The sequence below is a fragment of the Coptis chinensis genome, chromosome 5, assembly GCF_015680905.1.
Source record: "Coptis chinensis isolate HL-2020 chromosome 5, ASM1568090v1, whole genome shotgun sequence".
NCBI classification, from domain to species: domain Eukaryota; kingdom Viridiplantae; phylum Streptophyta; class Magnoliopsida; order Ranunculales; family Ranunculaceae; genus Coptis; species Coptis chinensis.
The window spans coordinates 20,409,150-20,553,328 of record NC_141460.1 but is presented as its reverse complement, the minus strand read 5'-3'; the positions used below and the strand labels follow the sequence as shown (position 1 = coordinate 20,553,328).

At 37.2% G+C, this 144,179-nt stretch overlaps 1 protein-coding gene, 2 long non-coding RNA genes, 2 other non-coding genes and 4 pseudogenes across 9 annotated transcripts; 4 read left to right on the top strand and 5 right to left on the bottom strand.

The window, feature by feature from the left end:
* Window positions 1-2,906: 2,906 nt before the first annotated feature.
* On the top strand, window positions 2,907-6,571 carry LOC147497047 (uncharacterized). 2 transcript variants are annotated; one of them, XR_015195003.1, is made up of 4 exons: window positions 2,907-3,282; window positions 3,813-3,860; window positions 4,122-4,200; window positions 6,172-6,571. It is a non-coding gene; the product is annotated as an uncharacterized LOC147497047 (long non-coding RNA). The 2 variants fall into 2 exon arrangements; XR_015195002.1 differs by having other exon boundaries at window positions 2,915-3,282; window positions 4,029-4,200.
* Window positions 6,572-23,756: 17,185 nt separating this feature from the next.
* Window positions 23,757-23,828, bottom strand: TRNAT-UGU (transfer RNA threonine (anticodon UGU)). The gene has a single exon. It is a non-coding gene; the product is annotated as a tRNA-Thr (tRNA).
* A 115-nt stretch (window positions 23,829-23,943) lies between these two features.
* On the top strand, window positions 23,944-33,331 carry LOC147497045 (protein-L-isoaspartate O-methyltransferase-like). The gene is made up of 4 exons (XM_086559799.1): window positions 23,944-24,177; window positions 24,306-24,564; window positions 31,676-31,843; window positions 32,628-33,331. The coding sequence occupies exons 1-4, from the start codon at window positions 23,980-23,982 to the stop codon at window positions 32,876-32,878; spliced, it is 876 nt and encodes a 291-aa protein (XP_086415925.1). The 5' UTR covers window positions 23,944-23,979; the 3' UTR covers window positions 32,879-33,331.
* A 2,044-nt stretch (window positions 33,332-35,375) lies between these two features.
* LOC147497044 (cytochrome P450 86B1 pseudogene) lies at window positions 35,376-36,993 on the bottom strand (annotated as a pseudogene).
* Window positions 36,994-36,995: 2 nt separating this feature from the next.
* LOC147497043 (mitochondrial import inner membrane translocase subunit TIM17-2 pseudogene) lies at window positions 36,996-46,023 on the top strand (annotated as a pseudogene). The gene is made up of 5 exons (XR_015196795.1): window positions 36,996-38,436; window positions 41,515-41,560; window positions 41,924-42,124; window positions 45,358-45,599; window positions 45,780-46,023. The product of XR_015196795.1 is annotated as a mitochondrial import inner membrane translocase subunit TIM17-2 pseudogene (transcript).
* A 7,294-nt stretch (window positions 46,024-53,317) lies between these two features.
* On the bottom strand, window positions 53,318-54,224 carry LOC147497042 (uncharacterized). 2 transcript variants are annotated; one of them, XR_015196691.1, is made up of 3 exons: window positions 54,117-54,224; window positions 53,541-53,672; window positions 53,318-53,445 (listed from the first exon to the last, which is right to left on the bottom strand). It is a non-coding gene; the product is annotated as an uncharacterized LOC147497042 (long non-coding RNA). The 2 variants fall into 2 exon arrangements; XR_015196690.1 differs by having other exon boundaries at window positions 53,318-53,672.
* Window positions 54,225-54,694: 470 nt separating this feature from the next.
* Window positions 54,695-55,848, bottom strand: LOC147497041 (V-type proton ATPase subunit d2-like; annotated as a pseudogene).
* A 1,143-nt stretch (window positions 55,849-56,991) lies between these two features.
* On the top strand, window positions 56,992-86,287 carry LOC147497039 (UDP-galactose/UDP-glucose transporter 2-like; annotated as a pseudogene). The gene is made up of 8 exons (XR_015196794.1): window positions 56,992-57,129; window positions 57,253-57,417; window positions 83,157-83,185; window positions 83,283-83,484; window positions 83,981-84,088; window positions 84,835-84,978; window positions 85,051-85,114; window positions 86,088-86,287. The product of XR_015196794.1 is annotated as a UDP-galactose/UDP-glucose transporter 2-like (transcript).
* On the bottom strand, window positions 72,309-72,414 carry LOC147497040 (small nucleolar RNA R71). Its single transcript, XR_015197223.1, has one exon. It is a non-coding gene; the product is annotated as a small nucleolar RNA R71 (small nucleolar RNA).
* Window positions 86,288-144,179: the final 57,892 nt, after the last annotated feature.

Below are 144,179 nucleotides of genomic sequence, written 5' to 3'. Positions count from 1 at the left end.
TATAAATATATATACTATATAGTCCAAATAGTGACCCACTGGTCCACCCAGTGAACCACTGGTCCAACCACTAACCCAGTGACCCAGTCCCTTCATCGGGTTAACCTCCAGGCTGGGTCTAATAACACTGCTTCAATCAATAAGATTTCTCTCTCTCATTCTCTCCATGATTCAATCTACTTAAGTTAGTGTGGTGCTCTCTCTAAGACTATTTAATTCTAACACGTTATCAGCATGAAGACTCTGGGAGCTATCAACTTCTCAGTGCCATATTCTTCTACGCATCATCTACTACACAAAAGCAAAGCACGAAGACTCTAGGAGCTATCAACTTCTCAGTACCATATTCTTCTACTCATCATCTACTACACAAAAGCAAAGGTATGAGAACACTAACCGATTTGTTTTCACTTGAGCAAGTTTTTTGTTTTCTGCTTAGATGAAAGTCTTTTTCCATTGTTGGATTGACCTGAAATGTTTACTGTAGATACACGACTCATGTTGTATAAACATATCAAAAGTTTAGGAAAATCCAACGGTTAGATCATCGGATATAAAATAAAGAATGTTACTGTTTATACTTGATCTATGACTTCAATTCGAATATTCTTTTCTTTTTTTTTTTTTTTTTTTTTTATGTATACTCTTGAATAATGATGTAAACCCTAAAGTTCTACGATATATTTGGAACCTGAAGTTCCAAGATCTTTTTTTTTTTTAGAGAGAGAGACTTGTTTTTTATCGGGGGTAATAGAACATGGAGATCCTGAAGAATGCAGACAATGGGTTTAATCTCCCTAGTATTTAAATGGTTGCACAAAACCCCCTATAAAGCGAACAAATGCATAAAACTTTCCTATTATTTAAAACATAACATCAAAGCCAAAACAGACCAAAATACCTCTGTGAAAACCGGACTGACGTCATCAATCTTTACTTATAATTTCAGCTTAAGGACAAACCGGACTGACATCATCCTATGTAAATTTGTATTTACATATGACAATATAAAATTACACAGTCTTCTTAACCAATTTAAATTTAAATTTTCATATGAAATTTTTTTCATAGGAAAATTTAAATTTATATTCTGTCTGGTGTTGTCGGAAAATTTTCAATCCCAAAAGTTACTATGTAAATTTAAGTTTTCATAGCTCCAATGACTATATAAATATAGTTTTACATATATATGACTATGTAAAAATACATTTACATATATTCTGTCAGGTGTCGGAAAATTTTCAATCTCAAAAGTTACTATGTAAATTTAAGTTTTTATAGCTCCAATGACTATGCAAATATAGTTTTACATATATATATATATATATATGACTATGTAAAAATACATTTATATATAGTCGGGAAATTTTCAATCCCAAAAAGGTAAAAAAGGAAATAAGATAAAATGGGAAATAAAAACAAACTAGATTTTATCTCTTTTTTTAAAAACAATGAGGTTATTTAACAAGACCTAAATAATAGGGAGGTTATGTGATATGGGTCGATGGGAGGGAGTTTATACTCAACCGAGTTAGAACCAAGGGGCTGAGCCTCATTTCTTGCTGAAGAATGTGTCCCACCAAGTCATGTAAAGACTTATTTTTATCAGGGGGAGAAATAGAACAGGGGGAGCATCCTGAAGAATGTATCCCAGGACATATGCACTGTACTCTTTTTCCTTATCTAGGTTTTATCCCACTGGGTTTTCCTAATAAAGGTTTTAATGAGGCAGTATTAAGCAAGTCACAATGATTTTGAGTAATGTTGTACTCTTTTTCTTTCGTTTTGGTTTTTCCCACTGGGTTTTCCTTAGCAAAGTTTTAATGAGGCAACTGTCATTTGATAGTTATAGAGCATCCAGAAGAATGCTAAAAAAGTTGCATCCACCAGAATTTTCACAAGAATGGTGGACATCCAAGGGGGAGTGTTATGAAATCCCATATGAGACGCCTCCTCATATGTGTTATTTATCCCGGTAATCCTTGTATCTTGGTGTTTATCCTGGTATTCCTTTATCTTCGAAAGCTAAGGAGGTTATCTAGTTATATATAAAGGTAACCTCCTCCCATTCAGTGATACTTCAATCAATAAGATTTCTCTCTCTCTCATTCTCTCAATGATTCAATCTACTTAAGTTTGTGTAGTATTCTCTCTAAGGCTATTTAATTCTAACATGAATGAAATATATACGGACATATATGCACATGGGCTCGAGTTTTTTGGTTTTTTGATATTCTAACCCGAGCCCAACCCAAAACCGAGTTGGGTTTGGATTTTACAAAACCAAGTCTGGACCACGGATCTGATATGTTAGCCCAAGACCAACAAAAGTCGGGTTTTAGTCCATCGGGCTTGGGCTAACCCGAACCAAGTTCCACCCCTACTCTCAACGTCTCTCACACACACACTACTTCCAATTTCTAAAGGAAAAAAAGGTATCGCTTAGATCGGTCGCCCAAGTCCACGTCTAGGCTTGAGCCGGCCTTGGTTGGAGGATTTGAAGTCTATAGGTCATTTGCCTCTTTGGAACCACTAGGTGTCTCCAGCATCACATAAATTATTAAAAGAGAACGAATTTGTAGACAGACTTGTCCACAAACATCACTTTTTGATTGGTTAGTTCAACTTTTGGGAAACTAAATAGTTTTTCCGGGCAGTTAAATAGTATTTTCGAGCATCTACTCCACCAATCAGTAGTTGAGGGCTTGTGGACAGTAAAAACATTTACCTGTCCACAAATTTGTTCTGTTATTAAAACCCCATATTTTTTGTTTTGGCAGTAAACTTCTAGTGGGTTTTGAGGAGTTAAAACAGGCCCATTATAATAGCCCAAATAGCTGGGTTTGGTAACTTGGTTTGACCCAACCGATTGATACAACCCAATAGACATCCTCTCGTTCTCTCTCATGTCTTCACGTACCAAAAGTAAGTCAACCAGAAAAGACCAAAATCGAAGACCAAGCTTATGGAAAATATTCCTATTTAAGTTATCTTGACTTAAGTAAGCTTTCGGGTTCAACATTGCTGCCGATTATTCCGTGGTTCGTGCAAGGTTTGTGTCAGTCTTGAGTTCATAGGTTATTTGTGGGTTTGGTCTCACTTTGTTTGCTTTAGCAATTATGATGGGGCAGAAATGTTGTCTTGTCGTATTTGTATTCATTGTTGATTCGATGGTCTGATTTGGAGCTACTAGCTAAAGTTGGGGGAAGAACCAATCATCACAGATGGGTCGATGAAATCCAATACCGAGTACTAAGAGGTTTACGTTATATCGGCGAGAAGGCAAGTATATCTACAAGCTTTTCTTTTTATGACCAAGTCTAGTTTCGACTTAGATGTCAACACTTTTACTGTGCATTTTAAATTGAGATTGGAAGCGTGGATTACAATAATTAATGTATTTGTAATTCCTTTTCCTGCTGAGTTTGTTTATTGTATGTTGAACCCATATGATTAAACTGAAATTGGTTTTATTTGTGTTGTTGTGCTTTTGGTTCTTTATTCTGACTTGTGTTGATGAATGAATTATTATTCGATAAAGATGATGCACTTTCTGAGTTTTGAGCTATATATTATGTATAAGTGTTTGGGATCATTTGTGTACGCTGCACTTGTTGAGTTCACTTGTTTTCCACATCTTTTGATAAATATTTCTACTGGTCAGTATTTGGAAGTATGTGTATTTGGAATTAAGTGTGTGTTGGCTCAGTTTTATTTGATATGCTTGGTATATTTTATTTAGATTTGAAAAGACTAGTTCGTGGATATTACTTGCTGGGCGTGTGGTTTTTACGCCCTTACAAATTTTGCAGGTGTTGGATTCTTGACCACGTGGAGAGAGAAGTTGGGATATTATTCGGGTTAGAACTTGGACACTTTGTTTTTGTTTTATATTTATTAGTTATCACCCGTATTTGATTTATCGTAATGGTTTCATTTTGTAAACCGGTTACTTGACTACTCTAACACTTGTCAAGACGGTCAAGAAACTGGGTTCTCCGACTCATTTATATCTTGGGCTGGTTCAGCTAGGTATAGTGGGTTTGGGGCGTTACAAAAACCAACTCCATCCGGGAACTTAAGAACTTTGGCTTTAAGTTTCTTAATGCGTTTACGTACAGAAGAAGCCTTATCTCGCCTAGAGTTATCAGTGGACTCGATCACAACATGACATAGAGGAGGCCAGATGAACATGGAAAGGTAATAATTATGTAGCAGATTTCATTTTTTCAATATATTTATGCATTCTCGTTATTTGGAATGCTGCGGATTATCCTTGTTACTTGGTAAGTTGGTATGTATCTATTTTTGGCTCAATAAATTAATCATATGTTTTGGGAGTGAAACACAAACCAAATTACTTTGAGAGTACAATTAATTAAGTGTACACAAAAGCATGCCATCTAGAGAATAAATTATCTTGAAGTGTATATATTACTGTTGCGTGTTGGAAGGTGTGAAACACTGAAACCCATGCACAAATGGTCTTCTTATATCCCATAGGATAGGTACATATTGTAGCCGTCTACTCAATAATTTTAGCATTGCTTTCTAGCAATATTTTTTAAACCAACACACAAAAAAGGGCTCACCAAAACAGCTTGCTATATGGAACATCCATTCTTTGAGGAGCTTAGCAAGTTCGCATTAAGACTAAATTTTCTTCTGAAACTACCAAGGAAACACCTAAATGTGTTTAGCTAAACTGCACTCTGAGAATAGGTGACAAACTGTTTCTTTGTTTGTCTGACACATGACACGACTGCCTGCAATGATCTTCCCCCATTCTTAAGTTGCCTGTTGTCAAACTTCTACTCCAAAGAAATCGCGAACCGGTGAAACTTGCCTTGGCCGTACTCTGTGATGTATACTTTCTTAACTGGGAAATCATAAGCCCAATTTCCTGTTCAGCAAGTCCATTCAGTTCAATGATCTCTAACAATGATTTTGTTAGAAATGTGCTAGTAGGAGAATGAGTCTCAACCCCACATGAAAGTTAGAGCATTATCACAAGCAACTTAATTTGGATGTCTATGCAGATGCATTATGTCAGTCTGATGATCAGTGCCTATTAATTAGGCACAATCCACGCTTGTCTTTAATCTTAGACCATCTACTCTCACGTCCTTTCTACTTACCACTTATTCCGATGATAAGAGAATGATAGTTTTTCTTCAATCTCAATCTTAACCTCTTAATTTTATTTTTGAAGTACAAAAAATTGCACGAACTAGAAAATCAGGTCTTCTCTTAAACGGACATGTTCGTGGGGCAGCTTATATGGTGCCTTGAACAACTTATATAGTGTCTCGAACAGTTTTTTAATTTATGCTTATTAACTTGTTCATGGATAGCTTATATACGACACTATATAAGTTGTGCAAGACACTATATAAGCTCTAAAGCACGGACGCACCTACCAATGGGCTGTGTCCGCGTCGGACGAGACATGGACGCGCGTCGGACGCGGTGAACTAAACCCGACGCGGTCAACATGGTCAAGACGCGGATTTTGACCCAAAAAAATAAAAAATAAATCAAAATAATATTAAAAAACTCAATTTTTTCATTTTTTTGTTTTGTTAAGACTTATGACATGTCTTTAAAGTTTGATTAGGAAATATTAAACTTAGTTTTGTGGCTATTTATCTTTAATAGTTTCGAATTTATAAATGTTGATACATTTAATTTAGTTTTTAATGTTTAATTTATATAAAATAAAATTATAAATATTAATTAATTTCTACGTCCTTTGCCACGTCTGCGTCCTACCTTTTTGAAATATAACCGAGTCGCCACGTTTGTGTCCGCGTCATTGTCCGTGTCCGTGCAACATAGTATATATAAGCTACTCAAGACACTATATAACATGTTCGTAAATGGACAGTCCGTTTAAGAGAAAGCCTGACAATATATATGTCTATATCTATATTATATTCATGGTCAAGTTCTGGTCCATGTTCCAGGCTACTATAATAAGATGCTCGTTCTGCCAAATATAAAATATCGCCTGTTCTTTTCAATGTCATAACTATTTAATGCTAAATTCATCTCCTTGTTAGACAGCTGATGCATCGACTGTCACTGGCTATTGGTGTTTGTTTTATGTTTGTCTCTGTGTGCATCGGCCCTTGTCTTTGTGTATCATGTAAACTTGTTTTCATCACACAGGTTGGTGACTTGGTGTAGTGCTGAAGATGATTACATAACCCATCCCATTCCAGTCGTTTCCCAGAAGAAGGCTGCAGTGGTAGTGTGGTACTTTAGACTTGTTTAGAGAGTATTATTTAGTGTTTGAGGAAAGTTAGCTTCTTGTTCATTTCTCGCAGAGATTCAGTTCGTTGCAATTTTCTGTTAGGATTCAGTGAAGAATGTTCATTCATAGCTCCCAATCTTAACGAGGTCAGTTCTTAGACTGTCTCTGTTCTTGAATTTTGAGTTTAAAGCTTGACTTGTCATTGTACTTTATGGTCGAAGCATTTTTGAATGTTATCCAATTCTTGTAATTTTTGCAAGATTTCAGATTTCCACTTCTATTGAAAAAAATAATAATAAATAGGTTTGACAAGTTTTTTTTTGTTTTTTTTTAATAAGTTTTTAGGGTTATGGAGACCACCCCTACCTGCATTAAGATCTTTGATAAACTTTTCCTAGCCTATCCTCCTCAATAATACAATGCAGCCTATTGCAAATGGACGAACAAAATAACAAACACCAGTTACATTTGATAGAGCTACTAAATAATCAGCCGCTCTATTACATTCCCAAAAGATGATTGATTCTAATTAGGGGTGTCTCTGTTTTCCGAAAACCCATTTTTTTTTAATTCCGATCCGATATTTTTCCAAATTTGGTAATAATATTTGTGTTCCGATATCTGATTTTTCTGAAAAATAATTGGATCGGAATTGGTTGTGTTTTCAAAATCCGATCCGATTTCCGATTAATTTCCAAATTTTTAACATATATAGTTACTTCATATAGTTACTAAATTAAAACTGCATATAGTTTACAAACCAAATAAAAATCCTAGAGAAGTACAACATTGTCTCTCTCACAATTTCAAGAAATCAATATTGTCATTCTAGTACAAGTTTCAATTTATCCCATATTCCTATTTACTGAATTAATGCATTAACATGAAGAAAAATTTGTTGAATGAACATGTTAAAAGGTCTAAATTGTTTACTGAATTAATACATTTCAAAATGATTGATAAATGAATGTATTAATTGGATAAGAAATGGTTATTCTAAAAGAGAATCTGATTATATAATTCAAATTTCCGATTTACTTCCATTTTTTTTTATATAGATTTCGAAATTTCGGAAATTTTTTCGATTTTCCGAGTTTTCCGAATTCGGAAAAAAAATTGTCATTCGAAAAATAATTGGATCGAATTTGGAAAGGATATTGTCATCCGAAAAAAATTGGAAATTTTTCCGAAAACCCTTTATCCGATCCGATCCGAAATCACCCCTAATTCTAATAAAAGAAAAGCTAGCTGTAGTAGCTTTGATATGATTTCTTCTACTAGGTTTTCACAATACCAAGGTACTCTTTCCTTTCCCAGTAGAATAAAAGTATATAACCAGTAGAATAAAACCTATTAATGTTACTTGCAGTTTCCTGCTTTATCAGTTTGAAATTATCCCAAATATTGTACTCTTTTTTTCCTACAATGAGTATTGGTGAAACTATTGACACAGACGGTGAAGAAACATGATACAACAGATTTTCGTATCTTGAAAAGAATTTCAATTTCCAAACGCCCAAGAAAAAGTGTGCTTCCTTAGGTGCCATTCCATGTATTTTACTAGTTAATGCCCATGCCTTCGGCATGGATTCCATAAAGAAATATCACAAATAATATGATTTAAAATTCCACATGTATTTATTATTTATTGTGATGGGAAAAAAATTGATAAGTGGGTAGCTCGATGAAAATAGAAGTGTCCAAGAATAGAAAATTCTCCTAAAGAATCGAAAAATAAAAATTGATAAGTAGGCAGTTCGATGAAAATAAGAGTGTCCGTGCCGAATAACTATGTAGACTGAGAAATGCAGCACAATTAAAATTCTAAATAGTTGGGTTCTGAAGGTTGATTGGGCTTCACGCTCCGTTGGCTATCAAGGGAGGCAACTCGAGATTGATTGGAGGTTCTAAAGGTTGTCCAACGTTTTATTAAATAATTGTAATCAATCCTTAGCTTTCAAATCACACGTGAAACACGAAATGCCTATGAAGATTCTTGTTTTGATTGTGAATTATAGGCACAACAATCTTTAGGATTCATCGGTTCTACAAGTAGTAATGTTTCCAGTTTACTAATACAATATTAATATTTGGAACAAATAGATATAAAAAATAAATTTTGTGAATGTACACCAACTCCATACAACTTATACAACTAATGCATTTGACAAAATAGTGATAAAATCAATGACCATGCTTAGTATTCTCCGTCCCAGCAATGCCTATTGTCTATCCAAAATCCTAAATTAGAAGGCAACACCATAACCATCTACTTAAGGACCATAACCATCTACTTAAGGACCATTGTGCAATGTTGAGCTGATGAGGCCATCATAGAATATTACCACCTGTCAGTAAATCAATAAGTTTAACACAAACAAAAATATTTCTGCAGCTTCAATAACCTTAAAAATTGCCAAATTCTACCTTTAATTCAACTAATTCTAAGGAAGTTGCAAGTACCCTATTAAAAGGTCATGTTTAAGTAAGTAAGTAAGCAAATGCAGTCAGTCTCGCCGCTATTTTGCAGATCCATCAATGCTAATTGGACTCATTATTAAACTGACTTCCCTAAAAGCTTCTTGGAAGCATACATTCATAATTGGTTTAACTGAAAAAGTAAAATAGTAGACTTCGATATCTTTCTAGTCATATTCATCCATATTGTTTTAGAAACGCGTATACGTCGTGCAACACATTTTGTATAGCTCTGCTTGGACAAAAAAATTGTGGCAAATTAATCCTACAAAAATTTATTTCGCTATACATGAATCGACCAAATATCAACTCCGGTTTTCAGAAAAATACTTAATGGATATCAACCTATTTCATACACAACTACACCTCTCACAATGTGTCATACCAAGTAAACAACTTAACAAATGAATTGACAGTAGACCTGGGGCAAATGATAAATTCCCTATGGTGAAGATGATCATCAGTGCACAACACGAAGACTTTGGAAAACCAAGAGGCCTGCGTAAAGTGCATGGAGTGGCCAAGCAATTCCAGAGTTTGCACCCTTATCTGGAATATACAGGAGACTCAACACCTCTTCCAAAGATGTTTAGATCAAATTGATCCGTCGGGGAAAATCCAAGGTCGCTTCGCAATTGGTTTTGTCAACATGAACTCTTTACTCACATCACATGAGCAAAAAGAAAATACATGAATTTTCATTTTGAAACCATTACAAATTAAAAATGTGTAGCAGAACGAAAATAAAAGTTGGGTGATTGCTTAAGCCCTTGTCCTTGCACAATTTTCTTGTCTCAATTACCTAAACTAAGACTTCCAAATTCAGCGGTCTCACTACAATATATTTTTTAGTTACTTAGGCACATCCAATGCTCCAAAAGGTTGCTTGAGAACTAAAGTACAGCTAGTAGAAAACCTAAGGTGGGAGAAACAAACCGTTCAATATAGAAATGGGTACAATATTGAATGTTTCTCCATATAGTAATCCTTGTTCCGAAAAAAAAACTGAAAAAATCAACACGTAAAAAAAATATAATATAATAAGTTTGAAACCAAGACATTGAATAGCTTGTCGCTTCCTAAACTACGATTAAGAATGCAAACCTAAGTATAACCTTATAAAGGAGAAAGCAACTGACCATCACTTATAATAGACCCACTCTTTTTTTCTTTTTTTTTTTTTTTTTTTTTTTTTTTTTTTTTTTTAATCAAACAATTTTTTATATAAAAAAAAAAGGAGAAATTAATAACTAGACATAAAAATTTATTTTGGTTTGAAATCTAAATATTCTAACAGTAGCTTACCCAAAAAGCTGCATAGAGTATTCTAATCTAGACATTCTAGTTCGGTGAACACATAATGCTACCAACAACTACTTGTAAAGAAAAACAATAAGAACATTCATCTTTCTTCCCAGACACCGACATTTGCAATTTAAACAAAAAAAACAGAAACTCAAATCCTTTTGACTTACTTGCTTTTCATTGGAAGCTAAATCTGGAACCGTCAACATACACTACAAAACGAACCACCAGTAACGACCGAAGCCCTCTTGACCACCAATAACAACAACCAAACTTTATACACGATTGCATTGCATGCTTTCAATGCGAAGCCGAGCCGAAAACATGAATGGTTATAAATTTGAGACATTGGAAACTCAATGGGGGAGTAACATTAGAGAAACACACCAAGCTTTCATAGGATTAGTGGGTGATACAATAGCAAATAACAAAGGACATAAACTATTTCCAGTTATACCATAGTCTCAACTCCCTAAAGTTAAAACAATTGGGCAATCCGTTCCAACCCTTTGTTGGTCCAAATAAAGCTCAATCTCCCAGATGAAAATTATTAGGCCATGGGACTCTCTAATCTTTGTTGAGCATACCCTAATAAATCAAACCTTTTTCATTCTAACATTTAAGGCCAAAAGAAACTGCTACAATTTTTACTTTTAACACCCCACTAACGCTTACACGTAACATATCATGTTCACACAATACACAAATTAGCAAACGTAAAAAATAATTTGATGAATTAAGTATCAAAAGAAATTTGATATCGTATGACATAACAGTCTAATGATACACCATCTGTATCAGTCAATACCCAAGATTTCAAATTCTAACAATACATGAAACAATGCATGTATGCACTCAAGCGTACCTACCATTTGAGGACTGGCATGTACATCAAAATCAAACCTTCGATCATCAACGCCATCGAACCCGCGATTAATCGGAAAAAAAAAAATGAAATTAGGCCTATAACATTGCCACACAAAACACCACACATTGCGGTGAAAGCAGTGGAACTTCTCCTTGAAGTCAATGGATTCTTTTGAACCACAAACACATATTACACATGGTTAATATTGAAGAATAAAAAGAAAAAAATATTGGGTATACATATACTAACGCACTTACCGTTCTCATCTCTTCAAACAACAAATATCACGCTTTTTGATATGCTCTTAAGGACAACCATCAAGATAAGTAATCAAACCAACACCACCAAAAAAAAAAATCTCTCCGATTCTACTACAGAGTTGTAGCACATAAGCATAAACCTGTCAATGATAACATAAACCTTAATAAGATGCATATAATTTTTCCACATTGGAAGAGTATAATCAATTGTTAGTACCCTATGTTAGTTTCATACATGTTTCAGATTAAATCTTGTAATTGATTGTTATATAAACAATAACCATTCGTATTGACATTGTAGAAGATTTCCATATCATCAAATACTAAGTTCTAACATCAAATTGAGTACGTTCTAAGAGATAGCCACAGATTACCAATCTATAGTGAGAAGGAATTGTGTCTCAGGATTCTAAATAGGCGAAAAATGTAATAAACATATATAAAAGCTTAGAGTACATTCTAACAAAATAGCCACAGATTACCAATCTATAGTGAGAAGGATCGGAATTGTGTTCATTGTCAAATAAAATTTAATTATAAAAATAATAATAATAATAAAAGAAAGAAAGATAAAACTTCCAACCACAAAGCCTTAACATCTCTTATCAAATGTTGCAGGCGTGACTATAAATGGAGAAGTACACTAAAGGAAGCGACATGATCAACAAACTCATATTCATTGTTACGATTTTGTGACCAAAGAATCAACTGTAGGCATATTATTACTACGTATGTGTGCTGCGACACCAATTGCTTCCAATTTAATTTTTTATGAAATAGTAATTTATGGTATTGGTATAAATAAATTCTTCTAAAATTTGTAGAGAGAAACGATAGCTACAAATAGAATAAATCAATGAGTTTACCATAGTTCATAGTTCAGAAGGTGGTTAATCAATTTCCTACAGACTAAAGAAAGAGTGTACAAACCTTTTTTTTCGCGAAAACTTCTCAGTTGGAGTAAGGTAACGTAGTTTAATCGATCTGAGATAATAAAAAACAAATATAAGATAAGATAGAGGAGATTGCTTACTAGGCGGCACTATTTATGAAAAATTATCATGGTGTAGGCTTAAGTGAAGAAGACAACAACTTGGATCTTTGAGGCATATATACAGTGGAAGAAGTAGTTTGGAGAAGGCGATATAGCGAAGAGTTATTTTTCTAATCGTGAGGCGGCTATTAGAAACGAAAAAAAAAATGTTTAAATTCACAATATATGGAGAAGAAGAGGAGCCCCAGTGGGCGTCTGATACTTGATTGAGCTATAGGCATTTGGTAATTTGCTGTAATAGAAATGATTCACCAACCAATGTAAATTATTTCATGAGCGAAAGGGGCCCTGGCAAGGGCATTATATCCACTAAACAATAAGAAATACACTCAATCAAGAAGTCATATAAAGCATTTTCTCCACACAACATCATTGCACCAAGCATTTCGCTAGTAAAAGTTTCAATGTTTCAGTATGCGTACGTATGCAAAGTTTCATAAATCCACAAATAACCATAGCACAAAATAAAGCGGTCAAGTAGGGAAAAAAAATCAGAAAAATTACCAAAAAGAAAATAATAAAAAAAATAATATACATATAGTACTACACTTTGATTCCATCCATCCAATTTCAAACCACGAGACAATTCAAAAAATTTGAGTGTCTAATCAGTTCTTGACCGACTAAGTTATACATATAGAATATAGAGAAACACCAATCCGATATTCTACTTACGAAGAAAAATCAACTTAGCCATGAGAAATACACAATTGGAAAGAATGAGAAGATTAAAGAGAAATACTAACTTCAAAAACACTCAATTAGAAGAGATGGAAACTTATGAAGCAATAGCCCATCCAACGAAAACCGTGCAACCGCAAGTTGAGCTATACACAATTGTTTTTTTTTTAACGCTAAATATCCTAGTCATCGGGTTATGCCCACGTGTACAAGGGTGAGAATGTTAGTTGACCAAGAGTACAATGTATTTTAAGATGTTAAATTTGTACAAGGAGGAGAATGTTAGTTGATCAATAGTACAATGTGTTTTAAGCTGTTAAATTTGTACAAGGGGGAGAATGTTAGTTGACCAATAATACAAGGGTTAAAACAATAGTTTAACCTATAATAAAAATACAACACCCTCCATATTGTATCAATAAGACAAATATAAGCAATAGAAACCTAACACTTATGAATAATCTCTTATCCGTAGAGCATCAAAATTATTCAACTTAATCGGGTGAGTTCTACTAGACCCATCAATTATTTCCATTATTATTTCTTTTGCTACTAAAACATAATTGCACAAACCGTAGGGCTGTCAACTATATTTCAACCAAGTGTACCATCATCATAATTAATTAATGTAACCGCGAGATAATGAATCCGTAAAGGAAAACACTCTCACTAGCCATATATGAATTTTTCTTCTTAAGAATATACAATAAACAAAAATATTTTAGCATGCAATTAATTTATCCATAGGGATCATATTAATCACATCTAAAAATATAATTCCTATTGAATTGATAACGGTGTAGCAAGAGATTCAATTCGTAAATTAAATGTCTTTACCACTTGCTTTATATAAACTAAGGGTAATAACAATTAATGATCAACATATATCGACAACTCTTAATATGAATGTAACATTATGTATATGTCACTAATTAGCAATGATATACTACTACCTATTTAATGGACCATGCATCTCATGCCAACAATAAATAAGTGTAAATATATCATTATGATACTAAATCAATAGTGGATTAGCTAACCGTCAATATCATATACATGTTGAAATCTTTTGGTACAGGTCATGTATGCATCTAATCGAAACATAAGATTAATTAGCATGCAATATATGTACCTTAAAATTGCTAATAGTAGCATACCATAACACATGAATTTCAACTGTTACTTTACCGTTAATATATTGATAAAAGCATATTCAGTTATCTCAATAATGGAAAAAACCGTTAGTCATGTTTACTATACAAACCTTAGAAGCCTTACAAACATCTCCTGCATGTGTTAGTAGATAAAAGTGTATTGACCAAATAGTCTACTAACTAATCATTGTTTCCATCCTTGTGTTTTTTCCTTTACTAAGAATTAGTACACTTTGTATGCATATTAAACAGTGTATAGAAACTTTTTGCTTAAAGTTTAAAAGAGGTTTTTGTCAGTACTTTTACATGTCAATTCTCTCTCACAAACACAAACATAATTACTTACTTTTGCTTTATTCCTTTACTAATAAAATGTTTTAATTGTGTATGCATGTGTTGGAAAATAAACATTGCATGCCACGTGTCAAGTCCTTATGCATCATCCATGTATTTAGTGCAAAGTTTTCATGTGTTATAACATGACAAAACAAGACTAGGCATATAGTTTACTATTACTGACGGCCCAAAACTAACTATATGATACAATGGTATCTGTCTTTTAGTGAATAGTAGTTTTGTCCTTTAGTGCATATGCTTTACATTAACAAGTAAATTGGCACTTCAATCTAAATCAGACTTTTGATCCTCTAGATTCCAACTACAGTTCCACTTCAACAATAATAAAAATAAAGTTTTATCACGTAACTGAATCACATGAAAATAATAATACCCAACGGAAGCAATCATATATTACTAATATTGTATGCACTATTCAGTATGTGATATATGTCACTCTCTTTTCTTTTATAGTATGTATCAATACTTAAAAAAGACATCTTTATTAATTAGAATATACAGATTTGAAATTACCTTATATCATATATATTTGTACAATCAAAAAAATTCAGATATGATTATTCTATGAAAAGCAAATAAAAAATAGATTATAGCATGACCCGCTCCGATACCAATTGTTGGGATTACTTTAATCCTACATCTTTAACTGCTAATCTATTATTGATAAAAAAAAAATTAAAAGAAAAATACCTTCGAAGCCAGAATTGGAGATTGACAGTAAAGAGAAACTTTCCAAAGCTGAATCCAAAAAACTTAGTCTTCAACCTTCTAGTAGTATTCACCACAAAACACTTTTGCTTTTCTCCTACTTTTAGTTGTACTTTTCCTGGAAAGACTAATGGTCCCTTTATCCAAAAAGTCATTCTCTTATATAGAGAAACTTTGAGAATACGTAAGTGTGTGTGTAGTGGGATCCACTTAGGATTCCAAGTCTTATCTTAAGAAGACAAGTCCTTGTCATACAAGTACTTGTACTTGATATACTAAAACACTTTTAATTTATATCTATTGGAATATAATTTTTTGCAACAAGAACAAACTGTGAATATAAAGGAGGCTGACTGAGGCACGGATCGGTACGCTCTCTTTAAGGTTGTTTTGCATCTGTTCCTCTTTATGCAGACAGACCACGTCAACCCCCCAGGATACAACAACCAGTTATTACTCTCCTTTGTTTACTGCAGATAAACCAAAGAAGAAAAGGAAGAACAATGAGACTGATCTTATGATTGCCCAAAACGTAGTTTAGAAAGTAGTTTTGCAGATACTGAATAGGCTGCTGGTAGAGGAGTATATATAGAGACCAGAAACATGGAGCATTAGTAGATTCGTTTTTATAGGGAACTGCTTCAATTTCCCGATAGGGATTGGATTCTACAAGTCCACTACATTTCTGTTTCCCAATCCATATCCAATTTTGTTTCCAAACATATCAGGAAACAGGTTTACCAAAAAGAAGATAAGGGATCAAAGAGCCCAAGCCCAAGTTCACCTCTTGTTTTATTCAAAATAACATAACAATCCCCCACTTATTTTTGATAAAAACAAAATATAAAATATATTTAAGGGCAATCAATATCAGTTTCAACATGTTATGCATAGATTAAGGTATCCAAGACTTAAACCTTTACGTAGTGAAAATTACTCAAAGTATAAGAGCCATAAGTGACTAAGTCTTAAGCTTAGGTCTTGAGTATACAATAAGTTAAAATCATGCATAACACATCCAGTGATCTTCTTTCATGTTATGCACATTAAAGGCATTGTGCTCTCTTCCTGGATTCGGGAATGATCTAGAGAATCAGCCTTCATTCTCATAGAAAGCGGCATGTACTTTCACATTCACTAGGTGAGTCTATCAAGAGTGCTCCTGTAGCTATGCACTCCGCCCATAAGGACCATAGAACTTCATTAAGAGTTTTTCCCAGAAAACCTCAACCTTTATTATCGCTTCAGGATCTCATCCATTTTACTATCCAACTACGGGACAGATAAGTAACAATGCATGTCTTACAACTAACATTCTATGACTTGTTCTTCCCTTTGAACCTAGTTCTTGGGATCTCTAGTCCCTAGGTTGGGTTACCATCATAGATGTTCATATTTCAATTAGCTTCAGCCCCATGCTAGTAGAGCAGTCCACATTGTATCTCTGGCCAGAGCTTTGGTATGTGAATCTGCAAGGTTATCTTCAGATTTCACAAAATCAAAATGATATGGACTCTCCCAGTTATAGCTGTAATGCTATCAACAAAGTATCATTGTAACTAATACTGTCTATCTCAGACTAGTATATGAGTAAGAAGGCCTTGTATTCAACTAACTTCTTCACTCGTACTAGCCAAATCAATAATCTCATACTCCATAGCATACTATGCTATAATGGTATGTTTCTTGGACTTCTAAGATATAACACCTCCACCAATGCTAAACACATAGCCACTGGTGATTCAGAATCTTCTGAAAGGATGTTCCAATCTGAATCTATTGCCTGCTAGTGTACATGCAAATAACACCTACTGTATAGGCAATGTCAGGTCTTACACAATCTGTAGCATATCTCAAACTACCAATGATACTTGTATATTCCTTCTGATTCACAGGTTCACCATTATTTGCAAATAATTTAATACAGGGATCAAAAGGAGTATTCACAGTCATGCAATCGAAGTAGTTATACTTTTTCAACAATTTTTCAATGTAGTGTGACTGATCCAACCATATGCCATCAGATGATCTTATAATTTTGATTCCTAATATTACATCAGCCTCTCCTAAGTCCTTCATATCAAAGTTAGAAGACAACAGGTTCTTGGTCTCTTTCACAACATGTAAATTAGAACCAAAGATTAGTAGATCATCAACATATACGCATATGATAACACATATATTCCATCAGAATACTTATAATAAATGCACTTGTCATTTTCATTTATCTTGAACCTACTGGTAATGATAAAGTTATCAAATTTTTCATGCCACTGTCTAGGTGCCTGTTTTAACCCATAAAGTGACTTAAGTAATATGCATACCTTTTTACCATTACATGGTTCTACGTAACCTGTTAATTGATCCATATAAATCTCCTCTTCTAAATCCCCGTTTAGAAAGGCTGTCTTAACATCCATCTGATGAATAACAAGATTATGAACATCAGCAACATAAAATAATATTCTAATGGATGTTATCCGTGTAACAAGTGAATATGTGTCAAAGAAACCAAAGTTCTCTCTTTATCTAATGCCCTTGATAACAAGTCTTGCTTTAAACTTGTCCACTAAACCATCGATTTTAAACTTCATTTTTAAAACCCATTTGATTCCTATAGTTTTACAACTTAACCAATATGCAAATCAACAAGTTTCTAAGTTTTGTTTTCCATGAGAGAATCAATCTCACTTGAATGACTTCTCTCCAAAACTCGAAATCAAAAGATATGAGAGCTTCTTCAATGGAGGAGGGATCTCCTTCCAAAGTACAGTGACAAAGTTGGGTCCCAAAACCTTAGTGACCCTAAGCTCTTTTATATCCTCTTGGTCCATCTTATGTGTCCATGATTCTATCATGCAATCTAGATATGTCAGTGTCAGAAACATCAATATTAGGGACCTTGAAGGATAATACCCCCACTAGCACCCCCACTATTTCTAGATAAATAGGGAAATCTATCTTTAAGAAACTCAGCATAAGATGATCAACAAAAATATTACTCTTCATATCTAGAAAAATGTAGGCATTGCTATCCATAGTATTGCCTAAAAAGACATACTCAAAAGCTTTACTCTCAAGCTTTGAGATTTTAGGATCATGCTTCCTTATAAAAGCCAGACATCCCCATGTTATGGAGTAACTCAAATTAGGCTTCCTATTATTCCATAGCTCATAAAGTGTAACCTTTGTATTAGAATTAGCAATTATGTCCAACACATATATAACATATAATCAAAACAGCTTCACCCACAAATTTGAGGGTGCTCCAAAACTAATCAACATAGCAACAATTAATCTCTTAAGTGTTTTGTTCTTACGTTTTATCTACTCCATTCATTTCAAGTGATTAAGGAGTTGTCATTTCATGAATAATAACCATGTGATTGCAAGAAAAAGATGAAAATCAGCATAACCATATTCAGTACCTCAATCACTTTGAATTACTTTAATGTTGCTATCATGCTGATTTTGAACCTCATGTACATAAGCTTTAAAAGCATAAAAAAAAAACACCACTATTTATTCTTCAACATATAAATATATGTAAATTTCGAGCAATCATCAATGAAAGTAATAAAATATCTTTTACCACCTCTAGTCAGAACACCTTCAAGCTCATAAATATCAATGTATACCAAGTCTAGCAGATTTGTAATTCTTTCAACTGACTTGTGACGCTTCTTTGTGATTTTGGCCTTAGTGCAAGATTCCCCGTGTACAAAATCATCATCATTCAAATTAGGAATTAAACCAAGTATGCTCATGTTCTTAACATATTTCGTGTTAATATGACACAATCTACCATGCCAAACATTAACTAAACAAGAAATCATGTAAGTAGACGTATAAGATTATTAAGATCAACAACATCCAATTCGATCCATACACCTAACAATCTCCCCCTTAGACCAAAACTGGTCTAACCAAACCATCGGCTTTGTCTCACCAGTCAGGCATGACCAGGGCCAAGCCTAGGGACCATCCATGGTACCCTCATATATGTCTCACCCAAGACTGATATTGTCCCCAACCTTAGCCATCACTTGGCCCAATCCTCAGTTGGACCTCATCTAAGGTGTGGGGGTTCTATATCAATAGAAGTGTAGCTCCATTACTACTTGATGTAGGATCAACAAACTTCAATATCTACTTACATGCATATCTCTTACCAACAAAAACACCAACCTTGGTGATCATATATGTACAAAAGAGAAATTAATCTCAAACAATTATATCTAGTAAATAAAAAAACTTTCAATGCATGTTAATCAACACCTAGTGCCACAACATATTGACTAGATAAATAACTAGAACATATAGTCTTAGGTTTTAAATTTTCTTAAATTAAAAACCCTAGCATGTAATTCTATGTTTTAATACATCTCACAATATAAAACAAAAAATTTCAGAGATTTGGTAAGGAATACGATACCTATCCGATTGAAAAATCGGATTATCACGTTCCGCTATTCGGCTAAAAATTGGACTATAAAGAACTATAAACCTAAATCAGCTTTGGATGAATTAGGCTTCAAGCCATACACCGTTGGAAACAACTCTGAGTTAGCTTTCTAACGCAAAAAGAGAATTGTGAATCCGATCATTGAGCAAAACGTTATAGCTGTTTTTGTCAGAACTATCCCACCATTCCGAATTTCGAACTATTTTTCTTTTTTTCAATAATCTCCAATTCTCGAAATTGTTGCGTCAAAACCACCAATATAACAGTATCTTGATGCACTGATTCCACCATCAGGTCCCTGGGACCATCATAATCCGAACTCAAGTAATGATTTGGACTTCCCAGCAACAAATCGATGCCTAGCAGCATTTGTTGCAACCAGAGAAGCATAGTTGATGAGATTCACAAAAAGAGTTCCAGCAGTTGAACCAACTAAATTGTACTCACTGCAACGGGCCCTTCAACTCTTAATAATGGCATCTTTGGGAACACAACTGAGCCCTCAGTCACAACATATACTTCAACATCAGAACAATCAATATTCCTAAGATAATCAAAAAACCATCCTCACATCCCCTGCCGAACACCAAGCTTTGCAATTTCCCATGGGATGCCCATATCTTCATGATGGAAGAGTATCACCTCACATGAAGTCAGCTGGCCATCACCTGTATTTGATTCCACCAAAGGAAGAAGGGGTAATAAATGTATTTGGTGTTCATTAGGACCGGCATGGTATACGACAAATTATAGCAGCAAACAAAATAATAAAGAGTTGTGCAGACTGAAGACCACACGATTATGCTTTCTAAGCCTCAAGAGCTATGTGCCCATCTCCAGGCGATATCTCAGAATTATTCTTGATTATAGTTCCACTCCAAAATTCATGATTAGCATTAAACCAATATATTTTTGTTGTCACCTTCGGCTCCACAGACTAACTATTAGTAGAGCAACCTTGACAATAATATACTAGATAATACCGTAATCATAATGCAATAACGCTTTAATCGCTCATAAACGAAAACCGATATGATAAACAAACCTCAACCTTTCTTCGTATTCATTGTCAAACAACCTTAAAATTATTGGCATATAATTTTCTGCAACAATAACAGACTGTGACTATAAAGAAGGTTGACTGAGGCACGGATCGGTACGTTCTCTTTAAGGTTGTTTCGCGTCTGTTCCTCTTTATGCAGACATATCACGTCAACCCCCAGGATACAATAACCAGTTATTACTCTCCTTTGTATATTGCAGATAAACCAAAGAAGAAAAGGAAAAACAACGAGACTAATTTTATGATTGCCCAAAATGTAGTTTAGAAAGTAGTTTTGTATATACTGAATAGGCTGCTGGTAGAGGAGTATATATAGAGACCAGAAACATGGAGCACTAGGTAGATCCATTTTTATAGGGAACTGCTTCAGTTTCCCGATAGGGATTCGATTCTACAAGTCCACTACGTTTCTCTTTCTCAATCTATATCCAATTTTGTTTCCAAACCTATCAGGAAACAGGTTTACCAAAAAGAATATAAGGGATCAAAGAGCCCAAGCCCAAGTTCACTTATTGTTTTATTCAAAATAACACAACAATATCTCTTTAATATAGAAAGTGCCTATTAACAAATCCATATTTACAATAAGGCCCCTGGAACTTTCAAGAAAGTCCTTCCTACCATTAATTATATCTAAGTCCCTCCACCTTACTTGTATTCACAATTAGACCATTGTGAATTTGTTCTTCACTGTCACACCCATGTCTAATTGACCCAATGTGACATTTAACATCAATAGAGCATTAAGAAACTATTTCTTATACCGGTCGGGTTTGAGCTCAATTAGTTATGTCACAATTTCCTAATACATAACTCTGTAGAGTGGTGGGTCATTTATTAGACTTCATGATTCAAGACGTCCTACATTCATTACCCAAAACGTTAAGTCTAGTCTATGAATAGACATTACTTTTTTATGTCTCAAAGTAATAAATTTGAGACACAATGATTTTTCACAATTCCTCGAGTATAGGGATTAATTGGTAGAGTGAGATTTGCACACTAACCTTAACAGCGAATTTATAGTGTGTTCTCACTTTGATCCCCTCAGTGTCAGTCATGTGACTACACCAATATACAAACTTAAAGTTATACTCAAATAATTGAGATATCATCATCCTATTATATAGTAGTTATGTATATTACAGTCTTATAAGTGAAGCGTCCGACTTCACTCCTAACTGTGAGCATTCTAGGTAAATATATACAATCAAATCTCCCGCACAAGACTCTTCATATGCTTGATAGTTTTAATTCTATTATCTATGGAACTTATGGTTTCATCATATGATATTAGTTCACCCATATGCATAATAATAAGATTCGTGTATTTAATTAAACATCATCACGTATAATCAATAAATGTTCATATGTATTTTTTTTTCAACTTCAGTGATGAATGAACCATGGGGACCATTATATTGGCGACATAAACTGATTTTGTGATCTAGTATCCATTTTATTACCCAAATTAGCTAAATTAGTTAGGCGAGAGCGTCGTTCTCTTTGTGTTCATTTCTTTTTCTGGTAAAATCCTCATTGTTGAGTTCAGAAAGAAAACCAAAACAAGATGGCTCTCATGATCAACAATCCGTCATTTCCCTCTCTTATGGCATCACCATTAGACAATCTTCAGTCCTTTCCCTCTCTTACATCCTTGCCTCTTGTTCAACAACAAGGTTCAACCTTTGCTCCTCCACAAGGTCAGAATCAATCGGTTCCTACTCATCCCCATTTGAGCGATGGTATGGGTGCTGAAACAACATAACAATCTGATTTAGACCCACTACAGAGTAATGGTGTAGCTCCTCCTCCTGTAACTAACCAGACAAGAAGAAACTGAGCTTATTCTTTCAATCTAATACGAGTCATTCTTCGGATGTTGCTCTCAAACAGTTTGATCTTCAAAATTATTGAAGGGGTTGCTCAAGTCCCGATGGGTATAATTCACAAAGGTTTCAGCGACTGGCGAGAGTATGTGGTTGGGTTCTTTTTAGAGCATCGCCTCCCCTACAAAGTGGTCGAAGAATTCTTAAAAAAGAAGTGACGTACTAAGAGTGAGTTTTAACTGGTGTCGGATGCAGACCTGTATTATTTCAAGTTTCAAAATGAAGAAGATAGATGTCTGGTGCTGGAAGCTGGACCGGTTTTTATTGGTGGTAGATGTCATGTTATATAGAATGGTCACCGGAGATCGAAAAGAATAAAAAGACAATTAAAGCTATTCCTATTTGGGTAAATTTGCATGAGGTACCCAAAGACCTATGGACTGGAGAGGGATTGGGTTTCCTTGCTAGTAGAATAGGCAAACCACAAAGAATGGATGGCCTAACAACATCCAAAAAGAGATATGTGTGTTAGTTGAGATAAGTGCGGAATTACTTGAATCCTTCGAAATCAATATGGGTGGTGATGATGTAAGGAGAATAGTAGTAGAATATGGCTGGGTTCCTAAATTTTGTGGCAATTGCAGGAAATTTGGACACAAGACTATAAACTGTTTGAAACTAAGTGGGTCAGATAGTAATGCAGCTCCCCGTGCTGCTGAAGGGCCTGCTGATCCTTAATTGTTCTAACTTTGGTCTCCAAAAATAGAATGATTTAGAGAGAGAATAAAATAAATATTTAATTAAATTTTAATTAACTAGAGTTAATCAATAGTTAAAAAGTAGTGGATGTGTGGTGGATGAGTGCTTAGGAGACTCTTCACTCCTAAGTGCCAAAAAGCGAATTTTTTCTCGTTACTCCCTGATGTATAAAACCCACATTAACGGCTAATCTAGTTCCTTAATGACATCAAACAATAATTTCATTCTCTAACCAATTTCTATAAGATAAGGTGATTACACATATAGAAATGAGAAAACAAGAGTGAGAGAGTAGCAAGAAATGGGATAGTACATATTATTTTACTTTGTCCAAAAATGGGAATGCAATTTTGACAAATTATTTGCACCTTATAAATACACAATTGCTGTTTGCAGATGCAATAAGAAATAAAATGTTTAAATATGACAAATTATTTGCAGCTTATAAATACACAATTGCTGTTTGCAGATGCAACAAGAAATAAAAAGTTTAGATATAAAAACAAAGAGGCGGAACATTGCCCCCATGCAGGATCGAACTACAGACCTCCAGTTTACAAGACTGGCGCTCTACCACTGAGCTATAGGGGCCACTGCTGTGCTAATTATCCAACTTGTAAATTTATCGTTGACAATATTCTCACACTCCGTCACGTGCTGGTGAGTCAAACGGGTAGAGAAACGAAAGGACACATAAGACACACTTTTGATCTGACCTGTCAACATTTGCCGTCAACACAAAATGGCTTGCTCTCGTTCCTCCTCTTCAGTGCTTGCACTCTCCAATACTCTCACCTATTCTACACCTCATCTAAAGAAACATTTCCCTCTTTTATCCTTCACCACAACTACTAGTACTACTACTACTACTACCCTTCGTTGTAATCTTCGGAACCCAAATATTATTAAAAAACTCAGCCCTCTCTTGTTCAGAATGGAGGTATGCTTTCTTTTTCTTTGTTCCTTTTATTTTTTTTATTCTTTTATTATTATTATTATGTCGTCTGCATAAATATATTCCCCCAAAATAAATGAATAATAACAAAACGTTTCATGACAATTTTGCAGCTCTTCTCAACTGAAAGGAACAAAGAACTGGTGGCGTATTTGCAGGAGTATGGCATGATAAGGTCGAAGAAGGTTGCTGAAGTTATGGTAACAGTTGATAGAAGATTGTTTGTGCCTCATGGGAACCCACCTTATGTAGACAGTCCCATGGAAATAGGATACAATGCCACTATATCTGCACCTCATATGCATGCCTCATGCCTCGAACTGTTACAGGAGAATCTGCAACCAGGCATGCATGCATTAGACATTGGTTCAGGTATCTCATCCTCCGTTTCATTTTAGTTTCCATTATGATCTCTCGTTTTAAATTTCATTAATAAACCAATATTTATTAGTATCCAGACTTGGACCCAACAGAACTATATGTGCCATTGCAATCTCCATAGGCGATATGCCTAACTGTATTGATTTGGCTCATAATAAACCACCAAGAGAGGGAACCACGATAAACGCACCCTCAAGGTGTTGAGAGAGGACACCATGATAAGATTATAGATTTCCAAGGACAATGAAGTAACAGTCACCCAATTTTTTTCCTGTCTATCACTCTACAAATTGATAGAGTGGACCCAAGCAACTGTGAGTCTGTGAAGTTGGAAATGTTGAAGTCCTTGAAGGCCGGGTTACCCTCATAAGCGGACCATAACAACTCCTTCATATTGGTGAGTGGTGACGAGCCAGTCAAGCATATAGTTTTTAAACAGAATCATCTTTAAGGTTATGCACCAAAATGTCATCACTCAAGACCAGACCTCACTTTCTGCCATGTAATCAGCAATTAGGGGACACATTGTCCATAACTGTAGAGAAGGCGTAGGATTGATATCTCCTTTAATTAGTTTAATCAAGTGTTCTATGTCTGGAGGTTCCATATATATATTTTGGATGTTTTTGGAGTATCAGGGAAATGGGAGTATTCAATTCTGCTACACTGGCAATGTTAAGCATAATCATTTGCTCTGTAGAATTTTTACCTTTTAATTGTACAAGATTGAGTACATAGGAGAATTGATGGGGAAGTCTGGGCCGTACGACATCTGGCCCTATTCTTTTTTCCACCGTAAAACTTCATTGTTTGATATTGTCATGGTGCATATTCCAAAAGATTAATCCCGTATGATGTTCAATGGCGTAAAAAAGAGGTATACATTTAAGGCTAATGAGGAGAGTCTACAAAATGTTACGACTCCTTGGTATTGTTTTGCTTTTTGTTTATCCATTTAGAAGAGAGAGAGAGAGTGTTTGTACATTTGAATCGAGATGCTGGAAAATTTTGGTGGTGAAATACATTAAGTAACTGCACTCAAGCCTAGTTAAGATATTGTACAGAGCTTTAGAAGAAAAACCAACAAGTAGTGACCAAAATGCATTGCTAATAACGATCTTATACGATGGGCAGTTACAAGTGAGCGTAAAAGAACAAGAGAAACTAAGTATACACACTTGAAGATGAGAAAGTGAAACTAGTGACACATACATGCTTGACTTATTAAGATTCATTGCGGTCCAAGTAGAGCTAGTCAGAGAAGGATAGAGTGGTTCTTAGTAGGCACATTGCACTTCGAGGGCATAGGAATAAAAGATACTAATTCGGAGTGGAGGATAAATGATTTAAATTTCTATATAGTCATGGTTAATTAATCCTATTAAGATAAACAACGTGCCCAAATCTTTTATTAAGTAGTTTCTTTAGTTATTAATTACTGAATAGAGGAGTGGGTCCATTACCATTTCCTTCTGGGAGGATATTTGGGTGGGGGAAACCTCGCTTAAGGAGATATTTGGGGACATCTATAGCTTGGGGTGCAACAAGAAAGCTTTGATATCGGATTATTTTGAAAGGGGCAATGAAGTGGAATGTGGCACTTAGAAGGGTTTCAGTGATTAAGAAATGACACTTCAAAGGGGCTTGAATGATTGGGAAGTGGAGCACTTTGAGACTTCCTTAGATCTCATCTATCAAATTAATCAAATAGGGAGTAGATTCGGAGAGTTCGATACTTAAAAGTGGATTTGGGAAGCAAAACATGAGTTCAATATGAATTCCTTCGACATGGTTTTAGCCAAAGAAGTTATTATTGAATCTTCGGGGAATTTACCTTGTTGAATCTTTGGGGTGTGGTAAGAAAGTTGGAGAAGTTTGAAAGTTCATTTTCTTTTGACAAAAAAAAAGATTTGATACATCAAAGGGAAAAGTTTGTATAGGGAGTTTATGTATTTAGTAATATTGTAATAACCCCTAAGGGCAATTCTGTAATTCAGGTCTTTAGATTTATATAAAAGGGAATTATCTCATTAGAGATTTCCCCAAGATTCTCACAATTCTACTTGGTATCGGAGCAGAAATAAGAAAAAAAAAAAAAAAAAAAACCCCGACAACTTGCTTCTACTACCATCTCTTACCACTGCCAAAGAATCAAACCATCAACATCTTCCCTCTTTGGGGGTTCTTTCTTTCTCTACAAGGATCACTGTTTGGAACTACATAAAGGTTATGCCTTTATGAGATCAAGTAGCTAATTTTTTTAAAGGTGCCACCTTTACACTTTGACTATGATAATTTATTTGAAATGGATACATAGGGGGAGAGTCATGTTTCAGTACAAGGTCCTCAAGCTACTACCACACTTCAGTCTATAACCTCAGAGAGGCTGAATGGGATCAACTTTAAGACATGGTCTAGATCATTGTCCATTATCTAACTAGGAAGGGTGTGGAGGATTAGTCGATGGGACTTACGCCATACCACTATTATTCTGGATGAGAAGAAATACACTCAATGGAAGAAGCATAATAGTATGGTTATTGGTCGGTTGTTTAACTCCATGGATACACCAATTGTTCGGATGTTTCTATATCATGATTTTGTTTATGACCTATGGTCCTCTTTGAAAGAGACATACTCCAAAAGAGTAATGGCTCTCGTGTGTTCAAATCTATCGTGAGGTCCATTCCACCTCACAAGGTGATCGATCGAGAGCTGAATATTTTGCACGATTGCAAACTTCGTTGGGAGGAGATTGACCTTCATGAGGTCATTGTTGAAGTTATTTGGAGAAGCCGCGATGCTTGTTGCTAAAGCGTCTTGACAAAACGTAAAGTGTTTGCTTTTCTAATGGGTTTTAAGGTCCCGAAGTTTGAGACCCTTGGTGGACAAATCGTTAACACACGACCATTCCCCTCTCTGATGAATGCCTTTGCGACTATCGACGATGATGACAGACGAAGAAGTATTCGTCAGGCTACGTTACCATCTGCCACAGTTCAGGGTATCATTGACCAATCAGCGCTTGTTGTGGACTCCTCTTATCTTAGAGGTCAGGGACAGGATGGAAGAGGTCGTGGTCGTGGAGGTCGAGGACGCAGCTCAATTACTTGTTCTCACTGTGGGCAATTTGGACATGAGAAGTCCAGATGTTATCAGCTTGTTACTTGTTCTTACTGTGGGCAATCAGGACATGAGAAGTCTAGGTGCTATCAGCTCATTGGTTATCCAGTTGGTTTCTTTGAAAGATCTCAATCATCATCCTCTGGTAGAGGCCATGGGAAGAGTCCAATAGCTGCAATTGTCGACCTTCCTTCTAGTTCATTGAGTTCTCCAAGTGTGGCTCCTTCGACCATCCCATCTCTTGATGTGTATAGTCATATATCGGGACAGATACAACATCCTCAAGGCCAACTTGAGGCTATGTTGGGTAACCGGACTACACCTCCTACAGCTTTGACTTCTATCACCCCGATGTTTTCTGATCCCTGTCGAGTTCCTTTTTGTTCTAAGACTCTACATTTAAGGCACGCCCGTTTGGGTCATGCCAACTTTCAGCATCTATGTTCTTTACTACCTGTTTTGAGAAACTCATGTCAATCTAACAAATTTCAATGTGTTGTTTGTGAGTTGTCCAAACATACTCGTGTATCTTATATCTCGCACATGCATCGATCTGCTTGCCTTTTTGACTTGATACATACTGATGTGTGGGGACCTTACCCTGTCACTTCTTTTGATGGATATCGCTACTATATCACTTTTATTGATGACCACTCTTGTTTTACATGGTTTTATTTGTTGAAATCTCGGACTGAGGTTCTTCCTACTTTTCTAAACTTTATGCAAATGATTCAGACCCAGTTTGGTGTTACTATGAGGTCTGTGCGTTCCGATAATGCTAAAGAGTATATATCTGATGATTTTAAACAACATCTTTTAAAGAAGGGAGTCATTCAACAACTCACATGTCCTTATAGTCCAGAACAAAATGGAGTGCCTGAGTGGAAAAATCGCTACCTTATGAATGTTGTTAGATGTCTCCTTCATGGTATGCATGTCCCTAAACGTTTTTGGAGTATGGCTGTTCTCACAGCCACTTTTTTAGTTAATCGTACTCCCAGTAGGATTCTTAATGGCCAGGTTCCTTTGCATTTAGTTAGACCTAGTCTTCATCTTTTTTCTATCGAGCCTCGAGTCTTTGGTTGCATTTGTTTTGTACAAGATCATACTCCAAAGAGGACGAAGTTAGATGACAAGGCTATTAAGTGCCTTTTTCTTGGTTACTCTACTCAATCTAAGAGTTATCGTTGCTATGAACCCGTCTCATGTCGTATCATTCACTCTAGAGATGTGACGTTTTTTGAGAATATTCCTTATTATACTTCTCCCTCTAATGAGCTGGAACAACCTCTTCTTATTCCACCTGTACTACCTGTACCTGTTTTTTATGAGTCTACTGCACACCTACATAGTCACGGTTCTACGAGACAACTATAAGGCAAGGTGTACACACGGCAGCCCAATAGATATTATCTCCTGCCACAATCTTCCTCGCCCTCAGGTACTACTCTCCATCATGATTTAGTAAATCCAAATTCTGCTCTTCCTACTCCTCTCATTATTGATGATTTAGAGTTTCCAATTGCTAAACGCAAAAGGAAGCGGGCATGTGTAACTAAACACCCTCTTGCTCAGTTTGTCTCTTACATGGTATTTCTCCTTCCTAGTGTGCCTATCTTGCTGCCACTGATTCTATTAGGATTCCACGTACTGTTTCTGAGGCATTGGAGCACCCGTCTTGGAGAGCTGCTATGTTTATTGAGATGCAAGCACTTGAGCAGAATCACACATGGAAGATGGCCTTTGGGAGATGGCCTTACTTCCAATTGGTAAACGGGTTGTTGGGTGTAGATGGGTTTTCATAGTGAAATACAAAGAGGATGGTTCTGTAGAGCGCTACAAAGCGCGACTTGTAGTGAAAGGCTTCACTCAAACACCTGGAAAAGATTTTGGTGACACATTTGTTCCTGTTGCAAAGCTTTCTTCCGTACGGCTCCTTATTTCCCTAGCTGCACAACATCACTGGTCTCTTCACCAGTTAGATGTAAAGAATGCGTTCTTTCACGGTGACTTGACCGAGGATATTTACATGTCTCAACCTCCGGGTTTTGCCTTTCAGGGGGATTATTCTGGAAAGGTGTGTCGCCTTCTCAAGTCCATATATGGCTTGAAACAGTCTCCACAAAATTCTACTGTTTGTAAATGTACTTTTGCTCTTTTCGGTAATTAATCCTAATTTGAATGCTTTTGGGGTTAGTTAATTTGTTACTTAACTAGATGTTTAACAAGATTTTAGAGAGTAGGAAAATGCAAGTTTTGGAACAGTAGTATAGTGTAAGCAATATCTATAGAATGTAATAGTTATTGTTGCATTAAATTCATATTTCACTGTTTTGTTTGTCGAAGATCCACAGTTTTACGTGAAGTTCTTGTGAGAGTCTTTATGTATTCTGAGTGGCTTGGAGAGTGAAGGATGAGAATATGAGATGGACCTGTTTCTGCTAGCATTACAGCTGTTGGAGAAAATCAGTACCCCCCCTCCCCCCCCCCCTGCCCTCCCCCTCCTTTGCTGCTGATTTAAAATTTTTAGATGTGTTTACGTATGTAACCAATGGTACTGAAAGTACATGAAAAAGAATAAAATTAAACTCTGTTAGTTGAACAGGATCAAGTAAGTACCAGAAGCTAATTTCGATACTAGGCTACACAAACATACATGATCTGTTCGAAATGCCAGAAAACGCAATTGGTGAAATAATGGATAAGCTTCTTCTTTATTTTCGATATTGGCTTTGATTTGTAAGTGAGAGTTTGTAAATGAGAGTCGCCTAAATCTTGGATGTCACTATGAGTTTGAAGGGTCTATTTGGATTTTGATTTGTTGATTTGGGTAACTTATTGGATGTGTTGTTTGTTGCCTGCTCATTTGAAGAATAGCTTGCGTTTTTTTTCGTTCTCTTTTTAAGCAACCATCGCACTTCGTCGTGATATATTTATGTCAGCTAGATGTTGGTTTACTCATTTATTCTCTTTTGACGTAATGACCTAAAAATACAATGTACTTTAGTGTTTTTTACATTAAATGCAATGTATTTTTTTTCTTGCCTAAAAATACATCATACTTTCAGTTTCTTACGATCAATACAATCTGTCAAGTCTAATTGGACGGAAAATCAATTAGCCGTCAGAAATATGGTCACGTGGGTTGCACTTCTCTCGCTATTTAACCTATGACTAAAATACCCCCGAAAACAAATCTAATTTTCAACATGTGCCTGAATAGTACAAGCAGGAAAACTTGTCTATTCTCTCACGTAATCAAATTTTCAATCATCTTTGTCCGTGGCTATGTGCACGTGCTTCCATCTTCCTTCAGACATCCCACCCAAAGCACTCCATAACCATTATCTTCAATAACAGATTTTGAAAAAGATTCCCATGAACAACCCACACTAGACAAACTACCAATTTGAACTATTGATAATCAGGAACTTATCTCATTTAAACCGATTGTTTTGGAGCAATAAAAAACATCCAATAACAGAATCTATGTTGATGCCTCTATTTGGTTAAAAGATGTTAGGTTTTGGAGAAAAGAATTTTCTATTTCTGATAGTGGTCTTTCATGATAACAATCAAACAAACAGAATCCAGTAAGAAATTAACCATGGTGACTAGATTTTGGCAAAAAAAGAAATGGGTTTATTAGTTACCATGTGATTATGTGTTTTTCTTTGAGGGCTTTTTATATATTAGAGAAGAAGTGTCTAAGTTGGCTGCCAAATGGGGAATATGAGAGGAGGGGTGCAATTCACGTGGCCCCATCCTAACAGTTAATTGACATGCCATCCATCATTCATTTAATAGAGTGTATCAATTGTAAAGAATTGAAAGTTTGATGTATTTTTAGGCAAGAAAAATAATACGTTGCATTTAATGTAAAAAACACTAAAGTAAGTTGTATTTTTAGGTCATTATGTCTTCTCTTTTACTAGAAAACTGTAGTTTTGTAATATTTGGTTTTTTTGGTTTTCTGCAGGGTCTGGGTACTTGACGGCATGCTTTGGTCTGATGGTTGGGCCCCAAGGTTGTGCAGTGGGGGTAGAGCACATTCCGGAGTTAGTAGCTTCTTCTATCCAGAATATCCAAAATACTGCAGCAGCAGCACCACTGTTGAAAGAAGGCTCTCTATGCTTACACGTTGGTGGTATGTTCAAACCCATAGCTTACAACTTTTTTAGTACAATCGACAGAGATTCAAGGTTATAATGGAGATTGTAGGAATGACTAAGTGACTGTATCTCACTATATGTGGATGGTTGCCTGCCATTTGATGTGGCCAACCTCCTTTCTCGCTCTGTTTTTTGCTCCAGCCCAATTCTCTTGTTCCTGCTTTATGGACGGTTTGCAAGCATTAAATTGAATACGTCAACAATACCAACGCCTGATCTCAGTAGAACACTGTTACGTGCTAATTGAATAAGTCTGGGTTTAGTTGCTAATAAGTAGGAAAGAACTAGTCTTCTCCTGGATAGTAGGAGATAGTAGCAAGTAGGTTGAGTAAGTAGTTGTAACTCTTTCCTATTCTCTTGGGAGAGTTCGTTGTAATCAAACACCTATATAAGGTGTGGTGAATATGGAATAAGACATGACTTATCACGTATCTTAATTGTTCAACTCTTGAGTTGTACTGAGGTAAAAGGTTCCTCTATAAGCCTTCTATCAATTTTCTACCATCCTATCTCTTAATTCATCATAGGTTCTAGCAAACAAAAGAGGAACACTCCTCAGTATATACCAAACACTCCCTTATAATTGGAAGGTGGCCCTGTTTTGTCCATTTTATTTTGGGAAATACAAGATAAAATAACACGTCCATTTTATTTTGTGTTTTTCATGAAACAGAAGCTTTTGTGTGTTATGCATGGTGCAATTATATCTGGAATGTGAGTGATCTGTTATAATTAAAATCTTTAGAGGTAATATTTCAGATGGCAGGCTGGGGTGGCCGGAATTTGCCCCTTATGATGCAATTCACGTCGGAGCAGCAGCACCAGAAATTCCACAACCACTGATTGACCAGCTGAAGCCTGGGGGAAGATTGGTGATTCCGGTTGGGAACATATTCCAGGATTTGAAAGTCATTGACAAAAATCTTGATGGCACTATAACGGTCCGCGATGAAACATCTGTTCGTTATGTCCCACTGACTAGTAGAGAGGCTCAGCTGCAAAACTACTGACTGCAATTTTCTTTGGCATTGCTAAAAAGCATGTGGTAAAATATACATCTCCACTTCTAGTCTGGATACATGTATTTATTGTCATCTTAAAAGAAATCAACAAAAGCATCCACCAATCGCTTCTGCTGATAGATTATTACTACACGAATACACGAATATACATGTTTCCAGACTAGGATTGGATTTGAATATTATGGCACATATTCCATTTACTCCAGGAAAATCAGCTTCTTCAACATTTAAGTAATGCTAAGATGAAGCCTTTTGTCCTATACAGAAAATAAGAATAGGTTATGGGTGGTATGTTTCTCCATGACGAGTTTTAGCTTTCTTTCTATAGCTCACCTTGTGTACACAGCTCACTCAGGTGCTTGTTATGTGCTTGTAAATTCTCTTACGAATGTAATATTCGGCTAGTTAGCAGCAGCTTTCCTGGGTGAAAGCACCAATTAATCTTTTGGTCCTGCACAATATCACCAGTGGTTATGGTCACATAATCTGCACTGATGGTGTCTTAGTTTCCACGCGTGAATTTCACCAATTTCTATCAGCATTTAGCAGGAAGGTACCAATCGACTGAAGCTGCCACATAAACAGAAGCTTGGTGACAATGGAAATAATTCTCTATAAAGTACGTATTCATTCGAGAATTTCTCGTTGCGTTTTCAATATTTCATGCTCATTTATGCTTGAACCAAAATATGTATTCATTTGCATATACTCTTGTTGTTTAGATTTTCTGTACAACAAATCTGCAATTTCGTGGATAGCGCATCACTTGCATGGACTTAAAACAGGCAGGGACTAGCGATCTTGTCATTATATGATTTTTGGTCCTTTTATTTATGGCGGTCATGCACCATTCTTGTTGTAGGGCCTAGAGATAAGTTCTCTTTAGTGGTGAGGGACTGACCTTGGCATTCAGCTTACAAGTTTAGTTTGATTTGCTTTCTCATTTTTTACATTCTTCAAGCTATTCCCTTTACTAACAAAGATTAATAATAGTGTTGTCAGAACCCTAAGTTCCTTTGATTTGGTCAGCCATTAACTGATATCTCATATATGAATGTTAGGTTTTTACCTGTTACGAGTCACATGTATTTTTAACTATCTGAATAGATCTACTGGTAACTTCTTCTCGTTCGCAGTGTCCACTGTCAATTCGTCCAACGATATATTCTGTCTTCAAAACATCAAGTGACAACACTGTAGCATCTTTTCTATTAATGTCCAACAGTAATCATATTTTTACGAGTTTTTTTATTTTCTTAAAGCCACAAACATAGTGAGTTGGTTAGAGAATCCGCCCTGGCAATGCCAAAATGTGACTGCTGGTAATCCGGGTATAACTTGGTTGACTAGTAGATTGGCTAGTGTTTAGACTCACTAAAAGTTTAGGTTATAATGTTATATTAGTTCTTATTAATGCGGTACCAGAACGAGCAGGCTTTGAACTTCAAAATTAAGATTTAATCTGATTTACGATTTAGGAAAAGAGCATACCAAAAAGTGAAAGATTGACATGGTGTACCAACCACGCATATTTAATTGTAAGTTTTGTACCCCACCATGATCATCCATCCACTTCTATTTGCACTTTTTCATAATTCATAGTTATAACTTTTGGAGTTTATCGTATTTATGTCAAGGCCCAAAATTTCGATATCGGTTAATATATCGGTGTATCCAAAAACCGAGATATATCGGATATATCGGTTTTTTTGGTAACCAGTCTAAACTATTTAAAATATCGGAAATATCAAACATATAATATCAAAAATATCGAAAATATATTAGAAATATATTGGAAATATCGGATTTATATTTAAAAATGGTCAAAAAGTCAACCGATATATATCGATTATATCGGAAATATTGATTATATCGGCGATATAAAGTTTTATATCGGAAATTTTGATATATCTCGAAAAAAAGGAGTTCAATATTCGGTGGATATATGTCGGAAATATCGATATCGGTGTACCAATTTACTCGAAATATATCGGCAAAATATCGGATATCTCGGTGATATTTTGGGCCATGATTTATGTAAATAAAAAAAAGTCAATGCAAAATCAAATAAACTTAATTATTTCAACCACTTCATTCTAATAGAACTTTGCCTTGGGAAGGTTTTCTATTGCTTTTGTAGGAAAGAAAATGGGACCTGTTCTTCATCTTTGCTGTTAAGTTTCTTCTGCTTTAATTACGTTGAGTTCTTGTGTTCTACCCAAGGCCCAAAATTTCAATATCGATGCATATATCGGTGTACCCAAAAACCGATATATATCAGATATATCTATTTTTTTTGGTGACCAGTCCAAACTATTTAAAATATAAAAAATATCAGATATATTGGAAATATAATATCGAAAATATATTGAAAATATCGGATTTATATTAAAAAATATCAAAAAATCAACTGATATATATCATAAATATAAGATATATCAATTATATCGGCGATATAAAGTTTTATATCGGAAATTCCGATATATATCGAGAAAAAAAGATTCTATATTCGGTGAATATAAGTAAAAAATATCGATGCGGTGTACCAAAATACCGATATATATCGGCGATATTTTGGTACATAGTTCTACCTAGGCTTGAACTTTACAAGCAAGCTATTCTTCATGTACAATGTAGTAGTCACCTTAGGAACAACAATGTGACCTTCAACCACTTTTGCAGAATACTTAAACAAGATTGTAGCAGCTACCATCTTCATTTGCATGTAAGCAAATTTCTTCCCTACACACAACCTTGGTCCCGCATTGAAGACTGGGTACTTGAACTGATTTGCCGTTATGAAATTCCCATCTTCAATCCATCTCTCTGGCTTAAACTCTCTGCAATCCTTTCCCCATATTCCCTCAACCCGAGCAATGGAATATATGCAATATAGCACCCGCGCTCCTTTCTTCACAACACTACCATCAGGAAATATATCGTCTTCTATGACCTCTTTAAAGTTGATTGGCACAGATGGGTAAAAGGCATAGTGCTTCAGTTAGTGATGCTTGAAGATACTCCATCTTCTTCAATTCTTCCATTCAGAAGACTGTCATCCGTGTTTTCGTCAGTCTTTCGAGCCCTAACAATGCTAGAGAGCTCATCAAGAATTTGATTCTCGACATGCTGGTGTTCATGTATAAGCCAAAAGAACCATGCCAGGGCAACAGAGCTGGTATCTCTTCCTGCTAAGATGAAACTTACGCAGAAATCCTTGAGAAAAGTGTTGGTGAATGGATTTTTTTTAACATCCAGAAGTCTTGTTAACAAATCAGACTTATATTTGGGATAGTTTTCATTTCTTCGCTCAGATATGGCCATCTCAGCAAACTCATGAACAACCTGAATCGCCCTCTTTAATTTCCTCTCTGACCCAATGTTGAAAAACTTCATGAGTTTCCACACAAATGGAGGCACTAGGAACCTAAATAAGGTAAACTCAGTAGCCTTTTCAAAGGCCTTAGTGAAAGGAATATAAGGCATTTCAACAGCCAAACAACCTGGATGGACGCCAAATGCAGCAATGCATATATTGTCAAACGTAAACCGTAGAAGCATATCTTGAAAATCAACGTTTTTGCCTCATTTTACATACTTCTCAATCACTTTTAACAACTTCTGGTGCACCAAATCGTGTATTGTTTGAAAAGAGAACTCAACAAACTGATTGCAATGCATCTCTGAGTTAGCGGCTTCTCTTTGATCCTTCCACAGTATATCATCAGCATTGAAGATACCGTCACTGAGTAAATCACAGAACCTTTCTTTGAAGTACTTTCCTTTAGGGAAGTTTTTGAACCTTGTCTTGAGATGTTCGAAGGACTAATAGTTACGATTCCATGTGCCCCGCCCATCCACATACCTTGATAGTAAAATGAGCCACCAGACGTGATCAAAGAATTGGTAACCCAGTCATAGATGTTGTCGAGGTGTACGAGGAAGATTGGTATGATTCCCATCACAGGCCACAACATCGGACCCTTGTTGCCGAATCTTTGTACCAAAGAACTGAAGATGAAGAGACCCAATAAAGCAAGTAATATATCAGAGAGCTTTATGTGTTCAAGCAAATTGTTCATGCTGAAGACTGAGAGCTCCATTTTACATTTCTGTCTCAGATGAAAATGTCAAAAGTGGAATGGAATGTGTTGTGAACCAATAATCAAATGATGCATATATATGAACTAAACAAGATAGACAAAGTTCTTGGGTGCAGTGTACCACCTGCTTTGCTGATCGACTACTATATAATTCATCAACTCCTTAATAGCTCATTAAAGGACAGGTTCTAAGTTTTCCTCGACATCAATTACAGTAGGTATCATGCGCATTGTGCAGTGAGCTACCATTCTCAATCATCATATTTACTAGGACTATAAGGTTGTCGCACAATATAAGCTAGTTTAACTTTCACTTGGAGCAGTGCCACATTTTTCCGAAAATTCTATTTTTTTCAAAACTAGATTTGATACGTGATTTCAAAATCGGTCGGATCCGATTTCCAATTATTTTACAAATTTTTAACATACTATTAGCTGTCAATATCATATATATATATATAACAACTAAATCATAACCATGAATAAGTTACAAACCAAATAAAATCCATAGAGAAGTAGAACCTTCTCTCTCTCACACCTTCAAGAATTCAAGACGGTTATTTTTGTACCTCTCTTTCATCTTTCCATTTATTGAAGTAATGCATTAACCTGTTGAAAAGACTTGCTAAATGAACTTAACGTCTAAGTTGTTTACTGAATACATTAAAAGGTTCAAAATCATTGCTAAATGAAAATACTAATGGGATAAAAATGGTTGCCATAAAAGATGTTTTTGTGCCGGGGCTGAACCACGTAACAGTAAACATTTAACCGGTCATAAACTTTCAACTGGACCCAAACCCAAACCAAAGTCGGTTTAAATATCTACAACCCGTACCCGACCCAATTACCTGCCCTACTTAAAAAAACACACCGACTCCAAACAAAATAGAATTGACACCGAGGGTTTTTAGTAGTAGGTCTCATATTCTCTCACCAGAAAAAAAAAGATGTCAGTCGGCCACACAGAAAACAGCCGAGAACCATGCCCAGACAGAATCCTAGACGATCTAGGTGGAGCCTTTAGCATGGGTTGCGTAGGTGGCTCGGTATTCCATTTCATTAAAGGTGCAAAAAACTCCCCACTAGGTGACCGTCTATCCGGTGGTTTCCAAACAGCAAGAATGTCTGCTCCACTTACAGGTGGTAGTTTCGCAGTATGGGTCTGTTTTCATGTTTCGATTGTACTATGGTTTACTTAAGAAATAAAGAAGATTGGAATTCGATTGCGGCTGGGGCAGCAACGGGTGGTTTTTTACAAATGAGACAAGGACTTAAAGTTTCCGGGAAGTCGGCTGTTGTTGGTGGGGTGCTTTTAGCTTTAATTGAAGGTGCTGGAATTGCTTTGAACATGTTATTTGCACCCAACCCGCAGAATATGCCTATTGAGAATAATCCTTATCAGACTATGCCAATGTCCAAGGAGGTGGAGAAGCAGGGGCGGCCCTGAGTTTTGGGGGGCCCTAGGCGAGATCCTAAAGTGTGGCCTCTGCCAATAAATGATGAAAAATACATAAGCCAATTTTTTTTTTCTTATTTGATAAAAAATTAAGTCCAAATTCCTTCGTACTCTTACGAAATCAAATGTGTGCTTAACATCAATAAATTCACACCAAAATTCAATTACAAAAACTAAACACTACTGAAAAGCTAGTCTTCTTACATTTCTAGCTGCGAAATCACTAATTAAGTCTTCATAATCAAGTTTTTCTACTAAAGACTTTTCAATAGATAACATAGTTAATCCATTTAATCTTTCTTGAGACATGCTCGATCGAAGGTAAGATTTGATCAACTTCAGCTTTGAAAAACTTCTTTCTCAAAAAATGCGTGATGGCGGTATAGTCAACAAAATTTTGTATGCAACCTAAGCATTTGGAAAATAGTTATCCCGTGACTTCAAATGATTTAATACGTCCATTGCTTTCTTTGTGTTATCTGGTAAAAGTTCTCTCATGATTCTTAACTCTGAAAATAAATCTATCCCGTCAATATCAGAAACACCGTCATGTTTCAAAAACTCTTCAATTTTAATGCAAGAAGTCTTTAAACTATTTATATATGCAACTTTTAACTTCTCAAACTCAAACAAGAACCCAAAAAATTTCTCATACACTTCGAACTGCTCAAATCTATTCTTGAATGAAGAAAGAGCTTGGTCTACTATGAATAAAAAGTAGTTAACTCGAAATGATTCTTTAGCTGATTGTGTCACTTCTTCACAAACTGTTCTCGTCATGTTCTCATCAAACTGTTTTTTTTCTACGAATGATCCGCCTTTCACGAAAAACTGGTTGAATTTCCATCATAGTTGCAATATCCCTAGCTTCTGTCATGACTTCTTCGAATCCGGTTTCTCTATACTTCTCAAAAATAGAAATAAGTCTTTTCATTTCATGTATGGCCACATCAATCTGCATGTCTTCAGTTTGAAAGTTTTTGCTAACAGAGTTAACAGCAAAAAGTAAATAATGCCAAATTACCATGGCAAGCAAAAACTCAAAACTCTCAATTTCATGTATCGCTAGTGACTCAGCTTCACTCTTTGTTTTAGGATCGTCACTATTTTCAGCCAAGTAAACCAATGCATCTCTTATTTTCGGAGCTTGATGTCTAACCGCATCTAACAACGCTTCACGCTGACTCTCCCAAATGTTCTTTGTCGACAAACGACTTTAGCGGGAGACTTGACTTGGGCTTCACATCTTTCACATGATCTTTAAACACTTTCCACCTCTTTGTGGAAGACGAAAATAATGAATAGATTCGCTGAACCACTCCAAAAAAGATATAGCTCTTGAACAAGAGCTAGCCATATCACAAAGAGCAAGATTCGGACTATGATGACCACACATGGGTGTATAAAGGCTCTAGGGTTTATTTCAAGTAGTCTACTTTGAACTCCTTTGTGTTTTCCTTTCATATTAGATCCATTGTCATAACCCCACCCTCTTATATCACCAATATCAAGGTCAAGAGCGTTCAAAACATTTTTGAGTGTATCAAAGAGGCCCAATCCTGATGTGTCATCCACATTCAAAAATCCTAAAAAAAACTCTTCAACCTTTGGACAACTTGATGTAACATCTACAAATCGAATCACAAGTGACATTTGTTCTTCATGACTAATATCCGGTGTACAATCAAGTATTACTGAAAAGTACCTGGCTTCCTTGATTTTCTGGACAATGAAAAGTACCTGGCTTCCTTGATTTTCTGGACAATGACTTTCTTCACCTCACTTGCTAACAACTCTATCAACTTATTTTGAATCTTGTGGCTAAGATAATGATAATGGATTTCTTTACTTTGAATCTTGCTCGAATGTGCTCTTTTTCAAGATCTTGGATCAAATTCAAAGAATCATTTCGATTAAACTTAAAAAAATCCCATTATTCTCATCATAAATCTTCTCATTCTTCCCACGAAAAGCCAAATTACTTTTAGCAAGTGCTTTCACTAAAGCAAGTATTCGTAGTAACACTTGTCTCCAATGTTCCCTCTTTTTGCTGATTTTTTCTTGTATTTTTTTGTCAATTATTTCATTCTTGTCAAGTCTCTTATTTAGTTCATACCAACTATTCCAATAAAGAAGATGCTCTGGAGATGATTGATGCTCTGAAAGCCTTCTACTTAGGTTATGCCAGTCACAATACCCTTCACTATCCAATTGAGAAGTGTTCGTGTGTCGCTTGAACAACTTACAACAAAAACAAAAGACCCTGTCCAAAGAAACAGAATATACGAGCCAAGTTCTATCTTTTTTAAATCCATTTGGCATTATTCGAGTGTAATGCTTCGAAGAGAAATGTCTGCCAAGGTGATTTCTAGGAAGATCAACATCAGTAATTCTTATAGGACCCTTTTCAACAAGTAAATCTCTAAGATTTTGATCAATATTGTCCCAATTTGCTGGATCAAAATAGTGGACAGGTACATATTCTGTATTATAATTTGTATCTTGATCGAGATCGTCATTCACTAAAGGCTCGTCATTATCATTCACCAAAGGTTCAACATCTTCATTCACTAAAGCTTCAACATCTTCGTTCAGTTCATGCTCTCCATTATCATCGTCATTCCTTTGTTCGACGTCAACCACTACTGTTTCACTTGAACTTTCTACTTGTTCTTTGTTACCAAAATTTTTTAGTATATCTCCGCTTTGGGATTGAGCAGCATTATCTAATCTTTGCTTCTTTTTCCTTTTCTCAGAGCCAGAAAGATACTTTCTAGTCGGAGGTTTCGGAGGCATGATGACAGACTGACAATTAAAATTCACCAACAATCAAACAATGATATGATTAATTAAAAAATCACCACAACCCCAGCTTAGTGGCTTACACACAAAATACATACAAAACAGTAGCTATTAATGTCTAGTAATCTCAAAGACTCAAACTAAAAGAAAAGGGAATTAAATAGAACCATAGAATAGTATTAAAAAATACTTACTTTGCAAATAACTGAAATAAGTATGATTAAAGTTTTAAGGAATTAATATGTATCAATTAATTAAAGTAGTAAACAAGAAACTACTGCTTACTTGGGAGTTGCAGCCTTGCAGGTATACTGTTAAAAGAGAGAGGAGTGGAGACCGTACAAGTTAGAGAACTCAGCCTTAAAGAATTGCAGAGACCGAGAGTCGAGAGTCGAGAGATTGAGACTTGAGAGGAGAAGTCAGAATCGGAGTCGTCAGTAACTCAGTCGTGGAGAACAAGACTCTCAAGTTTAGTATCGATGGGGTTTTGTTGTTGGGCCACGTTTAATGATTTATGTTGGGCCGACTCTCTAAAATATTGGCCACAACTGCTTTCAGCCCACAACTATGGTCTAATGATTTATGTTGGGCCAAATATGGTATAATGGACCACAACTGCTTTCAGCCATGGGGGTCTTAATATTGGGCCCCAGCCAGCTGCCTGTGTAGACTGTCCTCAGGGCCGGCCCTGTGGAGAAGGAGAAGGCCGGGTGGTTTGGTGCTGGAGGAATGTTTGGGAGGAAGAAGAAGGAAGAGAAAGAGGGTGGGGAGAAAAAATATGAGGAGGTTTTCGATAGTTTTGATACCCCGGCTGCAACGATGCCTTCTTTTGATTATAAATGAGATGCTTGTCGGTGATGGGACATTGGGGTAAGATGGTGTGGTTTATCTTTTTTATTTGTTTTAGGAGCTATGTTTTTAATATATAAATAAGGTGTTGAATTCTATAATAAGTGTAACATGTTTTTACTGGATGTTTATGTTAATGTTAGCTTTTGTTGAACATTATTTGTCTACATGGTGATTGATGTAGGGAGGATGTTTAGAGTAGTATCATTCAGTGCTTATATGATTCATTTGAAATTTTATTTGGTAAAGATCTGTGCTTATTATAAGTATTATGGAAATTGTTCATGGTTGGCATCAATAATTAGGAATTAGAAACAACACAGCTGTCAATGCAAAGGTAACATAGGTGAAGAATTAAAATAACAAAGGAAGATGAGATCAAACGTTAGAGATAAAGGAAAAATGTGAAGAGTACAATATTAGGTAATAGGAGTTGCCTATGCTCCAATATAATAAAATTCACAACAGTATTAGTGCGTTATCCTGCTGCTCTTGCTAGTATGATATAGAAGATATATGTACGGATTGAATCCTATCTGTAGGGTCTCTAAACATATATCTTACCAGTACTTTTTGGTAGAAATCATAGATGCGGAAGTGATTTAATTTGAAACAAAGCCATGAAAAAGGCTAACTAAAGAACAACTCTTTATTGTTCAAAAATAACTACTGAAAAAATGAGGCTCTAGTGGCCTTAAGACATAAGTTTCTTAATCTCCAAGCAAAAGAAAACCCTAATAAGCTTTCCAAATAAATCAAAATTCTAGAAAAATCAAATAAAACGAAAATAGAAAGTAAAGATATGTCGCAATAATTAATTGATGCCTAGGCTGGACCAATCTGGTCACACAAATCACATCACTTTTTAATTGTTAGGACGCCTCAATTGATAAACTTAAACCACGAAGTATGTTGGCCGGCCAATGGTTTCACCATTCTCAACCCAAGTGTCATGTATACTGGTTTAAAGTTTAAACACAATCTTTGCTTGGGTTGAGCTAGTTGGCATTGGCTTAGGCAATATTCATGCTTGACAAGGACCAAGAATTCTATCTTGTCAATTCTAATTAATTTGAATGTTCCTATTTCTTATCCAGTCTACGAAGGAACCACTTTTCCACAGTTAGTTTTTCGTTGAATCTTTTACCCAGTCCGACATGCTCTTAGATTTGTGAAAACCCCTATAAGTAATCCAATATAATTATTAGGGAGACCTAGGAAGCACGGATACCGATACGCGACACGGACAAGACACGACACGGATACGCGGATACAACATTTTTCAAAAATATAGGACACGGATATGTCATGGACACGTTTGAATAATATATATATATATATAAATATTATATAATTGAGCATTTTTCACCAAATTCAAATTAAAATGACAATTCTACTTCATAAAATGACCAATTCAAACACATTAACTTGGATTTCTTCATCTTTCTTCTCTTGCATCTCTTTTTAACTTGGATTTTATTTCACTTGTTTTTTTTTTGTTGAAGTTCCAAAAAAATTTCTTGTATGTGTGAGATTACTGTCCCCCGCGTGTCGGAAATTAAAAAATTAATTATAAAATCGGATACTCCAAATCGAGTATCTGACACGTATTGAACGCGTATCGGGGCGTATCCGTGTCGGACACGTATCAGACACGGATACTTCACCCTTAGGGACGTATCGGTGCTTCATAGAGGGAGAGTATTGGTGTTGCACCAATTGTCTGCTATCAACATGAGATTTAGTGTTGCAGATTATATTATGACTGCTTTCTAGATATGTTGAGGAGATTTCCCCAAGTTTAGGGTAGTCCAGTTTAGTATTTGGTTTTCAGATAAGATATCTTCAATTATAAATGAGATGGTGGTGCATATTCTGTCTTGGGCTAAGATGGTTTGGGTTTTAATCTTGTTGGTTTATCTATGAGGTAGCTTTGAATTCTATAGTAAGTGTAGCGTATCTTTGTTATTTCTGTTTATGTTAGTTTTTGTTGAACAATATTCGTTTCCATGTATGTGTATTGTCGATTCATGTTATATGCATGGTGATTGCTGCAGGACGGATGTTTAGATTTAGTATCGTTTGTGCTTACTTGATGCCAAATTTGATTTAGTTACATTCTGCGTTTATTTGATCTGATCTTTTGACTTGTTGCTTAGAATTTTGTTTTGAGCATGAATTATGCTTTATGAATTTTTTGTACTTACAGAGCTATGAGATATATCCTTTGTATGTCAGGTTCTTAGTCCATGTTTTGCTTCATATGTTATAACCCTATGATTTCGTAACGGTCTTGTCACGAGGTGGAGTGGAGTGTTACACTTAAGAGTCTTGTGATTGGGAGTTAGCCAGCTAGGTAGATGTTCTGACAGCTATATATCAAGTGGGATGTACATTACGGAAGGGGTTTTTTTTTTATTCTTTTTTCAACTCTTTTTATGAGATGATAAAGATGAGTTCACGGTGAAGTTGTTTTACGAACGTACTAGAGGATGATGGGGTGATTCCAGATTTTCCTCACAAGTGTATTTCAAAGAACTCTATACAATTCAGACTTGCTTTCTTATGTTGGGTGGGTTTTATGGTTTGGACTCAAACTACTTATAAATTGAATGGGAAAGGTATGGATATTCCAAACATCTCAATAAGAATTTTTTTAGCATAAATAATGCTGTGTAAGAATTTGGACAACATAATATACCACACGCCACTAGCAATGGCGTGTAGGAATTAAGGCATCAATTCCGCATGCCGTGTAGGACAATATCTTATGTTCCATCCCGCAATAACTTGACGGATATGTAGGTAAATTGATTGAGGTAGCGTTGACGGGTTGGTGTCATAGTGTACCATTGGACCATATTTCTACTCATATTTGATGGGATAGTAGACCATTGGACTTGGCCTTATAACCACAAAATAGTGTTGATAATATGGTGCGATCAGCAAATTGGGGATTGGGTTTCTAGGTGGTAGTCAGCAGTGAGTTAGGTGGTTAATGTTGATGACTTGACGGTATAATAGCAGGTGATTGATCAAATACCCATACTTAAATTCTAACCTTTACCTTTAAGACACTAATGGAATCCTTAGCACTTAGATTTCTATCACAGTCGTGATTTTTTTTTGGTAAAGCTGTACTATTATTCAAATACTAACATCTGTAAATTTCAGCTTAGTATTATTACTTTACTCTAATTATTAAACCTCGCGGCCCATACTGGTGCCTTTAATTTCAAAGTTTTCATTGCTAGATGCCTTTGCTCGCTGCAGCAACGAGAGGCTTTGTATTGAAGTGGGTGGAAGCACTCACATTGCATTGCAAGTTGTTACCAATTTGCTACAGGAAAAGAGGAAAGGGAAATAGATGGGTTTATGAGGAAGGAAAAACTGGTGGGAAAAACACTGTAGAGGGAAGGGTTTGGGGAGAGAAGCAGGAGGCTTAAATGGTTTTTTGCAGAAACAAGTGATGATGGCCTGCGGACAGTTAGACGCTGTAAGTTATCTAAACACCCCCACCCACACACTCTTATTGTATACGAGAATCTTGAGAAACATTATTAGAATTTTCATGACCTTTGAAAACATTTTGTGCTTCTTTTTATCCGTTATTTGGGTTTAGATTGATGTACAGAGTTGGATTGAGCCCGTTCTGAGTCTGTTATTGATTTTGTAGGGGATAGATCGGAAGAGTGGAAATCTGTGGCTGCTCCAACATAACTGTTGTTTATTTTGGGTGCGAGAGGGGACGATAGGAAGAGTAATTGTAGAAAGTAGAAACAACCAAGTTCTTGGCAGGCGTGCCAATTTTGAAACCTGTACTTCTGCTATATCTAGTAAAGCTGGCACTGACTTCTATGTTATTTATGGTGTGACTGGATTTTCATTTTATTTACATTAGAAATATCTTTGTCATCGCATACTCTAAGCTTATTTATCTTCAAAAGGTCTCTTCAGTTGTGTAGGATAATCATCTCAGTGTACTCATTAGACAGCAGTACATTATAATGGCAGAATCAGAATATATCGGCGAACTGCATTATATACAGGACACCAGTTAATATCGAATATGGATATATTTTGGGTGCTTCGTAGTGTATGCCTGTCTATTGTTTATGCAAAACGATTAACAAAATTAATTTAGAATAATCCAACTAGAGTTAAATACTGAACATTGTTCAAGAGTGCTTAAAACAAAAGCTACTATGCCAGCTTCCAGTTCTGTCCTCCGAAGATTCTTACTTAGTTGTACAATTTACTGAATTTAGAATTTTGGTGTTGTCGGATTGCTGCAACTTCAGCTAACAGATTCCGCCTCCTGTGCTGTTTCTGCTTTGAAACTCCTGTATGCCGCTCCTGGAAGTGTGCCTTTTTTCTCCCCACATAATCACTCTTGCAGCTCCATTACTTGTAACCCAGTTAAACAAGGCATCAACTGATATTGCAATTTCATTTTGATATTGGACTGATAGAAATAGAGTTTTTTTGTGGAAGAGTTTGTTCTGAGTTCGAATTATCCCCTTGACTATCCAAAGCTTGGGCGCGTCTCACCCATCGTGATTTTCTTTCTGTCTGAGCACAGAGCACTGTCTGCAAGGCGTCCCACCTTCAAACTTGTTAGCATTCCATTGTCAGTCTGAGTGCTCTTTGGTTTAAAAGGATGCAGACAAAGTCCTAGTTACAGTTATATCGACGTTATACATGCTTACTCTAATAAGTGCATCAGAGGTTAACCTAGTTCCTCTCAACGCATTCACATTAAAAATAGATATTGGGAGATGTTTCTTCAACCATCTGGTAGAATGGGTATTAAAATCACCACTAATTAAGTTTCCTGGATTCCAAGAGATCTGCAGTGGCCCAGTGGAGAGACAGTTCAGATAAAGCCTTCTGAAGGGAAAGTTGGCCTCTGGCAGTGTGTTTAGGACACAAATCTTCCCAACAGTTTTGTAATGTAGGGTGTATCCTTATCCATCCCAATGATCCAATTCTGATCTGAAAGTGAATTTGCATCTGGGCTTTCCAGCCCACACTAACTTAACAGGTAGAACAGAAGGTTTAACTTGAATAGCTCAGATGCTCTCTACCACGGGCCTTGGTAACAATTAGAATTACTAGTTTTCATTCCAACCCTTTTTTGCGGTTCATCAGAGCACTCACCCTAAGCATGGGGTCAAGTGGTCAACATTAGCTCTAGTTTACTTGGTCAATAATGAGAACACTGGGTTTTCCAACTGCACAAACCCAGATATCATTGAATTTCACACCAAGTTTCACTTCCATCACCAATATTCCACATAAGACCATTCTTAATGAGGTCAAAACTGTTCCAATTCCCTCTTTAAAAAAAAAGTATGAGAGGGTAGCTTGTTACCTCTACCGTACCTCCTAGGCCACCAATGCTGATAAATTGCTCTAATTATTCTGGCCTAGAGTGAGGCATTATAGTAAGGAGTCTCCCACTACATTGTTTTGCTAATAAGCATAGTTCATGACTTCATGGCCATAGAATCCGCTCTCAGACCAAGCCCTCCAAGAGCTTTAGGTCTACAGATAGATTGGGAATTCATTTTGTGGATGACTCAATTATCTTCAGTACCATTCCGTCCAAAATTAGAAATACTGAGTAACAGATGCTATATATGGCTGAGTCTGGAGATTTAAAACTTGGACTTCAAGCTTCTGTTTCTCTTCACATTCAAAGAACAATTATTGAGGTTAACCTTCCATTTTACTTCCTTTCAATGCCAGTTACAACTTACATGTGTGCCTGTGGAACTTAATATAATTCTGAAGGACGTCAGAACCTAGCTACTTGGTATCATACGAATGGTGGAAACTAACGAATTACAGGGAGGTAAAAATGTTGTTGCCAATTCATTAGCGAACCATGCCTCACATGTTGCTAGCTAGCAACCCTTTGGGGAAGTGAAGCCAATTCTGTTCAAGCTGATGATGAGATTTTGTGTATTGAACAAATTATTCCCGTCAACTGTTCCTTCTGGTGGATGGAACCGCCATGTTTTGTTTTTCCATCTTTGATGGCAGATGATGTACATGGTAATATCTTTTGAAGAGCCATTAGCCATTAAAATATATTATATTATAGTCTTCACTGAACCGCCCCTTGTCACTAACTTGGAGATTTGGAATCTTTCACATGCATCGAGTTATTTCAAAATGAGATATTGGATTCGTTTAATGCACAGTCCATTCATAGTTAGCGTTCATCAAATTTTATGAGAAAGGATAGAGAGAAGATGATAGAGAGCCCACAATAACGTTTCAAAGGTGATGAATATTAAGAAAAGAAAAGAAGACAGGAATTATATATTTTTCACCATAAGCAATCCATACAGGCATGTGTTTTTGATTGGATATACACAATCCTTTCATTAACGTATAAAGACATAAAGATTATACAACATTATTGGAAAAGTATGAATATTATATTAATATTTTTAAGCAATTCTACCATGAGTGTGCCTTGAGGGTAAGCCATGGAGATGATGGCCCATAAATGATTTATCAGAACACTTCAAAGAACTAGGACTGACCTGCAAGAAGAAATAGTTTCCAGCGAATATATCACCCAAATGTGATCTACTCTCCATGAACCAGTTTAAAATCTTTTCCACCGAGAATCTAGCATTGGTGAAAAGCACTTTTTTCTTCCTGAAAAACCTTCTCAGGCCTGGGATTCTAACCTTTGGCTTCTTCTTCAACGCAAACCTTTTAATCCATGATAATCTTGTTGTCCTCTCAATCAATCTTTCTTCCTCTTCTTCAAATCCACTATATTTTCTCAACCTCTTGTAAAAGAATTTTGTGTTTGAAGCCATTTTGAATAAACACCGTATGTTTTTAGAGGTAACAGGAATCCAAATTATACACTGTGTAGGCGTTTAGCATGGAATTAATAGGTATGGGGTTGCTTTTGTTATCTCTTCACATGAATGATCTGTCTGTTGTTAATTAATTGATGAAAGTGATGGTAGTGTGCATAGGTTGTTGAAAGCATTAAATGTAAGCATGATATTTTAGAATTCGTCGGTGTTACGTGATCGTATCGTATATGGTCGTGAAATGGTATAGGAATAAGTTTCAGAAACACAATGGTGTACTGTGCAGATACAGGCATTTTGTACAAACTTTGTTGCTTAGGGGCTGTTTGTTTTTTTTGAATTCAGCAATCACAACTTAAGTTTTAAGCATTGAGAGGCTCAAAACTTGTTTGTTTTTTTTAAGTAGTTTTCACAACACTAAAGTTTATTTTGAATGTTGAATTTTAATACTTGAAACAAGGAAGTCCCTTTTTGCCCTTTCTTAAAAACCCAATCTCAAAAACCTATCTACTTTCTTACCTTGACTTTTATGGCTTCAAAATAGGTTCTTCAAAATTTGATGTTAGCGTCACGGGTTTTTTCGTTTTTTTTTGGAGAATGATATCCATTTTGTTAAAAATAGAATTACATATATATTTTCTAAAAGTAAACAAAATATGAAAATAAATCGTTAAAATATATTTGTGAAAGCATATTTTAAATAAATTTATTTAGCATTTTTTTTCTTCGATAATCCATCTCCCCTCCTCAAATATAATATATACCTCAAATATAATATATATTTTGTTTTACAAGAAATCAAGTTAGTGTTTAAAATAGATAGCATGAATAAAATTGTCCGAATGATTTATATTCAGCCTTCAGAGCCAGGTTATTCTAACAAAAACAAACATGTTTTTCAGAATTCAGCAATCAGCATTTAACATTCAGAGGATGGGTCATTTAGCATAGCATTCAGTATTTAGAGGCTCAGAAAAACAAACAATTAGTGTTCAATTTTCTGAAGTTGATATTGAACGTTAGAGGAAGTTATAGAACAATGTTTCACTTTCTAGACAACTTGCAAACTTCTATGCTTCATTTGAAAATTTCAAGATATCTGACACCATCAAGTGGTATTAGAAAACTTGCTAAAAGCAATAAATCCAACTAGTAATATAAAATAAATGCTAAATCTACGGTGCACAAGATGTACCGAAACTAATGGTGCGCGCATTTTCTAGCCACACATTTGCGAGGGTAAAACTGGAACAAACTGGGTGAACAAGTTAATGCAACAAAAAATTAACATAAAATACTATATGTTACAATCGATAACATAGTTTGATGTAAATCATCGTTGTTGTGTCTTCTCGGGTGCACTTGTTTGCATTAATGAATGTAAGACGTGTTTACAAAGAATACGAGGTTAATTGAGAATATATTCATATTGCTACCTGAGCTCCAATCGTATTTCTCACTATATTGACAAGGTAATAACTAATTTCTCATTACTAATCCTCCAGTACTAACAACACAATATGTGTGAATATTTTGATTCCTCTAAGAGTTGTTGTCAACCATCAAAAACAAAAGTGGTTGTGGGTGCTAGATTAGTTCCAATAGGCTCACCAAAATTTGTCTAGCTAGAATCCGAATTCTCTTGGTTCTTCTACTGATCTCTGGTTAGATTAAAATGAATTATGTTGTCACTTCCAACATATCTGTTACATTTTAGTGTCATGAACGACATACAAAAAAAATATGTGTTTAATGGATATATATATAATACATTATGCTACTAATAGTAACATACTACAACAGTTGTTGTTCGTTCTAATAGGCTCACCAAAACTGGTTGGATTAAAATCACTTATGTTGTCACTTCCAGCATATTTGTCATATTTTACCCCCATGAACGACATACAAGATCCATATGTCTTTAATGACTCTATATTATACATTATGTTACTAATAGTTACATACTATAAAGTTTTGCAATAGATGGGAGACCCTAGCCCAACCCACAAGCCCAAGTCACCCCACAACAAACCCAACCCAAAAAACCACCGACTCTCCATCTCCAAAAATCAAAACCTTCAATTCCTACGGCAAACTCAAACACTCTCTCACCAACACTCTCATTCCAAATAACCAGTGACTACTCTCCCTCTCATTCTGTAGCATTCTCTCTTCGCATCATCAATAATTGGTACACATTTCTTATTCCTTACACATTTTGGTTTTAATGTTAAATTGATGGCTAATTATGTGCTTACAAGACAAAATTGAGTTATACATTAACATTTTAGAGTATTAGTCAGTTTGAACCCCATTTGGAAATCTAAATGTAACTTAATGTAAATTTTGATTTATGCATTATTTTCTTATTTTTTATTTACACTGGTTTTTATAGTATGGGGAGTTTGAATTCTAAACTGCAGTTTTTTGTTTTGTAATTATTATTTTGCTAGGTTGTGCTTTTTTGAAATCAAATTTACTTTTCTATATTGTATAGCTTATGGAAAAGGCAGGGGATGTAGAAAGGGGGAATATGGAAATTGATTCTACTACATAGAGCTACGAGGAGAATGCCAATGAAAGTGAAGTTGCAGATATTAGTGAGGATGGCAATGAAGGCCGGTGAAGTTGGAGGTGATGGTGGCAATGATGGGGGAGACGTGAATGGTGGAGATGGTGAGTACCGCCAATGCCAGCACTACAACAGAAGGGGTTTTCTGCAGTGCCATATACTGTCGCTAAAAGTCCTAAAAGCATTGCAATTGACCAATTGCAACGTCAAACAGGACGTCGCAAAGGCGCTGCTAAAAAGTGGGTCACAAAAGATAAATTGCGACGCAATGTATGGCGTTGCAAAAGCTCCCAATCTTTTGCAACGCCATTGGTCGTTGCTACTTCTATTTTTCAAATTTAATTGATATTGAAAATATTTCAAATTTTTAGCAACGCCTAGTGTTGTTACAAGAGTGTTGCAAAAGATAACTTGTAACAACACCATCAAGCATGGCAAAAAGTATACTTTTACCTACGCCTTTGAGGCCTCGCAAATGGCAACCTTTTAGCCACACTTTGTTTGTTGCAAAAGGTTGAAGTCATCTGCTGCATCTAGAGTGTTGCAAAAAGGGTGTTTATAGCTACTCAAGCTTGCCATGGCAAAATAGTGCTTTTTTATTTGCACAATTTTGTATCTTTTTTATTTGCAGATTGTACCTAATGCAACTTACGTAGATAAACACAACAACCCCATATCAATTCGCAATGATCATAACAAAATATATTAATTTCATTCAATCAAATCATACACTGTAAAAATATTTCACACAACCATACAAGTCTTTGCCAATACACCGTCTTACAAAATTTCCACAAATATCAACCTATTTAGGCAAATTTCTTAAAAACTAACTTAGCAAAATCAACAAAAGTCCATAAACTTCTAATTTGAAGAGCATCCACCCAAGTATTCTTCATTAGTCATAATAGCATCTGATCGCCCAACTGGTACAAAAAATTTCAAAAAAAGACACAATTAAGTAACTGAATAAAGACAATAAAGCTAAAATGCACTCATATAGCATTCCTAAATTCTAATGCTCTAAACTTAGTTGCTACCAAATTATCTAAAATAAATTATTTTTTTATTTGTTTTTTAAGATAATAATTGGATCCAGATCGAGTGATTCGAACCATCACTCCTAATTTAATGAGTGCTCCTTCCATTTAGAGCTTATGGAACCATGCATTGCAAAACCATACATACTAAATACTTTAGACTAACTAAACAAAAACAAAGAATCTAAGTAACAAATTCACACAATAAAGGAGAAGACAAAATTCCGTAGTAGATAATAATCACATAATGCTTTCGAACACATAAAATTGATGTTCTAAACTAGTTCTTAGTAGATCTAAGTACCTTAAATATCTTGCATCCAATCACATATCTGTCCCATTAACATAGTAAAGCCTGATCACCTATGAGCACTAACACAAAAAGAATTCATAACTTAATTAGCTATAAGCACAATCAAATGAAGTTGGATATAAAAAATTAATTTGAATAACTCATATCACCACCGCACCTGCTTGAGGCCCCATTGTATGAAACCATCGGGTTACCAATATGTTGTAAAGCCAACCATGAAAGAACAGACAAATCACTTGGGTGAAATTTTCATTTACTTCAGCTAAGAAAATAATTGTATTCTGATACATAAAGACTTAGAAGTCCTTTAATTTTAGCTTTCAATAATACAACATAAATGTATATTCTCAATGGCCCAAAGAAAGGCTTTAATCGAATCTAAAAAGCCTACTCGCCATGAATAATGTTCGGTCGAAACATAAACATCTTGAATGGATCTCAATATTTGCAATTTTTCAACTTAAAAATATAGGCATTCTTACACAACAGTTAAACTTAGATTACATAACTTTTATTACCCAATGCAACTCTCAAAGAGTTGCATGAAGGCAGGAGCACCAAATCTCTGCAACCTGCAACAATCAAGAAAAGAAAGGAGAGATTTACACAGAGAACCAAAAAAACAAAGGAAATCAATCTTTTCTTCTTTCCCAGTCTGCAGAATCACCTAGAAGATGAAAACAACACTGTCATGAACTCTAGACTTTTGGTTTTGCGCCACACATTCAGAGATCCACATAAGATTCCTTATTTCTTGCTCCCTTAACCTCATGTACGCAAAGAAAACCCCGTAATGGAACTACATTTGAAAATGAACAAGCTTCTGATTATTAGTTGATCCATGGATAGAATAGTTGCAGAAGCATAAGCTCATTTATCAAGATCACTGAGGAGCCGGGAAAGCCGAGACAGATCTACAGCTCATACTACTGTATCATGCATTTAAGATCAGAAGATTGACAAGCTGCTATAGAAGCCAAAACAAGAACATCTAACAAGAAAACTACAAGGAATGTACATGTCCTTGTGGTCTGTAAGACTCCATACCAACCATACAAGCTCTTACATATGACCCCTTCACAAAATTATCGCCCAAAAACTTATCTCGATTTTAGGCCATAACAAGATAAATCTGCTAACCACTGAGCCTTGTCTACCTTATCCAGGCCATAATATTTGTGATGTTGTTGATAAATATGGCGTCTTATTGATATTTGACTAGAAGAGTGCAGCATCTACATACCTGTTGTTCAAATGCTAAGCATTCCCTTTAACCTCCTCTTCATAGAATGCCTTGTCCAACATCCGCTCTCTCCATAGGACATTTTGGAAAATATAGATTGATATGGGGGTACTTCTCCATAACAAAGACGAACCTACAAAGTAAACCAATGCACATATATGAGCTACAAGCACCATAAAATTTGCACAAGATTGTCCATCCAATACGTAAAGCATATATCACACAACTAAATCATGAGAAGACTAAATTGCTTTGGTTTTAGCTTATTGTCTATAAATTTTGACAGTTTTCGTGATCGAGCTTGGAATACCATAGAGAAAAAATCACAAATTTAGAAAGCAAAATTTACAATTAGCTTTCATTCAAAGAAAACACCTAACTATGCACTTTCAAAGATTAGTAGAGCACCCACTCCAGTCTTCCTAATTGCTACATACCACATTTTAATTCTTCCAAATCCGCGGAGAGTTAGGGGACTCAAGTTTCATTCTTATAATGGTGAGAATGTGAGATAACAAAATAGTAATAACATAAACTACAATGTTTTTTTACCAAATAAACTGCCTAAACTAGCTCAACTACAATCTCAACTGAAACGAACATAATATAACCAGCATGGAAAGAATGATACAAGCATAGACTTTGATCTTATCAATAGACCCTCTACAATTTGAGTGAAAGAGTGGGCTTTTGAGTCAAAATTCATAGAGAACTCACTTGATCTATGTCTTCACAAAGAGCCAGTTCCTCGTGGCCATAAGGATGACTGCAAAGAAAAATATGATACACTTATTGATTAGTAACTCTTATACATAAACAAACAAACAGAAATATGCTTGAGAAGCCCGATTCTGAGGGCCAAAACTAGAATAAAGCTTCCTCAAGGGTCATCTCGAAATGGTTCAAGTACCAATGCTGAAAAATAGAAAGCACACTAGGTTTAGGTAAATGAATTAACGCATCACAAAATAATTGGAGAAAGCATTCAGAGAAGTATGGTGCCAAAGGTGTGAACAACAAGCACCGAAATAAAAGATCACGATATTTTGATCAACTGCAAGGCTAGCAATACTGAAAGAAAGAAAGTAGAAGATGAGTATTCATCCAAAGAGTTGAAGCATCAAAAGCTATATAGACACGTGGAACATAGACATTACCTATCAAACATACCCAATGGATGGCATTTCTCTAACAATTCATTCACATCTCGCCATGCAAAGATTGTACCAAGAATAACAATAGGACAACATTATCAATCATGTGACCATACCTATAAGAGTCAACAAAAACCTTAATTATATTTTACATATACCGCATTTAAATATACCAAAGAGTAGAATAAACATACATGATATACTCTAGGAATGTCGATAAGGGCTCGTGGGTTTGGCATAACATGTGCTTATACTCATCAACCAGTTTAAAGTACATTTCTCCACAATCGTAGTTTTATGCAATGAGGAAGGCTCAGAAACCATTAAGTTGTATACAATTGGTTATAATAAACAAGAATTAAGGTAAAATTATATAAAAAAGAGAAATTGAATACCGCTTTGTAGATAAGGGCCATATTCAAGAGCGAGAGATGCATCTTAATATCATCAAGAGTTTCACACTCGACATAAATTGTTATAATCAAATTTCTGTTAAAAACACCGGATCTATGTCTACGCACTATTGCTTCTAAATAACCTCCGTGTATGTTAAACGTCATAGCCTCGAATCCATACATCCTTTTTTACTATTTGGAAAATAATTGCTCAACCCCTAAATTTATTTTCCGGTGGTGGAGGATTAACCCAAAACCATACCAAAACCAAAATTAAAATTAAAGGAGAGAGAGAGAGAGAGAGAGAGAGAGAGAGAGAGAGAGAGAGAGAGAGAGAGAGAGAGAGAGAGAGAGAGTGGTGGTGGAGGAAGGAGGGTTAGAGGGATCAGAGAAACTTTGAGAGAAGAAAAAGAAAAGAGAGAGTACCATAGGTTTGTGGTGGTGGAGGAAGGAGGGTTATGGATGGGGGCGGACGGAGAGAGAAGTGTTTTCTAATTTTGTCCATTTTTTTTTTTAATTTTTTAGCCGCCCAATCAATTTGGTAGAGAAATCAAATATCCCGCACCTGAAAATCGTATATGCGACACTTGTTGCTACGGAAAACGTGTTGCTACTGAATACTTCTATGTGTAACCACTACAACCGCGTTGCAAAAGGTTAATTTAATTAAAAAATATATATTTATTCTTATTTTAAAACAAATAATTAGACCATTTGTCACTTTTCAAGCGCTGCTACAGTAAATCTAGTTAACGCCAAACTTGATAGAACGACAAACACTTAGTGACACTGGGAGGCATGGCAATTGATGTCTTTTACCAACAATTTTGCGGCGTTGCAAAAGGGGGCGTTGCAAAAGACCCCTTTTGTTGTAGTGCAGTATCGCGGTGGCCCAACAAACTCGTCCCTTATGTATAACTATGTTGCACACGTGGCTCGCAATGTTTGGAATGGGAATGTAATTTCGAATATATATACTTATTTATTTAGTATTTATTTTTGAGTTACTTAACTTCGTGTGCAATTTAATTTTGTGCGCTTTATTGTTTTAGGAGCGTGGTCCACTTAAGTGTATTCAACACAATAAGAAGTTGAATCAATGGAACATCATGGATGAATGCAAAAGTTTTAGATCTGAGCTAAAAAAGAGAGGCTTGTATGACTTGGTGATTGGTGTAAACCAGCACCCTCTGGACTTCGTGCTTATCTCTGCGTTCGTTGAGAGGTGGAGAGTTGACCATCACCTTGGATGATGTGTCCCAGATCCTGGGTGTGCCTATTACTAGGAAAATTGTTCATGGAAGTATTGATAAGGACTTGAAGAAAATGGAGGCAGAGCAACTGCTCCATGAAGTTCTTGGAATATCGTTCACTGCGGTGAAAGAAGAGTTGGAGAATTTTAGGTCTATGAGTGTGAGGTCGGAGTTTATTAGGAAACAGTTGGCGGAGAAATGCAAACCAAAGGTAAAGAAGAAGGGGGGTGGGGGGGGGGGGACTATTAGGAAGGGGTCGAGTAGAGAAGAAATCCAATGTGCAATAAAAGATTATATTTTTTTATTTTTTGGTTGTATCCTCTCTTGCGACAAGACGGGACATGCAATTCCCATTGTTTATTTGAGGTTGCTTAGGGTATGGAAGGAGATCAAAGAGTATGCTTTGGGTGCCGCTATACTTGCATATCTCTATCGGCAACTGTGGATTGCAATATGTGCTGACGTGAAATCGATTTCTGGCTATTTGGCTCTCCTCCAGGTAATTGTTTATTTTTATTTTTTATTTTTGTTTCTTTAATTATTGATGCCTTGGTATATTAAATATTGTTTTTACAAAAAATATATATAATTGTAGGTATGGATCTATGATCATTTCCCAAGGTTTAGGCCCCACTCTAACCTAAGGTATAACTTTGAGTTGTCGTGTGTGAAGAGGCATTCAAAATCCAATGTGTAGTATGAGGACTCGGAAGTGTCTTTGCTGTGGATACGAGTGAAGTTGGATAGGATGGAGCCATTCAAGGTAGGCATTGGGGGGTTTTTTTTTATAGCTTCGTTTAATCTCTTTTAGGGATGAAAGTTTTATTTTCTAAATTTATTTTGAAGGTTTATTGGGATCCGTATGCCGATGTTAGAGAGTGACACCTGGTAGATGAGATAGTGTTTTACGAAGGTTGTATATGCTTCATGGATATAAATGAGCATTACAACAATAGTAGAGTGTTTTGACTTTTGACCCCCACCTATGTGGAAAACGTCCATTGGTAGGGGTCTCCACTTTATTCGTTTAATCGACAAGGCTAAGGCCCAATTTACAATATCATAGATCAATGTACAAGCCTATTAACTCATGTTTCTAGAGTTGAACCCTAGCCACATGGGTTGCCTAGGGGTGTCAAAATGGCCATCAAACCCTCAGTCCACCCACCCCGACCCGACCCATGGGCAAAAAATGAGGCTCTCACACATTCGTGGGCTGGGCCTACCCGACCCTCAAGCCTTTAAGGGGAGGGTAAGGGCCTAGACTTTGAAACTTAAGCCCTCCCTTAAGACCGACCCTCATTAGGCCCTTGATAAAACAAGTTTTTATCCGAACGTTTGTTTTCAGTTACTTAGTTTCTTAAGTCTGAGGTCCACAGTCCGAAGTCCGAAGTCCGAAGTCCGAAGTCCAAAGACTAAAGTTCAAAGTCCGTATAGTCGTACGTTTTAGTCAAGTTACCTTACTCACGTGGGTTTGGTAGGATAGGTCGAGTAAGGGATCGTCCAAACCTTAGGGCTCGAAAAGGTTCACAATTGGAATTACAACTTTTGGTGAGTAGGATTTTAGGTTTTTTAGTTGGTTTTAATTAAATTAACGGTAATGCAAATAATGTAAATTACTACGGTGATTTTGATGTAGATAACCAAAGATAGAGAATAGGGAGAGAGTTAATCATACTCATGCAAGAATCATTTTTCAACAGTTTATATTATCACGTCACTACATCTCTAATTCGTCTCATGTTCGGAGACGACGTCGAGTATTGATCCTTAGCGCATGCCCACATCTCTGAGCCCCATCACACTAGCATAAGGAGTTGAACTAATATTTCATCTCTGGAATATCGTTTCAGCTCTTGGCTCGATTCCACATCAGCTGGACAAATTGGAGAGCTGTCTGACACCATAGAGTCGCGCGCGAGACATTTTAGGTCGCGCACGAGACTGTTCTGAAGCCTCAGCACTCCAAATTTGTATAGTCTCAGTCATTTTGGGACCAGATGTCTAATCTATGCCTAATTCTTAAGTAGTGATTCTAGAATATTAAAGAGTCAATTCGGATTCTTACACGAGCAGCATAACCCTCCCCCTGAGGGGGGGGGGATTAACTCATGGTCATTGAAGGAATAATAAAACTTGCTGTATACATTAAGTAAATAAATGCGTGATGGCCGACAATTACACTAGAAAAAAATGATCAAGTATTAAGGGTAAAATGACTTATAGTATTTAAGCTGTTGGAATGAAAATGACAGAGTTTAAGTGTTGGAATGAAACTACAGACGTTAAAGTAAAACTAATGTATAGCTAAAGCCATTCAAAGGGAAACCCTGGACAGCTGGTAGATATTCCATGTGATCATAAAAATAAGTTGCCAAACCTGGGGAGTATGTCTGCTCCGGGTGTAGAATAAGAGAGTTCCAACCAACTTGAGTGATGTAGTCTCTGAAAAGATGTCCATATGCAGGAGAATTCAGCAATGAATGGAAAGATTGTTCTGGAATCATCTTTGGAGCTTCCATTGTAGAAGATGTGTGAAAAAATGTGACCTGTTTAGACAAGGATAAACAAATATTAGAGTAAGATGAGAATAATTAAGTAAAAACAAATTACCATAGGAAAATTTCACTCTAATTAAAAACTAAAAAGAAAATGACAAATAATATAAAATTGCAAAATTTAAATGGTGTCATGGGCCCAAGTAACGGCGGGGATCCTTTTGTGGGAGGGATTCATTTATAAGATTTTCTATGTCGTCAATTCGTGCAACAGCCCATTGCAACATTTCGCTTTGTGTCTTGTAAATTTCAGCGTGGTTCTCCATTATGAGAGTGTGATTTGCCAAGAACTGGTTATGGCTGTGCAAGAATTGTGCTTGTTCCTCTTCGTTTATTGTCCGTAGGTCCTGGAATTCAAGAAGACTGGGGATGATAATGTTCTGACGTTTGAATAATGTCATCAGTCCTTGTTGAATTAAAAGAAGACCTTCCATGGGATTAAATACGTTGCATAATGCGTTTTCAGTGAAGATGTTGTCGGTGGAACAATCTTCGTCGGTTTCTGCACCGACATGGTTCTTTGCAACGTCGGGGTTCCAGAATCCGTTCCTACATACCGAAAGTGAATAGTAAGAATGTTAGCGTTCAAGAGGTGTATGAGGAGAAGTACTAGAAAAACCCCAACGTATCATGATAAGTGTCACAATGGTTGGTAAAGGAGCTGCCTTTTTCCTGGCACGTGCGATCGCGTTCCAGAGAAATTTAATGATGCAAAAATCATTGCAGTTACTCTATCAGACCCAGAGTAGATGGAGGAGAGGTTTGGTTATTTCGGAAGTCTTAGACATGCCGAACACATTATGAGCTACCCATTGGATCATAGATAATTGGTTCTTTTGCAAAGATCGTTGATAAATAATACGGTTTTTCCGGTTGTATTCGCCGTAAAGGATAGTTGCAAACATCAGATGCCTGATATTGTCGAAAGGTGAATCCTGAAGGTGTACTCCTTGGTTTGTAATAGGAATTTGAAGTACCTTAGAGATGATTTCCATAGTCAATTCACGCTCGCATCCGTTAGCACGGACAAAGAATTGCCCGTTTTGGAAATAACCACTTTTATAGAACAACAAGATCAATTCTCTGGAATAAAAAGCCTGCTTATGATGTAAAAGAAGGTACCATCCTCGACGTAATATTTCTGTGTCAAAAAAGGGATGAAAAAGACCATTTTGGAAATTTTCCATAAAATTTTGCTCGGGGCCGCGAACTTCGAGGTGAGGGCCATTAAAGATGGAGGGTGAAGAAAAAAAAATTTTTTTGGAAAAAGGGAAGTTAGATTTTTGAGGTGTCTATCATTGTTATAAATAGGCACCAATCCGAAAATGTAAAAGATACGGATCGAGGTGTCACAGGGTAGTTAGACCACGTGTATCTTCTAAGATATGCGTAAAAGTGGATGTAGTGTGGATGAGAAGAATGGGGCATGTGACAAGGAGTGCCTTTTTTTTTTTTACACTAGAGTGTAAGAATAAGGACAAGGAAAATGTAGATATACTATCACAATAAGATGTAAGAACGTACAATGGTATGGAAACACAACATAATGATACGAGGAATGAAATACAAACCTAAATATTAGATAGAACTATATGCCACATTAACAACATTACTATAATGAAACAAACAAGCATGAAGACTTGATTGGCATATTCAATTTGCCGCTACTCAAACTTTTCTAGTGCATCTATGAAGCTTGAAATTTGGAGCGGACTAAAAACGATTCTTTTAGAATAAGAAGTGTAGAGGGAAGAATATGAAATGAGTGAATGTGGATGAAGTGTTGAACTTATTTATAGAAAGAAGTTTGCCGTTTTCTGATCGTTTTTTGTGCGTTTTCATGACCGTTTAATAAAACGTTAGTTTACGGTAAAGTTTGTTGTTAAGTGTGACATCTAAAATATATATGTATATAAATTATTATTACTAATATTATTATATATGTTCCTACCTATATAATATAATATTAGACATAACTAATATATCCAGGCAGAAATTTTTAGGAAATAACCTACTATTAAGCTGGAAATGCAAACACGTAAATCAAATATCTGACATAAATATTAAATAAGACTGGAAAAATAAACTAGCTATTGATGATCCTCAGGGGCCAGAAGAATCCTCGGGGGCTGCAGAAGAAGAACTAGGAGTCCTGCGACGTCGTGCAGTACGAGCTCCCGTGGAGGCTAACTGCTCCTGGATATCACCCAGAGTATCCATCACCGAGCACGAATCGATCTGGCTCGCCATGAACATTCACCGAACTGGTTTTGGCGAGTAAGCATATGGTCCTGAAATGTAGTCATGGAAGCTCTCATTTCCTGCTGGAATTCGCCCATGCTTTTCATCATCGACTTCGTGGCGAAAGTGGTCATATCTATCCTTAACTTCGCCCAAGGTACATCTCATCGATACCGGGCGAAAGTGTACATGTCTCTCAAACCACTGTTTCCACAGCCGCGTAAGGCCTCTATGGGGTGGGTGATCTTACTCATGGCGCCTCATCAAAGTAGGGTGGGTGAGATGAACCCACGCTATATAGTTTTTCGGCAGCCCTTGGTGCCGTGGGTTCCCCAGGGTCCAAAGATGCATTTCTTGAAGACAAGCATATTCTAATATTGTGGTATAGGGAGTAACGGGGGGTGGCGGATAGAAAACCCAAGGTAATCATAACTTGTGTTACCGTAATGCAAGAGGGGGCGATATAAAGAGTGGCATGTGTAATAATATCAAAAAGAAAGGTAACGATGCAGAAGTTACCCTTTCACTCTGGAGGATCCGAGAGAAGGTGGAGGAAGGTCTTGTTGATGTCCGAGGGGCTTCGAGGTGCCAATGACGCTTCAGTCCCACCATTCAGATCCACCAGCCAAACCGGGTTCCGGTCGCACCGAACGCGATACGCGCATTTTCCGTCTATGTTGTACTCTCCCTCGATTAGTGTGTCGAGCATTAGGTCGTAAGTCCATGGGTACATGGACTGCTGCCGAAGTCAAAGACGCGGTCGAATTGACCGAGGAATGCCCGCGATCCCGTGAGAGCAAAACAGGTGTGACTTAATTATGCATACACCCTCGACGGTGACCCAAAAATGGTCGCCATTAAAGCTCCCATTATTGTAGAATTTCATCACCAAATCCTTGGAATAAAGCCCTCTATTAGCATATAACAAGTAATCCCATCCTCTAGAGTGAATTTCATTATCAAAGAATGGAGCAAACATCCCGTTTTCAAATAAATTTCCAAAATTTTTCTCCACACAAATACACTTGTTACCGGCCATCACTGGTTTTAGGGAGAGGCTATATATTGATTAATGATGAGGGGGAGAATTGGGACTTGCTGACGGAAGGGAATTGTGGTCGGAGTTGTAAGAGTCGCGCGCGAGACCTGGATATAGTGTGGGCCTGTCTCGTGCGAGACTAAAGCGAGAGGGGGCAAGATCCGGTTTTTTGGGAAGCAGAAGGATGTAAGGGTGACGCGTGTTTTTGGGTTTTTCGTGTTTAAATGGATCGAGAATTCGATATTTTGGTTGGGCCAAAAAATTTTCCCAAGCCCAAATCAAGCCTAAAGCCCGATTTAAACCTAAAAAATGTAAATGCTTACCCACGACTCGTTTGGACTCCGAATTGGACGAATGAGATATCGAAATGATTGGCACGAAAAATGCTATCCAATTGTATGAGTCATTCTCAAAGGTCACAAGAGTTTTTGAAAAGAAAGAGGGTGTTTTATTTGTAAACAAAGATTTTATTTATATACCAGGGAGATATACGTGAAAAACACTAGATGTCCAGAAGAGTCACCATCTTAAATCATAGACAACTGTCATGTCGGGAAGCGAAACCCAATCCGCCGGACCGTGGCTTTTTACCTCTATGTATTATGGGGTTAGGGGCAGGACGGTACCATCCTGGACCGTGCGCACTACGGGGTCTAATAAAATTGCCCTTATTACATATGGCTATCCTCAAACCACCCCAAGGGAACTCAAAGTAACCAATTCTAGGGTTGGTCTGGTGGAATCCATTGCCCGTTTGTGTTCCAAGTATGTGGCATCTGAGGTTGGACACGAATCTCATGTGCAAAACTTAATGCAAAGGGAAAAGGCAACAATATAAACATATCTACAAGGTGAGTCTTTTAACGTCAGATCCTCAAGACGAGTCGAGTCTTTTAATGTCAGATTCCCAAGATGAATCGGGTCTTTTAACGTCATATTCTCAAGACGAATCCTAACCTGTGGGAGAAACGGCGCGGGGACGAAGATTATCCTGCGCAGCTGGTGTCAAACAAAAGTGTACCTTAAACTGGCTAGTATCGGATAGGAAGTCAAGACCTAGACAGAAGGGTGTTTGACAATGCATACACCAGCCCATCCTTCGCGCACGTCGTTTACGAGCAAAAGTACTACGACCATTCCCTATTCGTGATGAGTGAGACTTACACCAAATGATTAGCTGAAGTTCGTGAGGTAGAGAGTAGAAAAGGGAAGAGAAGGAAGGAGGTGAAATTTTAGGTACCCATCATTTACCGAAAAGCACGTTTGCTCGTGTTGCAGAAGACATTTATACTCACTTCTGAAACAGAGTTTTTGTAGACTAAGGTTTCGGCGCTTGCAACCACACACTTCAAATAACTATGGATATCATAAGATAGAAGATGGCCTGGCTACCAAAATGGCGTACCCTCTATAGAAACAAGATTGAGTATGCCAAACGAAACATCTAGTCTGTGTAGATCGGATCCTGAAGAAGAGTTTGTTCAATATCTGGTGAGCGTAATTCGTGGTAATGTTTTAGGCATTGTCCATTGACTTGAAATTCGCTGTTATCTTATGGATTAAGCAAAGAGATTGCCCCATAATATTTTACAGCTGACACAATGAAAGGACCATACCATCGTGTTTTCAATTTACCAGGAAAGATGTGTAATCTGGAGTTGTACAGTAAAACTTTTTGGCCAATTTTAAAATCCTTACGCAAAATGTGCTTGTCGTGCACTCTTTTCATATTAGCTTTGTAGGATTTCTAGAGATCATAAGCATCACTCCGAATCTCCTCAAGCTCATTTAATTGTAGTTTTCGCTTCTCGCTTGCCTCGATGATATTGTAATTGAGGCTTTTGATGGCCCAAAGGGCACGATGCTCAAGTTCAACTGGCAGATGACAAGATTTTCCAAAAACAATGCGGTAAGGAGACATCCCTATAGGTGTCTTAAATGCTGTTCGGTATGCCTACAAGGCATCCGATAAGCGGAGAGACCAGTCCTTTCTTGATGGGTTGACAGTTTTCTCCAGAATACACTTTATCTCTCTGTTAGAGACTTCCACTTGGCCACTCGTTTGTGGGTGATATGGAGTAGCAACCTTGTGAGTAACTCCATATTTCTTCATTAAAAACCCAAACATTTTATTACAAAAATGTGTACCCCCATCACTGATGATAGCTTTGGGGACACCAAAACGAGAGAAAATGTTTTCTTTAACAAATTTCACGACAGTCTTATGGTCATTTGAGCGACATGCGAGTGTCTTAATCCATTTGGACACATAGTTTACAACGACTAGAATGTAGAGAAAACCTTGAGAAATAGGGAAAGGTCCCATAAAATCCATGCCCCAAACATAAAAAATTTTCACAATTAAGATAGGATTTAGGGGCATCATATTGCGTTTGGTAATTCGACCTAGGTGCTGACAACGAATGCAAGCTATGCAATGTTCGTGTGCATCGCGAAAAAGGGTAGGCCAGTAAAAACCACATTGTAATACTTTGGCCGCAGTTTTCTTTTCAATGAAAAGGCCTCCGCAAGATTGTTCATGGCAAAAGGATAATACGTCGATGTGCTCCCAGTCGGGAATGCAGTGACGAATGAGTTGGTCGGAACAATACTTAAAGAGGTAGGGGTCATCCCAGAAATAATATTTTACAGTGGATAAAAACTTTTTACGATTAGGACGTGACCAAGAGGAAGGCACTTTCTCAGTAACTAGGTAGTTAACGATATCCGCGTACCATGGAGAGGAGAAGATAGAGTACAAATATTCGTCTTGGAAGGAATCGCAGATGGCTTCAGAGTCACTATCAATGTCACCAACCAGCCTTGATAAATGGTCGGCCACGACATTTTCGGTTCCTTTCTTGTCTTTGATTTCCAGGGTGAATTCTTGCAAGAGAAGGATCCAACGGAATAATCGTTGCTTTGCATCCTTTTTCGCAAGTAAGTACCGAAGTGCGGCATGGTCAGTATATACGATGGTGGATGTTCCAATTAGGTAAGGTGAAACTTATCCAAAGCATAGACAACAGCTAGGAATTCTTTCTCAGTTGTTATATAATTACGTTGAGCATCGTTAAAAGTTTTATTAGCGTAGTAAATGATAACGGGTTTGTCATCACGTCGTTGGCCTAGTACGACGCCAATAGCAAAGTCGCTAGCGTCACACATTAGTTCGAATGGTTGAGACCAATCAGGGGGTTGAATGATAGGAGCGGTAGTCAGAGCGGTTTTTAGAGTATCAAAAGCTTGTTTGCAATTGAAACTGAAGTCGAATCGCGATCCTTAAGCGAGAGATTGGTTAAAGGTCGAGCAACTTTAGAAAAATCCTGAATGAATCTCCTGTAAAACCCAGCGTGGCCTAAAAAGGCACAGATATCACGAACTGTACGTGGAAAAGGTAGCGAAGAAATTTTAACAATTTTAGCTTTATCAACCTCTATCCCATCTTTTGAAACAATATGACCTAGAGCAAGTCATTTGGTAACCATGAAATGAAACTTCTCCCAATTGAGTACCAGATTTTTCTCTTCGCAACGCATTAATACTTTAGAAAGGTTGGATAGGCAGTCGTCAAAAGAATTTCCGTAGATGGAAAAATCGTCCATGAAGATTTCCATATAACGTTCCACCATATCACTGAAAATGTGAAGCATGCAGCGTTGGAAGGTGCCTGGGGCATTACAAAGACCAAAAAACATTCGTCTGTATGCAAAGGTTCCAAAGGGACACCTGAAAGTTGTCTTTTCTTGATCGGCGGGATCGATGACAATTTGGAAGTATCCGGAATAGCCATCAAGAAAACAGTAGTAAGCATGACCGGCTAAACGTTCTAGCATCTGGTCAATGAATGGGAGAGGGAAGTGATCTTTATAAGTTCTGGTATTAAGTTTGCGATAGTCATTGCAAATTCTCCATTTTAATGGAATGCGAGTGGAAATGCACTCACCATTTTCATTTTGTACAACTTGAATGCCGGACTTTTTGGGAACAACGTGAACATGACTAACCCAATCACTATCAGAAATAGGGTATATGATACTAGCATCAAGTAAACGTAAAACTTCCTCTCTCACCACTTCCTTCATGGCGGGATTAAGGCGGCGTTGTGGTTCTCGCGATGTCTTTGTGCCATCATCGAGATGTATGCGATGCATGCATATGCTAGGGTCTATTCCCTTGATATCATCTAAGGACCATCCAATAGCGGAGCGGTGTTCACGAATGACATGAATCAAACGTGCTTCAAAAACTTGGCATGCTTGGGTAAATGCTTAAGCGCATCTAGGAAAGGTAAGTTTATGGTCAAATTTTTGAAGGTTTCACGGATCTCATCGAAATGTTCGTCACGTTTGTTCTTTACCAAACGGGCAGGGAACGGAGCTTTTGGGCGGAATCGCGCATAAGGATTAGTGGCGTCTTTCCCTAGGGACGTGGGTGTAGAATTGGAAGGCACAACTTCGTCCGTTATAGGTTGCGAGGTAGGAGTTGGAAGGACGGCAGCCGTGGTTTCCGTCGATTCTTCGTCTGGCATACGTATTTTATTGTCGATGGTTCGGCCAGAACGAAGAGTGGTAATGGCATTTACCTCACCCTGGCTTGGATTACTAGGTCCTGGTGCATTGTTGAGTTCAAAGGCAGTGTTTGTAGGCTTAGGGTTTGGAACCGCTGCTTGGCGGGGAACCGCCTTTTGACTTTTATCCCGAGCTAATAGCTGAAGAGACCGTGGATAGAAGCTAGGATTTGATTCTGTTGATTCATGTATGTCGAGAAAAGTTTCAATTTGTTTTTTATCGGTACCGGGATTGTACCAATGAGCGGCGGAACTAGTTCACGGTTATTATTTACGGGTTGATTTTGGTAGCCATATCCTTGATTAGTGGGAACAAGGTTGCGGTTGTTTTGGTACCCTATATTTGCATTGTTGGGAAAATTACTTTGCCCTTGCTGGAATTGCGGAGGATTTCCTTGACGATAGGAATTGTAGTTCGCGGGTGGTCGTAGAGGAACATTGTTGACACCCGGAGGAGCTTGTTGTTGGGCAGGGGGTGTCCAAGCTAAATTCGGATGTTGTCGCCAAGGTGCATTAGGGATGTTGAAGGCACAAGCCTCTTCAGAAGGTTGGGGAGGGCACTCGTATACCAAAGGACAATAAGAATCGGCGTGCTCAGGACTTAAGCAAAGAGGACATGGGGAAGTGTTGGCAGCCATGACCTGTTTGGGTTTTTGATCATTTACTTGTATTGAAAGAGCATCAACCATTTTATTTAGGGACTCGATTAGAGTTTTGAATTCCGGATCGGGTTTGAGCTCGAACATAGACGTAACTTTGGTAGGAGTGTCTTTAGAAGATCTGGAAGAATCAGTGTTTCCCCATTGGGTGCTTCGTGAAGCCTGTTTCTCAAGAAAAGTGTATGCTTCAGTAGCGCCCTTGTCCATGAAACAACCACCGTTCATGATATCTAATGTTTCCTTTTGATGGTCAGAGAGACCATTAAAGAATGAACGGACTAATACAGCGGTGTCAAGTTGATGATGGGGACATTCGAGAAGCAGATCAGTAAATCTGCTCCATGCTTCCGAAAAGGATTCCTGGGGGTGCTGGCGAAATAATTGAATCTTTTGAAGAATTTCTGTAGTTTTCTTCTGAGTATAGAACTTTATCATGAATGCTTGTACGAGTTTGGCCCATGTGTCAATGAATTGCGGCGCTTCGCCTGTGAGCCAAACTGAAGCTTTATCAGCTAAGGTGAAGGGAAACAACCTAAGCAAGACTTGTTCGTTGGTAACAGTCAGATGGCGGAAAGTGGTGACTACTTGTTGCATCCGACGAAGGTGATTGTACGGTTTTTCATGGTCTAGACCATGGTAAATAGGTAACAAACCGAAAATGTTTGGCGGAATTCGAAAATCACCTACTATAGCATCAAATTTAATGCAAGAAGCAGGTCCTTCTTGTAAGGCAGTATAGAAATCCGAGAGGGGTTTATTGAGTGTGGGATTTTCCTGGGCCATAATTAAGGGAGATGATGGCGACGGAGATGTTTGACGAGGTTGGTTTACGGAGGAGGAACTATGTCTAGGAGATAGCATAAGCAGTTGTTTATTGTATTTCCGACGCCGATATGTAAGTTCTAATTCCTTATGTTTACCAGACCATAGTCTCATACAAATATAAAATTTAATTTAAGGCTCATAAGGAACGAATTATGAGTGGAGGTTTTAGAATTAAGGAAAGAGAGAGGTGAAACACGTCTTCCTGAGCTATTGCTAACTTGAGCAGGTAAGCTAGGATAACGTATGAATATTCCAGTGGCCAGGTCACCTGAGAGAATTGAGGGAGGTTATTCGTGCTAGCACGTTCCTTAATTAGGTAACCTCAATCTTTCAAGTTTTCTAGACACTGAGGGAATATGATGATAATTTATGAAGGTGTATTATGCGGGGTACTATTAAGATGATTAAGATGAAAATTTTAATTATTAGGATTTTTTTATTTTTTTATATATATATTTTTTATTTTTTATTTTTTGTATTTTGTGTTTACGTAATCAATGTATTATGGAGACGTGATTACGAAACATTCAATTAAAAACGATAGATGCCAAAATAGAAACTAAACATGCTAGTTTTACACAGGAAGTCTACACATGCAATCTTATATGATAAGAGCTCAAAACTGTAGTTTTAACCCCTTAACAATCTTACTTTTAGACCAATTATGTGAATAATAAGTAAGAGTTAATATTGATTACGTGTTTTTATGCATTTCAGGCTTCAAAGTCCATTATGTGCAGAAATGTGCCACTTTAGCGAGATAAAGGAGCAAAGGTCGGTTGCTAAGGAGTTCTATGATTAAAGACCAATTTTCAAGAAGACAAAGCCTTTGTAAAGCCCGGTCAAAAGCTGAAAAGCCAAAGTCCACGCGGGCAAAAACAATGCACAAAGTCAGCAGAACTTCCGAAGACCATATCTTTGGACTCAGACCTCTGAATTGGGCCTACCTTATGTCAAAACGACCGGCTCGAAAAGAGCTTTCCAATGGTCCAAGCCTAGGCCCAATCAGAGGAGCAAAAGTGGACGAAACATCTGTCGAATCCAACTATAGCTGAAGAGCCCATTTTGGACTAAAGAAATTGGGTTTTGGGCCCGATTTTCCGGCCCAAAACATGGCTCCAATCCCATGCACGATTTTTGGATCTGAAAGTATAAAAACAAAAGCTTGACTCTTTGTTAATGGTAGTTAGGTTAGGAAGCTAATGTTAATGGAGTTTAGGGTTAGAAAAAGATAGATCTAGATCTATTCTTTTTACATTCATTCAATTAGTTAGTTTAGAATCATATTTAGTTTTTAGAATAAAGTATTAGTTCTTCATTTCAATTTAGATTATTGTTTAAATTCTTATTTAGATTTAGTTGTCTTAAATTCATAATTAGTTATTCACAATCTTAGTTCTAAATTAGTTTTAATTTCAGTTTAATTTAATTATGTCTTATTGTTATTATTGTTCTTATGTTGGGAATGGTAGTATAGAAATTTCACATCAAATCATTACTCTCACCATTGTTCCTTTTGGGTTTTATTAGTTGAATTCGATTTAAGTCTAGAGAGTTAAGAGTGGACGAATCCTTACTCATTATATTGCATGATTATGTTTTGAGAGTAAGAAGAATTGATTTAAACGTAAGAACGGTAGGATTACGTATTAGTGTTGTTAACATTAATATTTAGGATTCTATTGTTTTTACGGTTATCAAATGGCGCCGCTACCATCTTAATCTCATTCTAGACAAGAATTCAATTGCTTGAATCCAAGGGGCAATCCCCCATTCTCTACCCACCCACCCTTTTAATTTTTCATTCTTATTTCTTGAATTTTCGGAACTATTCATTGTTTTAGGCATAGGGGTTGCGGAATCACAGAGAAAAACACTGCGGTGAAGGTATTTTAAATTTTTTGAAAATTCTGAAAATTTTTAGACATAATATTTAATGTGTTGTTGATTTACTGGAATATTTTCAGATTTTTCAAAGTTGGTTTACCTTGTGAAAAAAATACAATCTTTACAGTGCTGCATTTCAGTTTCCACACCGTATGTTCTTGAAAAACAGACAAGTAAGGTTACTTAGGGAGTTCTAAAAATTCTATAATTTTTACAGGAGTATCTATCCTAAGTCAGAAGTGTGTAGTAAAAATTTGACGAGTTTTTGATTTGTTTTGACCTCCTAAATAGTAGAGTGTTTCCAGTGTGTTTCTGCAGTGTTGCAAACACTTAATATCTGGAACACCAGCCGATAAGGAGAGGTTTTAGAACTCCAATTGCTCTAAAATTTTTACAGGAACAAGTAGGATCTGTCAGGAGTCTCCAGTAAAAATTTGGCAATTTTTGGCTTTGTTTTGATGGGTTAACCATTCGGTTGTTTGTATTGTGTCCGAAAACTGTTTTGCAAACTTTGCAGGGCAGTAGAGGGACTTTAGTAGCTCCGATTGATCTGAAATTTTACAGGATATTTTATAGACGTCTTAGAAAACTACTGTAAAAATTTGAAATTTTGTGGAGTATGATAAAAGGCCTAAAACTCGAAAACTCTGAGGCGCGACCCGTGCCCAAACTGAGCGCGACCCGCGCTAAAACACTGGACATCTGAAATTCCTGAGGCGCACCCGCGCCCATACCGAGTGCGACCCGCGTTAAAACACTGGACATTCGAAAACCTTGAGCGCGACCTGCGCCTAAGCAAAGCAAGACTGCGCTCAAAACACCGGAAGAATGAATTTGCCGAGCGCGCTGCAAGTGAAAGCGCACCCACGCCCTCAGCTGATTTTGCCAGATTTCCACAGTTTTGATTCAAATTTTCAATTTTTAAGTTTTTCAGTGTTCTAACTTGTTATATACACTGAATATGTGTGAACAAGACGCTATTTATAAGCGAAGCAAGGATGCAATCAGGTATTCCTTTCTTCCACACCTCGCATCTCCAGTTAGAGGTTTCTACTAGTATATCAGAATTGTTTGGAGTGTTGCATGTTTAGTTAAGTTCGAATTAGTCTTGCATGAGATTAAGGTCTGGTCGAAGAAAAACAACTAACGTAATTACACGGCAACGTCGACAAACACGTCTATCTAGTATACCATCTATTACACCTCTAGCTACTATTCCACACACACCACCTGATATAATGGCTGAAGAAAGAGAGACTCCTTTCTCTGATTTCTACAAAGCCTTGAGCGATAGCCCTAAATCTTGCATCGTTCTAGCAGACCCAGTGGGAGATTTCCGAATCCCCCCAAATATTTTTAATTTGTTACCCGTTTTTCATGGTTTAGACCATGAAAAACCTTATCAGCACATGCGTAGGATTGAACAAGTCCTAACAACATTCCACCATCCTACGGTTGGTGCAGAACAAATTAAACTGAGGGTATTCCCTTTCACCTTAGTTGATAAGGCTGCGTCTTGGTTAACTGCCCAAACGCCAAACTGTGTGGACTCATGGGCTCAACTTGTTCAATTGTTCATGGAACAATTTTACCCACCACTAAAGACAGATGAAATTCTTCAAAAGATTCATTTCTTCCGCCAGAATCCTCATGAATCCTTTTCAGAGGCCTGGAATCGTTTCACTGATATTCTCATTGAATGCCCGCATCATAATCTTGCGAAAGACATGCTTGTTCGTGCCTTCTTCAAGGGGCTTTTACATCATCATAAGGAGGTTCTAGATATCATGACTGGGGGTAGTTTTCTTAGTAAAGGAGCCTTGGAGGCTTATAAATTCTTAGAAGATCAATCTAAGTAGAACAACAATTGGGGAGGTAACGATTCCTCCCGCTCCTCTCCTTCTTCTCTTGAGGTTAAATATGATCCTGAGCTTAAAACTCTTATCGATGCCCTCACTAAAAAGGTAGATGCCATCTCTGTTCAACAACAACCCACTCTAGTCATGAACATTAACTCTACTCGTTGTAATGTCTGTTGTAGTCTTGAGCATTCCGACTTCTATTGTCCTCTTGTCTATGCACAAACACCACCACAACCATCACACTTCACCCCGTTAACTCAACATCAAGGACAAGGGAACTTAGGTAACCAGAATAGAGGTTTAGTACCCATAACCCAGAACTATCAACATCAAGACATGAAAGCTCAACAAGCTTTAATTCCAATACAACCATCTACAGACAAAGTAGTAGTGACCTTGTTGGAGAAACAAAATCAAATTATGCAACAAAACTCCAACTTGATGAAAAAGATCGGCATGATCAAAACTCTAATATGATGAAACAAAAGATGCAAATGATGCGTCTTTGTGCCAAAAGGTTATTGACATGTCTTCTAACCAAAATAATAACCAAACCCGGCGTGTTTCCAAGTCAGCGATTACCTAATCCTAAGTCAACAAACACCGCCTTTGAAATAAAACGGTATTTCTTGTAAATGGTAATATAAACCAAGGAGACCTACAGGCGGACTACTACCCTTCGCTCGTTCGGGCAGTAGTTGATAACAAAGTGACTATGCCTAAAGATTACCCGCAAAAACTAAAAATGATACCATACCAAATACTATAATAGAAACTCAAGACCCTACAACCGTAGAAGTACCGGTTAAACCACAACCAAAAGGGAAAACATTACAAGACCCAATAATAGAAAGTGAAGACCACACATGTAGAGGTTCCAATATGGACACCTAGATGGAAAACGGATAGAGATAAAGCAAAGACTAATAAAACTTTTATCCCTTCTGCTAAAAAATAGCGATAAAGCACCATATCCCCAAAGACTAGTTGTGTTTAAAAAGGACGAGAATTTTGATGAGATTAGGAAAGTGTTTAAAATTTGACTATAAACCTACCTTTTCTAGAAGCTATAAAAAGTCTACTGAACACGCTAAGTTTCTAAAAGAGTTGTGCACCAAGAAGAGGAAAACCAACATACCCCACGAAGCATTCTTAACCTAACAATATCCTCTTTTATCGAACATAATGGAATTGTTAAGTACAAGGACCACTGGTCGATCCTACTATACAATGCAGCTTAGGTGATACCTTCATAACAACTGCTTTTTATTAGACACGGGGAGTGTTAACTTACTCCCTTTTTTATTTATATAAACAACTAGGTCTAACAAAACTTCAACCAACCAAAATGACTTTGCGGTTAGCCGATCGTTCTATTAAGTATCCCAAGGGTGTAGTTGAAAATATTCTCGTTAAAGTTCGGGATTTTTACTATCCAAATTTACTTTGTTATTCTTGACCTGAGAACTTGCTCATGATTCCATTTCCATCATCTTAGGGCGTCCCTTTCTTGGCAACCGCCAATGCCCAAATCAATTCAATTGTCGGGATGGCTCAATGACTCTTTCTTTTGGAAATCTTTACGTAGAAGTTAACATGTTTAGACAAAAACAGGGACAACTAGGTTTGCCTGTAGAAGGGGAAGTGAAGTCCATTGAGAGTTTTGTACCTCATATTAGTGCGGCTGACACTTTAGTCCCCACACTAGTAGATACCCCTCTTATGGAAGAAGACAAGGATCACAATTTCTACTCCCTAGACGTAGATAACATCAAGGAGGATTTCCTTCGACTCTTTTGCAACCCTTCTTTGCCTTCTCAAGGAAGTTCTCTCCTATTGACATCCATTCATCTCTTGATGCCATGACGGAAGAAGAATTTTTCGCCCTCTATCCCAGTGATTCTTCTTACCCACCTATTGAGGAATGTCTTGCCTATCTCAAGGCCTCTGATGATATAGACCTAAGAACACTAGTTGAACACCATTCACCCACCTCATATCCTCATGTCACTCATTCACCTTCCATCACGAATGTTCCTCGCCGTCTACCTTTTCAAAGAACCATTGAGTTTGTACTTGACCTTGGCGTTTCTCCTATGCTTCATAACTATCTAAAACCAACTGGTGAAGAAGTAACACCCAAGGACAAGCCACCGACACTTTTTTCATTTTTTCCATTTTTTCCTTCTCAAAATTATCCACATCCTAATTATCTTCCACAACCATCAATTTTCTCCGCGTTCATTTATTTGGCATCCCTTCGTAGGGAGGACAAAGAAGAAACCTGTATGCTTTCGATTAGGTTTTAGATCTATAAGGCTTTGCTCTCATTCCATTAAGCTACGTCATAGGAAATCTTGGTGCTTAATTCTGTTTGATGGTGCATTCCATGTTAACTATTTACGGAAAGATCCACAATTATTTAGATTATTGATATATGGGAAACTGCATGTTAATACATATATATCACTTTAAGTCTAGGGAATCTGACTTTAAAAGACCCAAGTTTTCATACAATACCAACTTTCTGGAGTATAGGCCAAGCAAAATTTTCAAACTTAAAAAGAGTTTTCCAATTTTGTTTAGGGGTGGCATATTTTGGTATTCATTTCAAATCATGTTGCCACCCTAAGCCTGTCATGTTTACTCCAAAGAGAGTTTGTGTTAGTTAGTGCGATACCCGGTTTAATTGTGCTTCATATTATCATATCATCTTTACAATATTTACATTCACAGTGCTTGCTAATTTTTGCCACGTTCTATGGTAAATTCTTTCCTTATCTCTTTACACTTTGAGGACAAAGCGTTGATTGTTTGGGGAGTGGGATAGAAACATTTGCAAAAATTAGACACTTTTAGGATGTAAATTACGATTTTTATTTATAAAATGTTAAAAATTATAAAAATTAGTTAGTTACATAATTTAATTGTGCTATTGAATTGTTTCATGAACCCCTTTCTCCCAAATTGTTTGGGGTGGTATAGAAACACGATGTAAATGTTAAGCACATATTAGGTTGTATATTACGTATTATTTGTCTTAAAAATAATAAAAATAAAAATAAAAATAAAAATAAAAAGTTTATGCTATACACTTAGGAATATTGGTATTGTTTCTTTCTCTATGCTCTTAATAATCTAGAAGTCTCACGTAGCTTTTGCATTAGAATAGTTTTTAGAAACTTAGGTTAATATGTAGGTAATAATCTTTGCATCTATCTATAAATATATTACATGAGTATCTATGATTGTTTGGCAATAAGTTTCTGAAATCTAGGCTAGAGTACTTTATTCTACAAATCTGTGAGAATATAGCCTAAAGCCTTATATGAGTGAAACATTTTAGAAATGACACAAGGGAGAAGTATATTCGAATAGAGAAATCACACGTCCACTTGCTTGACCACTATACCATGTCCTAAGAGAGAATTTAGGCCCTTTTTTGGATCGATATAGCAAGAAATTCGACCTAAGTATATTTTCCGCTAGTTAAGCCCAATCGAGCCTTTCATTAGCCCTTTCATAAACCACAAATCCTTTACCCTGTTACAAAACAAAACAAAATAAAAAAATTCAACCTACCCAATTTAGATAAGTCCGAGAATAGAATAAGGAAAGAAAGAAGAAGAGAAAAACTTGTGTAAACAAAAGTTAGTTAATTGCTTGAAAAAATAAAAAAAAGAAGTTTCCATCCAAAGAAAAGAAAAATAAAAATAGAAATAAAATAAAACTCCAAAAAATAGAATAAAAGGAGCCAAAAGCCAAAGAAAAAAAAAAAAAAATGGCTAAGGATGGAAACAAAGTGTAGAAGCAAAAAGTAAATAACAAGGTTTTCTCTAGTTACATAATATAAAGACTCTATTATCTCAGACTTGTCCCTTTGAATATCCATTTCCTTCCTTCTTAAACCATCTCCTAATCCCCAACAACACCTAATAAAGACCTCTAGCTCAATTAGGAATATGTTAGTGGGATAGTAAGTGGCAGATGTGTTTGATCAACTTCGCTTCCTTTGTGTGTCATTGAGATTGTAAGGTAAAGTATGGCCACTTTTACACCTTTGGAGTAGCAAAACTTGAGTGGAAAAATCACAGTGTTTTTTGTCTTGACTTTTATGTGAGAACCTACTTAAGGACGTTATTCCAAAGTTTCAGAAACGGACCTGTTACTGCATTTCATAGCATTACTCATTGTATATATGTTTATTCGTAGATGATTGATTATTATGCATATATTAGCTTAGGTTTTGACATGATTATTATGTATTCATTGCTAGTAAGATGTATAGATAATTGAGACATAAATAAGGAAACAATAGTTTTATTTCTTAGTCGTTGTAGTATAGATGAAGTTTGTGAGGACCTTCAATGGAAAACTCTCACGAGGCTATAACTTCGTCCACTAGGGAATTCCTAGTGGTTTAAAGGCCTTGTTGCATATATGGTCAATGCAATCGCACTCAGTAAACGAGTAGATATCCATTTTTGGTCACTTATTCTAATTTCTCATCTTTGCTTGAGGACAAGCAAAATGCTGTTTGGGGGTGGTTTGATAAGAGCCCAAAACTGTAGTTTTAACCCCTTAACAATCGTACTTTTAGACCAATTATGTGAATAATAAGTAAGAGTTAATATTGATTACGTGTTTTTATGCATTTCAGGCTTCAAAGTCCATTATGTGCAGAAATGTGCCACTTTAGCGAGATAAAGGAGCAAAGGTCGGTTGCTAAGGAGTTATGTGATTAAAGGCCAATTTTCAAGAAGACAAAGCCTTTGTAAAGCCCAGTCAAAAGCTGAAAAGTCAAAGTCCACGCGGGCAGAAACAATGCACAAAGTCAGCAGAACTTCCGAAGACCATATCTTTGGACTCAGACCTCGGAATTGGGCCTACCTTATGTCAAAACGACCGACTTGAAAAGAGCTTTCCAATGGTCCAAGCCTAGGCCCAATCAGAGGAGCATAAGTAGACGAAACATCTGTCGAAGCCAACTACAGCTGAAGAGCCCATTTTGGACTAAAGAAATTGGGTTTTGGGCCCGATTTTCCGGCCCAAAACATGGCTCCAAGCCCATGCACGATTTTTGGATCTGAAAGTATAAAAACAAAAGCTTGACTCTTTGTTAATGGTAGTTAGGTTAGGAAGCTAATGTTAATGGAGTTTAGGGTTAGAAAAAGATAGATCTAGATCTATTCTTTTTACATTCATTCAATTAGTTAGTTTAGAATCATATTTAGTTTTTAGAATAAAGTATTAGTTCTTCATTTCAATTTAGATTATTGTTTAAATTCTTATTTAGATTTAGTTGTCTTAAATTCATAATTAGTTATTCACAATCTTAGTTCTAAATTAGTTTTAATTTCAGTTTAATTTAATTATGTCTTATTGTTATTATTGTTCTTGTGTTGAGAATGGTAGTATAGAAATTTCACATCAAATCATTACTCTCACCATTGTTCCTTTTGGGTTTGATAGTTGAATTCAATTTAAGTCTAGAGAGTTAAGAGTGGACGAATCCTTACTCATTATATTGCATGATTATGTTTTGAGAGTAAGAAGAATTGATTTAAACGTAAGAACGGTAGGATTTCGTATTAGTGTTGTTAGTCAGGCTTCTTTATATGTGGACCCGTTCTGCACTGGTTTTGTTCTTTTGGATTTCGTATTAGTGTTGGTAGGATTTCGTAATACTGGAATTGATTATATTGCTGCTTCTTTATATGTGGACCCGTTTTGCACTGGTTTTGTTCTTTTGGAAACTTCGGCTTTAGTCAGGCTATGTTGGGCTTCACGGGGGTTGAGTGGGAAACTTCAAATATTCCAGTATTCCCGTACTTCGATGCATGTTTTATCATTATATTCATTTTAAATGCGAAAACCTGCAAAAGTACGAAAATATAATTATTACATGATTATTAAACACATAATCGACCAAAATGCTATGCCTCTCGGGGTTTAATATTACAGTTTTGGGTGCTTATCAGCCCTCAACATTTATTACATATATTTTAATAATTTTTTTTATAATATATTTCATTTTAGCATTAATATGCTAAAAATCACTTAAAAGAACATTTATCTATTAAGTTTGCCAACCTTATAATTTCATTATAATATTTTATGAAATAAATTTAACTGATCTTAATTGACTAATACAACTTTAACAAGTTTTTTTTAGTAGTTTGAAGGTTTAATTGTGAAGTGCATTTGATTTTATCATTTTTAACTAATGTTTCTAAATTTATTTGGCAAATCAAATGTATAACATAGTATCTGACCCTCACGTTTGGTCCTCAAGCCCTCTCAAGAGGGTTGAGGGGCGGATAAAGGCTTCGAGATTTAAGCATTGGCCCGACCAGATCTGACCCTCAAGGTAAATGAGGGTAGGGCTGGCCCGGCCCTAAAACCATGAGGGCTTCATTGTTTGAGGGTCGGGCCAGCCCGGCCTGACCCATTTGACACCACTAGGCTTGCCACTTACGTATATTAACTTATGTCCAGATTCGTTACTTAGCAAAGAGATAATCATCAACTAAGAGTCATACTCCATTATAATTACTTGAGCTACAAGAAATCTCTACTCTACACATATAAATACCAAACTATTTTTCATAAAAGAACTACGTTCTTGAGACTTGATCCCATCGATAATTTGGGTACGTAGGCAACCGAAAAGTACAGTCTCATCATTCTCTCAATCACCATCACTTTTCTTAATACTTTTTTACGTTATTCATCTCTTTCATCACCACTTAGTGTTTTGATCATATTTGTTTGAAACATAATTGACGTCGTCTGCGGTTCTTATTCAAAACCCTTGATCACGTTCTACAACAATTCAAGATGCACTTACTGACGAACATCCCAAACATGATGTCCAAACTCAACCTAGTGACAATAGATAACAACTAAAAAAAAAAAAAAACAATCCCGCTTACTCCTCTTCAGCGCCAGACTCCACGTGACACTACTACTGTTCAACACTTCCACCAATACGCGAAATTGTTCAGCACGAAGATATTGTCTTTAAAAATTCTCTGCAATCTAATACTGATAATATAAGTCCAATGTCTCGAGAATGAAACACTTCTTCGATAGTTCAAGTGTGTACTGAAACAAAACAATTACTACAAGCGTCGTCTGCAACGAGCCATTCCTCTCGAAGATGATGTGAAATCTATTGCACCACAACATAACACATGCTAACGACATCATAGCGTGTGGGATCGTTTATGTGGTGAGGATGAGATTCCCGTTGTTCTCAACATTCAGTTATCCACGAGTTCTCAAAAATGGTGTTGTATCTGTCACACCACAACGTAACACATGCCAACAACATAGTTGTGTGTGGGATCGTTTACGTGGTGATGATTAGATTTTCATTCTTCGCAATGGTTACCCACAAGTTCAAGGCGATAAATATGGACTTCGCACTAGTTACTTTTCACGAATCCCAGCAAAACATTTTCAATTCATATTTGTCCATTGCCGTTTGATAGTGCCGATAGTCATCTCATATTCTTTGTTAGCAAGACTTTTATATCAGCTAAATCGAGGCATTCTTGCATTGAGAAAACTGTATTGGCCTTGTTTTATGCTGCCAGACGTCTTAAGCTTATTTTCAGGAAGGAATAATCGAAGTTTATACTGATTATCCGTTGCGCAAGTTTTTTTGCAATGTCTACGAATTGAGTCACAGAATGGAAAAATTACCTTAACGCTTACAACATTGTCTCTGACACTAGTACAGTTAAATAGTGACAAACTTTGGTTTTGTTAATGACTGATTTTCTTATTGATGATATTCATATGTCGAATGTATTACTCGATGAGAAAAATGTCGATCCCTAATTGTCATTACCTCCGGGGGGCGATGACTTGAAATACTTATTGGATATATCAGTTGATTGCTAGATTTACACCGATAGTTCACATAATAAGTCTGGCTCCAGTCTTGGTTTTGTCATTTTGAAGCTGAATGAAGACATAATCGAGAGGTCTTTATGTTTGGGTTTTGATGCTTCAAATAATATGGCAGAATACGAAACTGTCATTTACGGTATGCGGACAACTCTTCAGCTGGGGGCGACTAAGTTACGATTAATTATTCTAAGTTAGTTGCTATCCAATTTGAATGATAATATGCGTCTTGCGATGATAGAATGATTCTTTATTTGGATTTAATTCAACGAATTGCATGAAATTTTGCATCTATCAGTATTGTGCAGTATCCGGGTTATGGAAGGCATCCTGATTTTATCGCATATTTATCTATGGAAATCAAACTGTCGCTGTCAAGACAACACTGGATGACCAACTTATGCTGTCAGATGATCCCAACAAGCTTGGGACTGATACTGGCTCGGTATCTATCATGGCTACCGATGACAATCATATAGTTGACAATGCTTCAGAATTTCTGATAACCAAAAAGTTTGTGATCTTGTCAAATGTGATGGTTGGAAATATTGTCTTATCTCGACTAAGAACGGTTTTTCACAGCTCTATCATAATGGCACAAGTCTCAGTCATCTCCTACGTTGTTTGAGCAGAACGAACAATTTATTAGGCCTCGAAGAAATTCATTTATAGAGCAATGACCTAATGGTATTGGTGGCCATACATGCAAAATGATGTTCATCGTTTGTCCAAGAAGTGTGTGCCTTGTCAAAAACATGATAATATAGGTCAAACCTCCCGTGATAAAGCATCATCCAATCCATTTGGTCATTTGCGGAATGGGGCCTTGACATTGTTGATTTATTTCTAACAGCCCATGGCAGTGTTCATTTCTTGCTTGTCGCAACAAATTATTTTACTAAGTGAGCGGAAGAAATTCTGACAATGGCAAATAATACGTCATCGAAGAAATTTGACAATTTTGTTTTGACTTTAAGATTAGTCACAATTTATCGTCACCATATCATCTTTTATTTAATAGCCAAGCTGAAGGAAAAAATGGACAAAACTTCTTCCAATGGTATAATTATATATGTTTCCATCACAACCTTATTACCGTAATGAAAAAATCTGACTAAGTTACCACGTTTAACTAAGTTAGTCTAAGTTTGAACATTTTGAAGCTCGCTTAGTACGTTACTATCGCTACGACAAAATCTGACTAAGTTACTACGTTTAACTTCGTCAGTCTAAGTTTGAATGCTTTTATGCTCGTTTAGTTCATTACTATTACTACGACAAAATCTGACTAAGTTACGACGTTTAACTTCATCAGTCTAAGTTTGAATGCTTTTATGCTTGCTTAGTTCGTTACTCTCGTTACGACAAAATCTGATGAAGTTACCACATTTGGCTTCGTCAGTATATGTTTGAACGTTTTTCCGCTTGCTTAGTTTGTTACTCTCGCTATAACAAAATCTGACTAAGTTACCACGTTTAGCTTTGTCAGTCTAAGTTTGAACGCTTTTACGCTAGCTTAGTACATTACTATTGCTACAACAAAATATGGTGAAGTTACCACGTTTAGCTTTCTCAATCTAAATTTGAACGTTTTTACACTCGCTTAGTTTGTTACTCTTACTACGACAAAATCTGACGAAGTTACCATGTTTAGCTTTGTCAGTCTAAGTTTGAACGTTTTTACGCTTGCTTAATTAATACGTTATTATCGATATGACAAAATCTTTGCCAAGTTCAGTTAGCATTAAGGGCGTTTTTCTCTACATGGGGGCGTCTCGTTCTATTCCATTTCAACTACATAAATCAATAACACTGTCAGTTTTCCGCAGATATTTTCTCTGACATAACAACAATATTCAATACCAAAACCCATACTTTATTTTTATTTTTCATCAACATAATTTTTAGCTCTATGGTATTACATTCACACAATCACATAATCATTTGTTTGGGAAAATCCAATGTTCCTTACCAGCTTTTCGCATAGACCCTACACCATAATAGGATATTTGCAACACGGACTTTTTTTGCTTTGCAACGGTTACTTACCGTTAGCAAGTTGCCAACGCTATATAAGCGTTTGCAATGTTATAAAGCGTTACTTTATTTCGGTGAATTTTAGGAATTAATTGCTAACACTTAAAAATTGTGTGAGAAATGTTGCAAATTAGAAATATAAAACATAACTTTACTTTCTCTCCTCTCTCTCTCTCTCTCTCCGCTCGGCTCTCCAGTATACTCTCTCACTCTCTACCCACACACAAGAACCCTAACTCTATTTGCTCGGTCCTGCCCCTAGTTTAGTGAAAACTTAAAATATGCTACGCTAAGTTACAAACACTTTAGCTGTCTTCTTAATCGCGAATATGCCCTAGGGCAGCATGAATCTTTTTGGTCATCTAAGTGTTTACTTCTAAATTGAAATCTGGAACTTCAATTGAAGATCTCGACATCAACAGGAACTTGAACTTCAACAAATTGAGAAATTGAACTAGCTGTTCCTTCGTTGATATCTACTCGCAGAACTTCTCTCCCCACTCCTTTTAGAAGCTATTAAAGGTGCCCCTTTTCCTCAATTCTATGATTTTTATGCTTTAGCATCTGTAAACTTTATGTAATTCATTTTAAGATTAAAGCTCTACCATCTGTAATTCATTTTAAGTTTTTTATTTTATTTCAGGAATATGTTTATAATCGGCTACAATTCAGGTTTGTCAGTCCATCTTTGTTAATTGGTTCTAACTTGTGTATTATTGTTGCATTGAATGATTTTCTGATGAGATTGAGTGTTTTGTTGTTTTTTCAGCTATGGATGGTACTTCCCATTCATCTAGGGATTTGTTTATTTGATACTTATTCACTTCCAAGGTTTCACAGTCAAGCAAATGGTTAATCCTTGGAAGACTTATTTGAAACTGTCCGTCGTTCTTATGGGTTCACACGACCTCACTAAAGGGTCTTTGGCTTTCCTTAACTATCTCGCTCAGCTCATGTTCAAATCCACAAAGGTAAATCATATATGCAATTAATCAGTGTTTTGTAAATCACAACATCGGCCTATTGGTTAATTTTAAGAACTATGAATAACTGTAACCTTAAATGCAAATGTAATTCCAATATAAAATTTAATATTGCTCTAATGACAGGTGGTTATTGCTCTTTATCCTCTAATGACAGGTGGCTATTGCTCTTAATGATTATGCTCCTAGAACTACCCTGTTAATTGGTCAAATAGTTACAAATTGAATATCAGATCACGAGTGGGGTTGGAACTGCGTCCCAACCCAAAGTCTAGTTACAATCTCGTTAATGTAGATATAATTTAATAGTCATGTAAGGTCTGTATAAGCCCAGCAATTTGTTTGGAGAAGTTCTCAGTCTTCTCACCAGGGGTGAAAGCTAGGTGGTAGAAATCTTCTCATTTTCTATTTGAAAAACAAAAAAGTTGCAAGTTGCAAGTTTTTTGTTTCTTTTTTTTGCTTGACAATCAATATCATTTTGCAGCATCCTTATGTTTATGGGGTGCTCGTGTTTGAAGCAATGGCCACGTTCATCGGCCAAGTCTCAGTTTTGTTGCTCATTGCCCTCTTTGGGGCCGCAACAACTGCCATGGTACGCCTTTATTTTTATGTCTTGACTGGATTTAATGTTACAATTTTGTTAGATGTTTATAATTTTTTTTTTATTATAGATAACATTTAGTTATTTATTTTTCGAATATCTATATAAACAGTAACATTATTACTATCTTACCTGATATTCCCAAAGTCATTAACGGGGCAGCATGGGATAGGCCTCATACTCATAGCCATGGGAATTGCAATGAAGCTGGTGCTAGATAACAACTCGAACAAAAAGAGAAATGTAAGAGACCCATCAAAGCCCTCGTTCAAAGAAAAGAAGGTTCAATTGGGCACTATGGACGAAGATGAAGAAAGAAAATCGTTAGTTTGAAAAAAGTAAACTATATCTTGTAGTTTGTGGCTAAAAAAATATAAAATAGGGAAAAATAAATGAGAGAGAGTGGATTCAACTTAGGAATGATTGCTTGAGGTGTTTATGATTAATGATCTCCTATTAGAGTTCAGATTGAAAGTTTAATAGTTGATCAGCACGTCTTAGGCTGTTTTTTTTTTCAAAGGAAAAGGTTGGAAAGAAAGGTTTCTATTTTATACATGTGTTTAGTTCTTCCATAATAGGGCATAGTTGCTCTTTCATGACAAATGCTTATTCAATATATTCGTTTTAATGTTTTTTGTTTCAAGTTTCTAGTAGTAGTTTGAGGTAATTTAATGTTTCTTTCTTTGGCATTACTGGTCTCTTGAATAGATTTGTATTAATTTCGTTGACTTTGGCAGAGTTGTTTGACATTAAGATATGAGGCATTGATTCTTAGAGAGAGAAAATCCGTGGATGAGAATTGACTTCAAGTTTCATATCAAGAGTGGTCCAATTTTGCTAAAGATTCAGTGGGAAATGGATTTCACTACATTGCCATCAAGGTAATTAATGAAATGTTATTGTTTGCTTATTGGTGTTGCTGTTAAGCTAAAACTTTACTTGTTTGTTTGTAGGGGTGTGAAAGTGCACTTTCATGCATTTAGGCAAACAATGTCGTTTGATTTTGATTGCTTCAAGGTGCACTTTTTATTTGCTTATTTTCGTGAATTTAATATCTCTATACTGTATCGATTTTTGCTTTATTAGCTAATTTGCTTGAATTTAGTATCTAGGTATTGTTTTGATTTTCCTTGGTTTAAAAGTGTGTTTTTTATTTTCTTGAAGCTCTTGGTTTAAAATAAATTATTGAAGGAACTTGTGTTCTTAGATTTAGGGGTTTTCTCTTGCTAATGGTGTGTTTTTTCTGTGATTTGGGTTTCTGTTTGGAATTTCAGTTTACAAGATGTTTGAAAAGATTAGCACTTTGTTACAATAGGGCGTTGTCTAACTCCATACTTCAGTTTCTAAAGAATCATGGTGATGTTTAACAGGTCACAATAAACATTGTGAGAATTATTAAAAAAAAGACTAAATAAAAAATAAACAGTGAGAATGTTGTTTGGTTGCTTTTTGGCCTTTCTTACTTTGTTAGTAAACAAGATTGAAGTGACTATACAAGTTGATTCATATTGATTGTAATATGATAAAATCTTATTTTATTTTGAGAATTGGGGTTTACATTGGAAGTCCATTTTTCACATTACATTTGAGGCTAGTGTTGGAATTGGTGTAGGTGCTAGCAAATTCAATCTGGTTTGTGAATTGGTATGTCTATGGGTTTGGTTTCACAAGCAGTTCATGATGGTGGTGGCTGCCATGTTTGGCCCACATTCCTTTAGTGGTATGTCTGTTCACTTAGAAATCCCTTAGGCCTTCTTTCTCACAATTCAAGGAGTATAAAACTAAATTAATAAAAACCAAAAGCTTGCTACTTTTCTGGTTTCTTCTTGAACCATATGTTTCAATACTTTTTATGCACCGATTTTATCTAATCATTGTTTATGTCGTCGAGATAGGGGGGGGGGGGGAGTATTTAATTAATTGCATGAATTTAATTAGTATGATTGTTTTTATGAGTTCATTATTTGTTTTGTGATTTTTTTGGAATTAGATGGGCTTTGTGGAGCGGTACTAGGATTTCTATTGAGTGAAGCCATTGTCACTAATGCTTGTTATTGCATTTTGAAGATTTGGGATTGCTTGGAAAATCGTATAGAAATTTGTAACCCTTAGTAAATCTGAATTTGTAACCCTCAAAACTCTTTTGAAGTTATATATATGATTTAATGAATATAGTATATTTTTTCAGGCGTTTGCTTGTGTTTATTTTACTTGTCAAATGGTATGAAAAAACATTGGTAATTTTATTTGCTTCTATATGAAACCAGGAGGTGCAGGTTCAGGGCAGGAAAAAAAATTTAAAATGATTGTATTTTTACCATATCAACACATTAGTAACGGTTATAAACCATTGCAAAGCAAAAAATAAATATTAAAGCAGCCATCAATAATCATTACAAATCAAGCTACGCAACACTTTTTAACCGTTAGTAATTGTCACTCTGCAACGGTTAATAAACATTGAAAATTTTGGTTTGCAACACTTTTTAACCGTTAGTAATTGTCACTCTGCAATGGTTAATAACCGTTGAAAATTTTGGTTTGCAACGCTTTTTAACCGTTGCAAACATTTCTAACACTTTACCCACGCCCTATTTGCAACGCTTTTTTTCCGTTAGTAATAGCTTGTTATGGTGTAATATAACTCGTACAAATCTTTGTAATTCATCATTTCACGTTCTAGTTGATCTCTCGTTTCTGTTAAAGTCTTTGTCAATTGTCTTACGGTCACTCGATTAAATCTTCGTTTTCTTCTTCAAAATCTATATTCGCTTTGCTTAGCGCTTTCGGTTAACTATTTTCCGAATTCATTATTTTCTAAACATTGAGCCGATTTATCTGAGCGAATCTTTCCGAGTGAATTGAAACTTTCCGACAGCTTCATTATTTTTTTGAAGGCATTGAGCCGATCTTTCTCAACGAAACTTCTGTCAGCTTCTTTAATTCTTCTACGACATTAATTGACACCTTTCTGCGTGAAACTTTTCTCGGTCGACTCTTTGTGAATATATTTTGCTCGTAATACCGCCGTTTCTCAGTGTGGCGAAAATTCGCATTACGTCAAATTTCTGAGCGAAATTTTCTCCAACTTCTTATTTTTTCTAAAGCATTGATCTAATCTCTCCGAGCGAAACTTTTTGCCAGCTTCATTATTTTTTCTAAGGCATTGAAACATGCATTGAGCTGATCTTCCTAAGCTAAACTTTTCTTCAGCTTCTTAATTTTTTTCTAAGGCATTGAGCTATTTCCACTTGAAACTTTTCTTCGCAGACTTTTCGTTGATATCTTTTGCTCATAATTCCACCATTTCGACTTGCGACAAAAGTTCCAAACTTTTAGTTAGGCTTTCTAACTTAACCAAAATTTTAAAATAACTAATAACAAATACTAGCATACCTGTTTCATGCTGTCGAAAATCATTGACACCGCTTTGTCATATTCTCCGAAATTTTCCGTGTTTTGGTCACACTTAAAGGATTTTTCCAATTCATCCACAGTGAACGATACTTTTTCTTTATCCATTGCTTTTCGAATAGTAGCCCCCACATTCTTTATCATTCTTTCCTTTACGATCTGGTTCTTTTATTTTTCTCGCTCGCACGCAAGGACCCTTTTCTGGACGTCGGTCTCTAACCTTACGTTCCCATTCATCATCTATTTTTTCTACCAAGTCAACATTCAGATTCAATATCAGTAAAAAAAAAACCAAAAAAAAAAAAAACAAGATTGAATATATATAAACTTCTATCTACACCTTTCTTCAGTTAACAATAACATCTACACCTTTCATCATTATTCCTACATATAGAGTATTATTCTTCTCTTTATGCCCATATAACTACACTATCCTAAGTCCTCTTTCTACTTTTTTTTTATTCAGCTTATCATTAATTAGAACTCATATAAATAATGACTCAGGTTATCAAGTGCCTCATCAGTTAGATTCTTGTTGCATTAAGGCATGCTACTTGTTGTGAGATGCTAGGATAATCATAACAACATCATAGTACTAAAGGTCTTAATGTATTGATGAAGAAGAAGTTAAAAATAGAGGCTAGAGAATTAGGGTTCTTAACTTATTGTTACACAACACTTAGTTACATATAAATAAGTCTAATATACTAAAATAGGAAACACTAAACACGGTCCATTCTAACAGACCGAACCGATAGGCGCACGCCTATAACTCACACACAGATGATAGGCACACACCTGTATAATTCAACAACCCCTTCAAGTTGGAGCATAGATATCACTCATGCCCAGCTTGCTGCAAAGATGAGTAGATACTGGACGAAACAGTGGCTTTGTGAAGATATCGACCAACTAATTTTTGGACGCGACATGAGGAGTCTGTATCTCCTTAGTTTCAACTTTGTGCCTGGCATAATGACAATCCACTTTGATGTGCTTTGTCCTGTCATGAAATACTAGGTTGGAGGCAATATGAATGGCTATTTGATTATCACAATAGAGTGGTATATGCAACTAAACTGAGAAACCCAACTCATGTAACAGATTGCGTATCCACATTAATTCATTAGTGCCTTGAGCCATAGCCCTATACTCGGCCTCTGCACTGTACTTGGCAACAACTGTTTGCTTTTTGCTCTTTCAGGTGACCAAATTACCTCCCAAAAAGGTACGGTACCCAGTAGTAGATCTTATGTCAGAAACTGACCCTGCATAATCAACATTGGCATATCTAACAACATCAAGATTACCATTTGAATGATAGACAAGTCCACTCCCTGGAGAACCTTTCAAGTATTGCACAATGCGAATAACAACCTAAAAATGAGGAACTCTGGGCATATGCATAAACTGAGATACTACACTAACAGTAGTTTGTTGTTCGGAACCATAGGAGTCTCCACTAGTCGTGCTCCTAGATTACCAGTCTCACTGAGCAGATCCAGTTGATACTTTCGCTATGAAAGATGAATTTCACCAGGATACCACGTGACTTTAATGCCTAAGAAGTACTTCATTTCTCCAAGGTCTTTGGTTTGAAAATTCTTTGAGAGATTAATTTTGAGACGAGCATACGAGCAATGCCTTGTTTATCAGAACCAGTAACAACAATATCATCGACATAAACCACTAAGATAATAATGCCTTGCTCGGTTTTCCTATAAAATACAGAGTGATCATACTCACATCGAGTCATGCCATTAGCCATTACCACCTAACTGAATTTTGCAAACCAAGCTCTAGGAGATTGCTTGAGCCTATACAAAGACTTTTGTAATGAACATACTTGCCCCCCTTGAACAACAAAACCAGGAGGCTGCACCGTATATATTTCTTCCTGTAGGCCACCGTGCAAAAATGCATTCTTCACAACTAACTGGTATATAGGCCAGTTGTAATTGACTGCAAGAGAGATAACAATACACATAGAGTCTAACTCACCACAGGAGAAAAAGTCTCAGAGTAATCAATACCATATATCTGAGTGAAACCTTTAGCAACTAGCCGAGCTTTTAAACGAGAGACATTGCTATCTGGATTGTGTTTGACTGTGAAAACCCACTTACAAGCAACCACTGTCTTCCTAGGAGGAAGAGGAGTAAGCACCCAAGTCTGATTATAGTACAATGCACTCAACTCCTCCTCCATAGCTTGCCTACAGCCAGGATGAGATAAGGCGTCTCTGTAATTAGTAGGCAAAGAGACAAAGAGCAACGAGATAGCAAATGCCTTGATAGGAGGTGGCAAATGATCATGAGAGGTAAACTGAAAAATAAAATATTAAGCATACCAACAAGGAAGACATGTGCTACTAGGAGGGTGTCCAACTTTCCGAGAGCAATAGGAATGTAAAGTGCAGAAGGAGCAAGAGGATCAGTAGGCAAAGGCGCAAGAGGTGGGGGCAAAGGTGAGCAAGGAGGCGAGGGCACATGATCCAGTTGGGCTGAATTAAGTAAGCGCGTGCCCTCAGTTTGTGCTACAGTAATAGGTGCGCGCCCATCAGGTATATGTGCAGAACTTGTGTGCTCTTCCACCATTGGGCTTGGAAAGTCAACAGTGCCCTCATCCAGTACTGGAGTAGGAGAATGCAAAACTTCCTCGAAAGGTTCTTTAGACACCTGTCCCTTGAGAGAATAATACGATACATCCTCAAAGAAGGTTACATCAGCACAAACATAACACTTCCGAAGGTGAGGATTGTAACACTTATAACCCTTTTGTGTACAAGAATACCCAAGAAAGGCACACTTAGTAGCACAAGGGTCTAATTTATCACAACTAGGTTAAAGATTATGAACAAAACAAACACACCCAAACACCCTAGGAGTAAGAGAAAAAGATGGTTGACTAGGAAAGAGAACATACGTAGGAGTTTTTCCACCTAACACTGAAGAAGTCATACGATTAATCAAATATGTGGCAGTAAGGATTGCCTCTACCCAATAAAACTTTGGAAGATTGCTTTGAAACATTAAGCTACGGGCAACATAAAAAAGAGGACGATTATTTCTCTCAACAACCTTTTGTTGTGGGGTGTCAACGCAAGAGGTTTGATAAGTAATACCATTATCAACAAAGAAACATTTAAATAGAGCAGAATCATAACCCCTGACATTATCACTCCTAAAGACTTTCAACTTTGCAGAGTATTGATTAGTGATTTCAGCATAAAATTTCTGGAAAACAGGAAAGACTTGAGAACGATTCTCCATTATCTAAATCCAACAAACACGAGAAAAATCATCAATAAAAGTAATAAAATATTTGGCTCCCAAGAGGTCAATGGTTCTACATGGACCCCAAACATCGGAATGAATTAATTGGAAAGGACCACTTGAACAATTATTTAAACTAGTTTTGTAAGTAGCACGATGATGTTTAGCTAACTCACAAACTTCACACTGAAAAGATTGGACACTTGCAGGAATGCTAGGGACTAGACAACGTAGAATCTTTTGAGGTAGATGACCAAGCCGCCTATGCCATAGAGAAGCAAAGACAGAGACTATAAGGGCATGTTTTTGTTGAGGCTACCCAAGAACACTTTGAAAGTAGTAGATGCCACCTCGCTCATACCCCCTACCGACTAGTTCCTTTGTTTGCAAATCCTGAAAAACAACATGAGTAGAGGAAAACATGATAGAACAGTTAAGTGATTGGGTGAGACTATGAACGGATAAGAGATTAAAAGGAAAACTTTGAACAAGCAAGACAGAGACAAAAGACACATGAGGAGTTAGCTGAATGGAGCCTCGACCAAGAATCTTAGCTTTAGCACCATTTGCTAATGTAACATATGATACTCTACTAGTGTAATCAATAGTGGAAAACAACTGAGGGTTACCTGTCATATGATTAGAAGCTCCTGAGTCATTGACCCAAGAATTGGTTTCACTAGTATGAAAACATATATTACCTGATTTGACTAGAGTTGTTGTGGGAGCATTGAACGAACTCAAAGAACTAGCTGGAATAGATTGTATCCTTTTCATGAGGGCTGCAAGGTCATCTTGCACCTTTAGGATTGAATCTGTATCCCTGTTATCAGAAACTGTGGCATTGTTGGCTTTGGACAGTGCTGGTCGTCCAAATGCTTCCCAACAAAAATCAGAACCATGATTTGTGCACCTATAATGATCACATGGTGGCCAACCACCAATACCACGACCTCATCCACTCCCCTGGCTACTACGACCTCCTCCACGTCCACGACTAGTTCTGCCACCTCTACCTCCACTACCTCGACCAAAGGAAAAGGTATTGTTGTTGTTACTTGGAGGAACTAATAAGGCTGCATTGTCAGTGGATTTTAAAGGAGAAGTAATACGAGAAATACGAGAATAAGCTTAAGACAAAGTTGGGAGTTTTGATTCGGCTTGCATATGAGCCTTCACATTAGCAAACTTAGGACGTAGGCCAGACAAAAATTTAGAGACACAAAATTCCTCTCTTTGTTTCCTCAGCTAAGTGATATCTGTAGTCAACAGATGATAAATATTTAATTTTTTTCCACTTGCTGCGAAGAGAATTATAATACTCATAAATAGACATATCTCCTTGATTCAGATCAAATATATCTTCATACAACTGAAAGATACGAGATGTATTTTGAGATTAAGAATACGATTCTTGTAGATGCTCCTAGATTTTCTTAGAAGTCTTAAAAAAAAGAACACTATTGTATACATCTTTTTCCATAGTATTCCACAAAAAATTCTTAACCAAGGCATCATCTTTTGTCCAAGTCACCTTTGATTTCTCATCTGTAGTGACAGGTGAATCTGTAAGATGTGTTTCCTTACCTTTGCCAGTAAGGTATACGTTAACGACTTCTGCCCATTGAAGGTAATTGGTAACACCCTCCAATTTCACAGAAGTCATACCAACAGAGAAAACAAATGTGTTTCCAAACTCATCGGTATTTGGAACAATTGTTACTTCAGCCATTGTAAAGCAAACTTGAATACAAAGAGGTAGATTGATAGTTGTGCGGAAGCGAGATAATGAGATTGAAAAGAAAAACAAGACTCAAGCTTTAGGGTCTTTGATGGATCTCTAACCAGACGTTCTGATACCATGTTGTGAGATGCTAGGAGAATCATAACAACATCATAGGACTAAAGGTTTTAATGTATTGATGAAGAAGAAGTTAAAAATAGAGGCTAGAGAATTAGGGTTCTTAACCTACTGTTACATAGCACTTAGTTACATATAAATAAGTCTAATACACTAAAATAGGAAACACTAAACATGGTCCATTTTAACAGACCAAACCGATAGGCGCATGCTTATAACTCACACATAGATGATAGGTGTACGCCTGTATACTTCAATACTACTCTTAGCACGTGGTCTACTTTTTGACTTGGAGTTTTTGCATCTGCACAACACATTGTTTTTTCACCAAGTGCTTAGGTAATTCCTTGGTATTCAACGATTTCGACACCAGGTCATTGCATCTATTGATATGGTTTTGGTGCAATTTTCAATTATTAATTTTAGCCAATTCGTACAAGTTAGACATACCTTTTCTTTATCTCATAAGATCTTATTCGCACCTCTCCCAACTAATTGCGAATAAACCATTCAGCTTGTATCTCCTTCATTCTCTACTTAGCTAGTTTTTTCTGACTTGTTACTTCGGCTAAGCTTGTTACTTCGATTATTTTTGCAGAATTTTGTGACATCTCTTTACCGTTTACTGTTTTTTGCAACAAGTAGAACTTTAATTCATTTTTATAATATGTTTTTCCACCCATATTCCGTTTTCCATTTCCTAGTCTAATCATGTGTTAGTCCACTATTCTATTCCTTAGGCAATTCTAATTCCAAGACCAAGTTTAGGTGGGACACTACCAGCTTATATCCCAATTAAGGGTGGACACTTACGTTCCATGAGACATCACTCATACTGTGCGATCCTTGTATACATGCAATACACTTAATCAAGTTATTTTTTCACCCAATTCCTAGTTCTCACGGTGTTCATATATATAGCTTATTGAAAGCATGCACTATGTTTTTAGTTCTAACTTCTAAGGGCATCACCAATGGGTCCTTCATATAGTCCTCTATCTTCAAATTTGAGGGAGAAAAGGAAAAACTCTCTTCCAATGCAACCCCTATATGGGACTCTAATATTACCATCCTTTATAACTACCTCTAATTTTATCGGTGATTTTCCAGTTTTCAATAGGCCCTCATTTACGCTATTTTCCAGTTTTCAATTACAAAACACAATAAAAACAAAAAATAAACAATGTTCAAGCTGAGAATCAAACATGTGACCTACCACTTGAGAGGCCACATAGAATATTACTGTACCCACAACATATGAGCTGTGATATATTTCCAAGCATTTAATCTTGATTTTGAAGGTGTGCACTGTAGAAACCCGCTTTGAAGGTCCTCTAGACCACTTTGCTCCTTCATACACACCTTGAAAAAGCTGATGTGGCCCTCTATTTTAAGGGCCTGCATTGGTGATGCCCTAAGTGCTTTACTAATTCCTTTTCCAGCAACCAATTTTATACATACCATACCCCATAGCCCATATACTTAGTAATTGAATGACACCATACCTTCCTTTGCTTTTTGTCACTTAGTAATTGAATGAAAAAAATCTACCATTAACGTCCTTTATTATTCTCTTGAAAGTACGCATCGTCTGTTTTTAGCTTTCTTAACACCCATTAATCTCTCTCCTCCTTTCTTCCAGTCAATTCAATAACAACTTATCACTCCCTTTTCCACCCAAAATTCTTTTCATATTTTTTTTTTCACATACAAATATTAATTGTTACATGCATCGTTTACACTTTGCATGCATTTCGATTCCATTTTTTTTCATTGACTTTTCCTTCTTCTTCTTTTCCATCCGAACAACATTGTTTGCATGCCAAAGAGGGGGCGGTGTTTCGACCCCCACCTACGTGGAAAACGTCCATTGGTAGGGGTCTCCACTTTATTCATTTAATTGGCAAGGCTAAGGCCCAATTTGCAATATCATAAATCAAAGTATATGCCCATTAACTCATGTGTCTAGGGCTGAACTCTAACCATATGGCCTGCCACTTACGTATATTAATTTATGTTCAGATTCGTTACTTAGCAAAGAGATAATCATCAACTAAGAGTCATACTCCATTACAATTACTTTAGCTACAAGAAATTTCTACTCTACACATATAAATACCAAATTATTTTTCATAAAGAACTACGTTCTTAACATTTGATCCCATCGATAATTTGGGTACGTAGGCAATTGAAAGGTACAGTCTCATCATTCTCCCAATTACCATCACTTTTCTCATTACTTTTCTACGTTATTCATATAGTGTTTTGATCATATTTGGTCAAAATATAGAGTAATGTGCCAGGTTGGTTATGTGCAGAGTGTACCGAAGCACCCACCAAGACCTAACAACACCGTGGTTACTGTTTCCGGCCGTGGGTATAAGGTTCAATACTCTACTGCGATGCGGTGTTGGGATTCATGGGATAATCATGTGTTAAGCATTCCCCATCGAGGACGTAAAGTAAAGTATCCATCAGAGTGCGACAGTGAGTATTATGCGTGGTATCCCTTCGTAACCCACCTTGTAGTGATTAACCTTGAGCATTTGGAACCATTCAACATTGAGGATACGACCTATGAGTTGGTGAGTTTTCTTTATTTGTTTTATTTACTTATTCTTCATTATTTAATCAGTTTGCATTATTTATTTGTTTATCTTAATTATTTTGCAGTATGACGTTTTGGAATAAAGGGCGTATGATTCAACGCAGTATTGATGCTTGTGCTGATGCAACTCCTGTGGATGCGTTAAGATATTTCCGATGGGCATATCAGATGAGACAGATAGAGTTCATTCCTACTGGAGATTGCGGTGATGTTTGATGATGAAGCCTAAAATTGTCTAGTTACATTAGTCTTGTTTCTCATTTGTTAAGAGTCTTTTGCTTGCCTGTTTGTTGTCTAGGACTGCTTCTGTAACTACCAAACTTGTTTGTTTGCATTGTGTGTGTATGTGTTTTGTGTATTTAAATACCAGTATAAAGAAAGTGATTTATATGTTGATCGATCAGTGTTCATCTTGTTTGTTCAAATTGAAACATTAACATAACAGAAAATTAAACATGCATGCATGGTGTGTGTTTTTATGATAATTCCTAAGAGTTCAGACTTTATTTATTAGAAATTCAATAATGTGATTTAGCAATGAAATATAATTTAAATATTGAATTACCTTGGTAGCCACTAGAAAGATAAGGATTCCCTTCAAAACCATGTTTGCATCGACAATGATATCCAGAGCCATTAGATGAATTAACACATTCAGCATTATTTCCGCATTCACTACTCGTATAATTTAGTGTTTTCACACCTTCACATGTAACTTCCCCTATAGCCCAATCAAGAGTAGTATTTGAAGTCTTATTACTTGCTCTAATCAGGGATCTCATTACTGGGCTATATGGATCACTGTCATACAGGGCTGCAAAACTACAAACATTGGAGTCTGAAGCCCTAGAACGACGCGTCTGCGTGTTGATGCTATCTACCGACAAAGTGAATATCTTAAGACCCATAGGAATTGTTGTCTCACAGCAACCAAAGCCATATCAAGGCCCGTTTAACAACTTCAGACAGGTACCTTGATAAGCACCCAAAACTGTAGTTTAAACCCCATAATAGTATTACATTTAGGCCAATTATGTTTATAATAAATAAGAGTTAGTATTGTTTACGTGTTTTTGTGTATTTTAGGTCTTGAAGCTGTTTATGTGCTTAAAGACGTCATTTTGCATGGAAAATGAGTCAAGATGATTGCTAGAAGAGTTCTATATTTAAAGCCCAAGAATCAAGAAGAAAAAACCTTTTCAAGCCCAGTCAAAGTAAATTCGGATGGAAAAAGGACAAAAAACTATCAGAACTTCAAAAGGGCATATCTTTGGACTCGAACCTCGAAATTAGGCCTACTTTATGTCAAAACGACCGGCTCGAAATAAGCTTTCCAATGGACCTAGACTTACCCCAATAAGAGCTGCAAAAGTGGATGCAAAGGGTATTGAAGTAAGTTCTAGCAAAATTAGCCCTTTTAGACTTAGCCTAATGGACTATGGGCTCACATTAGAGGCCCAAAGTCCCCCTTTTTGGCCTATGCACGAAAATGTGACCTAATCCTCTCCTATATAAAGAGGATTAAGGCTAAACTTAAGCTCTCCCTTCTCTCTCCCTCATTAGTTTAGTTTAGTATAGTTTAGATTAGTTTAGGGTTAAGTAGTTAGGGTTTGTAGCCTCCATTAAACCTTTCAATAAAAGCTTTAGTTCTTCAATTCAATTCTCGTATTTTACTTTTATGTCTTTAATTCACTGTTTTAGTTTAATTCATCCAATGACACAAGGCTAAAACCTCCATTATAGGGGGTTTATGAAGCCATGTGAGGATGATTGGTAATTAGAATGGTTGTTGTTTAGGATAACGTTTCAAGTTTGATTCTCATGATTGTTTAGATATAAAAATCATAAGAGTTGAACTAGAGATTAGAAACCCCATCAAAGAGATTTGTGGAGGTGCTAATCTCTCATGCTAGTGAAGCCTTGATCAGAGATGACTTGGTATTAACTAGGGATCAAGAAAAGTGATTCAATGACTAAACTAATAGTTAATCGAATCATGTGGTGGATTACCCCTCTCTATATTTTCTCTTATCTTTAAATCACTGTTTTATCATCTTAGATTTAGTATTTTCATAGCATAAAAAGATTACTGTTATTAGTGAATAGTTTAGTTTAGTCTAAATTCGCATTCAAGTACGTGCAAACAAGAGTGGAAAACATGATTACTCTCCTATAGCAACATATTTGATAGTATTATTATTGATTGATATGCATGATTTAGTACTGTAAAAACACTGTTTTTACATCTATAAAAACCTTGGTATCAAATGGCGCCGCTGCCATCTTATTTGCTTGCGTATAACTAGTTTAGAGTCGACAAAACTGTTCATTGTTTTTCCAAAACAAAACACTGTTTTCACTGTTCATAATTTTCCACAATATTTCTGTTACTGTTTGAGTGCATACGAGTTATGAATCCAACTCCTTCCATTCCCGTGGCATTCCCTAAAAAATTCACCCTTCAATATTTACTTGAGAGCATGAAGAGGTGCAATTAGTGGTGTTGAGGGTTGAGTTGTTCACCTTAGATTCTTTTGTTTAGAGGATGGGTTTGATGGATGGAAACTACTCTCTATACTATTTTCTAATATTTCTTATGGTTATTGTAAGTACCCTCCGTTCTACACTACAACACACGTGTCCACAGACCAGGTCGTATTTCACCAGCTCGTACAAAGCCATAAAGATGTAACAATGACCCAGACTCAGGTCGTCCCAAATACCAGTTACAACCATATATGGAAGCAAATGATCTAGCGCAATCCTAGAGCTCAGTCATCGTACCAATCAAGGAGACATTTATTTTGTAACATCAGGAGTAATGGTGAATCATCAAGATAGCACACAATGTGGATCTACCCTTGACAACGGCCTAGAGCAAATAATAAGGAAGGTCAGTTCAAACATCTATAAGTAGAGAGAGATGAACTACGTAAGGTTTGATTCAAGTTTACCCCGAGAAACTTGATACGTAGGCAACTCTTATCCCAAGAAAGAGTGCAACCACTTCCTATCAACCTCAACCTCAGGTCGTAGACCCTAAAATGCCAAACCTCTATATTGGCGCTGTCTGCTGGTTCATTCCTTTGAGAAAACACAAACAAACTATTTTCTCAAGCCCATGAAGCTGGTCAGAAAAACCACCATGGAAGCACAACTACATGCTTTAGCAAATCAAATGAAGACGCTCCAAGATTCCTTTGTAGCCCTTCAACAAGAAAACCAAACTATGCACGACCAAGCCACCTCCAACACCAACAACGGCACCCCAGACGTAGTGGAGAACAACGCAGTCACATGCCTCACCACTACTACCAATCAGCGACTAGAAGACTTTGCCCAGAGGTTAGAGAAGTTGAACGACAAAGCTAGCGCGGTCCAGATCGCTCAAAAGATGCTCCAGTCATACAAGACATCACCATTCACCACTGAAATCAGGGATAAACAGCCTTTTTCAGAATTCATCCAACCAAAGTTCCCGTTGTACGACGGTAGCTCGTGTCCAGGCCAACACGTAGCTCATTTCAGCCAGATCCTCGCACTCTACAGCGCTCCAGACTACGACTACTTAAATTGCAAAATCTTTCCAGCCAGCTTGAAGGACGGAGCACTAGACTGGTTCTACACGCTTACCCCCGATTCAATCAATAACTTTGACAAGCTGGCTGAGACGTTCGCAGTAGAGTTCGTCCACAACAGAAAGAAACAAGCCGACCTGGACTCCTTGTTTCAACTTAAGCAAGCACATGGCGAGACGATCTGCGCTTTCCTAGGACGTTTCATGAAGGAACTCCTATCAATGGAGCCAGGCCTTAAGGACAGCTTTGCAACTTCTGCATTCACCAATGCCCTCCTAGACGACTCCGACCTAGTAGGGTCTTTAATGAGCAACAAGACAGAATGCTTAGAGGACATGTACCACAGAATCGACAAGTATATCAAGTACGAAGAATGGATGGCCCAGCGCAAGGGCAAAGAAGTCCTTGCAGTAAGCGACAAGCGAGGACCAAAAGAAAGTAATCACTACTTAGGCAGCAACAACAACAAGGGCTCCAGCTCCCACAAACCATTATACACCAAAAGGAAATTCTCCAACTTCTCTAAGATGGCAAGCCATATCCATAAGAAGATATATATAGAACCATATTTCAAGCCCAACATCAACAAAGTCATAGCAATCCAAGGACATCCATACTGCCATTTCCACAAACTCCACCACCATGACACATATGAGTGTTGGAGCCTCAAGCACTACCTCTAAGACTTAGTCGAAGAGGGAAAACTGAAAGATTTCTTGCCAGAAAGCAACCTCAGGCATAAGTTGAATGCCAATCGCAACAGAAACTGAAGCAGGAGCCAGGAACGACCTACTCGCAGGAGGACCAGAAGCAAAACAGCCCAACGATCTAAATCTCCAAGTCGGTCGAGGCACAACAGGAGACAACACTCCTCCGACCACGATGAGGAAAAAGTAATAAACATGATTACAGACACCTCCAACAACGAGACCTCAGGTTATGAAAAATGCAGGCGTGTAGGAGCGTTGCAAGAAATCTACCAGCTCTCCCACAAAGCTGAGGTGATCACTCCTACCAATTCTCAATCTACGACCTCCATACCATTTACCGAGGAAGACCTCGACAAGGTGTGCCTACCCCAAAAAATCAACAGATGGACAATCAAAAGGGTCCTCATTGACCTAGGTAGCTCCTGCGACATCCTCTTCTATCAAACATACAAAGACATGCACCTGCCAGACTTGGTGATGATAGAATCAAATGCAACACTTTATGGGTTCAATGGAGAGCGCATAGATGCCATTGGAGACGTCATCTTACCAGTCTCCATTGGAGAAAAAGAGGACATGGTCAAGACCTCAACACGTTTCAGTGTTATTGATGCCAAGTCATCCTACATTGCCATCTTAGAACGTAGGTGGATTCACAGGATCCAAGCAGTTCCATCCACCTTACACCAAGTCCTGCGGTTCCCCGGACCTCGAGGCATCATTGAGCTCAGGAGCAACCAACTAGAAGCTTTTAGATGCAATCAAGTCAGCGCAACAACCACGACCAAAACTCAGGTCATCTAAGACAAAGATGTCCCAAAGCTGCAAGATCTTCCGGCGTCCAGCTCATAAGCACCAGCAACAGACAAGCTCAAGGAGAAACAAGAACAAATTGAACCAGGAGAAAAAATCAATTTGGGCACAAATGATGACCCAAAGTTTGTTTATGTAGGGGCTAATTTAGACCCCAAGCTCAAGGAGCAACTTATCAAATTTCTATCTCTCAATAAAGATGTTTTTGATTGGTCGTATATCGATATGCCAAGAATCGACCCTCAGGTCGATTGCCACAAATTAAATGTAGATCCAACTGTAAAGCCTATCAAATAACGACCTAGGAAGCTTGCACTCAAATTTCAAAAAGCAATCAACAAAGAGATAGAAAAGCTTAAAAATGTTGGATTCATCAGAGAAGTCGAGTACCTGACCTGGCTAGCTAACATAGTAGCCGTTCCTAAGAAAAATGGCCAGGTACGACTCTGCATAGACTTCACCAACGTCAACAAGCATTGCCCAAAGGATAGCTTCCCCCAGCCAAGGATTGACATCCTGGTAGATCAAACTTGCAGACATGAACTTTTATCATTTATAGATGCATACAGTGGGTACAATCAGATACCACTTGCAGAAGAAGACCAGGAAAAAACATCCTCCATAATTGAACAAGGAACGTTCGGCTACAACGTCCTACCATTCGGCTTGAAGAATGCCGGTGCGACCTACTAGAGACTGGTCACAAAGATTTTCAAAAACTTGCTGGGTGACACTATGGAAGTCTACATAGATGACATGGTAGTCAAAAGTGAAAAAGCTGGCGATCACATTTCTCACCTCCAAGAAGCCTTTGAAAGATTGCGCCAAAACAAGATGAAGCTCAACCCAGCAAAATGCGTATTTGGAGTATCCTCAGGGAAATTCTTAGGGTACCTCGTTTCACAAAGACGCATTGAAGCAAACCTAAAACAAATACGAGCTTTCTTAGAAATGCTAGAGCCAACTACCAAGCAACAAATCCACAAGCTATCTGGCATGGTTTTAGCCCTCAACAGGTTCATCTCACGTGCATCTGACAAATACAAACCGTTCCTACAAATACTCAAGAAAGGCGCAACATTCACTTGGACAGACGAATGCCACAAAGCCTTCAACGACCTGAAGGCTTACTTATCAACTCCTCCCGTCTTGTCCAAACCAAAGGAAGGAGAAACACTGGGGATTTATCTTACAACTACCGACTTTGCCATAAGTTCAGTCCTCTTTCGCGAAAGTGAGGGAATCGAAAAGCCAGTCTACTTCATCAGCAAGACATTGGCAGATACAGAAAAGCATTACTTTACAATGGAGAAAACAATGTTGTCTCTGTTGTACTCCGCTCGAAAGTTCTGACGTTACTTTCAGGCTCACAACATTAAGGCCATAACAGATGTACCCATCAAGCAGGTCTTGAGTTCTAACAACAAAACGACCCGCATGGCCAAATGGGCTGAAGAACTCGGAGAACATCACATCGAATTTGTTCCCAGAACGTCTCGCAAAGGTCAAGTCGTTGCTGACTTCCTTGCGGACTTCCCCGTCGAAGATGTCAACTGGGAACCCGAGCCCATCACTTCGCTTTATCAACAAACCACCCCAGACACATGGCACCTCTACATAAATGGAGCGTGCAACAATAGCGGTAGTGGACTGGGGGATGTATTAGCTTCACCAGAAGGAACACAGCTACAAAAGTTAATTAAAATCGATTTTGCAACATCCAACAATGAGGCAGAATATGAAGCATTAATCACAGGCCTCTGCATGGCAAAACAACTACAAGTCCAAAAACTCAAAGCTTACCGTGATTCACAGCTAATCGTCAAACAGATCACTAAAGAGTATGTGACAAACAGAGCAAACTTAGCCAAGTACGCTCAGGTCATCAATGACATCAACAACTCGTTCAAAACATTCTCCTTAGAACATATTCTCCGAGATGATAACAGACATGCAGACAGCCTGGATTTCTTAGCCTCGAAAACCCAAGAGTCATGTCCCAGCACAGTCTATATTGACATCCTGGAGAGGCCCGCCCACCAGCAAGAAAGCGTCAACAGCCTCACAGACTTTGAGCCCTCATCCGAAGAAAAAATCACTCAATCTTGGATGAGCCCATTTCTGAAATTCATCCTACATGGTGAGCTCCTAGCAGAAGCAAGGAATGCTCGTGTCATACAATTTTGAGCTCCCAGATACACCGTGATCAACGGAAGATTGTTCCGTAAATCCGTAGGAAGACCCCCACCTATGGTGGATAACTCCACGCGAAGGCCAGCTCATCTTTGACGAAATTCACAAAGGCGAGTGTGGCAACCATGCAGGAGCAAGATCTCTAGCTCACAAAGCAATTGCCCAAGGGTATTATTAGCTAGGCATGCACATCGAGGCAAATACATATGTTCTCAAATACCACCAATGTCAAACATTTGGCCACAACCATCTAAGTCCAGCACGAGAGTTGATCAACATAGCCAGCTCATGGCCTTTTCATATATGGGGGCTAGACATCATGGGACCATTCATCCCACAAAAGAAAACAGGACTCAAATACGTCCTAGCAGCCACATATTACTTCACCAAATAGGTTGAAGCAATCCTACTAGTTCAAGTCAAGGAAGTCCACGTCATCAACTTCATATGGACTAATATCATCACAAGATTTGGTTTACCCCACACCCTTGTCATGGATAACGGAGCACAATTTGTTGGCACACAAGTCAAGGAATTTCTACATAAATGGCGCATCACTCAAGCATTTTCTACACCTAGATATGCACAAAGCAATGGCCAAGCAGAGGCCACAAATAAATCCATCAAAGAAAATCTCCAAAAGAAGTTGGAGAGTGAGAAAAGCCAATGGCCAGAACAACTCGAGAACATTTTATGGGTGTACAGAACAACAACCAGAGCCAGTACCAACGAGTCTTCTTTCACACTTTGCTTCAGAACAGGGGCAGTCATACCATCAGAACTCATAATCACAACCACAAGATCCGACATCGTTGAATCCGGAGAAAATGACAGCATCTTAGCCAAAGAAGTTGATCTCCTAGAAGAACGAAGGGAAACAGCTGCAATCTCCCTAGCTCGGTACCACTAAACAATCCAACGATCTTACAACAAGAAGGTCGTCCCAAGATCTTTTCAAGATGGTGATCTAGTCCTCAAAAGAACCTTAGCACCAGCCAAGCTTGACCCAACTTGGGAAGGACCATACATAGTTCACAAGGTCGTTGGAAATGGAGCCTACTAGATCAAAACCCAGCTCGGTGATATGCTTCTCCGACCTTGGAATACAGCTCTACTCAAGCATTTTTACCAATAATATGTCTCCAGTTATATCAATCAATTGAATGAAATGTCATAAGCATTTCACGTATGAATGTTATCTTTGCATTACATGAATACTGCACATCTTGCACACGCTAACTGATCTGGGGTATCACAATATCCGACCTGGCACTAACGCCATAATTGAGTACAACTTAACTATAATTGCCACGCAGTGGTTAATTATCAATCAAATTCAATCTACGGTCCCCTAAAAGGACATCAATCAACTTAACACCAACGCCAGGGTTAAGCATGATTCAACTGTAATTGCCGCACAAAGGCCAATTATCAGACAAATACAATCCAGGGGCCCAAAAGGACCCCAAGTTAACTTAAGGCCCTGAAATAGGTTAAGTTAGACTCAACTATAATGGCCATTCAAAGGCTAATTATCTGTCAAAAATCAACAAGGAGTTCCCCTAAAAGGAACGACTCAACTAACACATACACCTAAGGACACGAGGAAACCTAGGTGCCAACCATGCACATATATCAGGTCGTACACAAACGCTTTACGACCTATTACCATCAGACGACCTAACAAAGTTCAGCAGGTCGTCGGTTCTACTACTATACAACACAGGACGTCAAACAACAAAGCAATAGAAGCAATCACATTCATACCAACTTCAAACACAATCTCAACAAGTAAGTAATTTAAATAATTTTTACTTCATACAAATTTGGTTAGATGCTAGAGGCCCCCAGGTTATCCTGAGAAAACGACCTCAGCACCCCATTCATAAAAAAATAGAAGTATCAGTATTAAAAATAGAAATATTTAAATATTGTTCAAAACATCTTCATCCAAACATCAAATTACATACAAGAAGATCAACATCAATCAACATGGGCAAGATGCTCCACATTCAAAGGGTCCAGTTGACAGCCCTCTTCACCAACAGGGCCACAAGCTGGATCACCACTCCTATTCAGCACATTAGTGGCAACATCTTCAGTTGGCTGAGCAGTTGGAGCAGCACCCTGGTCAGTTGGCAGATCATGTCGTCTACTAGCATCTGCAATAGTACTTTCCACAGCTACTATTGCAGCCCCACTTTCGACCGACCTCTTGAGGGTTTTGTACTTACATTCGAGCTCCATGTAATCATCCACTAGAACGTAGACATCACCACTCTCTACCAAGTCAACAAGGTCGTTGTATTCATTTTGAGCTTGCTCAGCAATGACTTACGCATTTTTGCACTCAGCAACCTAATGCCCGACCTCCACCCTGGAAGCGTTAAGAGATGGTTGCAACAAGGCAACCCTACCAGCCAGCTCCCCGACCTGAGCCCTCATCCCCCTAACTTCAGCAAGCTCCACCTTTTGCACCGCCAACAACTTGTCATAGGCCTCCTTGGCAGCATCCATCTCATTTTTGTATAGGTCAGAGATAGTTGCCATCTCCTTCAGCTTCCTATACATGGCCATGACCTGACAAACAACAAAATAAGTCACAAAGCAATAAATCAAAGTACAAAACAAAAGCTCAGATCGGATGGACACTTACAAAGCAGATGGAACGATCCATATCTTTCAGGTTTGCTTCCAAGTCCTTCCCCGTCTCCAGTTGGTGCCTATCTCCATCCAAGGCAATACTCTCCTGTAGCCCTCTAGCAACTAGTGAAGACTTGAAGCTGCAGTCCATATTCTTCGCTAGCTTTCTCAAACCACTCACTAGGTCGTAGTAGCTGACAACCCTATCTAGGACGTCAGACTTAGCAGCCTTGTCACCTGGGGCTGCACTCCCAACCCCTTGCACTTCTGGACAGCTAGCTCAGTCTCACTAGCCTTTTTCTTGCCCCCTGGGCATCAGCCACCCCCACATCAATAGCTAAGTCCTTTAGATTCATCTTTTTCAAAGGAGTCCGACCTGAAGAGGTATGACCTTCTCCCACACCAGGTCGTTCCTCAGACCCAGTTCGGCTCCTTTTCACCCCCTCAGACTCAACCACCTCAGAGCCCCTCTTCAGCTGAGGCCTCAGAAAAGGTGTAGGAGCATCACCACTCCCCCCAGCACTTCCACCTACACCACGACCAACTCGGTCACCATCACCACCTTCAGAACATCTAGAGGCAGAACAGCTATCAGCAGCTCCTCTAGTTGTTCTCACTCCAGAAACAGGTTGCCTCCTTTTGCTCTCCCTCTCCATCTTAGGATCCGAGTTAGAATCAGAGATATCAAGAGCAAGCTTACGAGCCCTCTTCTTCTGCTCATCTTTCTTCCTGTTAATCTTTGCATCGCCTCGTCTCTTGAAGTAGTGGGCAACCTCCCTCAACAAGGACACTTTCTCTTCCAAAGTCAGCCTAGCAAACTCTTCAATAGCGTCCGTAGATGTACTATCACGAATTACAACCTCTACAAAACAAACAAACATCAGAACGTCATCCTATTGAACTTATAACCAAAACAAACGACCTACAACCTACAACTTACAACATAGAAATGACCTACATCAAATAAACGACCTACCATTAGTCCTCACACTACGATTCTCCACCTTATACCCAGGAGGACAATAATTCCCCACAATCAACAGAGGCCTACGCTCCACTCCTCCTTACTTACACCAACAATCACCGGTGATTTACCCTTCATCACTTGAAAACCAAAGTTCATAGCAGCAGAGATTTTCATAGAGAAATGCTCCAAAACGTCAGACAAACAGATATTATAACCTCTGAGTCTCGACAAATCTAGCACGTGAAACACCCTCCAGCTATTGCCCACAAACTACACGGGTGTCTTACCATAAAAATTCAGAACGTCCAAAGTCAGATGTGAGAAAGGCAACCTCAGCCCCGCCTTCAGTTGGCCATACATAATTACAACCCTACCATCTCAAGGCATATAATCCCAAACTCTTTTCTCAAGTCCCCAAAGTTATCCCACACCGACCTAGACACCGCCACATTAGTTATCGTCTCCAAGGAAGAGGACGATGACGCCTCACCTCCACTACGTGCCCTAACACCATCATCCCCATCACTTACAATTCTCACTCTCCACTGATCAATCTCCACTTCCCCACTCAAACTATCACTAGTAATCGACATTACAAAAACAAAAGAAGCAAAGAGATCAAATTTTAAAGCTCAAAAAGACGTACCTGAAGATGAAAACTCGAAAAGTTTTTGCTTTCTCTTTTTTTTCTTTGCTTTTCTTGACTCATGTTGATAGAATGAGAAATAAGAAACCATGGCCAGACCCTAAACCCTTCAACTGCACAAACCACGAAAAAGACAAAATGTTTGGGTTTCCCACACAACACAATCATAACTCGCCCACAAACCGCCGTGATTTTGGGGCCCGGGTCAGATCCAACAGTTCCCGCACATTTTCCAAACCAAACAAAGTCAGCTGCACGACACGTGTTTAAAGCTTTATTTTATCTTTTCTTTTCACATCACTGCTGTCCAAAGAATAAATAAAATAAAAGGGGTTATGTAAGTACCCTCCGTTCTACATTATAACACATGTGTCCACACACCAGGTCGTACTTCACTAGCTCATACCGAGCTATCAAGACGTAACAACGACCCAGACTCAAGTCGTCCTAAATACCAGTTACAGCCATAGATGGAAGCAAATGATCTAACGCAATCTTGGAGCTCAGTCAACGCACCAATCAAGGAGACATTTACTTTGTAACATCAGGAATAATGATGAATCATCAAGATAGCACACAATGTGGATCTACCCTTGACAACGTCCTGGAGCAAATAAGGAAGGTCAGCTCAAACATCTATAAGTAGAGAGAGATGAACTACGTAAGATTTGATTCAAGTTTATCCTGAGAAACTTGATACGTAGGCAACTCTTATCCCAAGAAAGAGTGCAACCACAACCTCAACCTCAACCTCAAGTCGTAGACCCTAAAACACCAAACCTCTGATAGGGTTATATACTAAAAACATTACTTTTGTATTAACTCTAATTCTTTATATTTTGAATGAGAATCATATGGGCAAATATTATGCATATTATATATGTTATTAGTTATATGCATGTGTCTAATACTTTATGTTGTAGATGATATGGTGTGAACACACAGAAGATCATATCATCAGTACCTTATAAAGTATAAGTAATCGTTCATAACCTAGATGGATTTGGACAAACTATTGGTACGGTTGTAGTATAATCTGGTATTAGTCTATCTTGACTATAGGATTACACTAGTACACTTTTGTGTGTATTGAACAGGACCAAGTAAGGCTATTTCTCTTTATACTGACTATATAAGAGAACAAATGCCTCTGTTATTATGGATGTTTGTCCTCTTAATCTGGATATAATAATGGGTACTTACGTGCATTATACATTGCTTTAAATCATCAATGAGTGAGATTCATTTGTGAATCAACAAACTCGATAAATTGGGTAATGACATTGTATGTAAGGTGTGTTGTTGATTATAGAAGGAATCCGTGACCCGCAAGAAGTCGGGTTGATGATGTCCCCTTGAGGAGCTCAAAAAGATTGTCATGTAAACCCTACAGGTGGATTTATTCCGACATGACAATGAGGTTGAGTGGTACTACTCAAGGACATAAGAAGTTGATTAATGTAGTTGTCAGTAACTTGACTTAATCAATGGACATTCAATATCTTAAACACGGGGAGATCCACAAACATATAATATGGAGCCCATAAATGCTGACACGTAATTTGGGATTAGGGCGGTAGTGCAACAATGGTCTTTAGTGGAATAAGCCATTTGTTGACGGACTTGGGCCGTGTGTTCTGGGCGAACATGGGAAGCCCAAGCCCGTCAGGAGGCCCAACCCTAATTTCTCCTCATGGTCCCTATTGTAGCCTATAAATAGAATCACTTCTCTCCTGGCAAAAATTCACTATTCACTGGATTGAAAAGAGAGGCAAGGAAAGATAAATCCAAAATTGGATCTAGCTTTGTAAGAAAGAAGGGGGTTGGTAGATCATTGCCTACACAACGTCCAATCTATTCTAAAGGAATACAACAGAAGATCAAGGGGTTGATTGTTGATTCGGATTCATAGCTATTGGATTCTCAGAGATATCAAGAAGCTAATTCAAAGGTATGTTTTTCTATCCAAAACCGTGAACCCCATTAATTCCGTTGTGCGTGGGTTTTCGCGGTTTGTAGAAATTTGCATTATGAAATAACTGTTTCTACAACCTCTACAGTTCTTAAGTTATAATGGTGGAAACACTAGTTTTTATCTAGAGTAGTTTGGACTCTTAACACATTTTAATGGAGAAACTTGTATGAAAATGGATTGGATGGTCATATTGCTCACAAAGTTATACTCATTTGAACTTGTCAAATGAGTATGACTTGTGTTTGTAGGATTTAATCAAAGATGAAATAAGTAGAGAAAACTTGTATATAAGAGAGGATGAAAAACTTGTATTGAAAAGACTAAGAACTTGTATTGAAAAAATTAAGAACTTGTATTGAAAACACTAAAACTTGAAGAACATAAAAATAGAAAACAAGTAAATAACAATTAAAACATTTAATCTACTCCTAATGACCAAAGATTAGCTCTAGTGTCATGTTCTTTCTCTACAACTTTGGTTTATATAGGACACCATTTACACTTATGCCCTTCCTTCTAGAAACAATCTTTGTGGGCTTTTGACCTAAGCCCATACAATAAAAGTCTTGATTTTGGCTCTAGGTCCCTGAGTTCATAGCCTTGAGTCCTTGAGTCTTTGACATTGACAGTTGACTTGATTTTTGACTTTGACTTTCTAGCACTTTTGCTCTTAAGCTGAAATCTTTCCAAGCAGTGTAAATAGTCATCCTTTTTGTGCTAAAATGCACGTATTAGGAATATGCGTCCTAAATGGCATGTATCCTACAAATGGTAGCAAAAGTTATAAGTTGTATGTTCATTAAGCATAAGAAGTAAGGGCATATTGAAGCATTGTAAAGGTAATAAAATGCACATTTGGGGACTGATCAGAGTACGCCTGCGCCCTCAATTTGCCTGTTCACAGCGCTCCCCATGCTCTCTTTCCTAGGCACGACCCGTGCCCAAATTACCTTATTTTTTAGCGCGTGCCCCCTAGTTTAATTAGAATAAATTAATTATTTTACAGTTAGTACAATATCACCTCATGAGTACATTATAGTACTCGTATGCCCAACAACTTAAGTAATTCAAAATTAATTTTTCATACTATAAAACTTAAAGAATTGGGGTTCTCTAATTAAGGAGCGTGCACGCACGGACAACCTCCCTCAATTCTTAAGTGGCCTGGCCGTTGGTTTGAAAATATTAGTAGTTAAATTAATAAGCCCGCCAACTACCAAAGCCAGTTTCATAGGCCTGACATCCATGCCCAACACGAAGCCCAGAGTAAAAAAAAGTTCGACCTTTATTTTTAATACAGTGCAACCTGCGCTCAAATTAGCATATTAGAGAGTATGCCCGCCCTCTAGATAATACTGATAAGGTTGAACATTTTACATGACTTCACAATTCACCTCGTGGACCTGGATCAGTACTTGTATAAGTGTTCAAGTAACAATAGACGTGCTTCAAGGCTGTTGAAGGCGCTATTTATACACGTAGCAAGAACGCTCCAGGTAACACCTCTTTACATCCTCGCATATACTGTAAGAGGATTCTATTTCTAATAATAATTAGGCTAATTTTTTCATGCTTATTAGAAATTGCCTATTAGACTTAAAACTAGCATGAGATTAAGATTTGGTACGCATAAACCTACTATTTTAGTTTCTCGCCAACACAAAAATAATCGCCTATCTAGAAATTCACACAATAATACACACAAAACACCTACACCCACCACCACTACATCTGTAGCAATAGGTGAAGAGATTTTTACAAAGCTTTGAACGATAGACTTGACTCTTGCATAGTTATTGTAGATACAATGGGAGATTTTAGAATCCCCCCTAACATCTTTAACTTGCTACCAGTTTTCCATGGTTTAGATCATGAGAAGCTTTATCACCACTTACGTAGGATACAACAAGTTCTTACTACTTTCATCATCCTAACATAAGACCTGAACAAGTAAAGCTTAGGGTGTTTCCTTTCACCCTAGCTGATAAGAGCCCAAAACTGTAGTTTTAACCCTGTAACAGTCATACTTTTAGACCAATTATGTGAGTAATAATTAAGAGTTAACACTGATTATGTGTTTTTATGCATTTCAGGTTTCAAAGTCCATTATGTGCAGAAATGTGCCACTTTAGCGAGATAAAGGAGCAAAGGTCGGTTACTAAGGAGTTTCGTGATTAAAGGCCAAGATTCAAGAAGACAAAGCCTTTCTAAAGCCCGGTCAAAAGCTGAAATGTCGACGCGGGCAGAAACAGCACACACATCAGCAGAACTTCCGAAGGCCGTATCTTTGGACTTAGACCTCGGAATGGGGCCTACCTTATGTCAAAACGACCGGCTCGGAAGGAGATTTCCAATGGTCTAAGCCTTGATCCAATCAGAGGAGCAAAAGTCGATGAAAAGTCTGTTGAAGCCAACTGCAGCTGAAGAGGCCTTTTTGGAATGAAAGAATTGGGTTTTGGGCCTGATTCTCTGGCCCAAAACATGGCTTCAAGCCCATGCACGATTTTTGGATCTGAAAGTATAAAAACCAAAGCTTAACTCTTTGTTAATGGTAGCTAGTTAAACCTAAAAAATATATATAATTCTAGATCTAGTTTTCAGTAGAGTAATTAAGTTTAAGTTCCAATTTCAATTCTTGTTTTAGATTAAGTCTTGAGTCATTGTTCTTGATTGATTAGATAAATAAAATAGTTATTTTTATCAATTTCGATTTTTGTCATTTCAATTTATAGATCTAATTTTAATTCTTGTTGATTATCATTTCGTAGTTTAAGTAGATTGAAACATTGTTAGTTAAATTAGTTAAGTTAAAATTTTAATATGATGTGTAGTTATAATTCAATGGGAAATGATGGGTTTATGACTCAAGGCTAAAACCTCCATTAGAGGGGTTGATGAAGCTTTGATGAAAACTTAGTGGTATAATGTAGAAGCATTGTAGAATTTATTCCACTCTAGAAGGTCGTGATTCGCCATGAGAATGGGTGGACGACCTCACATGCTAGTTAGTATTTGGTAGAAATGCCATGAACACTAGGGATTAGAACTCGAAATTCTTGCCGTAAGAACGTGAGAATCGAGATACAAGAATCTATGCTAGGTTATGATAAGAGCCCAAAACTGTAGTTTTAACCCTGTAACAGTCATACTTTTAACCAATTATGTGAGTAATAATTAAGAGTTAACACTGATTACGTGTTTTTATGCATTTCAGGCTTCAAAGTCCATTATGTGCAGAAATGTGCCACTTTAGCGAGATAAAGGAGCAAAGGTCAGTTACTAAGGAGTTCCGTGATTAAAGGCTAAGATTCAAGAAGACAAAGCCTTTCTAAAGCCGGGTCAAAGCTGAAAAGTCAAAGTCCACGCAGGCAGAAACAGTGCACAAAGTCAACAGAACTTCCGAAGACCATATCTTTGGACTCAGACCTCGGAATTGGGCCTACCTTATGTCAAAACGACCGGCTCGGAAAGAGCTTTCCAATGGTCCAAGCCTTGACCCAATCAGAGGAGCAGAAGTGGACGAAAAGTCTGTTGAAGCAAACTGCAGCTGAAGAGGCCTTTTTAGATTGAAAGAATTGGGTTTTGGGCCTGATTCTCTGGCCCAAAACATGGCTCCAAGCCCATGCATGATTTTTGGATATGAGAGTATAAAAACCAAAGCTTCACTCTTTGTTAATGGTAGATAATTAGACCTAGATTAGTTAGCCTCCATTAATTAGTTTTAGAACTTAGTTTAATTAGTTTCAATTCATTATATTAGATTAAACCTTTGAATCTTGTTCTTCATTTGATTAGATCAATAAAGTAGTATTTTTATCAATTTCGATTTTTGTCATTTCCATTTCTAGATCTAATTTCAATTCTTGTTCTTATTTCATTTTAGTCATTAAATTAGATGTCATTATTGTTTGATTAAGTAAATTTCAATTCTTTACATTATGTTTAGTTTAGATTCAATGGGAAATGTTAGTTTGATGAATCAAGACTAAAACCTCCATTAGAGGGGTTGATGAAGCCTTGATGAAAACTTAGTTGTTAGTGTAGAATTGTTTGTAGATTCTATTCCACTCTAGAAGGTCATGTTTCGCCATGAGAATGGGTGGACGACCTCACATGCTAGTTAGTATTTGGTAGAAATGCCACGAACACTAGGGATTAGAACTCGAAATTCTTGCCGTAAGAACGTAAGAATCGAGATACAACAATCTATGCTAGGTTATTAAGTTGGATTCGAGGTGGATTCAATTCCCCTCTAATCCTTTATCTAGATTCAAAAACAATCATATTTCCATAGCATTCGTAGTTTAAATTAAAATAATCAATTTCATATTGCATCATAGTATAATTCCCCCTCGTAAAACTCTCATAGACTTAAGACCGACTAATTAGATTAGAAAACAATTCCATGCTAGAGCACTAGGAGTGGAACGAACTTGTTACTCCACGCTATTTCGATAGATTTGAGAGTAGAAACTTTGATAAATATAGACCCAAAAGTTCAAGTTTTAGTTTTACTTAGGTTTTGAGTTCATCGTTCATTTCGTAGGTAAGACAATTCAATTTTACTTTTATCAAATGGCACCGCTGCCATCTTAGTTGCACTTTAGCATTGTTTTCATAGTAGAATTAGTCATTTTTAAGTCCCATTAAACCCACCCACCCTTGTTTGATTCATACTGTGGTTGTCCATTTCAGCGTTGAAAAAGTTCCGCAAAAATATACACTGAACGCGACAAGGCGCCTCTATACCTGGAACACGAAGCCAGTTCGCTGCGTTTGCGCCCCAGCCCGACCGAGAGTGCGACCCGCGCTAAGTCACTGGAACAAGGAGCGATCACGCTTCTATCTGAAAGCATCACCAGCCCTAAGCAAAATTTTCCGGATTTCTGCAGGTTTGTTTTGAATTTCGATTTTTCAAGTTTTTCAGTGTTTTAACTTGTTATTTACACTGAACACACGTAAACAAGATGCTATTCATAAGCGAAGCAAGGACGCAATCAGGTATTCCTTTCTACCACACCTCGCATCTCCAGTTAGAGGTTTCTACTAGTATATCAGAATTGTTTGGAGTGTTGCATGTTTAGTTAAGTTCAACTTAGTCTTGCATGAGATTAAGGTCTTGACATAATTACACGGCAACGTCAACAAACAAGTCTATCTAGTTTCCCACCCACTACACCTCTAACTACTATTTCACACAGACCACCTGATATTATGGCTGAAGAAAGAGAGACTCCTCTCTCTGACTTTTATAAAGCCTTGAAATAGCCCTAAATCTTGCATCGTTCTAGCAGACCGAAGGGGGATTTCCGCATCCCCCCAAATATATTTAATTTGTTACCCGTTTTTCATGGTTTAGACCATGAAAAACCTTATCAGCACATGCGTAGGATTGAACAAGTCCTTACAACATTCCACCATCCTACGGTTGGTGCGGAACAAATTAAATTGAGGGTATTCCCTTCCACCTTAGCTGATAAGGCGGCGTCTTGGTTAACTGCCCAAGCGCCTAATTCTGTGGACTCATGGGCCAAACTTGTTTAGCTGTTTATGGAACATTTTTACCCACCCCTAAAGACGGATGAAATGCTTTCCAAGATTCACTTCTTTCGACAGAATCCTCATGAATCATTTTCAGAGGCTTGGAATCGTTTCACCGATCTGCTTATAAAGTGTCCACACCATAATCTAGCAAAAGACACGTTAGTGCGTGCCTTTTTCAAAGGACTTCAACATCACCATAAAGAAGTCTTTGACATAATGAATGGGGTAGTTTCCTAAGTAAAGGAGCCTCGAGGCTTACAAATTTTAGAAGAACAAACTAAACGCAATAACAATTGGGGAGTGATGATATCCCCCGCTCTGCTAGTTTTTCTTCAACAGTTAAGGCCGCCGGTATGTTTGAGATGAAACCCGATCCAGAACTTAAAAATTTAATCGAATCTCTAACTAAAAAGGTAGAGGCTATTTCTATTCAACAAAAGCCTATCCCTGTCATGAATGTAAATTCAAATCCATGTAGTTTTTGTGTTGGAGTCCTGAGCATCCCGACTCCCACTGTCCTATAGCCTATGAACATTCTTGTTCCATTAATAGTGAACCTAACGCCCCTTGGAGACAAAATCCCAACTTCGGTTGGAGAAATAACCAACAAGTCACACCTACAGGGTACAATAATCAATATGTTAGGCCAACGCACAGTTATAACCAAGCTCCACCACAACAAGGACATGGTCAGGGTAATTATAATAATTATAACAACTAAGCGCAACCTCGACAAGGTCAATCACAAGGTCAATGTAGTTATAATAATTATAATGCTAATAGAGGTATCGTTCAGGTAAATAATAACTATCACAATCCGCCCATAAATAATCAACGCGAGATAGTTCCAGTCACACCACCCGTGACTACTACACACCCACACAACCGGATCGTCTTGACACCTTCATACAAGTGAGCCAACAACTTTTCCAAACCATGGCTCAATCTAACCAACACATTCTACAATCCGTTAATAATTTAAACCAACAGTTAGCCCAAGAGAAAGCCCAAACCAAAGGCGTGTTTCCGTGCCGATTATACCCAACCCTAGAACAAACCACGACCTTTGAAGTAAACGGTAATACTAGTACGGAAACTACAACCGTGGGTGAGCTAAATGCCATCACCACTCTCCGCTTACGGAAGAGTGATTGATAACAAAGTAACTATGCCTATAGTTACCCCATCAAGATACTCCTACACCGGATATCGAACTAGATACCGAAATAGAAACTGAAGAACCTACCACCGTGTAGAGGTACCGGTTAAACCACAACCTAAGAAACAGAAAGCCAAGGTTACACATCAAGTCGAGCCATACGCTAAATATAGAGCTTAAACCACCGCTTCCCCTCGAAAATTAGCCATGCTAACCCGGGGATACTAACTTTGAGGAGATTAGGAACGCGTTTTCAAAATCTAACGATAAACCTTCCTTTTCTCGAAGCTATAAAAAGCTACCTAACCACGCTTAAGTTTCTTAAGGAGTTGTGCACTACTAGGCGTAAGACCAACATACCTAAAGACGCCTTTCTAACTGAACAGTTCCCAACTTTATCCGAAAATAATGGAATTGTTAAGTACAAAGACCCTGGTCGTCCTATTGTACAATGCACCTTAGGAGATTCTCACACAACGACCGCGCTACTAGACCTGGGGGCTAGTGTTAACTTACTCCCATTTTATTTGTATAAACAAATAGGTCTAGAGGAGATGCAACCTACTAAAATGACATTGCAATTAGGCGATCGGTCTATTAAGTATCCTAAGGGTGTGGTTGAAAACGTCTTTGGTTAAAGTCAAAATTTTTACTACCCAGCCGACCGTTATCCTCGACACGTAAGTCACTAACGACTCTGTCTGCCGATCATTTTAGGGCCCCTTTCTTGGCTCGCCAACGCTCATAAACTGCGCGATGGTTTGATGTCCTTGTCCTTTGGCCATCTTTCTGTTGAGGTAAATGTTTTCAAAACGAGGACACAAAAGATCCCGATTCATCTACAAATGGAGAGGTTAGCATGATCGAGAGCTTAGCTCAAGATTACTTCAAAAACATGTTTTCGAGAAACAGATTACAAATTCTTCAAAATTCATGTTAACAATGACTCCACGGTAGTAGATTTAAATTGAAGAAGAATTCTGCAACTCTTTTGCACCTTCTTTACTACTTCATGAGTCCCCTTTGCCAACAACCATTCATCCCTTGATGCTATGACGGAAGATGAATTTTTCAATCTCTATCCCAGTGATCCTTTTGACCCACCTATTGAGGAATGTCTTGCATATATCAAGATTTCTGATGATATGGACTTGAGAGCTCTAGCTGAGAATCATTCATCTTCCATCACCAATATTCCCCACCCTCCACCTTTTCAAAGGAACCTCGAGTTTGCACTCGATCCTTTAGTTTCTCCTGTGCCTCATGATTTTTTAAATCCACCTAGTAAACAAATACTTCCCAAGGATAAACCACTTGACACCTTCATTTTCAGACTTGAGACAGTCCCTAACTACACCATGAATGAGTTTTGTGCTAAACCCACATCCTCATTTATTCCATGCTTTTTCTCTAAAACTTATCCCAATCCACCATATCTTCCACAACCATTCACTTTTTCACAATTATTTACTAGGACACCCTCTCGTTCAAAGATGAAACATAAGGTGCATGCTCGGTTATGTTATAGGTCTATCCGACTTCGCTTTCATTCCACTAAGCTGCGTCGTAGGAAATCTTGGTGCTTGATTGTGTTTGGATATGTTTTCTCTGATATTTATTTATGGAACGATCCACAACTATTTTGGTTGTTGATATATGATAAACTGCATATTCATACATATATTTAGATAAAGTTTCGAGTATCCGACTATAAACGACTCAATTTTTGTGTTTTGGTGCATTTCCTTTCATTTCCATATATTGGTGAATGCACCATTCAGGTAACCGGCCCTCCCTATGGAGTGTGTGGTTGTAAGTACGGATCCTAAGTCCACGGTTCACATAATTCACGTTTTCCACTCTTGCATATTTTTTTTGGTTTTTGAGTCATGTTTCTCTATGGTGTGAATTATGTCTTTATCGCTTATTGTTTTCCTTTATATTAAACCTAATTCATAAAAAGTAAAAAAGTTTAAAGCTATAAAAATAGTAATCTAGCAAGTCTCGAATCGACCTTAAAAGACCTAAGTTTTCGATAAATACCAACTTTTGGAGTATAGGCCAAACAAAAAATTTCAAACTTAAAAAGAGTTTTCCAATTTTGTTTGGGGTGGCGATTTTGGTATTCATTTCAAATCTTGTTGCCACCCTAAGCCTGTCATGTTTACTCCAAAGAGAGTTTGTGTTAGTTAGTAATGCAATGCTTTAATTGTGCTTCATATTATCATATCATCTTTACAATATTTCTGCATTACAGTCGCCAATTTTTACCACGTTTCTATGGTAAATTCTTTCCTTATCTCTTTACACTTTGAGGACAAAGCGTTCGATTGTTTGGGGGGTGGGATAGAAACATTTGCAAAAATTAGACACTTTTAGGATGTAAATTATGCACTTTTATTTATAAAATGTTAAAAATTATAAAAATTAGTTAGTTACATAATGTAATTGTGCTATTGAATTGTTTCATGAACCCCCTTCTCCCAAATTGTTTGGGGATGGTATAGAAACACGATGTAAATGTTAAGCACATATTAGGTTGTATATTACATAATATTTGTCTTAAAAAAAATAAATAAAAATAAAAAAAATAATAAAAAGTTTATGCTATACACTTAGGAATATTGGTATTGTTTCTTTCTCTATGCTCTTAATAATCTAGAAGTCTCACGTAGCTTTTGCATTAGAATAGTTTTTAGAAACATAGGTTAATATGTAGGTAATAATCGTTGCATCTATCTATAAATATATTACATGAGTATCTATGATTGTTTGGCAGTAAGTTTCTGAAATCTAGGCTAGAGTACTTATTCTACAAATCTTGTGAGAATATAGCCTAAAGCCTTATATGAGTGAAACATTTGAGAAATGACACAAGGGAGAAGTATATTCCGAATAGAGAAATCACACGTCCACTTGCTTGACCACTATACCATGTCCTAAGAGAGAATTTAGGCCCTTTTTGGATCGATATAGCTAGAAATTCCGACCTAAGTCTATTTTCCGCTAGTCGCCCCACTGAGCCTTTCTTTAGCCTTTCATAAACCACAAATCTTTTACCCTGTTACAAAAACAAAACAAAATAAAAAAAAAAAAAAACCTACCCAATTTAGAATAAGTCTGAGAATAGAATGAGGAAGAAAGAAGAATAGAAAAACATGTGTAAACAAAAATTAGTTAGTTGCTTCAGAGAATAAAGAAAAGAAGTTTCCATCCAAAGAAAAGAAAAATAAAAATAGAAATAAAATAAAAACTCCAAAAAAAAAAAATAGAATAAAAGGAGTCAAAAGCCAAAGAAAAATAAAAAATATGGCTAAGGATGGAAACAAAGTGTAGAAGCAAAAAGTAAATAACAAGGTTTTCTCTAGTTACATAATATGAAGACTCTTTTATCTCAGACTTGTCCTTTTGAATATCCATTTCCTTCCTTCTTAAACCATCTCCTAATCCCCTAAAACACCTAATAAAGACCTCTAGCTCAATTAGGAATAGGTTAGTGTGATAGTAAGTGGCAGATGTGTTTGATCGACTCCGCTTCCTTGTGTGTCATTGAGATTGTAAGGTAAAGTGTGCCCACTCAAGCACTAGAGTAAATAAACTTGAGTGGAAAAAAATCGAGTGTTGTATCTTGACTATTATTGTGAGAACCTACTTAAGGACGCTATTCCGAGTTTCAGAAACGGACCTGCTATTGCATTTCATAGTATTACTCATTATATATATGTTTATTATAGATGATTGATTATTATGCATATATTAGCTTAGGTTTCGACTTGATTACTCTATATGCATTGCTAGTGAGAGGTATAGTTAATTTAGAGCATGAATAAGGAAACAATAGTTTTATTTCTTAGTCGTTGTAGTATAGATGAAGTTTGTGAGTACCTTCACTGGAAAACTCTCACGAGGCTATAACTCATCCACTAGGGAATTCCTAGTGGTTTAAGGCCTTGTTGCATATTGTCAATGCAATCGCACTCAGCGAAACGAGAGTAGATAGAACTCCATTTTTGGTCACTTATTCTAATTTCTCATCTTTGCTTGAGGACAAACAAAATGCTGTTTGGGGGTGGTTTGATAAGAGCCCAAAACTGTAGTTTTAACCCTGTAACAGTCATACTTTTAGACCAATTATGTGAGTAATAATTAAGAGTTAACACTGATTACGTGTTTTTATGCATTTCAGGCTTCAAAGTCCATTATGTGCAGAAATGTGGCACTTTAGCGAGATAAAGGAGCAAAGGTCGGTTAATAAGGAGTTCCGTAATTAAAGGCCAAGATTCAAGAAGACAAAGCCTTTCTAAAGCCCGGTCAAAGCTGAAAAGTCAAAGTCCACGCAGGTAGAAACAGTGCACAAAGTCAACAGAACTTCGGAAGACCATATCTTTGGACTCAGACCTCGGAATTGGGCCTACCTTATGTCAAAACGACCGGCTCGGAAGGAGCTTTCCAATGGTCTAAGCCTTGACCCAATCAGAGGAGTAAAAGTGGACGAAAAGTCTGTTGAAGCGAACTGCAGCTGAAGAGGCCTTTTTGGACTGAAAGAATTGGGTTTTGGGCCTGATTCTCTGGCCCAAAACATGGCTCCAAGCCCATGCACGATTTTTGGATCTGAGAGTATAAAAACCAAAGCTTCACTCTTTGTTAATGGTAGATAGTTAGACCTAGATTAGTTAGCCTCCATTAATTAGTTTTAGAACTTAGTTTAATTAGTTTCAATTCATTGTATTAGATTAAACCTTTGAATCTTGTTCTTCATTTGATTAGATCAATAAAGTAGTATTTTTATCAATTTCGATTTTTGTCATTTCCATTTCTAGATCTAATTTCAATTCTTGTTCTTATTTCATTTTAGTCATTAAATTAGATGTCATTATTGTTTGATTAAGTAAATTTCAATTCTTTACATTATGTTTAGTTTAGATTCAATGGGAAATGTTAGTTTGATGAATCAAGACTAAAACCTCCATTAGAGGGGTTGATGAAGCCTTGATGAAAACTTAGTTGTTAGTGTAGAATTGTTTGTAGATTCTATTCCACTCTAGAAGGTCGTGTTTCGCCATGAGAATGGGTGGACGACCTCACATGCTAGTTAGTATTTGGTAGAAATGCCACGAACACTAGGGATTAGAACTCGAAATTCTTGTCGTAAGAACGTAAGAATCGAGATACAACAATCTATGCTAGGTTATTAAGTTGGATTCGAGGTGGATTCAATTCCCCTCTAATCCTTTATCTAGATTAAAAAACAATCATATTTCCATAGCATTCGCAGTTTAAATTAAAATAATCAATTTCATATTGCATCGTAGTATAATTCCCCCTCGTAAAACTCTCATAGACTTAAGACCGACTAATTAGATTAGAAATAAATTCCATGCTAGAGCACTAGGAGTGGAACGAACTTGTTACTCCACGCTATTTCGATAGATTTGAGAGTAGAAACTTTGATAAATATAGACCCAAAAGTTCAAGTTTAGTTTTACTTGCGTTTAGAGTTCATCGCTTTATTTCGTAGGTAAGACTAATTCATTTTACTTTTATCAGGTTATTAAGTTGGATTCGAGATGGATTCAATTCCCCTCTAATCCTTTATCTAGATTAAAAAACAATCATATTTCCATAGCATTCGTAGTTTAAATTCAACATAATCAAATTCATATTGTATCGTAGTATAACACCCTTCGTAAAGCTCTCATTAGACTTAAGACCGATTAATTAGACTAGAAAACATTCCATGCTAGAGAACTAGGAGTGGAACGAATTTGTTACTCCACTCTATTTCGATAGAATTGAGAGTAGAAACTTTGATAAATATAGACACGTAAATAGTTTTAGTTTACTTAAATTTTGAATTCATTTCGTAGGTAAACTATTCATTTTAACGTTTATCAAATGGCGCCACTGCCATCTTAGTTTTACTTTAGCATTGTTTTTATAGTATAATTAGTCATTTTTAAGTCCCATTAAACCCACCCACCCTTGTTTGATTCATACTGTGGTTGTCCGTTTCAGCGTTGAAAAGTTCCGCAAAAATATACACGGAATGCGCACGCTTCTAACCGAAGCACTGCGCCCAAAAAGCCGAACCTTGAGCGCGGCCTGCCCTAAAATGCTGGAACTTCAAGTTACACGGAGCGCGACCGCGCCCTAAGTGAGCGCACCCGTGCCCTAAGCTAAATTTTCCGGATTTCTACAGGTTTGTTTCGAACTTCGATTTTTTAAGTTTTTCAGTGTTCTAACTTGTTATTTACACTGAACACGCCTAAACAAGACGCTATTCATAAAGCGAAGCAAGGACGCTATCAGGTATTCCTTTCTTCCATACCTCGCATCTCCAGTTAGAGGTTTATACTAAAATATCAAGATTGTTTGGAGTGTTGTCGTGTTTAGATTTAGACTTGTATGAGATTAAGGTCTGGTCGGAGAAAAACACCGAATGTAATTAACCGTCAGCATCAACAAACAAATCTATCGAGTATACCAATCACTACAGCTCTAGCTACTATTCCACCAACCACACCTGACATAATGGCTGAAGAAAGAGAGACTCCTCTCTCCGATTTTTATAAAGCCTTGAGCGATAGCCCTAAATCTTGAATCGTTCTAGTAGACCCAGTGGGGGATTTTCGAATTCCCCCAAACATATTTAATTTGTTACCCATTTTCCATGGTTTAGACCATGAAAAACCTTATCAACACATGCGTAGGATTGAACAAGTCCTTACAACATTCCATCATCCTATGGTTGGTATAGAACAGATTAAACTGAGGGTATTTCCCTTCACCTTAGCCGATAAGGCAGCGTCTTGGTTAACTGCCCAAGCGCCTAACTCTGTGGACTCGTGGGCTAAACTTGTTCAAATTTTTTTATGGAACATTTTTACCCACCCCTAAAGACGGATGAGATGCTTTCCAAGATTCATTTTTTCTGACAAAATCCTCATGAATCATTTTCTGAGGCTTGGAATCGTTTCATCGATCTGCTTATATAGTGTCCACACCATAACCTAGCAAAAACACGTTAGTTTGTGCCTTTTTCAAAGGACTTCAACATCACCATAAAGAAGTCCTTGACATAATGAATGGGGGTAGTTTCCTAAGTAAAGGAGCCTCGGAGGCTTACAAATTTTTAGAAGATCAAACTAAACATAATAAAATCAGGGGTAGTGATGATATCCCACGCTCTGTTAGTTCTTCTTCAACAGTTAAGGCCGCCGGTATGTTTGAGATGAAACCCGATCTAGAACTTAAAAATTTAATCGAATCTCTAACTAAAAAGGTTGAGGCTATTTCTGTGCAACAAAAGCCTATCCCCGTCATGAATGTCAACTCCAACCCATGTAATGTTTGTTTGAGTCCTGAGCACCCTGAATCCTATTGTCCTCTCCTATGAACAACAACAATTAGAGCAAGACAATGTTTGCTCCATTAATAGCTATCCTATTCCTAATGGCCCATGGAGACAACATCCTGAACTTTAGTTGGCGAAACAATCAACAAGTTTCACCTCCGTGGTTTAATAACCAAAATGTTAGGCAAGCAAACAACTATAATCAAGCTCCACCTAGGCAAGGACGGGGACAAAGTCGGGAAATTATAATAATTATAACAACCAAGCTTAAACCACGACAAAGTTTAGCACAAGGTCGGGGTAATTATAATAGTTATAATACCAATAGAGGTATCGTTCGGTTAACAATAGTAACTATCACAACCCACCCATAAATAATCAACGTGAGATAGTTCGGTCGCACCACCGCGACTACTACACCATCACATCCGGATCGTATAGACGCCTTTATACAGGTTACCCAACAACTTTTCCAATCAATGACTCAATCAAACCAACAGATCTTACAATCCATAAATCAGGGCATACAACAGTTAGCCCAAGAGAAAGCCCAACCAAAAGGCGTGTTTACAGGACAAGCGATACCAAACCCTAAAACAGCAAACACAGCCTTTGAGATAAATGGTAATACTAGTACGGAAACTACAATCGTAGGTCACCTTAATGCCATCACCACTCTCCGCTCTGGAAGAGTGGTTGATAACAAAGTAACTATGCCTATAGTTACCCCATCAGTACTCCCTACACCGGATATCGAACTAGATACCGAAGTAGAAACTGAAGAGCCTACCACTGTAGAGGTTCCATTTAAACAACAAACAAAGAAACAAAAAGCCAAGGTTACACATCAAGTCGAGCCATACGCTAAATATAGAGCGAAACCACCATTCCCTCAGAAGTTAGCCATGCTAACCAGGGATACAAACTTTGAGGAGATTAGGAACATTTTCAAGAATCTAACGATAAACCTTCCTTTTCTCGAAGCTATTAAAAAGCTACCTAACCACGCTAAGTTTCTTAAAGAGTTGTACACTACTAGGCGTAAGACCAACATACCTAAAGACGCCTTTCTAACTGAACAATTCCCAACTTTATCCGAAAATAATGGAATTGTTAAGTACAAGGACCCTGGTCGTCCTATTGTAAAATGCACCTTAGGAGATTCCCACACGACGACCGCTTTATTAGACCTGGGGGCGAGTGTTAACTTACTCCCCGTGATATTTGTATAAACAAATAGGTCTACGGAAAAATGCAACCTACAAAAATAACGTTGCAATTAGCGGACAGGTCAATTAAGTATCCTAAGGGTGTAGTGGAAAATGTGCTTGTTAAGGTTCAGGATTTTTACTATCCTGCTGATTTTGTTATCCTCGATACAGAAGTCGCTAACGACTCTGTACCGATCATCTTAGGGCGCCCCTTCTTGGCAACTGCCAACGCACTTATAAATTGCCGCGATGGTAAGATGTCCTTATCTTTTGGCCATCTTACAGTTGAGGTAAATGTTTTTAAAATGATGAAACAGTTACCAGATTCGTCTATAGATGGGGAGGTTAGCATGATCGAGAGCTTAGCTCAAGATTATTTTAACAACACGTTTCCCGAAAACAATATGTACAAATTCCTTTCTTTTGGAATTTCAGATTTTGTAAATGACTCCTACTTAGAGGAAGTCAACACCATCCTTGAGTCCACACCAATTGTAGACCCTTCGGTTGCTCCATATATTGAGTATGAAGACTTGCTACCTAAGCAAGTATTCATTATGCAAAATGAGGACCCCGACGAAACATCTATTGATTTTCCTTCCACCCCAGTGCTTAAACCTCTTCCCCCGGAGTTAAAATATATTCAACTTGATCCGGATGGTAATCATCCGGTAATTATATCTTCTCTGTTATCTAAGAATGAAGAGACACGTTTAATCCGGGTGATTAGGGAACATCGGTCGGTGATTGGTTGGTCCCTAGCCGACATTAAGGGAATTGACCCTAATGTTTGCACTCATCGTATCCATTTGGAGGATAACGCGAAGACTTCTCGCGAACCTCATCGTCGCTTGAACCCTGCCATGAAAGAGGTGGTTAGGGAAGAAGTCTTACGATTACTCGATGCGGGTATCATATACCGAATCTCTGATAGCGAATGGGTAAGCCCCATTCATGTAGTTCCTAAGAAATCAGGAGTTACCATGGTACGTAACGGGAAGGGTGACTATGTTGTCACCTGAGGTCCTATGAAATGGAGGATCTGTATTGATTCTGACGCGTTTAAATGCTATGACACGAAAAAGGATCACTTTCCTTTTTACTTCTATAGATCAAATGCTTTCGAGCGCCTAGCTGGTCATGCTTTTTATTATTTTCCGGATGGCTACTCGGGGATATTTTCAGATTATTATTGATATTGATGACCAAGAAAAGACTACCTTCACATGTCCCTTTGGAACGTATGCCTATAAACGAATGCCTTTTGGCCTTTGTAATGCTCCCCGTACCTTCCAAATGTGTATGCTTCATATATTTAGTGACATGGTAGAGCTTTTATGGAAGTTTTCATGGATGATTTTTCTATCTATGGAGACTCCTTCACGATTTGTTTGTCTAACTTGTCTAAGGTTTTGACACGGTGTGAAGAAAAGAGCCTCGTTTTAAACTGGGAAAAGTGTCATTTCATGGTGAAAAAGGGCATAGTAGCAGGTCACATTGTATCTAGTGATGGCATCGAAGTAGATAAGGCCAAACTAGATAAGATAGCGACCCTACCTAAACCACGGACTGTCCGTGATATTAGAGCCTTTCTAGGCCATGCAGGTTTTTATAGGCGGTTTATTAAAGACTTCTCGAAAATAGCTAGGCCTTTAACTAATCTGCTTTTGAAAGATGCAATCTTTGATTTTAATTTTAACTGTACGCAGGCTTCTAAAACTTTAAAAGCCACCCTAACCTCTGCACCAATTATACAGCCTCCCGATTGGTCTAAACCTTTCAAACTCATGTGTGATGCTAGTGACTATGCAGTTGGTGCAGTCTTGGGACAAAAACTAGATAATAAGTCCACTGTTATTTATTATGCTAGTAAAACCTTAAACGATGCTCAACGGAATTATTCAACTACCGAAAAAGAATTCTTAGCTGTCATTTATGCTTTAGATAAGTTTCGTCCTTATTTGGATGGTTCTAAAACTTTAGTTTACACGGACCATGCAGCCCTTAAGTACCTTCTTGCAAAGAAGGATGCTAAGCAAAGATTAATCCGATGGATCCTTCTCCTGCAAGAGTTTACATTAGAAATAAAGGACAAAAGAGGGGTCGAAAACGTAGTTGCCAACCATTTATCTAGACTTACAAACGACGATCAGAGTGATTCTGAGTCCATACCGGACTCTTTTCCTGATGAGCATCTGTATGCAATTTTTTTAGCACCATGGTATGCTAACATTGTAAATTATTTAGCGGCTGATGTTATGCCTTATAATTGGTCAAGAAATGAACATAAGAAGTTCTTGGCCAGAGTTAAGTTATACTACTGGGATGAGCCATACCTTTTTAAGTATTGTGCGGATCAGATTATTCGTCGTTGTATTCCCCAGTGGGAATATAATGAAGTTCTATCGTTCTGCCATGACAAAGAGTGTGGTGGCCATTTTAGTGGGATGAAAACAGCCGCTAAAGTTCTTCAATGTGGATTTTATTGGCCTACCATTTTTAAGGATGCCCAAGTGCATTGCAAGACGTGTATTCGTTGCCAACAACTTGGGCTTAATCCTTAAAATGTAATATGATGCCATTAAATCTAATCTTGATAGTAGAAATTTTTGACGTTTGGGGCATTGATTTCATGGGTCCCTTCCCGGTTTCCCATGGTTTCATTTATATTCTAGTTGCCGTGGACTACGTGTCTAAATGGATAGAGGCCCTAGCTTGCCGTAGCAATGACCATATGACCGTTGTATTTTTTATTAAAGAATATATTTTCTATCGGTTTGGCATTCCTAAAGCCATCATTAGTGATGGTGGAACACATTTTTGCAACAGAGTTGCTGCATCCTTAGTGAAAAAGTATGGAGTTACACACAAAGTAGCAACTCCTTATCATCCACAAACTAGCGGACAAGTAGAAGTTTCTAATAGGGAAATCAATTTTTTTTTAGAAACAACTGTAAACCCTGATAGGAAAGACTGGTCGAAGCGTCTATCGGATGCCTTATGGGCGTATAGAACTGCTTTCAAAACTCCTATAGGTATGTCTCCCTTTAGACTTGTATTAGGGAAACCATGTCATTTGCCCGTTGAATTAGAGCACCGTGCTCTGTGGGCTATAAAAAGCCTTAACTTCAATATTGATGAGGCAGGTGTCAAACGCAAATTGTAATTGAATGAGCTTGAAGAAATCCGTAGCGATTCTTACGATCTCGCGAAAGATTATAAAGCTAACATGAAACGTGTTCATGATAAGCAAATCTTGCGCAAAGAGTTTGTGGTCGGTCAAAAGGTTTTGCTTTACAACTCCCGTCTACATATTTTCCCAGGGAAACTAAAAACCCGTTGGTCTGGTCCTTTTCTGGTTATTGAAGTCACCCCTTACGGGGCAATCACCTTGGTAAATCCCAATGACAACAGTACCTTTCAAGTTAATGGTCAACGGTTAAAACATTTTCACGAACTTCTGTCCCCTGATGTAGAGGAAGTCCTTTTACAGGACACTGTCTATGAGGATTGACCTTTGTCATTAGTGTACTTCCTTTCACTTGCATATAGTGGTAAGTGCACCACCATTCAGGTAACCGGGCCCTCCCTAGGGAGTGTGTGGCTGTAAGTACCGGAACCTAAGTCCACGGTTAACATAATTCACGTTTTCCACTTTTGCATGTTTTCTCGGTTTTAGAGTCATGTTCCTCTATGGGGTGAATTATGTATTTATTGTTTTTCATTTTTCTTATAATAAAATAATAAAAAAAAAAAAATAATAAAAATTCTTAATAATAGAAATAGCAATCCAACAAGTCTTGGGGAATCTGACTTTAAACGACCCACGTTAGAACAAATTTTGTGTTTAAAAATTTGTTTGGGGGTGGGCAATTGGTCTTTCCATCTGGATTGCCCGAACTTTCCATTTGTGTTGCTTAGGCCCATTACTTGTAGTTCAATAGGGTTGACGTTATCTTAAACTTAGATTTCCTTCGTTCGCATAACTTACGTCACACACGCACTTCGAGGCATTTTCCACCTTCTTATACGTCACCCATGGTTGGAATTGAGTGTTTTATGGATCATTGAATTGGAAATTCTCTACTGATCATTTCCATAACTCATTAAAAGCAAAATCGGACCCGAAGAACGCCAAAATTGAATTTGAAATTGCGCGAAAAATCGGAAAACTCGGAATTCAAATTGGGCTTGGGCCCAAACCGCACGCACGACTGTGCGACTCCTTCCTTCCCAAAAACGCACAGTTCTTTCCTTTTCAATCCCACCGGTTACCAAGGTTTAAAACAAATCTTAAACAACAAAATAAAAAAAAAAATAAAATAAAAAATAAAAAATAAAAAAAAAAAAAAAAAAAAAAAAAGAAAAGGAAACCTAACTACACCCACGCCAAGAAAATCAAATCCAACTAAAATCTTCTCCAAACCATTACCACCACCACCCCAACTCAAAAAACAGCCACCAATTCAAGTAACCACCGCCACCACCGTTGTTTTTAGTTGTTTTTCTTCAAACTCGCCTCCCCCACAGTCCACAAAACCATTAGTTGTCTCAGAAACTTCAATGGCGCTACGACGAAGAATTTTTGCGGAGCACGCTTTGTTTCCCGACACGACTTTCGCCATTTTACGATGCGGAGATGATTAGGAGGGATTGGAACGGATTGTGGCACTCAACTGAGGAGTTCTATCACTATGATTTGGTAGAACAGTTTTATAAGAAGCAAGAATTGGAGGGGGATAGGATTTTCATAAAGGTAGCAGGAACGAGGAGGGAAGTAACGAGACAGTTGTTGGCTGAACTGTTAGGAATTACGCTTGAAAGCAACCTAGTAACGACAATTCAGGAATCCCAGTATACTGGAGTTCCTGCTTTGATGAAGGATACTGTCGTGGAGGGTGAATATAATCCGACATCTCATTGCGTCCGCCAGTCAACCCTGAGAACCAATCAACTAGGCAGAGCTCGGTGGATTGGTAGGAACGCCCTCGAAAGACAAAGTCGATGATATCGACCTGCAATGTGCCGCGACGTTCTGGATTTTGCAAACAAATAAGTATAATTTCTGCATCCTCGATTTAATGCTTAATGTGATTAGAGGAGTGGGAAAAGAGCTTGGCTCTCTTCCGTATTGATCACTAAGATCATGCTCTCCTTTAGAGCTGTCCCAAAATCTGCTCCTATTAAGATCAAATTGCATTCTAATGCAAGTATCTATACGGATTGCATCCAAGAGACGTGGTCGTTGTCTGAAGGAAAGGTGGTTGAGTCGGAGGATGAAAGGGAGGATATGACATGTCTGGATGACGATGCATTAAATACTTGTAGTTCTAATTTAGAACGCATGCAAGTGTTGCAAACTGGCTTGCGTTGCGTTTATGGTATTTGTGAAGATATCAGAGATAGACAAATTGTAGTTCGAAATAAGCAAACGAACCTTCAGATGAGACTTGAAATGCTCGAAAGGGTTCAGGACGATATCTTGTCTAACATGGACACTATCCACCAGCATCAACAAGCCCAGTATGCAGAACTCAGGACTGACATGGAAGAACAGTGCTTGTTCCGAATAGAGATGCTACGACGCATGCCACCCGTGGAGGACTCTGTTTCAGCCGAGTCCGACAGGCATGAGCGTCGTCGCCAAAGGACAGATGGTTCAAGCCATTCTCCATCCCAGGGCCATTCTCCATCCCAGGGCCAATTTCCATCTCAGGGTCCATCTTCATCACATAACTAGGTGTTCACCATCAGTTTGTGTTCGCTGTTATTTCATGATTTTGTTTTATTAGTTGGTGATAAACATAAAAAATTGAATAATTTACCTACGAAATGAACGATGAAACTCAAAACGTAAGTAAACTAAAACTATCTTATGAGCCTATATGTTTATATTTATCAAAGTTTCTACTCTCAATTCTATCGAAATAGAGTGGAGTAACAAATTCGTTCCACTCCTAGTGCTCTAGCATGGAATGTTTTCTAGTCTAATTAGTCGTTTTTAAGTCTAATGAGAGCTTTACGAGGGGGAATTATACTACGATGCAACTACCCACAAGATACAAACTATAATTGATTCAACTACGGAAATACTACGTTGATTCTATAATAAGGAATTAGGAGGGATTGATTCCACCTTAACTCAACTTAACTCACTAGCGACGAATCGTCGTAATCCAAATTGAACTGCTACACAGAACAATTGGTTCTTCCTAATCCCTAATTACACATGACATTTCTACCAATTCATAACTAGCATGTGAACAATTAAACCCATTCTCATGGCGAATTAATCGATTCTAGAGTGGAATAGAAATTACGACGACTCTACGATAATCGGAATCAAGCTTTCATCAAGGCTTCTCAACCCCCTCTAATGGAGGTTTAGCCGAGAATCATTCCTCAATCATTTCCATATGAATCTAAACTAAACATAATATCAAGATTCGAAATTTACTAATCCAAATTAAACAATAATTAAAATCTAATTAACAACTAAGAATGGTAACTAACAATAATTAAAACTAGATCTAATAGATTGAAATAACAAAAACCGAAATGACAAGAATAATCACTATTTTATTTATCTAATGAATGATATTCAATGATTCAAGAAATTAATCTAAAACAAGAAAATGAAATTCTAAAACTAAGTTCTAAAACTCATTAATGGAGGCTAACTAATCTAATTCTAATCTAGGTCTAACTATCTACCATTAACCAAGAGCTAAGCTTTTGTTTTTATACTTTCAGATCCAAAAATCGTGCATGGGCTTGGAGCCATGTTTTGGGCCAGAGAATCAGGCCCAAAACCCAATTCTTTCAGTCCAAAAAGGCCTCTTCAACTGCAGTTGGCTTCAACAAACTTTTCGTCCACTTCTGCTCCTCTGATTGGCTCAAGGCTTAAACCATTGGAAAGCTCTTTCCGAGCCGGTCGTTTTGACATAAGGTAGGCCCCATTCCGAGGTCTGAGTCCAAAGATACGGCCTTTGGAAGTTCTACTGACTTGTGTGCTGTTTCTGCCCGCATCGACTTTTCAGCTTTTGACCGGGCTTTAGAAAGGCTTTGTCTTCTTGAATCTTGGCCTTTAGTCACGAAACTCCTTAGTAATCGACCTTTGCTCCTTTATCTCGCTAAAGTGGCACATTTCTGCACATAATGGACTTTGAAGCCTGAAATGCATAAAAACACGTAATCAGTGTTAACTCTTAATTATTACTCACATAATTGGTCTAAAAGTATGACTGTGAGTTAAAACTACAGATTTGGGCTCTTATCAGTTGGATTTTAATTTAGTTGTTAAATTTAAATATTAAGGTGTTTGTTTTATGTTGTTTGGTTTTAAATTTAAGTTTTAATATAATTCGTTATATGATCATCTGCTGTAAAGTTGTCTTGGAGGAAAGGTTAAGAATTTGGTCGATATCGGCATATCTATGAATTGTGTGGTGGTAGCATGAAATGTAGGAGAGTTTAGAAGTTACTATTCTAAATCCATTATGAAAGATACCAGAATTTTTAGAAAATCACGAAAATGGTTTGTTTCCGTTTTCGGGTTTGGAATTTTTCTATTTCCGGAAATTGCCTTAAAACAATTTGGGAACTTGTCGTTTCATTTTGGAAGCTCAGAACCTATTTAAACTCCCTTCATTCTACACTAACAAACCACACTAGACCCCAACATCATCACGCACCTTTCACTCCAAGTTTTTCCTTCTTTTTCCTCTAAACTCCTGTTTCAGCACTTACGAGCGCGCCTGCACCCTGTACACTTTCACAAATTTTAGTTAGAGCGCGACCCGCACCCAAAGCGAGCGCACCCGCGCCCTGCCATCTGTGAACACGGAAGTTCCAATTTTTTTGAGGGTCATTCCAGGATTTTTGGAACTGTTCAAGGAGTCATTGAGATGACATCTCCTATAGTCATACCTGAACAGTCTTTCGAAGACGTGTTGGGAACCGAGACCTATGGACATTGGTTCCGACACAGGATCCTACAGTTAGGATGACGTCATCTACTGGTAAGTGATGACGATTCATATTCACCACAGCTTACTGCTTATTTCTACGACCATGTTAAATTCTATTTTAATCAGGATGGAGAACAAGAATTCTCCTTCGTAGTCGATGACACGACACATAAATTCAATAAAAATGTGGTCGCTTTAGTTTCAGGATTACCAATACCTGACCCTGTTCACACATGGGCATATATGACCGATAATGCATATCTTTATGATTATACATATTTCCATGAGTATTATGGGGGAGGGGTATTTCGAGTAATGGACCAGGGGCGATATAGCATTGCCCTTGGTAGCCTTTCCCTAAACGTAGGCACCACCATGTTATTCATCCTGATGAATATTTTGGGGGAATGGTAGTTCATTTATGCAAACAAGATCTCTGGCTTTGTGACATTTTTCTCGCTTTAGGCGGGGGCGTCGCCGATATGACATTCCCGAAGTTTTAGTCGCTAGTCTTAAGAGAGCCCAAACCATGAGGCGTAAGTATCTTCTTATGCCTGTGTTGGTAAGCCGCATCATGCGTAGTTGTTTACCTGTATTTTGTGCACAATTCATAGATTGGAAAAGGGTTGAAGTCATGAGACCCACCAATTGGGTGGTTCGCTCATTGCGAATAATGACTTGGCCGGGATGGCGGTGTGCGACCTCAATTGGTCGCCTGCACATCCCATCGGACATAATAACACTTAACAAAGTTAGCATTAGTAGATGATAAATGGCGGCAAGCTTGGCAAGTTATAATGGACTGGCGGGATCGCTGAAGGAACCTCATCTCTTTAATGAGGAGGAGGATGCTTAAAGCGGGGAGATAAGGTAAGTTTTAGTTTTGTTATTGTTTGCTTATGTCCCAAGCAATTTAATTCATTAACCCCATAATGGGTGGAACTCTTATAGAGTTCGCGTCGGTATTTTTATTTCCTATATTAGTATGTTCTAACCTTGTTTTGCAGATGTCCCGCATTTCACGTTTTCCATGGTATTTTTCTACCCTCTTTATTTAAATGCTTTGAGGACAAAGCATGCTTCTTGTTTGGGGGCATAGAAACACGTGTAATTAAAAGGCATCTATTAGGATATAGAAATGTATAATATGCATTTGTTTTCAAGTTAAAAATTTTCAAAAATATAAATAAATAAGTTTATGCTATACACTTAGGAATATTGGTATTGTTTTCTTTCTCTATGCTCTTAACAATCTAGAAGTCTCAATGTAGCTTTTGCATCGAAATAATTGTTAGAAACTTAGGTTAATATGTAGGTAATAATCTTTGCATCTATCTATAAATATATTACATGAGTATCTATGATTGTTAGCAGTAAGTTTCTGAAAGCTAGGCTAGAGTACTTATTCTACAAATCCTGTGAGAATATAGCCTAAAGCCTTATAGGAGCGAAATATTTGAGAAATGACACAAGGGAGAAGTAAAATCCGGATAGAGAAATCACACGTCCACTTACTTGATCACTATGCCATATCCTAAGCGAGAATTTAGGCCCTCTTTGGATCGATATAGCCAGAAATTCAAACCTATGAATTATTTTCCGCTAGTCGCCCCTCTGAGCCTTTCTTTAGCCTTTCATAACCCACAAATCCTTTACCCTATTACAAAAACAAAACAAAATAAAATAAATAAAATCAACCTACCCAATCTAGAATAAGTCTGAGAATAGAATGAGGAAGAAAGAAGAAGAGAAAAACCGGTGTAAATAAAAGTTAGTTAATTGCTTCAGAAAATAAAGAAAAGAAGTTTCCATCCAAAGAAAAGAAAAATAAAAATAGAAATAAAATAAAAACTCTGAAAAAATAGAATAAAAGGAGTTAAAAGCCAAAGAAAAAGAAAAAAATATGGCTAAGGATGTAAACAAAGTGTAGAAGCAAAAGTAAATAACAAGGTTTTCTCTAAGTTACATAATATGAAGACTCTACTATCTCAGACTTGTCCTTTTGAATATCCATTTCCTTCCTTCTTAAACCATCTCCTAATCTCCGCAACACCTAATAAAGACCTCTAACTCAATTAGGAATAGGTTAGTGTGATAGTAAGTGGCAGATGTGTTTGATCGACTCCGGCTTCCTTGTTGTCATTGAGATTGTAAGGTAAAGTGTGCCCACTGCACACTGGAGTAACGAAAATTGAGCGGAAAAATCAGAGTGGTTTTCATCTTGACATTTATGTGAGGACCTACTTGAGGACGCTATTCCGAGTTTTCAGAAACGAACCTGCTAGGCATTTCATAGTATTACTCATAGTATTTATATTTTTATCATAGATGATTGATTATTATGCATATATTAGCTTAGGTTTTTGACTTGGTTATTCTTATTCATTTGCTAGTGAGATGTATAGATAGTTGGGACATGAATGAGGAAACAATAATTTTATTTCTTAGTCGTTGGAGTATAGTTGAAGTTTGTGAGTACCTTCACTGGAAAACTCTCACGAGGCTATAACTCGTCCACTAGGGAATTCCTAGTGGTTTAAGGCCTTGTTGCATATGGTCAATGCAATCGCTTTCTCAAATAAACGAGTAGTTAGAACTCCATTTTGGTCACTTATTCTAATTTCTCATCTTTGCTTGAGAACAAGCAAAATGCTGTTTGGGGTGGTTTGATAAGAGCCCAAAACTATAGTTTTAACCCCGTGTATGATCATACTTTTAGACCAATTATGTGAGTAATAATTAAGAGTTAACACTGATTACGTGTTTTTATGCATTTCAGGTTTCAAAGTCCATTATGTGCAGAAATGTGCCACTTTAGCGAGATAAAGGAGCAAAGGTTGATTACTAAGGAGTTCCGTGATTAAAGGCCAAGATTCAAGAAGACAAAGCCTTTCTAAAGCCCGGTCAAAAGCTGAAAAGTCGACGCGGGTAGAAACAGCACACAAGTCAGCAGAACTTCCGAAGGCCGTATCTTTGGACTCAGACCTTGGAATGGGGCCTACCTTATGTCAAAACGACCGGATCGAAAAGAGCTTTCCAATGGTCTAAGCCTTAATCCAATCAGAGGAGTAGAAGTGGATGAAAAGTCTGTTGAAGCCAACTGCAGCTGAAGAGGCCTTTTTGAAATGAAAGAATTAGGTTTTGGGCCTGATTCTCTGGCCCAAAACATGGCTCCAAGCCCATGCACGATTTTTGGATCTGAAAGTATAAAAACCAAAGCTTAACTCTTTGTTAATGGTAGCTAGTTAGACTTAAAAAATATATATAATTCTAGATCTAGTTTTTTTTTTAGAGTAATTAAGTTTAAGTTCCAATTTCAATTCTTGTTTTAGATTAAGTCTTGAATCATTGTTCTTGATTGATTAGATAAATAAAATAGTTATTTTTATCAATTTCGATTTTTGTCATTTCAATTTATAGATCTAATTTTAATTCTTGTTGATTATCATTTCGTAGTTTAAGTAGATTGAAACATTAGTTAGAATTTTAATATGATGTGTAGTTATAATTCAATCGGAAATGATGGGTTGATGATGCTTTGATGAAAACTTAGTGGTATAGTGTAGAAGCATCGTAGAATCTATTCCACTCTAGAAGGTCGTGATACGCCATGAGAATGGGTGGACGACCTCACATGCTAGTTAGTATTTGGTAGAAATGCCATGAACACTAGGGATTAGAACTCAAAATTCTTGCCGTAAGAACGTGAGAATCGAGATACAAGAATCTATGCTAGGTTATTAAGTTGGATTCGAGGTGGATTTAATTCCCCTCTAATCCTTTATCTAGATTAAAAAACAATCATATTTTCATAGCATTCGTAGTTTAAATTCAACATAATCAAATTCATATTGTATCGTAGTATAACACCCTTCGTAAAGCTCTCATTAGACTTAAGACCGATTAATTAGACTAGAAAACATTCCATGCTAGAGAACTAGGAGTGGAACGAATTTGTTACTCCACTCTATTTCAATAGAATTGAGAGTAGAAACTTTGATAAATATAGACACATAAATAGTTTTAATTTACTTACGTTTTGAGTTCATTTCGTAGGTAAACTATTCATTTTAACGTTTATCACTAGCTGACAAAGCGGCTGCCTGGCTAACAGCACAAAAGTCAAACTTTGTCGACACATGGGAAAAACTAGTTGAATTATTTATAGAATAATTCGACCCACCACAGAAGACTGATAATATGCTTTAAAATATTCACTTCTTTCACCAAAAGCCTCAAGAATCTTTTTCTAAGGCTTGGAATCGTTTAACTGATCTTCTAGTAGAATGTCCCCATCATAATCTTGGTAAAGACACACTAGTTCGTGCCTTTTCCAAAGGCCTATCCTAACACCATAAGGAGACTTTAGACATCATGAACGGAGGTAATTTCTAAAGTGAATGAGCCACAGATGCATATAACTTCTTAGATAATCAATCCAATAAAAGTAACAACTGGGGAGGTAATGATTACTCCCACTCTACCCCTTCTTCATCTACAGCTAAGGCAGCCAGTATGTTTGAGGTAAAACCAGATCCTGAACTTAGATCAGTGAACATCTCCCCTTCTTCTTCTTCATCTCTATGCATAAACAAGAAGCAAAACCCACTCCAGTCATAAACATCAACTCTCCTCGTTGTAATTTCTATTTTAGTCTTGAGCATTTCGACATCTATTGTCCTCCTATCTATGAACAACCACCACCACAGACAGAAAATGTCTACACTTTTAATAACAACCCTAACACACAATGGAGGCAAAACACTAAATATAATCAATAACAACAACTTACACCTCCATGTTTTAATAATCAAAATATTAGGCCCACTACAAACTTCTACCAATTTAACCAACATCTAGGACAAGGAGATTTAGGTGACCAGAATAGAAATTTAGTGCCCATGACCCAAAACTATCAACATCCATACATGAACACTTAACAAGCCTTAGTTCCAGGCACTCCTCTTATGGCCACTTACCTAGTTAAACCATCAACAGAGGAAGTAGTAGTAACCTTTTTGGAAAAACAAAATCAAATTATGCAACAAAACTCTAACTTGATGAAAGATCAGCATGATCAAAACACTAACATGCTACAACAAACAATGCAAATGATGCAGTCTTTGTGCCAAAAGGTTATTGACATGTCTCCTAACCACAATAATAACCAAATAGGCGTGTTCCGAGGTCAAGTAATGCCTAACCCTAAATCAATGAACACAGCCTTCGAAGTAACCGGTAATCTTAGTAATGACAATTTAATCCAAGGTGAATTAAAGGTCGTAACTATTATTCATTTGGGGAGAGCAGTTGATAACAAAGTAATTATGCCTGACGTTTCCCCATAAGCTGAAAAAGATAAATGAACCTTACTAGATACCGTAATTGAAACTAAAGATCCTACAACTGTAGAAGTACCATTCAAACCTCAACTTAGGGGGAAATCAGCAAAAGTTAAAGAAAAAGGCAATACTCCTATTGACCCTTATGCTAAGTATAGGGAAAAACTCTCATTTCTCCAGAGACTAGCCATGATAAAAAAAGACGATAACTTTGACGAGATTAGGAAAGTTTTTAAAAATTTGACTATAAACCTACCCTTCCTCTATCAAATCACGCTAAGTTTCTTAAAGATTTGTGCACCACAAAGAGGAAAATGAACATAACCTAAGAAGCCTTCTTAACTGAACAATATCCATATTTATCTGAACATAATAGAATCGTTAAGTACAAGGACCTTGTTTGTCCTACGGTACAATGCACCTTAGGCGATACTTTCACCACAACTGCTCTTCTAGACCTGGGGGTGAGTGTCAACTTACTCCTTTTTTATTTATATAAATAGCTAGGATAGGTCTCCATGAACTTAAACTAACCAAAATCACTTTGCAATTAGCCGATCATTCTATTAAGTATCCCAAGGGTGTAGTTGAAAATATTCTCGTTAAAGTTCAAGATTTTTACTACCCGGTTGATTTTGTTATTCTTGACATAGGAGTTGCTCATGACTTTGTTCCTATCATCTTAGGGCGTCCTTTCTTAGCAACCACCAATGCCCAAATCAATTGCCAAGATGGATCAATGACTCTTTCCTTTGGAAATCTTTCTGTGGAGGGTAACATGTTTAGACTCAAGGAGGGACAACTAGGTTTGCCTGTAGAAGAAAAAGTGAAGTCCATTGGGAGTTTTGTATCTCACATTAGTGTAGTCGACGCCTTAGTCCCCACATTAGTAGATACCCTTCTTAGGGAAAAAGACGAAGACCATAATTTCGACTCCCTACACATAGATGAAATCGAGGAAGATTTCCTTCGACTATTTTGTAACCCTTCTTTACCACCTCGCGAGTCCCCTCCTATTAACATCCATTCATCCCTTAATTCCATGATGGAAGAAGAATTTTTCACTCTCTATCCCAGTGATTCTTCTGACCCACCTATTGAGGAATGTCTTGCATATCTCACAGATTTTGATGACCTAGAACTGAGAACCCCAGCTGAGCACCATTCACCTTCCATCATAAATGTTCCCTGCTATCTATCTTTTCAAAGGAACCTTAAGTTTACACTTGACCTTCTTGCTTTTCCTCTGCTTCATGACTTTCTAAACCCATCTGGTGAGGACATAATACCTAAGGAAAAGCCACCTGACACCTTCATTTTAAGATATGAGACAATTCAGACCTACACCATGAATGAGTTTTATGCTAAACCTACATTCTCATTTTTTCCATTCTTGCCATCTAAAACTTATCCATATCCCACGTATCTTCCACAACCAACCTTTTTCTCACCATCATTCACTAAGACACTTTTTTGTTGGAGGAAAAAGAAGAGAGTATACACCCGATTAGGTTCTCCGTCCATTAGACTTCACTCTCATTCCGCTAAGCCATGTCATAGGAAATCTTGGTGCCTAATCTGTTTGGGGGTGCATTCCGTGTTAATTATTTATGAAAAAACCTGCAACTCTTTAGGTTGTTGATATATGGTAAACTGCATATTAATATATATTAGATAAAGTCTCGAGTATCTGACTATAAAAGACTCGTTATACTCTTCGGTGTACTTCATTCCAATCTTATATTATGGGAGTGCACCAATAAGGTAACCGGACCCTCCTTTTGGAGTGTGTGGTCGTAAGTGCTGGATCCTTAGTCCACATTTCATGTGACTTACGCATTCATCTTAGCCACTTTTTCTCGTTGTTTGAGTAGTGTTTCTCTATGGAGTGAGTTTCATTTTTATTTTTTCCTCATAATTTTGTTTTTCCAAAAATCGAACCTATAAAATTTTAAAAAATAAACTAAAAACATAAACATATATTAGTATGTGTAGGGAATCTGACTTTAAAAGACCCATGTTATTGTACAATACCACCTTTCTGGAGTATAGGCCACAAAAAATTTCAAACTTAAAAAGGGTTTTCAAATTTTGTTTGGGGGTGGTGTATTTTGGTATTTCATTTCAAAACTCTTTGCCACCCTTTGCCTGTCATGTTTACTCCAGTAGAATCTAGGTTAGTTAGTTACGTAATTAAATTGTGCTATTGAATTATTTTATGAACCCCCTTTTCCCAAATTATTTGGGGGTGGTATATTTAATTTCAGCACATTGTACATTCACATATTAACATTGCATGTATAAATATCGAAATATAGAACTCATGGGCCTTGTCGATTTAATTGGGATGCATAATGTAATTAGGTACCTTAATTTCATTAAATTTCACTATTTTATGGAATTTTGGAAGCTAATCATATGAGCCACGATATGCGCATATTTGAATTGTGAACGTATGGTATTACTTTATTTATATTAGAGCCCACTTATGCTCCAAGCGCTACTTATTATTTTATGTTATCCCCATAATGGGTGGAACTCATATAGGAGTTGCGTATGTTTTTATTTCTTTATATTAGTATAAATTAACCTTCTTTTTCAGGTGCTCCCATTTACAAGCACGTTTCTATGGTACTCTCTATCATTTATTTTCATTCCATACTTTGGGGACAAAGTATGATTCTGTCTGGGGGTGGGATAGAAACACGTTGTAAATGTTTAAGCACATATTAGGTTGTATATTACGCATTATTTGTTGAATAAAAATTAGAAAAGTATAAAAATCATAAAAATAGTTATACTATGCACTTAGTGATAATGGTATTGTTCCCTTCTCCATGATGATATTAGTATAGAAATCTCACGTAGTACTTGAATTGAATTAGGATTTAATTTTTGAAACATAGATTAATATGTAGGTAATAGTCATTGCATCTTTTCATGAACATCTTGCATGAGCATCTATGATTGTACATGGCAGTATATTTCTGAGACCTAGGTTAAAGTAATTAATACATATCCTGTGAGCATCTAGCCAAAAAGCCCATATGAATTAATATATGAGTGATAACATAAGGGAGAAGTCAAATCCGAGTAGAGAAATCACACATCCACTTGCTTGATCACCATACTATATCCTAAGCGAGAAATTAGGCCCTCTTTAATTTGGATCGATATAGCCAGAAATTTTGACCTAAGTATATTTTCCGCTAGTCGCCCCACTAAGCTTTTTCTTTAGCCTTTTCACAAATCACAAATCCTTTACCTAATAAAACAAAATAAAAAATAAAATCAGCCTACCTATCTGGATAAGTCTGAGAAATAGGATGAGTGAAGAAAAAAGAAGAGAAAAACATGTGCAAACAAAAATTAGTTAGTTGTTTCAAAAGAAAAAGAAATAGAAAAATGAAAAAAAAGAAAAATAAAATAAAAAGTTAGAACTCCAAAAATAGAATCAAAGGAGTTAAAAGCCAAAACAAAAGGGCTAAGGATGGAAACAAAGTGTAGAAGCAAAGTAAGAACAAGGTTTTCTCTACTTACGAACATATTTTGAAGACACTATTATCTCAGACTTGCCTTTTTGAATATCCATTTCCTTCCTTTTTTAACCAACACCTACGCCCCGTATCACGTAATAAAGACCTCTAGCTCAATTAGAAATAAGTTGGTGTGATAGTAAGTGGTAAATGTGTTTGATTAACCTCAGCTTCCTTGGATTGTCATTGAGATTGTGAGAAAATGTGTGCCCACTACACACTGGAGTTAGCAAACCTGAGTGGAAAAATTAGAGTGTTATGTGTCTCAACACATTCCTTATGAGAACTTACTTAGGCACGATACCCAAAAGTTTCATAAAAAGACCTGCCATTGTATTTCATAACATAGTTCATTATATAGTTGTTTATCTTAAGATGATTTGATTATTATGCATGTATTAGTTTAGGAGTTACATTGATGATTTATGAACAACCACCACCACAACCCGTAAATAATTACGCTTTTAACAACTCTAACACACAATGGAGGCAAAACACTATTTATAATCAACAACAACAACCTACACCTCAATGTTTTAATTATCAAAACGTTAGGTCCACTACAAACTTCCACCAATTTAGCCAACACCTAGGACAAGTAGATTTAGGTGACCAGAACAAAAGTTTAGTGCCCATGACCTAGAACTATCAACATCTAGACATAAACACTCAACAAACCTTAATTCCAGTCACTCCTCCTATGACCACTGATAATCAGTAATTTAGGGTTTTGTTCTTTTGAGTCCAAAGTCCGTAAAATGTTCGATTAGTCAAGTTACCTTACTTACGTGGGTTGGTAGCATAGATCGAGTAAGGGATCGTTCAAACCTTAGGACTAGGCAAGGTTCACAACTGGATTTACAGCTTTAAGGGATTAGTGAGTAGGATTTTAGTTTATTTCTTATGTTGCTCAATTAAAACTTGGAATGCAAGTTAACGTAAAATTACAAAGATTGATTTATAAGTAAACTAAATAGAGAGAGATACATGAAGAAGGTTAATCATAATCATGCAAGGTCAGTTACAAAAGTTTAAAGTACCTTATCACTACAGCTCTAATCCGTCTAGAGGTCATATACAAACCCGGAACGACGTCGAGTATCGATCCCTAGTGAGATGTACTCATCTCTGAGTTCATCTCACTAGCATGAGGAGTTAAATTAACATTCCATCTCTGGAATATCATTTCACCTCCTGGTTTGATTTTACACCAGCTGGACAAACCAGAGGGCTAACGGCCACCATAGGGTCTGGCACGAGACTTGACCTAGTGTTAACTAGGTCTAGCACGAGACTGGTCTGGAGTATCAGCACTCTAAACTTGGTCAGACTCAGTCATTTTGGGACCGGATGTATAATCTAAACCTATTTCCTAAGTAGTGATTCTGGACTACTAAATTATAGCCTGATCCTCACATGAGCATCATTAACCCTCCCCTTGGGAGGGTTTTAGCTCATGGTCATTGGATTGATTTTATGTCTTGCATGTATGAACTGAAAAGTGAAAAGAAGTAAAGGAATAACTTGAATCTAACTTGAAGAAATAGATTTTATTAGAAGTTAATACTTCCTGTACCAACCTAATACAAAAGCTTCAAAGTGAAAATATACTAAGCATGAAAATGTAAACAACGAAAGGAAATGCAAGAATGAGATGTGTGCCTTTCTCCAACCTCAAAAAATATATATCCCCCTCTTCACGTGAAGCTTTCGCTCCTTTATTTCCAATTTTGTCTTTTCTAGATTTGTCTTTTCTTTTCAAATCCTCCAAACTTTTTTCACACTTTTCCTAACAAAAAATCTAATCAGTCATTTAATGTTTTGTCTTGTCTCTCCTTGCAAGGTGTCACCAAAATGTCCATAACTTGCCACTTGTCCATGCATGATGACTCATTATTTCTTGTTGGCCCGCAGATTAGGTCCACGTGCTGTGTCCAGTGGCACCCCAGATTTTCGTGTTTTTATAAATTTTCTGTCTTTGCGTAGAGCTCGTCTCCCTGGTCGTTCTGGCATTTCACTTGCCAAAATCGGAGTCCAGGTTTAAAAGATGTGAACTTCGAAAGTTTGCTGCTTCTTTACATATGGTCCCATTCTGCACTGGTTTTGTCCCTTTGGAATCTTCAGCTGTAGTCAGGCTTTGTGTGGTTTCACTAGGGTTGAGTGGGAAGACTTCAAGTATGCACAGTATTCCTGTACTTTGATGTATGTTTTATCATCATATTCACGTTAACTGTGAAAACCTGCAAAAGTACGAAAATATAATTATTTCATGATTATTAAACACATAATAATTAACCAAAATGTTATGTCTCTACGGGGTTTAGTATTACAGTTTTTGGTGCTTATCACACCACCTTCAAATAGCACTTTGCTTGTCCTCAAGCAAAGAAGAGAAATTAAAACGATAAATGGCCAAAAATGTGTTGTTCTAAACTAAGTCTCATTTTGCAGAGTGCGGTTGCATTGACCGTATCCAACAAGGCCTTAAACCACTAGGAATTCCCTAGTGGACGAGTTATAGCCTTGTGAGAGTTTTTCAGAGAAGATACTCACAAACTTTATCTATACTACAATGACTCAGTAACAAAGGCTTGTTCCTTTAATTAATCTCAAATATCTATACATCTCACTAGTGGGGGAAACAAGGATTAATTCTTTTGAAATTCAAGTTAATATACATATAATAATCAAAACATCTACATATGAACATGCATGCAGTGATCTTTACAATGAAATGTACGAGCAGGGCCATTTTTGGATCTTTTGGATAGCGTCCTTAAGTAGGTTCTCACAGGTATGTATCAAAACACAAATTCTCTAATATTTTTCCACTCAAGTTTTGGTAACTCCAGTGTGCAGTAGGCATATGTTTCCTCACATACTCAATGACAGTCAGAGGAGTCGAGGTCGAGAATTCACATCTACTACTTTTTACCACACCATCTTACTCCTAATTAAGCTACAGGTCTTTATTAGGTGTTATGGGGCTTAGGTGGTAGTATAGAAAAAAATGGAATGGAAAATTAAAAAATGATAAGTATGGGAGAATAAGGTCTTCGAGATATTTACACTAGAGAAATCCTTATTTTCTTTCATGCTTCTAACATGATTTTCCATACTTAGCTTTTTTAAGCTTTTGTATTCCCTTTTGAATTGATTTTGGGGGAAAGTCTAACTTTGATTTTTCTTTTGATTTTTTGAAACATATTTTCTTTTTCTTTTTCTTTTCTTCTGAAGCAGGTAACTTATTTTGATTTGTGACAAGTTTTTCTCTTCATTTTTC

What these genes read in the sequence shown, in the direction of transcription:
- LOC147497045 (XM_086559799.1), top strand. Translation starts at nt 23,980, where the DNA reads ATGGCTTGCTCTCGTTCCTCCTCTTCAGTGCTTGCACTCTCCAATACT. An exon ending in CTCTCTTGTTCAGAATGGAG is followed by an intron (nt 24,178 to 24,305) that starts GTATGCTTTCTT and finishes ACAATTTTGCAG; the next exon opens with CTCTTCTCAACTGAAAGGAA. An exon ending in TCTATGCTTACACGTTGGTG is followed by an intron (nt 31,844 to 32,627) that starts GTATGTTCAAAC and finishes GTAATATTTCAG; the next exon opens with ATGGCAGGCTGGGGTGGCCG.